The 144,179-nt window shown below is 40.4% G+C and overlaps 1 protein-coding gene across 6 annotated transcripts; it reads right to left on the minus strand.

Moving 5' to 3' along the window:
• Positions 1 to 553: 553 nt before the first annotated feature.
• trps1 (trichorhinophalangeal syndrome I) lies at positions 554 to 116,078 on the minus strand. 6 transcript variants are annotated; one of them, XM_039605819.1, is made up of 12 exons: positions 115,114 to 115,618; positions 96,300 to 96,810; positions 86,189 to 86,226; positions 66,768 to 67,484; positions 66,301 to 66,416; positions 59,675 to 60,287; positions 59,225 to 59,439; positions 58,505 to 58,715; positions 58,140 to 58,380; positions 51,378 to 52,173; positions 8,714 to 8,836; positions 554 to 4,568 (listed from the first exon to the last, which is right to left on the minus strand). In XM_039605819.1, exons 4-12 carry the CDS (start codon positions 67,480 to 67,482, stop codon positions 2,949 to 2,951), a joined length of 4,650 nt encoding a protein of 1,549 aa, XP_039461753.1. In that variant the 5' UTR covers positions 67,483 to 67,484; positions 86,189 to 86,226; positions 96,300 to 96,810; positions 115,114 to 115,618; the 3' UTR covers positions 554 to 2,948. The 6 variants fall into 6 exon arrangements, with proteins under 6 accessions (XP_039461753.1, XP_039461749.1, XP_039461751.1 ...); XM_039605815.1 differs by lacking the exons at positions 86,189 to 86,226; positions 115,114 to 115,618 and adding an exon at positions 115,645 to 116,078; XM_039605817.1 differs by lacking the exon at positions 86,189 to 86,226 and having other exon boundaries at positions 115,237 to 115,618.
• Positions 116,079 to 144,179: the final 28,101 nt, after the last annotated feature.

Here is a 144,179-nt window from a genome sequence, read left to right on the forward strand (position 1 = left end):
CCTAGAACCCTATTAGTAGTATACTATCTCTGAAAACTTCAAAATAAAAATAACCTAACAATTGGCCACTGACTTTTAATTCCAAACCAGTGATAGGAATTTTCTGAGGCAATGGACTGTTACCAATGCAGGACAATAAAAAAAAAAAAAAGCTCATTTAAACTGTTTATCTGGCATAAATGCAAAGTTAGCTGTAATGCTAACCGTCTTAGAATAATGTGTGAATAATCAACATTGCATCCACCGTGATATGGGCACTCTGGTGACATGGCCGTGTCTCTGTTTCAATCTCCAAATTAGGTCCTTTTCTTGGCATTGTGTCTCTCATACAAGTAACTGAGGCATATGGCTCAACATTCTACAAAGTAGTGTAAATATATGCACAAAAATGAAAGTTTAGCACAGCAACCAAACATGAAAAGTTTGAACAAACACCCGACCAATGGGTCAGGCAGAAATCGTAATCAATGACTCAGATGACTTGGTGGTGTGAGTGCATGGAAAGGAATATAGCAGTTTGCTTTCCCACCTTCTGTTCTACACGACTCATTGCTTACATAACATTTTTAATGCAGACAACAAAACATATTGATTTGAAAAGTGGTACAAGTTACCAGGCACTAGGTGGAATATTCGTCATTCATGTCTTTTTGGATAAGCATAGAAAAATAGCTTTTTTCCCCCCTCACATTCTTTAGCTCATTCCTTCCTGTCTTTTATTTTTATGTTGACATATTATGTCCTTCAACAGAGTCCGTTGGTGTTTTCTTCTTTTGTTGCTGTTGTTTTCTAGCAACTAAGGCAACACGGCTAGAGAAGTCATCCCATCTTTATCAAAAATAAACAAGATGGCCACCACTTTGATATAACAGCGGGACTTTCAAGGACATGACTGTTAGAAGTTTCTCACTGATGAAATTTGGTTTAAACTAAGACTCAGTTGTGGAAACTGTTCCAAAAAAACCAGCAACGAAATCACTGATGATGGCGAAATGTGCGATGGGTCAAATGGAGTTACAAGCCACGTGAAACTTTTACTTCATTGAATTATTAAAACATAACTTTGCAATGTCATCTCATGTTCTTTCAGTATTATTTAGGTCTTTCATGTAACACCTCACACCTTTAGAAAAAAAAGCAACTTATCTTGTAGATTTCGCAGGTGCTAACATGCTACATAGAGGTAACCTAAGTTGTACCAAACTCTCAGTAATATGACATCAAACACTGTAGGCAAAAACGTCTGTAGACTCAGTACAGAACAAAGGTTTATACAGTTAACTCAAAACAGTTGTTCCTTTTGATAAGATTTGGGGTTTTACTCCCTAAGTTCCTAAGTCTTTCTGTAAAACTGTGCGACCTAACAATTCGTAGACATAGAAAAAAAAGTTACATACTGAGACCATGTTGACCTATTAACACATAAAAACACAACAAGAACATATATAAGAGAACATAAGAGAACAATATGTGACATGCTAACACAATTAGGCCATGTACTGTAAAACTGATGTGTCACATGCTATGAAACAGGTGGGTTGGTGTGCAACATGTGTGACCCCTGAGGACTGAAAAACCAACTGCAAGCCTTCATTATGTTTACATCATCATTTGGGGACGGACACATCCTTTGATCCTTACACGTAGAAATGCAATTACACAAATGCACACATGCACACACCCCCCCTTCCCCCTCCCTCCCTTGTTGTACCATTTCTACTAGGCGGCTGTTATAAATGTAACAAGTCTCATTAAGAAGCTCAAAAACAAGAGAAAAAAAACTCACATAGGCTAATTTTTATAGTACCATTTCCTGCAAAAAGCATTTTCCTTTACAAAATACCATATTATATATGAAAGTGTAGCAAATTGCATTTTTTTTTTGTACGATAGCATCATCATCATCATTATTATTACCGTTATTATTATTATTAATATAAATGTTAAGCGGGTACTAGATGGTTGTTGGGCAGGCAGCCAGGCACATAGCTAGTATCATGGCACAGAGGAAGGTAGAAAATAATGTCACTTGGTTTAATCCAAACGGATAGAGAAAATACTTCGGTCCGGAGTTTAACCGGTTTTATCACGTCAAACTGGCTCAGCAGTTCGAAAAAGTCCCAGCTGACTCAAAACCCGAGAACAAAGAACTTGATCAGTTTCAGAAAAAACAGGCTAAGTGAAAGAAACCAACTGATCACTGTTTACCGAGGTAACACCAACTCAACTGCAGCCCAGCATCAACTGGTTTCAAACTAACCAGCTTTAATTAGTCAAAAAAAAGAAAAAAATTTTGGTTTTAGATCCATTTGCACAGAGAAAAAAAAAAAAAAAACAATCAAAAACATGCTCTGGACAAGAACAAAGCAATCCTAACCAGATCACATCTGGCTGTACCAAAATAAAACTGTCTCAATGATACATTAGACTAGTTTGGACCAGCTTTTTTTTTAGTATGGTGCATAAGTAATCAGCCCAGCTCAGTTCAGTTCAGGTTAATTATTTTGCTTCTAGTTTCTTTTTTTTTTGCTCTCCTTTATGGTGGCCATGCAAGTTCTGAGCTCCCAAAAGTTATCCAAAATATAACCAGTCCAACTTTTAGCCCAGCTTCCAATCCCCTTATGTGGAAATCGCATGAAGTGCCTGCTTATTAAAGGTGATTTCAACTCCATGCCTGTTGTTGAATGCCTGCCACAGAGCTGTCAAGTGGCCGTCACTCCGCAGAGGATTCGGGCAATTTCTTCAACTGCCCCTGCTATAGTTCAGCTGGATCCTACAATGATTTTTGACCATTTGACAGCCGGGTGCTTCCAGCATAAGGATGTGTTCCATTTAGTGCCCAGGATAGGCCCATTTTGACATGAGCTAGCCTCCAGAAACATGAAGGCATACAGCTTATTCATCCAACAACAACGCTCTTAAAGGTTTGCATGAGTCAAAGAGATCAATTAATTCCCATCTGTGTTCTCATCTAATATTTTAGAGCCAGCAACAGTTGTGACCTCTGAGCTTCTCGTGACGTCATCGCTGATGTGCGACACCTTTTTGCCTCCCGAGTCCTGGTTTGTGGTGGCATTGTCCTCTCCTTTTGCTTCTTTTTCAGCCTCCGTTTCATTGTCAGTGCCATCGCTGCCTGTGTGTTGTTTCGCTTGGTTGTCATGACACGATTCTACTACATCACCTTCGCCTGTGGTCGCATAATGACCGTCTTCATCTCGTTCCTCCTCCGTCGCATTTTGACACTCGTGCTCCGACATTCCCGCAGCGTTCTGAATTTTGCCGTCTTGCATTTGACATCTCTGTTGTGTCGTTTTGTCTGTGTACCTGTGTAAGCCTCTCTGTATGTGCGTGGTGAAATCGTATCGATCCGCGCACACGTGGAGGCAAAAACTGCACTGGTATGGTCCTTTGTCACCGTGGCAACTCATGTGCAGGGCATACATCACCTCATCTATGAAGTAGATCCCACAGTGGACGCAGCGATTGGTCAGGTCATCCTGTGTGGCCACCTCCACCATTTTGCGATTAGACGGGACACTTGACTGACATGTTGACAAACATTCTTTTTCTTCCTTCCCTATCTCCTCACCTGGATTCCCTCCTTCGTCTGTCCTCTCCTCCTCCTCCTCTTTCTCTCCTTTCCAGTTCCCTCTTAACCTGTCAGTTAGCGGCGACTCCTGCCTTCGCCTTTCGGCACCATTTGTGGACACGTGCGCGTTTACAGCACTTGTATCTCTTTGTCTTATTGCGAGATCCAAAGGAGCTTCGTTTTCTAATGATGATGAAGTAGGGGTTTGGACGTGAAGAGGAGGAGGAGGATAGTGAGTAGGAGCTGGAGGTGGAGGGAGAGGAGAGTAGGGAGAGGCGCAGTAAGGCACCGTGTAGCTTTGCTGATGATGCTGTACTGGAGTCACCATCGCGCTAAGATAATGAGCGTTATTTCCAAGGCTCCCGGGGCTGCTTAGATTACTGATGCTACCAGGAACCCCAGAGGCGGCTGCCATCTTATACTTGGTCCAGAACCTGAGCCAATCTGACTCCGGGGTCAACTCAGGTGAAATGGTTAATGGAAGGGGTAAGGAGAAAAGAGGGTACTGATATTTCTCAATGGGTGAACCTGGAGGTGAATAACTAGACGGTTTGGACGGACGCATGTACTTTTCAATCGGACTGCCTCTTTCCGATCCCCCTCCTCCTTTACCCCCCTCCGCTTTCGATGTTATTCCTCCCTCTGTGATACCGCCATTGCCCTCCGCTCCCACTGAGGAGGGGGCATGTGAGGGGAGGAGAAGAGGAGGCATACGCCTGTGGATCTCCAATGTTTGATTGGCCAAAAAGGCTTGCGTGGACCGCGGTGAGCGTGAGCGAGGGGAAGGCTGCTGGTTTTTGACTGACGCACAGCTCCTGTCTGTTTCCTCCCCGTTCATGCGCTCTTCGCTGGTGATGCGTTGTTGCTTGGGGGCGGGGTTGTCAGACGAAAGCGAATCGGGGTTGAGGCGTTTTCGGGTTCGACGGCGGATGATTTGCTCACCGTTGTTCTGCTTGATGATGTTTAGAGGTCTGGGTGTCTGCAAGGCAAAGGAAACACAGAAGAATGAGCAATAGGGAAGGGAGTTAGACAGACAGTTAGCAGTATATGAGGCGGTAATTCGACTTCATCATGCTGATAACTTTGCTGACCTAATTAATAAATGTCAAGCACACATGCCCCAGCATTACTTGACTATGATAAAATTCCTACTTAATGCATAGGTGGTCTCAGAGATTAAATAACCATTGTGTATGACTTTGGTGCAATCGACTGTGGATAAAAAATAAAGCTCTCTCTACTTTGACTAATCAGCCTAGTATAACAATTATTTAATCATAAAGCTATCTGGTGAAACATGGAAAGCAATACGCACCACAGTCAAGTGAAGATCTAAAACAGTAGCTACTGGTTTTAGGTTCCCCAAAGTTCCCTAAAAAGGCCTTTGAGGCAGATTACAGTCTGACAGTCTTTCTTCTTTTATATAGATTTGAAGTATAACTAAATGCATCACGATGAAAGAAAGACTGATGAGGTAACATATCGTCCAGATGACTGTGGTTTTTGCCCTCGCCACAAGGGGGCGTGGGTGGACTTACATCTGTTGAAAGTGCAACACTCTTTGCACTTACAGTGCACTCATCTCTTTAATCGAGTCCTATAATATGCTTTGTTTCAGCGTGAAACACTTACTGAAAAAGAAAAATTTGAATAAAACAGGAAAGCTAGAAACACTACAACCAATTACTAAAGCAGGTTGTGAGCTTCAAAGAAGGCTGTGTTCTGGTTACAAGTGTTTTGGTTAAAAAAAGGCAAAAGTCATGCATAATTCCAAAGAATAAAAACTGCTTATTTGCATCCAAAACATCAGATTTCTAAAACACTCCCCACTTATTTAATTCCCCACTGGGTTTAATAGTGTGAGTATAAAAAAAATCTGAATGATGATGAAACTTTTTTTTGATGGTGATGCTAAACACATGCCAAAAAGACACGCACACACACGCACACAGCTTGTCTAATACATTTCCAAACAAATTACTGAAAGGCTGTCTTTGCTCCTAGTAAAATAAACCGTTCAATTTAAACTGTCTTATAAGGTGCCCAATCAAAATAAATGTGTCGCTAACCCGCCATTATTCAAGAAAGACATACACATTACGAGCAGTGACCTCTGCGCAACAATGTCAAATTCAGTTAGCATACAGGGCATTGCTTTTCAAAGCTTTAAAAACAGGTTTGCACAGAAATTTGTCTTTGTACTGTGTAACTGTGTTCATATCTCCAGGTATACTTTTACATATTTCGAAAGAAACTTGTGTGTATACCAATGATGTAGGGCTTTGAAATACAAAGTGCATATTTGCGGATGCAAGCCATCCACAGAAGACCAAGCAAGATATTGAGATGGATAGACACTTGGGTAAAGGAAAAAAAAACTCCAATGCCTTCAAAATGTGTCCCGTGCCTATGCTGGAATCCTCCTGGGTGATTTCCAGTATCCTTTTGTGTATGGAAATGTATTCTTATGTTTGTGTTGATAGCCTGTGACCGAATGGGTGTCTGTCAGAGTATGTGCATTAAGTATGCTTGTGTGGGTGTGCATGTGTGCACGCCAGTGTGTGGGTGAAAAGGGCAAAGACAATGTAATTTTCAGCGTGGAGTTTATCAGTCACTGTAGAGCAGCTACTGAAAATATTTAAGAGCAGAAGAGTAATTTCTGTAACAATTTTAATATCATTATAATGATTCGGGGATGCTGTGCTTATGTAAAGATATAATTAGAGCATTAATGTTAACAAGCAAAAACAATCGAATACGCTTATATAAGCAAACTCAGAAGGGCAAAACTCAGATTCAGTGACCTATTAATGCACATGCATTTCAGTGAAGTGTTTTCAGCCCTTCGTTTGGCAAGCTGGTAAAAGTTAATGAGAGAGTTGTCTCGCTGAAACCTCTTGACATATGGATCAATATCAAAAACAAGATTCCATCACTTGGCAGAGTGGCACTCGCAAAATATAGCAGCGAAATCCACAAACATTTCTCTGCTTCTTTTTCTGGCCTTAGAATTTGTGTTTCTAAAGACCGACTGGTGCACAGAAGGACGGATAAAGGGAAGGGGGCGTGAAATAAAGAGGGAATGGAAGACGGAAGCACGAGACACAGTGATTCTGAGCATGATTTAAATCCATTCACACTGAAAGAACCACTGAATAAACTATAAAGATGAGGAAAACCCTTAATTTCGGAGTGGGATACTCATAAACACATTTATCTCACAATGCAAGACACAAAGCAAAAAAAACAACTGCATGGAGGTGAAACACCTAGGAAAACATAAATTAGTTTCTTTATTAGAGTTGCAGTTTGACTGACATCCAGCGGCATCCAGTAGCGCATATTCTATGAAGCTCCTATGTGGTATGGAATAGGGAAGCAGCACAAGTTTTTGCTACTTCTTCTCACTCAGTCACTCACTGGTTTGTGTTTTTGCTTCTGTTTTAGCAACAACTTGACTTGCTCTTCCTCCCTGTCCATTCCCTAATTATCCTTTCCTCCTCTTTACTTTGTATTGCCAGTGTCTTGGTCATAGCAGGTGTGACCACATGGTGTTTTGCATGTTTTAGATTGGAAAATGAAATCATATGCTTTCCTTTTAGAACTTCCTAGAAAAGCTTTTTATATATCTGTGTTGTATCTTTTCAATTACATGAGCTGTCGCCTAAGGAACTGCAGAAAGTGATGCTTATTTATAGGGTTTTAATGTGTGTACAATCCTGTGTGTGCAAGTAACTCAAACAAACAGTGAGACACACACATGGCTGCTGTAATTTTGTGCACTTTTATGGTTGTAGGGATGGCTTGGTAGAATACCTGGGCTGTGGTGCTGCTAGCACACATCACATAAATCTGCCTTTCTGTCTGTTCCCTTCTTCTTCTTAAATGTTGCTTCTGCATTCTCTGCTAATCTCTCCCGTCTTCCTCCATCTCTCACTCTTTATTCACACCCTGACCCTTCATTATCCTCCTCTTTCTTACCGTAATCTTTTTCCCTTTCTTTGTCTTCCTCCCTTCCTTTTTTGTCCCTCCACTTTTTTTTCCTGCCCCTTTATTCATAACTCTCCCTTCCCCTCTCTCACTCTCAAGTGTTTTACTAGCTGCTATCCTCTCTAATAATGTGTGTAGAGCATATAAAACTTTTATTATGGGATATAAAATATGGCCGTCGTGAAGATTGCCAAGAGTAGAGGGAGCCGGGACGTGATTGGAGCAGCAGATGAGATGAACGGGTTGAACCAAGGACATCTGCAGGGGCAGGAAGCAGTAAACTTCAATAGCTTGTCATCCTCCGAAAGGTCTTTAAAGCGCCATTGGATAATGGCAGCATATAGCTCAGGGTTGCAACACGGTCAGTCTACTAACGCATTTATTATCACTGTGATTGATCACAGAAACGTCCACACTGAACTTTCGCACACTGAAAGCAGGGTTCGGCATATACAGCGACAATCTGAAGTCGCTTTATGTTGTTAGTATTTGCAAACCGCTGCGATTAATGAGTATGCTGAAGTGTGTAATTGGCTTAAACACCTTAAGAATATATCGGAGGTGAATAATCTTGATATTCTGAAGTCAACTAAATTCCAGGCAAGTTTTTATCTCATCTGTAATTCATGCAGTCTAATTAAATTTGGGATTTCCATAGACTTTCCCTAGGCTTAGATGGTAAAGTTGATTCATTCCATCATATTTCTCACTCCATGGATCTGGCTCCCTGTGACTGCTGAAACGGTCTGTAACTCCCACCAAATCAAATATGCTTTCTCCAAAATATTACACTTTCACAGCAGGACCCACAGAATATATACAAGAATTTACCCGCGGTGTGCAGCATTTTATTTGCTCTGTATGCTAATTGGCCAGACAGGAGGAATGATAATTAATGGTCAGCACCACCCCCGTGGATGTAGTATAAAAAGATACCAGCAGGACCTTTATGAGGAAACGTGTATATATAGGAATAATGCAAGTGGATATGAGTTTGGCCATTAAGAGCACATTAACTTCTGTATAACGGCACACTTGTAGGCATTTGACTCCATTTCATTTACTCTGCTTGCATTGTTTTTTAAAATGTAAGAGTGTAGCTGGTGCAGACAGAAACACCTGTGTGCGACTTACCGAATGGAGTTTTTGGTATAAACCACATGCGTTGCAGACGTAGCCTCCATTAGCGTTTTTCCTCCACAGGGATGTCTTGGTGGTCAGACAGTTAGCGCAGAAAACTCCACTACCTCTGCGCCGCTATAGAGGAAGAAGGAGAGAGACATGTTAGAGAGTGAAAATAAAAACATGACGTAATGAAGAAATTTGGTGAGGATAAGAAAGATGTCAAATCGCTGGAGGGAAAAAAAGTGTGGGGGGGGCACAAAAATGAACTTTTTCATTCCTTTTTAATTTTCATGCCACTCAAGTACAATAGGCTGGTAGTTAGGGTAGGAGACAGAGGGAGAGAGCGAGAGAACAGATTGGCTTGGTGGCAGAGAGATGATGGACTCTCATTTATCACACCTAATGGGAAATCCTATTGAGAACATTATTCTTCTCTACAGTGTTTTCTCAGCATAGAACAAGGTTAATAAAAAAAACCTCAGTGAAAAGAAAATGATGTAGTCGAGATGACTAAGTTGTTTTCGAATATTCGATAAGATCGAACATGGGCTTATCTAAGAAAGACATGAGGCACTGCGGTAATTTTGTCACTTGAAAGACGTGGGAAGAGATGAGTTATGCTTTCACCTTGTAGCATAAAGCGTTTTAGTGTTTATCTGAACTGCAGCAGGTACTTTACAGGCAGGCGTTTGACTTTTACTGTATTAGTGTGCAAGTTCTCATATACACACCTCTGCAGTTCACAGCGCAGTGGCGCATAGAAAAGTAGTGTGTGCAAGGAGGGGTGGGGGGGTGAAAAGGCCAATTGTCGTGGCAACGTGCTCCATCACAGTAATGAGCCAATCACAACGTTTCTCCATCCCATTAAGCCTCTGGCCCCATTCACCACCTTTATGACCCTGAGAGGACAGCATACCTCATCTTTCTCCAGCGGAACTCCTCTGTCGGTTTCTCCCTCTGTCTGCCTATCTATCCTTTCCTGAAACATCCCATAATTATTCCGCTCCGATCTCCGCTCTGATCTCTTTAGCCTTTAAAGTGCTCACTCTTTTCAGCTTCTTTTCAACTGATAAATTTTAGTAATATAGATACATAAAATTCTTAACTACTTAGAGGTTTCATCGCCTGCGGTGCCATATCAAAAAATATTAAAATTATCTTAAAACAGGATAGGATTCTGTAGAAGAAATCACAACAGGGCCTCAGGAACTTCTGAAAACAAATGGAGCATGCTGCCATCCGGACGACAACACCAAACAACACTGTGTTCTAAATGAATGGCTCTGTGGTAAAAGAGTCCTTGTACTGAATGGGCCCGCCTCATGTCCAGACATGTCACCTGTGAAAAATGTCAGAGGCTTGACGATGCAACAAAGGATGTCCCAAAACGCCATCAAGAAAGATGAGGAAATAATTTGGCTTTCAAAACTACAGCAGCTGCTCTCCTCTGTTTTAAAATGGTTGCAAAGTGTTGTTACATGGAAAGGTGATGTAACACATTGGTAAGCATGGCCCGCTTACAACTTTGTTTGAAATGTGTTTCTGGCATCAAATTGAAAAGTAGCATTTAGCACAATAACATTTCACAGTTTCACAGTCTGACATGTTCACTCTGTGAAATTAAATATAGGCTTTTAAGGATTTACATGTCATACAGGCGTGCGGTATGAATGTTGGTAAAATCTGTATATGCAGTTTGTGTATCTGGTCTGCCATCTTTCTCTCTCTGTTATGTTACTCCGTGTTCCCTCCAACAACATGGGGCTTTCGTCCACTGGGACCTTCTCTCTGCTGTTTTGTTTTATGTTTATGACAGTGCTGAGAGCTTAGCATTTTTTATTTTTAGTTTTCGGGCTCAGAGCATCCACTGTTAGAGCATCCACTGTTAGAAGTTAAAGACATTTCAAGTTCTCACAAAAGAGTGCCACACTTCAATCAGGCTTTCTGTAGTCTCAGAGCTGCAGATGGAGGCACTACCAGCACTTCCACTGAGCATCTGTTTTTTAGCTACGAGCTAAAAGCAGAAGAGCCCAGTGGGCACGGCACTGTTCAGTTTATTTTGCAATCTAATGCACCGGAAAGATCACAGCACAATTAACCACTTAACATAACTTTGGGAACAGACGTTACACACTGAATATGCATGGAGCATGCGGCTTGAGCAATGCAGTGCAAATACTGCATATTGGAATAGAATCATTTGACATGTTAGTGTAGGTGTGTTAAGAGTTTTTGTCATAAGGAATATCCCCATTGTTATCCCCAGCAAGAACATGAGATATTCTTTGAAATCCAAGGAAAAATTTAAATCTATTTGCTTTGTTGCAAATGTAAACACAAAAGAGTCTGATTTTTGGCAATTTGTTTTAGAAGTTTGCAGTTTTAGCTGATAAACGCAAATTTATGATGACATTCAGACTAGAGAAACATTGTCTCTCAGTTTCAATACGTGTACAAGAATCTTGCTTCCAATGTTTCTGCATGTATTAAACACCTGAGCTAAAACTACCAGAGTCTTTATGGTACATGTGTTTTCATCCATCTGACATTAGACAGCACAACACTTACATTAGCAAATCCTCTCAGCGGCACACTGAGCTTGAGTGTGTATGCCTATTCGAGTGTGGTGCACACACCATACGGTCACCACATGTAGAGAGACGGAGCCAGGTGATTGATTGATGTATGCTTCCTCTGTGGATGTGTGTGTGTGCGTACACGTGTGTGTATAGTGTTGCAAGCCAAACAGTGCGTCTGTCATCAGAATTCAGTTTCCCTCTGAGCGCTCAAATCACTCACATATGGCCCCACAGCTGCCCCTGAGAGCAGCACACACACCTGAAAATATTGGCTTCCATTGACTAATGAAGCTAGATTTGGATGAGAAGCGGCAAGAAGTGTATGTGTGTGTGCTGAGGATATTTTGGCTACACCAATAGTAGACTACAATAATACTGCATGGTGTGTGTCTGTGTGTTTGTGTGTTTGTGTGTGTGTGTGAAGGAGAGGTTCAAGTGTCAATTACACAGGAAACTACAGAAATAGCCCGCACCACCGTCCAAAATGTGCACGTGCATGCACGAATGCTCTCTCAAAATGTGGCTCCTGATATCCAACTTCCTTTTCAATCATCAGCTAGTTGGCTTGACATTTGTGGAAATGTGCAAGCTCACATGCATCATCAACACACCAAACGTACATACACACATTTCTATAAACATACTGTACTGTATATATATATCACATACTGCGAATACTGTGTCTGAATTTGTGAATTTGCCTTGTTTTTCTCGGTCAACTGGTTTTGTGAGCAGGGTAAATTAGTGTGTGCGTACAGCGTGGGTGTGCACTTTTTCTGATTCATTACGGATACCTGGCCTCTCCCGCTCACCTCACCCTGCAGAGAAGGGCCGGCTGTAATTAGGGATCGAGGTCTTAATGACATCTATTTATCTGCGGCCTATAGCAGCGTTCAATCAGCACTGCAAACAACGCCCTCTGACACGCACACAGGCTGTGCTCGTGGAAAGACAGAGGATCAGCGGGCCAGGAAATTAAACTCTTTATCGAGTTCTTTCTAATCAAGCTAAATTCAAACCAACAAATGCATTTTAAATTTATTTATTAACCTTTAAGAATATGTTATGGGAGAGTGCCCCGAGCCCAGATAGGATATGAAATGTTGATATTCTTATGAACTTATAAAGACAGTTGGGACAAATACCTCTCATTAATTAATCGCCCGAGGATAAGGTCACTGTAAACAGTGAGTATACATTAAAATCTAGCAATGAGAAGTTGACAATATGTTCAGATTTTATCAGTCTCCTGATGCTTGTAAAAAAAGAAAAAACAGAAGAAATTAAGAGTACAATCTACTCATGGGAAGGCTGCATATAAAACAACATTTATTGGTTTAATAACTTCCACAATCGGTTCGGTCAGTCTCCGCTCGGATGCACAAGCAGCTCTAGCGGAAAGCTTTTCTCTGGCATTAGATTTAATGCAAGAATGCATAAAAGAGGCTACGCGATCCGACTGCTGTTTGTTTGGGGAAACATGCAACATCTCACCGTTACATGTATATCACGACCAACTCCAATACTCGTGAATTTGCACTTTAATATGTTTGCGATGCCACACCAGCTTCTCATTCAAGAGTTTGAAGTGGCTGCTTTTCTTTAAACTCAAAGAGAAGTTGGCCGTTTTCATTGCCTTTTTTGGTGACTCTACTCATAAAACGCCCTAGTGAATTATAACTTAATTTTCGAGAATCTGATGTTGTACTCAACATCAAACATATGGCGTAACCACGCTGTGGCTGAGCGCTTCAGCTTTGGCTTCGAGTCCACTCTGATTTTCTCCTGAAGCCATAAATTTACAGATGTTATACCAACTGTTTACATTGCACGGTCTTTTAAATCTTTATGGAAGAAGTAGCCTGAATAGATAAGCATCCAAAGGTTTGGGTCTCATCGCAATACTGAGGCCCTCAGATTTAGTTTAGCATCTGCAACCAATGTGCGCCAGCATTTTAAAACTCTAGTGGTGTAGCTTCAGTTGAAGTAATTTGGCGAGGCCAACTGGTGGCCTTCACATGGGCTGCTGTTTAAAAATTCAACTTTTGTCATCTCTCAGCATTTTTCTGTAATTTCTTCATTTTAAACAGCACGGTGAAGTAAAGGTAAACACGCAAAACATTTTAAATGGTCCACAGGTCCTTGACGAAATGTGGCGAAACAGAGAGCTGCACAAGAGAGGAGACTGGGGAGAGAGAGAAGAAAGGCATAGATTTAGGCGCCCTGTGGTCTAAAATATATTTAAAAAGAGGGCTTTCCAAACAAAGTCTTTCAAAATGACATTACATTTAATTCACTTAAGTAGTAAGTCGGCCCTGCTTTTAACACACAGATGCACACACACAAAAGGAGGCGCGTGCAAGCACGCACACTTCCACTGGCTTGCATTAAATCAGCGATTATTTAATCAAGCCAGAAGACCAGCTGGAGGAATTAACTAAATTCCATACTGCCAAGACCAATATCCTATACACTGAATCAGAGAGATACGCATGCACTCGAACACACACGCAAGTTCTTACATGAAAAGGGGAAGAAATAGTCCTTTGGATGAGGATGCAACGATAGTCTCAGATAAAGATTCGCTAAAATTAATCCTCCAGTCACACACAAACTCACTGAAAAGCATCTGGGTCCAATCTAAGAGAACCCTGTGTAGGTTCTACACCCCATTATCCGTTTGTGTGTGCAGGTCTCAGTACGTCGTTTGCATATGCCTACAAAAGTCCATCTGTGCGGTTTTGTCTGAAACTACTGTGTGCCGTGAATGGGTTCTTCTAATAGAATAACTGAATTTAAGTCAGATAAATTTAACTTGGATTTAATGACTTAACTTCTGTTAGTTTATTCTTACTGAACAACGAGAAGCAAAAAAATGAACAAAGCACATATTTGTGCACATGCACGCTTTCTTAAATATTTATTAAAATAATTATTTTGCCCCTCAGCAAATATTTTATCAGTTAAGACAGATGAATAACTGAGAAGTGTAATTGACTGCCTCTTCACTGAATCCCTTTCTTTGCACGGGTTCCAGTTACACAGTTTCAGACTGCCGCTTGCAATCGTAGCCCTTGTTCTGCTCTACAGCCTCTGTGATCTGGGTGTGGCAGCGCATGAAGCAGTTCTCCTCCAGCTGCAGGTTCAAGGCAGTGGAGTTGGAGTATGTTAAACCAGCAGCCGAGAATCTCTGAAGCAGCAGCTCAATGATATTGAAGATCGCCACAATAGCAATATACTGATATCTTCCATGTTTACTTCTTTTTCTTTCAGCTGCTCGTCTCCCTCTGTCTCAGCCTAGCTGTAACATCCTGTTCTGTCTCACAAACCCTCTACACGTCCTCTTTCAATAAATCCTCTGATGTTTTCCTCTTTTTCTCCTGCCTGGCAGCGTCATCTTCAACATCCTTTGTCCAGTATATCCAATCTGCACATGTGCCCTCTCAGCCTTGCCTCTCTAACTTGGTTTCCAAACTGATCAACATGAGCTGTCCCTCTGATGTACTAATTTCTAATCTTGTCCATTCAGCTCACTCCCAATGAAAATCATCATCTTCATCTTTAACTCTGCCACCTCCAGCTCCACCCTCTGTCTTTTTGTCAGTGCCACCTTTTCCAAGCCATACATCATAGCAGGTCTTACTACGATCTTGTAAACCTTCCTGTTCACTCTCGCTGCTTTCATTCTGTCACAAATCAGTCCTGACACTCATCTCCACCCAATCCACTCTGCCTGCACTCTCTTCTTCACCTCTCTTGTGCCCTGTCCATTGCTTTGAATGACTGACCCCAGGTATTTAAACTCATCTACCCTCAGTGCCTCTCCTTCTTGCATGTTCACTTGTCCACCTGTCTCCCTCTCATTCACACATGTATTCTGACTTGCTATATCTTCAGTGTTTTACCAAGCTCTGTCTACATTTTAAGGAAATCAACATGTCAACCTGTGGCCACCAAGAGACAGAAAAACAACTTCATCAAAGGGAGTAAATTTACTAACCGAGTCAGACTCCAATGAGCAAAAGCACTTTTAAAAGGAAAGCTGTCCAGTAGGAGTCTCAGAGGACAAGGAGTAGTCTCTAAGCCACTTCTGAGGTTAGGGGAAAAAGGTCAAAAAACTTGGGGTAAGCTAAGACATGCTAGGATTTCAAAGAGGATGAAGTCCTATGATAGTGACAGTGCATCAAACCCCTAGTGAAATATGCTGGTGGGAAAATTCAAATCTGGTTGAACACACATACAGACCTGACTTCTCTCTGACCAAAGAGAAGAAGCAGGTTCAAAGACAACCTACACCCTCTGGTTTGCATCTATGTGGAGAAGGATTCGTTCAGCATGAGCATAATATCCCCAAACACACCTCAAAGTGATGCAAGAACTACTTTAAGATCAAAGACCAAGGAGTGATGACTTTCATGGACTTGGGTCCACCTGACCTCAACCCCAACAAACACCTGCAGTGCCACAGAAAAAAGCCACAGGTTCCTGACATCACAAGAAGCACTTTGGATCATTGTCAAATCATGTCAGGATAATGTGGGCTGTAAGTTTTACACAAAGTTGTGAGGCATTAAAGAAGAGGGACATACAAATAGGGACATTCAATATCTTAGAAACACATTAGAATATGTCTAACATTTTAAGCGTATGTGTTCATTCTTAAGTCTTTAGCACAAAGTCGATTAAACTGTTTAAAAATTAAAAAGTCAGATGAAATGAGGGAGATTCACACTACCAGCAATCTGTGATTTATTGCTTAAACAAACTAATTACAAGCCAAAGCCTGAGAATGTATTTTTAAGCAGGGAACAAGTTTTTTTCTTAACTTCTTAAGTGAAACCTTCTACATTTTCTGCTGATTATCTGCTCACATGTTATTAGCAAGGAGGAAGAAATAGTACAGCATTAAACTTCCAAAAATGCCCTACCCCGGTAGCTCTGTGAAAGGGTACGACCGAAGGACTAATTACCCCTTGAGGAATCAAGAGACCTTTTAAAAAAAAGGATAATGATGACACACTGTAGAAAAACATTATACTCTGTGGAGTACTTTGCCTTGACTCAGCACCTATAAGCCTGATAGCCTGAAAGCAACAGGTTTTACAAGTATACAGTTATGGGGCATTTGAGCAGTTTGCAATTCTAAAAGTTCTTATTAAATGAGTTGTACATGTCACTAAAGCAGTGCAAACTAATGAGGAAAGTTGGGAGGAGAAAGGAATTTGAAAGAAACTGTTGCTAGAATCAAAATTGTCTGTTCCTTATCACAATACCTACTGTTCTGTCACAGTGAGTGTGACCTTGAGCTTCCACGCACAGCCTGCACCAATAATACGACCATCTGCTTCAGCAGCCCTCAGACACCCACCCCATTCTCCATTATCTCCCCTTCTTTAAAAGCAGCACCAACAGAACTTAAAGAAAATCAAATTTCAGAGCGAAAGAGCTCAGCAGTGAGCCTACTGTGGCACTGTTTATGAGCAGAGGTTGGCAGTTAGGACGACTCGCAAGTGAAATTTCCAAATAAAACACATCCTCAGACATTAGCTATGTAGGGAGAGCCGGACCAGAATATTAACATCCTGTTTTTGTAAATATCTAGTGAGATAATGCTGGAGAGGGCATCCCTTGCTGTGAATAAATACATACGGCATGATGGCAGTGTTTGAGGCAAAGCCCAGAACTGGCTGACACTAAAGCATTTTCTTTAAAAGGAATGCAAGTGACTGCTTACAATATAGCTATGTGTGGAGATCAAAATCTAAACAGCTGTCATATATCAGACCACACAAGTCACATTCTCACTCCTGCCAAGAAGATTAGGCATAACAAGCCCTTTATCCCTGCTGCCTTAGGCCTCTACGTGACGGTATAAGCAGAAGGAAGGTGATGATTGCTTGTCATTGATTGGTGTTGATGGCTTTGCAAATTGTGATAATGATGACAATGGTGATTCGTCTCATGGTTGTCGCCTGAAAGTCTGTATCAGCACCTTGTACCGGTGACTTTCAGTTTCATGCAAAAAAACTATCAATACCCGCCAAAGTGGCAATGACCCACCAGCAAAAAAATAAGCTTGAAACATATTCTTAGTAACTTTGTTATGTGACGAGTTGCGATAGTGGTGAAACTGCAAATACGCATGTGGATGCAGCCGCAGAATAAATATTTTAAAAACAGTCTGGACAGCTGAGGTGCTGAATACGAGTGAAGAAATGACAACCAAGATCCTTTGTTAGTAAGAAATGTCAATACACATACAGTACACGTTCGACTTTGTGTGACAGTGAAATAAAAGGTGTCAGCTTACACAGCAGGTCTTTTATTCTAGGCCCGCATATCTCTCTATGTGTGTGTGTGTGTGTGTTTATGTGTCTGTGCTGAAGCTAGAAGTGTCTAAAGCAGGGGAGAAGAAAACACCGGAACACGATGACATCACCGTTACACGCACACCTACGCAAACACATCTCCAACCGTCAGACGAGAAGAGTGAGGTCAATGTGTCTCTCTCTTTTCTCTTCTCTCTCACTCACAGACAGACACACACAAACACACACACCAGATATGGGTCACACACTGTGGCCCACTTCCCTCATTTCATTCATTCAGCCTTTGCGATCACTCCTTTCCGGATCTTTTTGTCTTTCCCGGCTCTGGTCTATTCATCCTCCCTCCTTTCAGTTAATACGGCACGTTGTTACCTTTGTTACGCTGCAGCGAGACTCTCGATTCCTGTGAAATGTGCAAAAACTGGCCTGTGCACAAACACAGGGCAGGCCACATTTTGGCGAAATCCTATTTCCATTGATCTAATTTTGATAAACGATCTCAGTTGCACCGACTTCACAGTTATGTGTTTCGGGTAAAAGTGTGATAACCGGTGGAGTGTAGGAGAGGGAGAGAGAGAAAGATAGAGCGCGAGAGATGCAAAGGGAAGAAAGGGAAATCATTCTGCGTTGATCTAATTTTGATAAACAGCCTGAATGTATGCAGACCTGGAGTCCGTAGACCCGGAGATCGGGGCTGTGTATGTACGTATGTGTGTTTGTGTATCTGTATGAGGTGAGTTTCCATCTGGACTACTGATGAATATCAAGTTCTTTGTACTGCTGTTTATCAAGCAACTCGTTTTATAAAGCTAAAACTCACCTTTTTGATAAGATAGCGTGAGATAGACTGTGTGTATTTTCTTGTATTCCTGATTCAACCTTGGACTTTCTCTGTATGTGATAGAAGAAGAAAAAAACAAAAAAAAACTATTCTCTATTTTGTGCTTTTTATCTTGGGAAATACTTCACACTGCCACCTCCTTAAGCATTACAATTTAGTCATTTTAAACAATCTATAAGTAGAAATAAACATTTTAAAAAACTACATTTTGTTCAACTCAAATCAAACCAAGGGGTTTGCATTTTTCGCCATAATTGACCACTTGCATGTTTTTAATCTGGCGATTTGCAAGATGCTCTCGATTAGAAAGCCACACGTGCATTTCCTTATCTAAAATTACGTTTTAATTTCCTCCTTTTAAAGAGGAGCACTTCATGACCCACTTCACACTGACCGGTGTTCGACGTGTGTGTGAGCAGGATGTATACAAATGAAAGTCTGTGCCTGTGTGTGAATGACTGGGGAGGAAGAGAAAGAGAAAGAAGCGTGTGTGTGTGTGTGTGTGTGTGTGTGTGTGTGTGTGTGTGTGGGGGCGTCATGGGAAGGCCCTGTAGGTTGACATAAATACACATGCACGTGTACACGCACACAACACACACACACGGGCAATGTGCACATAATCTGGTGTGGAAACCAGGGCACTGAAACCTTAACTCACCCCAAAACGGAAAGAGAGAGGCCTAGAGAAAAAGCGAGAGTGAGAGAGAGATGGAAATATACAAAAGAGCCTCATTATGATGGTCATCCATAATACTTGTTGTTTTATCCACTGGTATTAAGTGTCTTATTAACTGTCTTTAGACTGTTTTTACTGTTTACCTGAGAATAGTTCAGGGGGCTGATTCCCACACAACAAAAAGACCCACGTGATCCGTTCAGGTGGTGGACTTTTGCTTTGTAAATTAAGTGAAAGTGTCTGTGTGAGGTGCTGAAAAGCTACACAGCCAGAGTAGTGCCACCAGCTGATCAGTGCTGTATGTTCGGCTGATCTGCTAGCCTCGGTTTTGTCTGCGATGGACGATGTCCTTTTATCCAGTAGAGTCATGCAATTGTATAGATATGAATGAGGAGCAAAAAACAAAGTAATTTATGTGCGCATAGGTTCAACTCCCATGCACATATAAAGCAATTTACTTGTCATGCATCACTTAGCTGGTTGCTGTAATGGCTATTCTATGCTCCGGGCAGTCAACTGTATGCTGCGGTTGGTTGCCGCTTCAACCGGTTGCCTCAAATTAGAAATGAGTTTAACTCAGTAATTGCACACAGTGACTCTTCCTGTCATTGCTACAAGACCCTGAATATCACTGGCAACTCAACATAGCTCCTAGTCTTCCTATGAGTACGGCTACTCTCACTAGTTGTTCTTTCAAACTTGTGACCAAAGGCTTCAATCTTTAAGCACATGCATATTGTAACCAGATTTGGACACCCAAAGCTCTGATGTTGTATAGCCGGAAAACTAAGTACATATTCCCATCAGTCACAACATTAAAAGCACCTGCCTAATACTGTCACTAAAAACAGCTCTGACTCAACTGGGAATGGACACGTGACCTCAGGTTGTAAAACCACAGTGCCTTGTGGGAAGTCATGCGTGGATTAAACTTCTCAGGAAAGCACATTTCTCTCTATTAACAGAGACAGGAAAAGTTTTCTCAGTCCCTAAATGTTCATTTTGAACTGATGAGAACAGCTGTGATGCTAATTGTTTAATACTGTTTTAATTTAAACAAGTTAAAGATGGGCACTAGTGTGAACATGCACACAGACACACACACAGGCGTTACACATTACAACTTAATTGCTAAATAACCCTGGACAGGCAAGATTTCCCTAAATGACAACAGCAGAAAGATTTAAAAAAAAGACTGAAGAACAAAATACGACTGAGAAGAAAAGGAAAAAGAAGCGAGAGAAGACCCAACCATGCTGCAGAGAGCAGCGTATTACACCTCTAAACGACCTCACACACACATATTCTTGGCAGAATGACTTTATCTTCCCAATTAGCTGTAGTGGGGAAGTGTAAAAAAGGGGAGAAGAAGGAGAGGAGGAGGAGGAGGAGGCCGGGCTTGAAAAGAGAGAATAGTGAATTGACTAGAAAAGAGGGAAATTTTCACATCATTGTCATTTCTAGTATTGTTAACTCCACAGCGCTAAGTTCTCTTCTTGACAGGTTTTAATTTACGTTCTAACATGGATAAATGAACTATTGTGGTGTACCGCTACATTTACCAATCACTTTCTCTACCAGTCATCCAGTTTAGCCATATGTGTCAACTCTTCGCCCACCTGGCCACACGCCTGTCTCTTTCTCTTCGCTCTGTCAATCCACTAAGCAAATGCTGCAATTATGAGCACAGAAAAAGAGCAAGCGGGAGGAAGAGATAGAGGTTGAGCAGGGTTCAAGCCTTTGCTGAAGCTGAAGATTTTCAGATTCTCCTCAAGCTTCAACCTGATTGTAAATAGTGTGGTTTTTTTCTGCTGTGTGTGAGCATCTGCACATGTATCTTAGTGGCAGAGGCCACGGCAGTGGGAAATGAGCAACACAGAGTGGGCACAGAGGTCAAGGTGATGCCTGGGAAGCACAGGTAGTATACAAAAAACACACACACACAGACAGGATTCAGTAACACAAGCTTTAGACACAGTGCACAGATACAAACCTACAATAACAGAGTAATAGAGGTAGTGAAATACAAGGCAAGCAAAAGAATGGCTTTTAATCGGCTAAAGTTGTGATAAAGCATTTCTTTAAAAAGCAGCCCTTAATTGTTTCAATCCCTGTGTTTACTGCAGCGGTACTCTAATAAATTTTAAGCATAATGTATAAAAGTATTAAAAGGTCAAGTTAAAAAAAAAGTCAACACTTTATAACCAAAGCTGTATAAAAAACATGAAACAATGCTGGGAAAAGTGCAAAAAAAATTAGTAACACTATATGCTCTGAAGCCCAGTTTGCAGTTTATCAACTTTAGCCATCAAACTGAAGCCAAAAGGACAAATAATAAGCTCAGTCAGCTCATTAAGGTCCACTCATAAAAATTCAAAAGCCATACTGGAGTCAAAGCAAACAAATGAACACCACTTCAACAACCTAATGAAAGCTGAGCCAGGTTTTAAATGTGGATATAAAAAAAACGAGTTTTAAAGAAGATGATGAAATTGAATCTCAATACATCTGTTTATCTCTATCTATCCAACCAGTTTTTCCTCTGCATTCAGTCACTTGTGGAAGCAATTCACACCAAGAGCTCTACCGCCTGCAATAAAGAGTGCCTGAAATTAATGACATTGGTTTCTTTGAACCATCATTACTGTGGAACTGACAGCACTTTATAATTTCTTTATGCTCGTCTCAGTATGAGGTAACTGTTAGCTACTCTTCAACACGCTGCAGTGTTGACGACTGTATGCTGACATTAATGATGGAGAAGACAGTGGGCTGCTAAGGTACTGCTGTGTCTGGTCCAGATTTAAGACAATGATGTCTGCAATGCCAAAGCTAAGGATTTATTATTATTTATGCGGAGGGACTTAGAGATGGTGAAGTATCTATGCTTGTTACTGCGAAAGAGATGGCTTGGAAAAATGTCCACAGTTTTGGTGCCTGTATACACAGGCACGCACAGAGAAAGCAGGGAGCATATCTAAGTAGTTTACTATGCTCCCATATGAAAGGCACTCATTTAAATGTGGCTTTTTATTCTGAATTTAAATAGAATTTGCATTCAGATTGATTGTAGACTTGAATTTCTATGAAGCGTCTCTCCAAACCGAAGAATACGCAGGAGAAATGTTCGGTGGCTCAACAAGGTTGTGTGTAGCAAGGGTAAGACTCTTGTTAGATGAGGGGCCGAGCCACATTTCAGGTCTTTTGAGGCGAATGTTCTCCCTCAGATTCTTCAGGACATTACACTAAAACTTGACATTGACAGTCTGACCCAAGGGAGGTGAAATCATGGTGTGCAACCCCGTGGAGACAGCTGGACTCTTACACTCAAGAATGCTATTAGGTCTGGGTTGTAGCTGGGGACACAGCTCTCATCGACGGTGATGATCCTTGACATGAAAGTTGGGTCAGTTTGACATGGTGGACATGATGTTTGTCCTCAGTGGAAGTTTAAGGTCTATACGCTTGTTAAGCAATGACATATCTGGGTGCGAGCTCCTATTGTGTTCAATGAGGTTGATGTCTGTTTTAACATGCTATAATGATTGGAATTTAATCTTGTTTTATTTAATATAAACAAGCCCCTAAGAATAATCAGTGTATATTTCTGGCCTCGCTGACTTTTTATTAGCACTATTCATGTGCAGCATGTCTTTAAGCTCTGTTTTTACTGTCACTATAGCCCACGGGCTGTATTTTGAACACAGAAAATAATTACTCTCATACTTTCAATGGGGATATGAAGCTTAGGATCAAGAATTTTTCATAGGGTGTCATCCAGCAACATATTAATCACTAACCATGTGTTGTAGATGAATCATCTCACATGTTCTCTCGACTGACATTTAGCCCATTTTCAGCATCTTCTTCCTGCCATTTGTCTCTGCCCTCACATAAACTTTTATTGAGGGGGAATAAAGTTAACCCTCCTCCTCCATCTTTACTGTCCTGAGCTGTTTATATTATCAAACCTAAGTTGGTAGCCACCAGGTAGCCCAACTTCAGTAACGATACAAACATTGTTGCTGTTTAGTTTTCTGTCTTTTTTATGTCCAAAGTGGTAGCAGGGCTTTATTTTATCGTGACACTGGAAAAAATTTGACATCCACAGTGTTTGTTTGACTTTGTGACCCAAAGTTGAGTTTGTACCCGAGAACGGCTAATGACGTCAGACTCAGGAAGTGGGTGGGCAAGCTGCAATCGGGAAATAAGAGGCAGCCTAACTGGACCTAATGCTACTCAGCATTTTAACACAGGGCAGCTGAGTCGGATGGATGGGAAAATAACTGTGCAGGTATAAACCACAATTGTAGGCCACTAAAGCCTCCATGTTTTTTTCCCCTGCCAGTTCACTCAAGTGTCATTAAGAAAATTTTCAAGGAAAAACAACATCAGGGGGTTATCAAACCCATAAGAATGAATCCTCTGGGCATCATGAATACTCGCCTTGAATTTTATGTTAATACTACATACAGTTACAATCAACATAGTTCAGTTCAGATCATCTGCCCCACAGAGTCATTTCTATACCTATTATGCTAGTGTGGCGCAGTCTAGTGAAAACCGCACATCACTCAGCAATCTGCATGCTTTAGGGTGCACCATTTGCATGCTACAGCATCCCTGTGTTTAGTATGCAAATGAGTATGAGATGCAAATGCTACCTTGTGTATGTGTTGATGCATCTGCACGTTCACGTGGAAGCGATTGTGCCAGGTTATTTTAAATATCTCCGTATTTTAATGTATTCACTTGTTCTATGTCACCACTGAGGCTCCAGCGATGCTAAATGGTGTGACCATCTCGGGGCCCATTTGACATTTTCCACCAAGACAGGCCCTCAGGGTGGAGTTAGAGACTAAAACATCAATATCTGAATTACTCTAACCCCTTCTCCAGCCCTTCCTCCCTTCACTCCTCTCTGTTTCTCAAAGTCCTTTTGCTGCATTGGGGCCACACACAAACACTTGTTTAAAGAAAAAGACACACACACACACTCGGGGTGTTGATGGCCATGCTCTAGCTGTCAAGAGGAACGGAAGAGATCAGCTATCCTCCAAGTAGTGTGCGTGTGTGTGTGTAATCGATGTCTCATCTTTGTTCCATTTGCTCCAGACAGAGCTATGTATGATAACCCTTATGTTATCGGAGAGCAAGAGAAAGACAGGGCTGTTTGGGGACTATCACCTGACACCCTATTTGTTGAGAGATTTTCATACTGTTTTCACACAGTCCTCCATCTGTCGAAAAAAACAGCCTTAACGTGCAGAGGTGTCCTAGCTGACTTAAAGAATTTGATGTCACCTATGGGGCCTTAATTGGACTTGGTGTCTTTTCACACATGGCTCGCAGCTGCTGCCAAAAAGTCGGATCTATCAACAGGTTTGAAACCGGGCTTCAAATCCAGCTTGACTGTGACACCTTCATAGGCAGTGACTACAGCTACATCAAGAGCAGAACTGAAGATTTAGATAAGCTAAATTTAGAAGAACTTCACTATTTATGCTCAGTGTATTTCTGCAATCTGTACGTTTCTGCTGACGGAATAAACTTGTGTAATTCTGCAGTTAGTATCTCTTTTCAAGTCCTTGTTTTTTTTAATCATTTCGCATCCCTTTAAATTCCTATTCTTATTTGTTTTTTTTGTGGGAGGGGTATTAGCTAGGCGGCTTGGTGGTGCAGTGGTTAGCATTCATGCCTCATAGCAAGAAGTTCCTGGGTTTGAATTCAGTGGCTGGCTGGGGTTTACATGTTCTCCCCATGCTTGTGTTTTTTTTTCTGGGTACACCGGCTTCCTTCCACAGCCCAAAAGACATGAATGGGTTATGTTAACTGGCAATTCTAAATTGGCCATAGGGGTGAATAGTTTCTCTCTCTCAGTGTAAGCTCTGTGATTGACTGGCGACCTGTCCAGGGTGTACCCTGCCTTTTGCCCTATGACAGTTGAGACAGGCTCCAGTTTCTCAGACGCCTGAATTGAATAAGTGAAAGAAAATGGATAGAAGGTATTTTATCCTATTTTTGACAGGACAGTGCAGAGAGCAGACAGGAAAAGGGGAGGAAATAGTTTGGACTAGAAACAAGGTCTCTGCAGCGAGAGCTCTAGCCTTCAGTACATTGGTCATCAAATTAACCAGGTGATCAGTAGTGGTGCCATATTTTTGCATATTTAAAGTGTTTGAAGTCAGTTCAATTAACTAGTTATAGATGCTACAACAAGTCGGGCTTTTATGTGGGAATGTTTATTAGTCTACTAAATGTGCTGACTGGAAATCGGTAAAAGAACACAATGTGCTAATTTAGAAATTTAGCATCTAATACACAATACCTATTTGCAGTAATCAGTATCCTGGAAAAGGTGCAAAGAAGCAGGTAAAAACTGAGCAAAAATTGACTACATTATAAAAAACAACAACAACAACAACAACAAAAATCCCTGAAATCAAACCAGTGGTTAGAAAGGACAGTGAAGAGGATTCTTCGTTTACAGGGAGAAATGCAACTGGGTCAGTCAAGGACAAGGAATCTCAATTTTTCTCTCTGTCTCAGCTTCTATACCACCCCTGCAGAAAGCAATCTGTTTGAGAAAGAAGCAAGAGAGAGAGAGAGAGATACAGTGTGGGAGAATAAGAAGGAAACAGAGAGAGAAAAACAAGGAAAGGCAGTGAGCAAATTACTACTTGTGAATAAAATTTTGTACTAACAGCTTGATATCATCCAACATAGCCACATACACACAGTCACACACACTATCATTCACCCGGATACAGCCTGAAGGCTGACTTATTCTCCTCAGAGTGCTTCATGCACTCTCATAATGAGACACACACACACTCTTGTAGACTCACTAAAGACACCTACAGCTAGCAAATACCAAGACCTTCAAAGTGATAGTTAGTACTTAGTCATTACTGAGCGATAGAAAGAAACAGGGAAAGAGGAATGGGATGAGATAAGCTGAGGGAGGTGAGCGTGTGTGTTTTTGAGAGAGAAGGGGGGAGAACAAAAAATATCGAGAAACATTCACAAAAACAGAGAAAGACACAAAGGAGGGAAAAATCCAAAAAGTTGATTTCTCTTCTTTTTTATTTTTTTGGTTTTTCTGTTATTATTTTATCTTCTGGTACATCTTTTGTCTCATCTCATCACAGCGAGAGAACAAATAACAAAAAAAAGACACCCCACAGGTTGGAGAGGAGTAAACAGAAGGGAGGGGAGGACAAAAAAATCACTTCCAACAGTAGCTATAACAACACCAGAAAAATGTGCTTTTACTGTAACTGATATAGAGAGCAGTCGGTCGAGCTCTCGCTCTGCATGTCCGTTATTTATTAGAGTAAACGCAGAGCCGAATGGACAGGCAATATCAGTAAAAGGTTTGGATATTAAAAGAACAGAAGAGAAAACAGTGACCCAGCCTATCATCTTACATCACTCGTTACTCTCTCTTTTTCTGAATACACACAGAATACCGAATAATACTTTAGTTTTACTGTGCAGAGAGCCAAAAGTCAATGCTCCCTCTAGTGGTTCAAAACTTTACTTGCAGATTCATTTTCATGCATTAAGTGCCAATTTCTCAGTGGGGCTAAACCTGCAAGAATGTGACAAGCCTACACTGAGATTATTGTCATCAACAAACAAACAGATCTACAATGAAATTTAGGCAAACTCGTTTTGGAAGGATTATTTCCTGGCAAAGACTTATTTCCTCCTGTGGGCGTCATGTGTCGGGTCACTGACAGTAAGCAGAGTTGTGGAAGTTATTTTTTTTTCCTTTCACATCTCAGCAGAAACTGAAACAAAACCACATTAAGGCTTCGTGTGATGGATTATTTGCCATAACAAGTTGTTTATCATAATGTTCATGAGCGTAAAAAGCAAACAGCTTCATCCGCGAGCAAGCGAATGAATCGCTGTAGCGCTTAATTTGCTGACAGCAGGTATAGATATATTGATTTAAGCCAGCAATATAATGAAATCTTGAAAGAAGACAGCAATTACACCCTTCAGTGTGGCTTTTTGTGCTGTGTATTGTGTAGTTTGTACAGCAAAAGAGCTGTAAATTTTGAGAAGAACACAAATTCAATTGAAGTCAAGTTGCAATTTTCAAAGCATTAAAAATAATCAAACTATAATAATTAGCAGTTAAAATATGAGTGTTTGTTATTGAAAGCCCGCTTTAGCTCGTTTTTTAAGCTATAAGGAAAAAATACATCAATAAACAACTTTTATAGTTCAACAATATTTAACTGGAATCGTGATAATCAGGATTTGTGATTACTGTCAACAGCTAATAATAACTGATTATCAACCACACACAGTTTAAACCTCAAAGGGCTGACATCATCTTCACAAACTGACAGGACCAAACATAGCACAGTCTCACTCAGAGCTTTTAAGGTGGTAGGCATAACAGTGATCATTTGCTCAAAAGTTTAAGTAAAATTGTAACGTTTCTGCGCAAGGGGGATTCGGCTTTTTGAGACTTTAACTACTCAAATCATCATCTGTCATTTATCGCCCACAAATGCCAACTTACTCAAACTGCTTCTACCTGCCTGAGAGGAATTTAAGGGGATTTCACAGATTATGTGTAAAAGGACTCGACACTATGTGTTTATGTACAGCAAAAAGACTCATACAAAACATACTGTTCTCTAAATGTCAGAAAAATTATAGTACTGGCAGAGTATCGCTTCTCTTTTATCAAAATGCCACATGAAATTTACGAGTTTCACCAGCTAACAGAATGTATGAATTACAGAGAGGTTCAATGTTTTTATCTAAAGACTACCATCGCAGCAGGCAGACCAACATGTTCTCGTCCTAGGGCATCGAATGCTGCCTATTTCTCAGACGTGGCAGGCATCAAGCAAATCCCTGATGCACTGACTGCAGCAACAGTGGATGCAGAGGGCTAACTGCCTGCTTTTGAGGAGCAACAGTAATCTCATCATGAGTCAGGAGGGGTAGCCGTGACTTTAAGAGAACTGCATGACCGTATGCCTATCCTACGCAGAGCTTAGCAACTTCTAAGGCAAAAAAACCCACCTTTGTAGTGAAGTCAAAGTGAGAAAAACAGAATTACCGACATTGTGAGCACTGTGTTCTGCACTTCTGTTGCCATTTACTGACAGCTTTTGTGCTTACTTGCGTTTTACTGTTGCCCTCACCTGCTGCTTTGTTAGGTGCAGGAAACGAAAGTGCTCAGTCATATTAACAAGTTATGATGTTTAATTTTTTTGGTTTTGTTTTTTTCCACACTAACCCCACATATTGAAAAACAATCATGATGCTTGAGGCTACCCAGTGGGTGTTCCAAATTATAATCAAAATCACACTGAACATTGCGCTCTTACAAACCGCTATAGTACACTCTATTTTGACTCTGTGACAGGGCAATCAGACAAAAGACTGTTTGCTATTGATTCCAAATTACTGCCAGCAAGCTAAAAGATACCACCCCAGATGAACAAATAACAGGAGGTGCACATCCTGGACACAGATGGGAGTAAAGAGCGTGTAAATACATGGTGGAGCCAATTACACTGCAGACAATTGACTCTCATGTTTGCTCTTACAGTGTATGCCCGTGTGAAGTGTGTGCCTGCATGTGAGAGAGTGTCCTTGTGTTGGCTCTCCATCAGCTTGTAAATAAAGTGTTAGGACAAAGACAGGAAGCAGCGCACAGTAACACCAACCAACCCGTCTCACACTTACACACACACACACACACACACGCACGCACACACGGTAAGCAACAATGTTATGACAATAACTCTGAGTTTTACGGCCCACTGTAGCTGCACATCTGGATAGCATCAGGACACACAGGCGCAGATAAAGACGCACACACACATACGGACACACAAGCAGAGTAAGCGAGAAGCACAGAGATGATGTCGTAGAAGAGAGATGGCCAAAAAAAGACGCACACACTGCCAAGAAAAAGGCAGAAACTGTGTTGCTGCTCTCTCCTGCTCTCGCCGTCTCCCTTCCTTTAACTCATTTTATCCCTCTTTCTATCTGCTTCCCCCCCTTCGTTCTCCCTCTCTCTCTCCTTCCGTCTGTTCTCGTCTCTCCTCTAATCCTATACGACAGAGACACAGAACACAAATCTCCCTGTTGGCAGTGGAAGAACAGCATGTTTCAACTGAGAGAGTCAGAGAGAGAGGGAGCGAGAGAGAATGGAAAAGAGAGAATGGGAGAGAGAGAGACAGAGATTGACTGTTGAACACCAGTTGAGGTGATTTATGAGGCTGGAATCTGTGCTGGAACATATGTAGACACTCCTTGTCTTTTCCTTCGTTCTTTCTAGCTCTCACACACACACACACACACACACACACACACACACACACACACACACACACACACACACACACACAGCTAAAACTCTTTAGCCAAACTGAGAGTGTCTGGCAAGTAGGAGGTTGTTAGCTGGTGTACAGTAGACAGATACACATTGTGCAGTCACACACTACATCTTCTGTAAGTTAACTTGGAGCCTCTCCGTATGAACCCCACACAAACACATACACACATGTGCGGAAGCGTTCGAAGGCAGTTACATTGGGAATCCCAGGGGAGCCACATGTCTTAATCATTTGAGGTGCGATCCAAAAACCTTAGCTAGAAAAGCATCCAACCTTTCAGCATCCAAATTATCGTAATGAGAAAAATCAATCAAGACCGTGTTTTTGTTCCAAACGCACCTCGACTCCCTTGCAAAGCTGTTGGTAATTTATGATGGCGCTAATATTTTTTAATAATAAATGAACAAAAAACATTAGATAAGCAGAGCTGTTGCTTCTGCTGTAGCAAATGAAATGTCAGCAGAGGAGACATAGAAATATAGATGTTTTATGTTTTTATATGATTTTATATTACATGATCCATGTAAAAGGAAAAAAATAATAACAGTGCTCAAGAGGTATACTGATCAGATGATATTGGCAGAGTATAGATATGTTGGCATCAATGTTCACATAATTAGATATGACAGCATGTGAAAATATATGAGAAAAAATACATTTTAAGGTAATTAAATATTGGATTATGCACTATGATCATAAAGCTGCTTGAGTGTACATGTTGTAACATAGCCTGTAAGTATAAACTGTCAATTTGATGGTTAAAATTGGAAGACAATGGGAGAAAGTTGAACTTTGCGAGTCATCAAAGCTTATCAAGTTAGCAGGTATGTCAGTGTTGTTAGCCCAAGTTCACAAAAGGACTGCTCTGAGGTGACTGACAATGATGAAGCAGAAATGCCGGCAAAACTAGACGAGGTACAGAGGAAAGTTGGCTGTGCTGTCTGAGTTCTTTACAATAAAAAGGTAAAGGATTGTGGACTGGATTCAACTTTTCCCTGTTGCCTAGGAAGACTGGCCTTTTCCCAAATGATCAGGATGTTAAGTATTAACTCAGGGTAACACAGTGACACCTGATCAGCCTGTCATTTATGACCAATAAATCAGAATCAGAACCGTCTGGGAGTTGGACTTTAACAACTCGATCACTGACTTCATTTCCAAGAACACCAGAAGAAAGTTGGTGCTCTGAGTAGAACATTTTTCACCATGGCTCTGTTTAGATTATAGTGTGTGTTTGACTACTTTAGATGTATATATTGCGCTGTACAAGGCAGGTATTGAGCGGATGTGCCTCAGGAGGTAAAGTGACTCCTCCACTAATCAGAAGGTCAGCAGTCATTGCCAGGTTTGACTGTGAAGTGATAGGTGCAACGCATTTAAAGTTTCAGAATAAAATGTGCTGTGTGAATGTGTGTTTGAATGAGTGAATGTGGACTGTGGTGTAAGAGCATTTTGAGTGCTCAGTAAGAGTAGAAAAATACTATATAATTTCCAGTCCATTTGCCAGTCCAATGTAACAGAATAGTCATGATTTAACATGGGAACATAACCAACGTAATTTCAAAGTAATGCACGCTTATATTTTTAAGTTGCCTGGTTTTATAGAGGGACCAAACTAAGTAAGTGGTAGCATGAGTAAGTCCTCACAAGTTTGTACCCAGGTCCCATGGTAATGATCCTCATAAGTACTAGCCCCCAAAGTATAATTTAGACACTACTTCCTATTGTGAAGTACTTGCAGAGAACTTGCTAGGTAAACCTGTTGATGTTTTCATCATGTACGGCATCATTTCAGTCGGGATTTATCTCTCTCCTTGGAATGAATGAACACCAGATCTTTATGAACTAGTAAGAATACATGGTAACATCTGGAGGCAAAACAACATCCACAAAAGCTGCATTAGCAAGACAGAAAAACGTCTTTAGCATGACACATGAAGAAACTGCCCACAGGTGAGGCTGCAGAATAAATCTACATACGATGCTGACCACAAGAGCTGAAACAGTGATTCAGTTAATCAGTTATTTAACAGAAATGAATATTCTACAGTTTGACTGAGCAAATATTTATGGTGTCATTTATCAAGCTAAAAGGCCAAATTCCACCATTTATCTTTGTCATATCGCTGAAAAAAATATGCTTAGATTTGGAGTTTTTGATTGTAAAGTTGAGTGTTACAGTGAGCCTTTTGACCGACTGGTGGACCATCAGCTGCTCACCTTCTGAACTGAATGCTTCCATTTTATTATACTAAAGCAAAACAGTTCTGATATATATAACTTTTATACTTCATCAGATACAGAACACTATCAACCAATTTGGAGGTAAAAACTGATAAAAGACAGATATTTGAAGATTCTACAATAGACTTTAAGAAATGGTGACGGGACTAAATATCAGTCTTCTTACAACAGACTGTGACCTTAGAGTGTAGGGAACTATAGGAAACTATAGGGAACTGGAGTGGGTATTTCATTTAAAACAAGAACCCCACCTATTTAGTAGCAAGCCAATACAATCAGCCAATATGAGCTTTTTGCTAATCTATCAGTATTAGCCTTTATAAGAGCTGGGAGAAACACCCTTCAACCATGTTATGAGTGTTGATGCAAATTTTGTCCACCAGAGGGCAACGCCTGTTTGAAACGGAGCAGACTGTAGCAGCGTTGTGCAAAACCTAAAGAAGTAAATCAATGACCACATATAGCAAATTTTAGGGAAATCAGTTTTGGTCTTAAAAGTCTTATATCAGTGGGTTTTTACTTAACACCGGTATTAATCAAGAATAATAAAATAACCAATAACAAAAATAATTGTTAGCTGCAGGAATTAAGTCATTTTATGCTTATGATTAAAAAACAAATAGAGTGCAAATAAACACCAGAAAATGTAACCAGGGGCAATATTGCAAAAAAGTTGGTGGGGGAGCAATAATGATCCCATAATGGAAATAGTGACAACACTGATAGAAAAATGAAGAAAAGAGTAGGCACATATAGGAGAACATGGACAGAAAAAGAAGAAAACCATGAGCAATGACTGGTATTCATCTCACAAACTAAGGAGAGATTGAAAGAACAGATAAAAGAAAATGAAAGCAACAGAGATCACAAACAAACACATACTTTCAGTATTTGTAAGAATGATTCTGTAATATGACTTTGTCTGTTTTACTTCCCTCTTATTTCCTCCCTATCAGTCGCCCTCCCAGGTTCCCATAGTAATCATTCAAACCTGATTGCTCTGATCCCTCCATTCTATTTGTCATTAAATACGACACACACACGCCAGACACACATTACCACGCATGGGCACCCATACACACCAAGAGACAGAAACAAATGCCATTTAATCAAATTGTATAAATAAATAAAAGGTTTTTATTTCCCATAAGTCCATCTGGTCCCCTGCTTCTCATCACACACAGCCTTCATCTGCTGGTCAATAAAGCTCACACATATACACAAAAATACACACTCGCTAAATCAAAGGCACGGATGACCACACACATTGGCCGGTGAATCTAAATGTAGATGAGTTCAGTCTGCCAGAACGACTGGTGGCAAGAAGAAACCTTTATCAAGCAAATCTATTTGTTTTCTGTTATTTCGCTCACTGCAGTTGACCATCCTATCAATCGGTTTAACAAAATGTTATCGACACGTGTTTCTTCACTTTAATTTCACAGCACTCTGCCATTTGGTTCAAATGTGACTACAGTTCTGATCCAGAGCTTCCACATGACTAACACACGACTGTCAAATGGCAGCGAATAAAAATAAAGCCAAACTGAGGGTGCCGCATAAGTTCAGGCCAGGAAGAAAAGATGTTCACACATTCATTTAGTCATTTGTATGTGATGAATTATACCTTTCAAGCCTCTATTAACTTCTGGGGTTTTTCTTCTTCTTACTTTCTGAAACATGGTTAAGAACAGACAGGGATCATTTAAAATCTGATGCAACACAGAGAAGAGTGTGAAATTATGCTGAGGTCACCTGTATTTTCACTTCGCTACCAGACTAAACCCATGCAGGTGGTTAACCAAAGCCAGACACTGTGTTTGAGCTGCTGTTTCTTTTTGTTCTTTTTCTTTTTCAACTCTGTTCCACAGTTAGGGTTCGGCGTTAGGATTAGTACGTATGGACTATTTTACTGTGTATTTCCAGGTATCAAGAAGGTATAGGAAAACTCGGGAACTTTTTATCAAATTTTCTCCCAAAACAGCAAATAGCAGTAGAAGTGCTGAAATACTGGATTAAAAGGGGTTAAAAAGGATCTGTATCACTGAAGAACTTATAATTAAAAAAAACAAAAAACAAACAGCCTTGAAGGTCAATGACAGAATAGCTCACCTGGCCACTGATCTAAAATAATTCACAAGTTACTGTAATGTGTAAAGTACAGAAAGAAAGAATACTAGAAACAAGAGACAACTGGACTTCTTTAACTCTGAAGACATTACACCTCTCATTCAAGAGGCTTCTTCAGCCTCCTCAGCCAACTGAAGAAACCTCTTAGATGAGAGACATAATGTTTTCACAGACTTGAAGTTCAGTTGCCTCTTGTTTCAAGATCTCTCGACTATCATGACTTGGATGACTGAGAACCTCTACTTTTGTTGTCATTGGTTGTCAAACTTTTGTTGTCATTGGTTGTCAAACTTTTGTTGTCATTGGTTGACTGCATTGCAAAAACTAATGAGAATTTAAATCCATTGTAAAGCCATGGAGGCTCATGAACATTCATATCATGGAGGAAAAAATAACATCTGACCAATATTAAGTGTGTCTTGTGAAAATGGAAAAGTGTGAAAAAGGCAAATGTGTATGGAAGCTTGTTTACACCAATGAAAAAAAAAAGAAAAATGCCAAGAATAGCTAAGTCAAATGTTCAAGTTAATATTTAAAAATTTCAAGTTAAATATCTCAAAATTTTGATTTATTTCTGTTATTTCAGTCGAAATTTCAAGATACTAACCCAAAATTTCGGCTTGGATGCCAAAAACTAAATTTTTTCAGTGGCAGAAACCAACTTCCATAAATATGACCCTGCCTTTAATGAAAACCTTTTCATTGATCACTGTGTGAAAGTTCCATAAAAATCTGACCAATGATTGGGAAAGGCAGGCAATGTCTCATTGGTTCATCAGTCAGATGAGCTAAAAACTAGAGTTCTGATGTTAATAATGTGTGACTCATACAGAACTTGAGTGAACGATAGTCATACTCTGTTTTCAAAATGTGATCAGTCATACGATGTCTATCCCACCATTGTTTTCCTAAAAAGAAAGTTTGAGCGTTTTGATAAATTAGAAAACGAGGACCCATTAAACAAGCCGCATTTTTTAACAGTACTCCAGCTACACTTTGTGGAGCCTTTATGTCTCACTTGTTATTAACACTGAGCAGCCCTGATAAGAACCTGTCACATCCCAAGGTTTGGAGATCCTTTTAAGGCCACTGTTCATCCCGATATCCCTACTGATGGTTTTTGTTCACTAGTGCAAAGTTCAGCATCGCAAAGTTCACGGCTCTAGTTCCTAAATTATCTGGAATACTATTCAGTGCATCCAGAGAAGATAAAACAGTGATAGGGGAACTAAATTTCCTCAAAAAGTTCCCCGAGATAGTTAATACTGTAAAAACAGCTTTTAATATCTGGTTTTATTACAAAATTTTATGGGGCTAGCCTTGAGAAATACAAGCTATGCCTAATACTGATCTCCAAATCAAAAATGAAAATAATGGCTCATTAAAGCAGAGCATTAATGAGTCTTCATAGTCTGTAACCTTTTACTGCACATAAGAACCAATGTGATCTGAAGCGAATATTAAAAGGATAGAAAAAACTTTAGCCAGATAGCACAGCGCTGGGTTTTCTCTTTTTCTTTTTTATGCTTTTGTTGTCGGAGGGAAGGAGGGGTGGGTGAGCTTAGCTTGAATGGTTTGATTAATTCTGATGGGAGATATTGAAAAGTTCTCTCAATCTGTATTTCCTAAACACATATCTAGGCAAGCACGCAAACACACACACACAGGCATACCCTCACACACTAAGCCCGCTACACACACCAACTCCACCCCCTGCTCTTGTCTCTGAATGAATCGTTCCTTGTCTCTGAACTGATGGAGCGATAAAGTTGGTTTAAACAGCCGTAGACACACCGGCACACACTGTCGAGGCAGGAACATGTGTTTTACATCAAGAGCTCCCAGCTATAGAAGAGCTAATGTTACCGTCTGTATGCGTGCGCGCGTGTGTGTGTCAGAACAAGAGTGCAACATGTCTTTGCAATCTCCTATCAGCTTTTAATCTCCCTTCAGCAGAGAAGGGGCGACTGAGTGAAGGAGAGAGAGAGGACTACAGTGAGAGAGAGAGACGAGGCACTCAGTGAGAGAAAGTGATAACCACTCAGTGAATGGCGCGGGGGAGGGGCCTGAAGTTATCCCCTATCTCTCCTTCCTCCCATTACTCACTTTGTTTCGCACGGCTTCTTTACTTTTCCCTGCCTCTGGGGGAGAGGGAGCGTGCGAGCGTAAGTTGCCCGCTCTGGTTTAGATGCGTGTGTGTGTGTGGGTGGGTGTGTACGCGTGATTTAATTTCTATTGTCTGAATACTGTGAGAGATGATGATATTCATTTTATCTTGTCGGGTTATTTAGGGGGTCTGCGTTGCAGGCAGCAATGTCAACATTCATTCCTCACTTTGAGCTGACGAGGGCCTCAACAGTTATTATTTAGCTTGGAATGGTTGACTTGTTGAGTTTGTTCAGGCCATCCACAGTATTGCTGCTGTCCAATTTGCAAAGCGGTAGACTTTGTGAAGTTTGTGTTTGTTTAATACTTGTCTTGACGAGTCGTCTACTCGAGGAGACAGCGAGTGGATGAAAACATGGAAGTCAGGCGTGTAATGCCCTCTCCCTGGCCCATGAACTCACCGTACTAGTTTAGCTAAATATAAAGACTGGATCGTCACCAAAACCTGATCGTTCTTTGTCCAACAACCGTCTGCACAATTTTTAAACAGCTGTACTAAAAGCACAACTACAGAGTGAGCGAAAGAGTAACCTGCAGCTTGCATGTTATTACATTAACACTTTAAAAAGAGATTAAGAACACTCCAATAAGACTGACTCACTAAGAAATGAAGCTCCAAACTAGATCACAACTTATTGCCAAGGTGAGAGATTGTGATTTGCACCCAATTATGGGGCAGATACAGCATGGTTTTCAGTGCACTAATGTTTAAATAGATTGGAGATGCTTTACACGGGCTTGTCCTCTGGCTGTTTCAGGAGATAACTAAAGAATACCCTAGCAGTTTCTTCTTTAATTGAATTCAAAAAGTGCACTATATTACCAAATGCATTTACTGCACCCACATGTGTATGTGCACTTGAGCGATGTTCCATTCTTAATTCATAGAGTTTAATATGATGTCAGGTGTCCGCTCACGGTCTCTGCTCCAATTTGTCCCAAAGGTCAGGACACTGTGCAGGCCAGTCAAGTCCTTCTTCACCAAATTTGCTCATGTCTTTATGGACCTTGCTTTGTGCACTGGTGCCTAGTCATGTTGGAACAGGAAGCGACCATCACCAAACTGTTCCCACAAAGTTGGGAGCAAAGTTGAAATTGTCCAAAATGTCTTGGTACGCTGACATATTAGGAGTTCCTTTTACAGGAACTAAGAGGCCGAATCCAACTCCTGAAAACAACTCCACACCTTAATCTCCCCTAGACCAAACTTCACACTTGGCACTATGCAATCAGACGCGTACTATTCTCCTGGCAACCAACAAACCCAGTCTCATCCATTGGACTGCCAGATGGAGAAACGTGGGTTACTTCAATAGACAGGTTGGAGGAGCCAGGAATCAAACCACTGCCTTCTGCTCCATTTCCTGATAAATTATTTTAAAAAATTAAATAATAATACTCGCTATTACCTTTTAATTGAGTGAATTTACGTGAAATAGACATTACAACCATGAGAAATTTGTTTTGTTTCAACTGGTTAGCTCAACTAATGCCTAAACAACGTACAGGGAACATTTAATCTCAAAGCCTTGCGTTTAATGACAGCCATGAGTCATTGCTTTTATTCCTGGAAATGTTCACACTATATGATGCATTGCAGACGGAAGCTCTCGCATTGCAAGTTTTCAGGTTGAAGAGTTTTAAAAGAGCCATATAAGACACCAAATTACAGCACACCTAGTCTAACGCGGCACAAAATATAGACAACAGGCCACACACGCTGCTGGCAGGGAAGGAAAACGATTGCAATCTCGAGCTCAAGTGTGGCTTGATAGATAGAAGGTGAACGCGGTGAAATCAGCAGACAGGATACCTGCTCGTGTTGCAACACATCCTGTGGCCATCAATGTGTGAATAAACTCATAACAATTTTCACTCTTATTATTGCATCCGCAGGTCTCCCATTATAGAAAAGCAAAGTGCTTTCGTAGTCTTACATTTCCACAAATTCCCCTAAAAGACCCCCATGAATATTAAATGCTATGTGTTTTATTTGTTTGGTTTTTTTCTTAGGAAAGACACATGACAACCCGTGTAAATCTACTAGACTTGTAAATGAGCCTACCACAAAAATAGCTTCAAAAATCATGTAGTGTAAGGTCAGCAGAAGAAAACTCCTCCGCAAGATTTCAACATTATGCATCACAACAGCATTCAGCGTCGGAGGCTCTGGGGGCAGATGTGATTTACTGCTTACTGTTGCTTACTGCAGAAACACAGATTTTGAACAGAGGCCAAGTCTGTGTGTATGTGTGTGTCTGCGTGCACACTTTCAGACCTTATTAGGTTGTTCTTGTGGTGATGCTTAACCCCACTCAGAGTTTGGCAGCTGCTCCCCTTTCTCTCTCTGTCTGCCTTTATTTTTTTCCCTCATTCTCCCCGTGTCTTCTCTCTCCTCCTCATATTTTTTTTTATTATTTTTGCCTCTCACTGCTCTTCCTCTCTCTCTCTCTGACTCTTACGCTCATGTCCCTTGGTGCTCAATTTCTTTTTCTGCTGCTCACTCAGTGGTCCTGATGTAATGAAACGCTTTTTTCCTGGTTAATCTGAAAATAGCGGGCTTTACATAATACTAATCATTTACAAATGTTTGCAAGGTGTGTGGGAGCGTGCATGTTTCTGTGACGTGTTTGTATGCTTCATTCATATTTATATATAAGGTTCAGCTTTTTTGCAGCATAAAGCATGACACAACAGAAATTCCATTCCTATTTTGGTTGTAAAATGGACATAAAAAAAAAACAATGACACTAAGTGGAAGGACTAACGTTTCAATAAAAAAAGAGAAAAATTTAGACAAGATCACACTGAGAAAAAATTAGGTTGACAATTTAGCCAGTATATCTAACCAGCCGACTTTGAGGCAATAAAAATGCGTAGATTTTTTTTCTACAACTGCTGATTGCACAGGGACTGTGTGCTGCAAATCTCTGCCTGTAGACTGTGAAAGAAAACACATGCAAACCTGCAGCTAGAGTTTTACCAAGCATGTGTGCCTTTTCCTTTTTAAAGGTGTGACTTTTTTTTAAATGCATCACTTTAGTCTGACTGCTCATATTTCTTTACCTGTCTGACTTTTCAGCAATTAACACGGTGGGAAAATTCTGCGCTATTATTACTACATTAATATGGAATAAAATCCAATTAGTGGGAAAACCAAAGTTTTAAAGAATAAAAAAATACATAAATTGCAGTTGTTTTTATATGATTTTTTTGGCGCATTAAACCTCTGACTACCAGGCTCGTGGCTGTGAGAGAGAGAGTTGTCCTAAATCAGTGAGCTGTGTTAGATCAAAGCAATAACACGGATCCGCTTTCAGAAAGGACTTGACCTGAACCCAAAACACATGAATAAATGCTGGTCTGGAAGTGAATCCTATCAGACTTGGCTTAAATATAAGAAAAAAAAAATTCTGTTACAGTTGGAAAGATGAATTATAGTTCCAAGATTTCTGGGAGACGGGGAGATAACAGTGTTGTAATTGTGTTGATCTAGTGGGAAAAGACATATGAGACCAGTCTCTAAGTTTTCCTCTAATGGGTAACATAAACACAGACTGCAGATACAACCAGATGCTATCTGAGTCAAAGTGTGTCTGCTTCGGCACATCTGATTTTAGTGAAGCGATATGTCCTCCTTAGATGTTCATAAAGTCCACTTATAAAGACAACTTTGAAAAATAAAAACATTCAAGGACATGTGAGCACATTGGTAACTTATAGTGACACAAAGACGCACACACACACAAACAGGGGCATGTGTCCACACACCCATTGTTTGGCTGCACCTGGTCTATTAAGGAACAGGATAGATGGGACTAGGGGACTGTGTGAATGTTTGTGTCAGCATGCACGTGTGTGTGTGTATTCATTTGTGACTGTGCACAAGCTCAGAAGCCAAACATCTGCAACAATGACGCACCTTTGAATAACAGTATACACACACGCACACACACACACAGCATGCATATTATTAAAATGATGTTTAACAGCACATCCGCTGTAAAGTCTCACATTGCGTCTACTTCTTGATTCCTTCACTTTATCTTTATGTGTGCCTTTTAAAGAAAATGAAAATGAATGAATTCTTAATGGCATTATGTGACAAATAATATGGGGCTAATTAATGCAATTCAATTTAATTCATTTTATTTATACGGCACCAAATCACAACAACAGTCAACTCGAGGCGCATTATATTGTATGGTAGACCCTACAATAATACATACAGAGAAAAACCCAACAACTCATATGACCCCTATGAGCAAGCACTTTGGCAACAGTGGGAAGGAAAAACTCCCTTTTAACAGGAAGAAACCTCCAGCAGAGCCAGGCTCAGGGAGGGGCGGCCAAGTGGTTTAAATCACAGACACTGTGGTGGCAGACTGTTTTATTTAAAACATTAATAATGTATATTACTGACAGGACACAGAGTGAAATGTTAGGCTTTTTGCTGTGTCGCCCGTTTATGTTACTACAATGTAGTTAGCAGGCTAAGAATTATATGTTACCCACTCCATGCATTTGATTTCACAATGGCAATGGTAGCTGCTTCGCAAAAAACAATGCTAACATGTATTTCAGGATAACAACAAGAATTTCTACACCCAACTCTTACTGCCATTCAAACGAGTTATGGCAGAGCTATCGTGGCAGCTGCGCTAGTCATCATCTTGCATGTATGGCAGGCACAGTTCTCTTGTGCTTCTGGGCATCTCTCTTCTTCAGTGATAGACTAGAACGCTAGGTGATTCCTACTGACCATATCCACAGTGCTTAAAAAAGTTTGTATTGAAAAGTTGAAAAGTTCAGTGTTCTTAACATTGCAAAAAAACTACAAAGAATGCAAACACAGTTAAATCAAGCAGAAAGAATCCAAGTGACTCAAAAAAACCCCACACAAAACAAAACAAAAAAAATCCATTCATGAATTAATTACCACAAAACCTCAGTGACAAGAGGTTTCAAATTTTTGATTAGAAGACTTGAAAATTTCCCGAGGTCCTATAAATTGATATATTCTAAGCATTTTTTGCTCCCTCGGTGTCTGCATTTTTCATCCACTGGAACAGTTCTATACATCCGTCATACAGAGGTGTGAATACCATGCTGATGATGTTCACACTATCAATTCAGTGGCCATTTAGTGCACGGAGAATGACTGAAAATGAAGCCCCAAACATCTGTTCAAGCTGGACAGGAAGTGTCTCATCTGTTTCATATGGAAGAAAAATCCAGTGAAGGTCTGCACCCACAGATGCACCGAGGACCAAACTCGGTCTTTCTACAGCTCTCACTAAAACTTCTTAGCTGTAAAGACAAGCAATACACACAACACAACAGTGTCTTTAGCTTCGGCTCTATCCACTGAGCTACACAGGACAACAAGAACACAATACGAGTCAATATATATATACTCTAGGAGCAAACAAGTCTGGAACAGTTGAAGCTGTGCTGAGTTGTGTCAGGCCCTGTTGTCTTGTACAGCCAGATAGTGATAAAGGGAGAGAGAGTGAGAAGGAGAACAAAAGAGAAACGGTCTTAAGGGAAATTGAGTGTACAAGATGCATCATGCCAGTGGAGCAGAATTCATAAACGAACTAGCACACAGACAGACACACACACACAAACATGCACACACTAGTGGAGAATTCCTAATGAGTGAAGACCTCACATGGGACACAATGGGGGAGGCAGAAAGAAGGGGGAGGAGCAAAGGCTGAAAGAGAGAGGGAAAGAGACAGTGAGCAGGGAAGGAGAAGAAGTGATGTATCTTTCTCTAGCTTTTACTCCTTATCAAGTATGCATGTCACTGAGCGAGTGTGTATTATAACTTCAGGGGCGGATGTGAGTTTCCACCGAGACGAGTTAAAAGTGAAAATCTCTGCGTTCTGCTTGCACACGCACACACTCACACCTTTTTTTTGAGAATCGTCGGCCGCACGCACACATGCCCTGGGCGATCTTGCTACCTCGCCAAGAGGTCCTTGGGCCGCCAAGGTTGCCATGGCATTACTTGCCCACAAACACACACATACACACACACACACACATGCACTTCCTCACTCTCTCCCTCTCACTTTCCCTCTCACGCACACCAGAGCAGGGTGTGACTCGATGTCCTTAAGTGAAGTGGATTAAAGTGTCAAGATGACTGGTCGAGCCGGAGTGTGTACGTGCGTACTGTATATTTTTGAGTGTGTGTGGGCCCGTGTGGTGTGAATATGAATATGGGTGCTGCACTTTTAAATTCTTCTCTAAATCTACTTTTTCCACTTGCTTTCTCGCAGTGACTTAGGTGCGGCGCTGTCATGACGATTTCCGTGTTTAAACACGAGATGCGCTGAAAGAGTTTGGGCGTGTCACAGTGAAGTGGTAATTGGCACACGTCAGCAAAGATGTAGGTGGGAATGAACTCTTATCTTATTTTTTTTATTACCTTTTGGGTTTGGCAGGATATCTGTGCTGCACTTCTTTTCAAATTTTACAGCGTTCTCTCCTTTTTTTTTTAACATAGTTATTTCGTAATGTTCCCTCACCCTGTCTGAACACTAGAAGAGACACATCCTTTTGTTAAAATGCATGGGAGAAGTGTCTCTCCTGGGCAACTCACATGTTAGGCAGAGATCAGAGAAAGCCTTGTAAAACACTGAAAAAAAGAACTAAAGTTAAAAAAAACTAATACAACTAATATTACATGTTAATTTATTGCTCTTTACTCCGTGTCTGTGGAAAGACATGTTTTCATTAATGAGCTCAGATACATGGGTGGATAAAAACAGAAAAAGTCATTAGTGGTCATTTGTCAATCAACTTTAAGTCATTTACTGGAAGCACTTTTGGTCAAACTATTTACCGTAATTTTCTCTAGCTTCTTTTTCTCCTATTTGTCAAATTGCATCACTCACTATTATCCAGACAAGGGCCGATTGTGTGGAAGAACTTGTGATTTAAAGAAGAGATGGGGAAAGGAAAGCAGAGGCAAGGCAAGAGAGCCAAGGGACAGAGGAGAAGGGGAAGGCAGGCAGGGTTTTCAAATTAACTATTGGTCAGGGGTCAGATGGACATTTAATCTAACCAATCAGCTTCCTAATTACAGAAGTGCTGCCAGATTGGTGTATCCTATGCATTTGTGCGTACGTGTGTGTGTGTGTGTGTGTAGCTGGCTAGAGTTGCGTGTAGAGGTCTTGTTGTAGCAAAATGAACATCTGGCCTTAATATTGGTTCCATGTGTGAACACACACACGTGTGTGTGTCTATGTCCATGCACATATGTGCACACACACTTAGCCTGCGGTGAATTGCTCCTGCCTTACACCAAAAATGAGAGAGCGAGTGCGGAAGGAAAAGAAGAGAGAGAGAGAGAGAGAGAGAGAGCCCGACAAAGAGAAACACACAAGGACCAATGGGCTAGATGTGCAAGCCATGGCAGAAAAACACAGAAATAGAAAAGGACACACATAGGCACACATGCATGCGCACATACACACACTTCCAGTAGTGTGTATGTAAGTTGATTGTAACAGTAATTGATGTAAACGTCTAAATTACAGCTAGGAGCTAAAATAACCACTGTGTTTTACCGTTGCCATGTCGACATGATGAAAAACACCTGGTTGGTTCTCTGCTGGGGTGGGTGGAACACATGTTTCACTGGCGCCCAGCTAAACCAATGAAAACGCTCAATGTGTAAGTGACATGCGCCTGAACGAATAATATGCTCCCAACAGCGAGAGGACATCTGAACAGACGGCATAAATATATTATACGTATATAAGATATTATAAGATACTTTTATAGTTCTGCTTTATCTGCAAAAAATATATAAATAAAGAAACAAATCTATTGAAATCCACACTAAAATTATCCAAATTGTTTTAATGGCTTTCCTAAAGCTGTGCCAGAGGGGTGTGGTTTGTAATAAATAGGACAATTCACAGAGTGCCAGTAAAGTTCATACAATCACAGGAAAGTGTTTCCTAATACCCCAGAAGGAACAGTGCCTTATCTTGCTGCTTCCCCTTAACAGGAAGTTCAGCTACATATGGCAGCCCTGGAGCAAATAATAATTCAATGTCAAGGACACTTCAGCAAATGAGACATGTCAGGCACATGGGATGGAGGCTGAATGTCATATTTGAGGAAGCTCTGACTAATCTAAAGTCTAAACCACGCTGCCAAATCCTGTGATTATAAAGTCAATTATGCGTCCTTTTCTAGGGCCGCTGACTGATTTTACGCTTTTGGAAATGGTGTGATGTGGCAAGCAGGTTGAGGAGAAACATTTCAGATTTTTTTTTCCCTTCTAACCCAAGTCAGACTTAGTCAATCAGACAATTCAAGGCAGTCCTAAACAGAGGATTACGATCCGAACATGAGCCAAGACAGAGTCGAGGCAAATTCTTGATTTATGCGAGCCAAAAATGCCAAGCTGTCACCTTCGAACTACGCACGTTGTCAGCTGTAATGTGCGTGTGCGAGTGTGACATGTGTGGAAAACCCAAAATGGGTCTAAATGTGGTTAAAATGGTGTAATTTGTTTTTCAAGCTAAATGTAATATTCCTAGCAGACAATGAGACCGCTGTGAACTGTCACACAGCATAAAGCCGCACACTGGTTTTAACTGTGACGCGCACGAACATTCCCATCAGCGGACGGGCGCGCAGCTCACACATGAGGGACACGCACGTGCTCACACATGAGCGTAACGGCCACTGTTTCCACAGACAGACACATAAACACACGCAGGTAAAAATTATAGCAAACAGGTTGTCCGATTATGTTTCTGTTACGCCAAACACAGCCTGGGTTTTATACACTAGGCACATTACCACACACACACACACACACACAAAGACGGACACTCAGACTCAGACACTTGCATTTTTTTTCTTTCCAACATGGCCTGTGTTTATTTGAGTCTGTGTCCTGATGGGAAATGTGACTGCTACACAAACAAACCGAGCAGCCCAGAACAGACAACTTGGTCTGAGGGTGTATAAGAGAGAGAGAGGGAGAGAGAGAGCAAGAGAGAGAATGGATGAATATCAGTATGTCTTCCTTTTTCCTACACGCACACACATCTGCACACAACACACACAAACTGCAGCGAGACACGGCGAACGCAGCTCTTTTAACCCTTCCCATAAGAGACAGTATATAGGATGCTAAAAGCGTGCACCAGAGCAGCCTCGTCTATGAGGTGAATTTTGTTAGGATGTCTGTAGAAAAAAAAATGTTCCTTTGAGCTTAGACTCCTCTCAACTGCTGTATTGATGTTTAATGGCTGTCGGACCAGTCGATAGTCTGCCGGTACTGAAGCAGTGGGTCGGATATGCAGTTTGCTGCCTCAGCAATGGCCGAATGCGTCGATAAATGAAGAAATCAAGTAACCAACATCAAAAGGGTTCTTTCTGTACACTAAATACTGGCTACTGTACACTGTCAGGATTATGAAATAATTTGAAAAGATCAGAGCAGGAATCTAAACCATACTGACCTATATACAGTACTGTGCTGTGTGTCTTGAGTAATGACTCATTGAAATATGTGCAAACATCTATAAAAATATAGTACATAAGGCAACAACAGTTGTACGATTCTAACAGCTTGAATGTGAGTGTCTGAACTCTCTGAACTCTCTTAAGCAGCTTTCTTGTCATTTCTCTAAGTATTACAAGAAAGTATAGTTCTTGAGGCTTCTTGAAGGACATTTATAGCTTTTCTTTGAATGTTAGTCCTTTTTATTCTGTTCTCTGTCAAGATGATCCCACACTGCTTTAATAACATTGAGGTTTGGGCTCTGGGGATGGTTTTACTGCATGGCTAGTGTGTTTAGCATCATTGTCGTGCTGAAAATAAAAGCCCTTGCCAATCAGACTCTTTCCAGATGGCGTTGCATGGTGGATCAAAATCTGATGATACTTTTCTGCGTTCATAACAAGATCCCCAACACCACTGATTGAAATGCAGCCCCAAGCCATCACAGAACCTCCACTGTGCTTTACAAGTGGCTGTAGACACTTTTGGTTATGACGGCTTCTGTACATATTTATGACGATCCAAAAATTTCAGCTTTGGATTCATCACACAAGACCTGTTGCCACTGGCATTTCTCAGCTTTTCCTTAAAAATGGCTTCTTGACAGCCACCCTTCGACTGAGACTTTATGGCTTTTGGTAACAGCTGAGGGATCACCTGAAGGGCCAGATGCATCGATCAAAAAAGCATTGTTAAAAAAATGGTCAGGTGCAAGGACTGGACTGAAAATGGGTGTAAAAGCAGCTAATGTGCTGCTTTCAAAGAAAAACTTTGAAAGATTCTCAGAAATGTTGGAGAACTACTGTTCAAGACTTAATAATGAAAAGAGAAGGTGACTCCTTGTAAGCAAAATATAAAAAAGAGTCGGTGTCTCAAGACTTTTTGCAGAGGTCTGTACTTTACATAAACGTGATAGAAACCGAGATATGTAAAAGAAGAAACTTGTCAGCTGCTGTTAGCCTCAAACACGTTCTCTTTTCTAACCTGTGGTGAAATTTGTTGATAATTAAGTGGCATAAACACAGGAAGAGAGGAGAAGCGATGTGCTGGCAAAAACCATCATCTGTCGGTGAAATTCAGGAACTTGTGGTGCGACACAAGTGAAGGGGTACCATGTTAACTACTGTGAGCTTTGAGGTGAGCAATTGCAGCAACAACCACTGCCCACAAGATACACTGTTTATTGACGTATGACAGGAAGGGAAATATACAAAAGGGTTATGCACACAACCAGAATGTCCACTAGCATCCAGCTACAAAACAATGGGCAATGACAGGATAGGTTTATAACTAAACAGGGCTTGGATTGTTCAGGTGTTTCTCACCTCCTAGAAGTTTTCCAGCTTTAAAATGAAACCACTTTTTAAAGTACTTTTCTTGACTCTCAAGGGATGTTCCATGAGGTAAACAAAGGTACACAAGTTCTCGAGAAGGAACGGTTAAGTATATCTTTATATCAAAGGCAATTTGAAGTTCACTCTGAGGGGTATTTGTAGAGAGCGCAAAGCACAGTGGCAAAAAAGCTCTAAAACAAAGATAATATTCAGATAACACAGATAAGTCAAAGAACACAATTTTTACTCATTTTTTTGATTTTAAAAAGCATTAAGAATACAAATGCACAGACTCAGACAAACACACAGTCTCACACACACACACACACACACACACACACTGACTCGAACATAAGCTCTATAATTTCCTGTAGCGGATATAAAGGGATGCTAAATTATCAGCACAGAAAATAAGTTAAATTCACGCTTTAATTTCCTCGCAAAACACACACACGCACACACACATGCCGGGAATGCAAATGGAGACACAATGCACATAATTAAGTACACAAGCAGGGGTAAGCACGCAGACACACATGTACACCGAAATGTACGCAAAAGGAAAGAAACAGAAAGAAAGGATAAAAGAAAATTGAAAGCCAAGTAATGAGAACTTTATGGAATTACAGCTCTGTGTCTGTGTGTGTGTGTGTAGTCTGTGTGTGTGCGCGCGCGCGTGTGAGCGTGTGCGTCCTTTAAACATAATTAGCTCCATCGGGCAGAAATGTAAACGAGAGAAACTTTAATGAAACTCTTCTCTGATCTGCTGAAAGCACACATTCCCGTTTATCTCTCTCAGTTCGGTCTCTCTATTTTCTCTCTCTGTCTCTCGCATGGAATTGAATGTCACGCATGGGACTTTTAAAACCTCAAATGCCCGTGTTTCAATACTGCAATATGACCACGAGATTCACTGTGTTCGTAAGGCCAAAAAATCCACAGTTTCTTTTGCTTATGTGCACTTAAGCAGTCCGTGTCGTCCTTGAGGTGGAATTCCCCTCGGAAACACAAGCTGGAATTTATTAGATGATGTACGTTTTGGACAGAGTCACATATGTTCGGGTATATCTACATATGTTCACATATGTTTGGCTCGGAGGCAAACCTTTCTCAGCCCCACTTAACTGGAAAAACCGCCATTACTCAAAGTCTGCCTCGTTCCATTTATAAACTCAAACATCAACCGAGCTTTTAGCTTAATTTCATCTCTAAACCTCATTCGCTTTCTATCCTTGTCTCATACAGTCAGTAAAACAGCTAGAAAATAACATTTCAGACTGAGAAAATGTCTTCAATGTAATAAATCACTATGAAAACAAAGCCAATAGTGGGCCAATGTCTCAACAAGGCAACGCTGTGCGGCAATTATAGATCAGGGCTTTCAAAAGAAAATATTCTCTCCCCTCCACCGAGCAAAAAGCCTCACAAAACCAGAATACTAAGAACTGTGGGTTCTTTGTGTGTATGTGTGAGTGCACACCTGCGTGGGAGCGTGTGTGCACGTCTGATGGCTTTTGTGTGCGTGAGGTGTGTATCGATCCCCGCGTATTGGGCGAGTTGTCCTTTGAGGAAAAGAAGGGAAATGAAAGAAAAAGAACGAAAGGAAAAAGGAGGGGGAAGACAGATCGATGCAGCGGACAGTAGAAAGAACAAGGATGAGGGAAACATACAAAAACCACAGAACCACATGCACACACTCTCACAAACGCACACAGGTTGGGATGAAATATGACTGGCCATTTGTTTCCATATTTGCCGGGTTTTAATCATATACTTCCTCCCTACTAAATCACTCCCTGCATCCCTCCATCACTGCCTTCCGCCTCCTCTTGAACTCTACACTGGATTTGGATTTTGGATGGATTTTTAACAGACTCTGCCCTCTTGAGTCCACATGCCACATTTAAATTAGGCCAAAAGTTTGTTTTTGCGTGTGTGTGTGTATGTGTGTGTTCAAAGCTATTTCAGATTTTTTTTTTTCTTGCATTAGTGCCCCTCCCTCACCCCGCCCAGTGATGAGTCAACTCCAGCCCATGTGTCTGTGTGTGCCGGGCATATTTATGTTTGTGTGTGACAGTGCAAGCCATGGAAACTGAGAATAAATATTGTGCAGTGAGAAGAGGAAGAAAAGGCCATATCTTATGAAGCTACTTAAGCAACAAGTCGTGTTCAGCTACGTCTCTAATAAACTGCTTGTTTCTCATCTCCTTTTATTCTTTTTTTAGTTTTCATCTTCAAAGATTCACTATGGGTTTTTGTCTGTTTATGTAAACATCTGATCTTTTCTTTAGGCTCTCATAGGCAGCACAAATGCAAATGGAACAGTCAGAGATGGCTTATACAAAAGTGGGTCTTCACAAAATATAGAAGATATTTAAAATGAGCTTCAACCCTTACTGACCTGCTGATGGGTCGGCCATTGCAAACCTGCAGCAGCCAAATCGTTTTTTAAGTCAGCGGTTCGCAGACGTTTTCAGGCCTGGAAATGGACTGACATTTATACAGCTCTTTTCTGGTCTTACTGACCACTTAAAGCACTTTAAGCCACAGGCCACATTTGCCCATACAGAGCTTTAAGCACTTTATCTGCCTCACATCCACAGCAGCGACTCTATTCGCCACAAGCGACATCACCCCCACAGTTTGAGAACTACTGGTTTATATCTAGAGACAGACAACAATTCACACTCACATTCACACCTCTGAGTAATTTAGAATCACCAGTTAACCTAGCCCCACTAACGACGCATCTCTAAAGCCAGAGTACTTGAAGAGGACCGATGCAGACGTGGGGAGAACATGGAAACTATCGAAAGAAAGGCCCTAGCGAGATAGTGGATTCAAACCCAAGATCTTCTTACTGTGGGGTAACAGTGCTAACCACTGTTCCACCACAATGCCCTCCTCTGAATGTGAATGGCTGTGTGTGTCTCAGTGATAGCCCTGTGATACAGCGGTCACAGGGTCCAGGGTGGCCCCCTCTCTAAATGAATGGATGAATGGCTTATATCCATAGCTTTGGAGGAAATGTGTACACAATAATGGAAAAAAGAGATAATATTCATCCTGGTGGAATGATGATGATTTAAAAAGCCTCAAATGTGAATATTTGACTCTACAAAAACATTTCATAATATTAGTGAATATCTAAAATAAGCATACATATCAAACTGTCAGACTGTTAAGAATAACACTGAGTGAGAGTGAAAGTGAAAAACGTGCTCGCCAAATTTACAAATCTATATTAACCAGTCTCGTTTTGTTCCGTACATTTATAATTTTGAAAACATTTTCTTGACTAGCTTTCTCTAAAGAGCAAGCAAGAAAGGGGTGAGTTATTTGTTATACTCTTATCTCTGTCTGACTTTCCCCGTCTACGTCTTTTTATCTTAATCTTCCACTGTTTCTCTCTCACGCATGCACGCATGTTCTCTCTATCTGTGCCTCCCTCTTTCAGTCTTAGCCTCCCACTCTCTCACAGAGACACACTGCCCCACCCACGATAATGAGTAAACCTCTTGCTGCCCCACCCTGCCCAGCCTGCCAAGTTACTGCCAACACCTCACACACACAAACACACATTCACACACATCCAAAAGGCCAAACCCCAAGTCCTACAAAGGGCCCATGGACTCGAATCACACAGCAGCATATCCGTACACACACTAAAAACACAACTCTAACACTCAATTCTACCATTTACACAGCCCCATGTCAAACCCTGACACCACACACACTCATACACACACACACACACACACACACACTAACTCGTACTTATATATATACAGAGAGAGAGAGAGTTCAGTCTATTCTGATCTAATGTGATCATACCCAATAAGCTCTGTGGCGCAGGCAAACCACAGTTTGTTACTGCCAGTCAATGACATCACTGTGAAGTCAAAAGCATTGTGGTCCACAAAGTAGGGTGAGGGAGCTGACTGACATGTGGTAGCCATGGGAACTGTCAGTTTTCCTCCCCGTTTCCATAGTAGCGGGTGGGTTTCTCACTGTTGTGAGTTCAATTTTTTTTTTAAAGAAGATGAATGCCGCTTATGGGAAAGGAAATGATGTCATGGAATCATATGCACAGGGACAGATATGAACACACACAAGCATTTGGGTACACACTCTGTTAGCCAACACAAATCTGCTTAAGCCCTCAAAATATGATGGAAGAATAAAAGATTACAGTGTAGCAGCTCAATGCATGAGATCTAATCCTCACATCTGAGTGAAAGGAAAGATGAGTTTAAGATGAAAGTGTATTAATAGAAGGTCCCTGATAACTAAGGCTTCTCAGCAGGCAGGATCTGGCTACAGAGGCCTAGCTACAAAGGCTCCCATTCAGAGAGCTAAATGCAAAAGTCAGGGTGTAAATGAGACAAAGAAGAAGGATTTTCATCTCATTAGAATGAGATGAAAAGCAGGGGGTTTTGCATGTTCCACCTTACCCTTAGCAAGGACTGGGATTCCTCTTTATTGGCTCCTCCTTTCCCTTCCTGTCCTCCACCACCTCCACCACCACCACCAGCACTTCCTCCTCCTCCTGTGTACTGCTGGGGGGTCATTTGGCTCTGCTTCTCACCAGCTCCTGCACCACCTGAAGCGGTTGATCCTGGTCTCCCTCCTCCATACTTGGCATCTGCCAAAAAGGACTTTGTATCTCCCAAAAATGACTTGGTGTCTCCCAGGTAAACCATGCTAGGTGAGGCCACGCCTCTTTTCTGCTGTGAGGTTTCGTGATTGGCAAAAGACAGCGACAGTGGGGAGTTGAAAAGAGATGGGCTCCCACTTCCTGCACCTCTTTCAGGTCCCATTCGCTCCTTAGGCACCCAAAGTAAGCCGTGGGCCTGCTCACCCCCTCTTTCCCCCAGTCCTCTTGTCTCACCAAGAACCCAGCCCTTTTCCCGTTCTCTTTCTTTCTCCTCGCCACCCTCACTTTTTACCAGCCCACCTGCCTCTTCTCTGCCACCTTCGGCCAACCGTCCCTCAGGCGGCGCCAGGGAGTAGAGGAGGCGGATATCCCCTTTGCTCTCTTCTTTAATGGCTAAAGTAGAAGGCGCTGAGCAGCCATTGGCCGAGAGTGTTAGGGAAGGAGTCAGTGAGGTGGGCAAGGAGGTCGTCGTGAATGAGCCTAACGAGGGAGAGGAGTCGTGACAGTGAGCTGAGTTGAAATGGTCGAGGAGGGCTGATGAATCTGGAGCCGTGAAGTCGCAGCGTCGACAGCGACAACACGCGTGGACACGCCTGCCGAGAGAAAAGAGCAGTGCGTAAATTACTCATGAATACAAAACGAACCCTCAGAAGGAACAAAATATTCAGCATTAAAATTCACACTAGTACATACGGTTTGCTTTTATGTTAATCATAAAGCATTACTGCTAATTGCAAAAATAAGCAGTTTATTCTTGAGTTGCTCAAACCTTCGCTGAACAAATGCATTGCAAGTCACATCGGAGACATGACTTTTTGAAAAGGAGATCCCGTCATCAGTGGTTATCTTCACTGTGCATGAGTCACAGTGAAGTCAAAGTAACACTAATAAGGCTGAACGTAAGAGGAAAGACTTAAGTAACTAGTTTTGTTACTGGCAACAAGAGAGTCCGTTCATGTTTGAATCTATTGCTCTAAAATGTAAATACAATTAATTCCAATAGGATTTTCATCACTCACAGTTTGAAGAAAATCCACCCCCCTGTACTGACTAAATCTAAAGTGCATTCGCCCCTGCCTAAATTCCCCCAAACACTCAGGTAGAGTTTCACAGAGCTCGAGGCCAACAAAGTGACTCATTGCCCCACTAAATCACAGTGAATTACTTCAAAATCGTGAGGACCATAAATGAATCTGAATGACAAGTACTGGATCGCCCATCAATAAACCACCTTCATTTCCTGCTGGCGAGGGCCCCTGAGTGACCAGCGATATATCTGATACACGGCGTCAAGATTTTTTCCTGGCACACACAACAGCCGTGATGCTTCTCGTGCAGGCCAACAAGCAAAGCATTAAACCATCTAGAACAAGAACTTGGACTGTCGTTTACAGTGGACCTCAGCAGGCTTGGTTTGCCCTGCAGCTGTCACAGACACAGATATACCAATACATGAATAAATGTTTCACAGAATAATGAAGCTGTTAATTTTGTCTGCACTTGGATTATGTAATTGTTTTGCTGGTATATTTATTAATGATGGTAGGCCACAGTTTAACAATTGGTATCTTGTAGTTATTCATATTCCTTTGTCAATATCGTCATTTACCACATAATTCACTTAAATCCAAAATTACACTTGCTTAATTGCTTCACTCAAATGTCATAAGAAAACACCGCTTTTCTCAACACTGCCTGTTTTATTCTCTTAGGCTTTTCCCACCAGTAGGTTATTATCACTGCATATTACAGCAGAGTGAGGGTTTTACAATAGCAGACAATAAACACGGACCAAAAGTCACTGAAAACAGGGAAAAAAAAGCATATCCAGAGTCATTTTTCTCCATTTTGCGACTCTCATCCTCTGTTTTCTGCTTTGAACCCTACCATAACAATTCCTCATCCAGGAAAAAACAAAAACAAAACATTTAAGGCGTGAATTTGAAAACAATGAGAAGATATTGCAGATCAACACCCCCACAAACATTTACAATACGTCGAGCTATATAACCTCTCAGAATATTCTATGCACGCCTCTTTGCTGTCTTGTACGTCTGATGCATGATTTCTATATGACAGCAAGTGAAAATACTTAAAAAAATATATACTTCTGACATAAACTTATCAAGGAAAAGTCATTCTTATTCATCATCCTGCCTCATATTCTCTTTCTCCCTTTATTAGCTGTTAAAGAATATATAAAAGGCCTGCACCTCTAGCAGATCACAGAGGCTGAAATATTTGCAGAAATTTGTGAGAACGTGAAAAAGCATATAGTGTGTCCATTAGACTTATGTCTCCAGAGGCTGAACAACACAGCAGCCTTGATTTGTCATCAGCATCCACACGTGGACTGGCGTACCTACTGATTTCATCAGTTACTGGGTCTGTCACTGTTAACACTACACATGTAGTGATTGCTGATCTATCTCAGTAACATTAATTCAACTTTTTTCCTACGGGAAATATTGAAGCAGACATAAAAATATGCTTTTTCTATCTGTATTTTAATAATAATTTATTCATTTGTAATAAACAGTTTCTAGTTTGCACTAGAATTATGCCCTAAAGCTTGTTTTGATAAATCTGGCGCCGTGAATCCGTGGACAGCGCCTGACCAGTGCTGTGCTTATGGCTTATTTGGGGAGTTATAGTGAGTTAATACACAACAGAGCCAGCACAGATTCAAAGTTTTATAGTTTTGCTAGTGTTTACGCTCAATGCCGCCATCTTGGATTGTTAACTCTGGGTTACTGGGGCTGCTCTGACTTTCCAGAGGCCCCTCAGTCTGAGTTCCAGATTCAAATTCTGACTTGGAACTCGGAAATTCAGATTTCTGACTCCTTTAGGATCGCAGCATTGTTCCATCAGTAGGGTAAGAAACAGCGAGACAGTGGGAAAAAAGTTTGTCTCTTTTTTTCTCCAAATATCTTATTATAGCAATGCACTCCACGGCATCCGGAAGCATAATTTGTGTTTTGTAGACTCACTAGCCACTTCATTAGGTTCAGCTGTTCAACTGCTTGTTTATGCAAATGTCTAATCAGCCAATGATCAAGTTCAAACCGAGCAAAAATGGGGAAGGAAGGTGATTTAAGAGTGTCTAAATGTGGCACGGTTGTTGAGACAGATAGGCTAGTCTGAGTATTTCAGAAACTGCTGATCTGCAGGGACTTTCCCACACAACCATCTCTAGGGTTTACAGAGAGTGGTCTGAAAAAATGTAAAATATCCCGTCAGTGGCAGTGCTCTAGGTGAAAATGACTTGATGAGAGTATAGAGAACGGCCAGACTGCTTCAAAATGATAGGAAGGCAAAGGTAACTCAAATAACCACTTGTTACAACCAAGGTATACAGAAGAGCATCTCTGAATGCGCTCCTGCCAGCTAAGAGCAGGTGACCTAGGTGACATTCACCTGGGCTTACCAAAATTGGACAAGAGAAAATTGGAAAAATGTTGCCTCGTCTGATGAGTTTCAATTTCTACTGCAACATTCGGATGGAAAGCATGGCTCTATCCTGCCTTGTAGCAATGGTTACCTGAGTATTGCTGCTGACCATGTCCAACACTTTATAACCACAGTGTACCCATCTTCTGATGGCTCCTTTGAGCAGGATAACCCATCGTATCAAAGCTCAAATCCTCTCAAACTTGAACATTACAATAAATCTTCGCTACTCAAATGGCTTCTTTGGGATGTGTTGAAAGAGGAGATTCAGATCACTGGATGTGCAGTCGACAAATGTGAGGCTATAATGTCTGAGGACTGTTTCCACAACTGAATTTAGGCTGTTTTAAAGGCAAAAGGAGCTCCAAAGTGGTACTAGCAAGGTGCAACGAATAAAAATGACCGGTGAGTGTAGTCCACTGTGGCTTCACCATTGGTTGGCTCCCCATTTGTGGATAAAATCCTTTTTACTGTGACTGGCTCTACCTGGACTAACACATATATATCTGATATGTGAGTAAAGAACCTGTGTGACTGGGTGCTATAGGTGTGATTATAACATGACCACTGTCAGCCATCAGATTGTACTTCAGGTGTATATCAGCAGCTAGGTGAGAGTTTATCTATAAAACTTATAGATTGATTGGCTTCCCTCAGCTGACAGTCTTTTTCACATCACACAGCACCACCCTTTGAACTGAACACCCTATAACTACATGCTGCATTTTGTTTTCTAAGACTTGGCCTTCAGATTTCCAAAAAAAAAAAAAAAATGTTGTTTTTAGATGTAGCATGAAACTCTCTGGCTTTATTTCACTTTTATTTGATTTGAGCTCCAAGATTCAGAGCTTAGATTTTGTTAAGGACGTGAGTGAACTGTTAAATGCCCTGCAAACTCTGCTTTGTCACCCTCTCTCGCTCTCTGCTCAGCACCTTTCTCTCTGAATTTCTCTCTCTGTATTTCATTCACCTTCCCTCTTACATTCCTTCTTTTAACCTTCTTTCTTCCCTTCCCGTCTTTCGGTCCTTGCCATCTGCTGTTCTCGTCAGGCTGTCAAAAGAGAAAAGTTCTCGAGCCGCAAACTGCGACGGCATTGTTTTTGACTCAGGAAAGGCTCGTCTCTGAATGTGCTCCCGATGTGAGTGCTCTAAAACCTTAACTGAGAACCGTTCAGATACTCCTGTGAACATTTTCGCTTGAATTTATGAATCCATCCGCAGCTTAACACACGAGGTGCCCTTTATCATCAATCCAATTTCGTGTAATTAAGTTATCTCAGTGTGTGGGCTCTAAGCTCACACACTGAGTATCCATAACATACCTGGGGCAACGACAGAAAAACTAACAGCTAGGGCAGACGAAAACTGTGAATTTCTCTGCATTTAATATCTTCACATATTGCTTGTGTTTCTGCCCTCGCATGGAAAGAAATTGTCTTTGGCATCGCTTCTCGTGAGGAGTAACCACATTTAAAAACTTTAACACTGGCAGAGAGTTTGAGGCCCTGTGCCTGTGTGTGCTGCATGGTGCTGCAGTTTAAGGGAGTGACAGCTGCCTCTGCCCCAGGCACACAGGCTCAGAGAGGAGGATCTCCATTCTTCATGGGAATAAAGAAAGTGCAGCATATTGTTTTAAAACCCTGACAGCAGAAACGATCACAGCTTATCAATACTGTGTTCTTTGATCATTTAGCCTGATTTAGATACCAATGCCAAGTGACAACATATAATAAAACATTCTGATCAGTAGTGTAGATTAGTAACTGCAAATCTCCACACAACTATCTCCACTTTTTTGTGTCTTTGGCCCCAACTTTCCCACGCCACTCCCCTCTTCCCCACCCCAACTCATCCTTTCATTTACTTTTTCTGTCACTAAATCTGAATCTAGAAAACAGGATTGGCTGTGGAGTCCAGTTTAGCCTCTACAGCCTGTAAAAGTGAGTTTTTGTGTTTTGTATTTTTTAGAAAACTATACATCTAAATTTACTGTAGACATTTACATGTGCAAATAAAAAAACAAATTCCCACCTTCAGGGAAACTTAAATCCTTCTTGCACTTGTCAATGCGAGACAAATGTAATATTTTTGAAACCTAGATTTCATTTTTCGATTAAGACCTTTCCACTTTATTTTTTCACGTAGCGCAAGACAAATTCAATAGGACCTTTCTGACCACTCACTTTCAGACAGTGAGCAGACGTGGGTGAAATGTCAAAGACTGTAAAGCTTGTTGCAATATTGGGGTTTTTGCTTCACAGGCATCCAAGGTGCATTTAAAGAGGAATGCGTCTTAAGTCGTCTAATCTCCAGCAATGTACGACATGGAGTAACTTTAATGTGAACATAAGGCCGAAGCCTTTTGCCCCTCAAGAAAACAGCCCATAAGCCCCAACATGGTGCTTTCATAGATATTCGACTCATGGACTTCATCACAGACGGGTGTGTGTAATATCAGTTTGAAAATCTGTAACACGGGCTATAAATATGTGATCATATCTGTGCAGCTTCCAGGTGAGAATGTCAAAATGGTGTCTGTGAGTAGCTTAAGCGTACAATTTTCTTTCTTTTTTTCCTCTCACTGAACATTTACTTGATAAGTGAGTGTAAAAAGGAGAATCGCAGGGGTCTGAATCAAAGCACAGGAATTAGCACCTAACTTGAACAAAACTTTTCAGATTCGTGCCTTTTTTTTCCCATGATGAACTCAATCAAAGTGAATACTCAATCTGTATGAGATTCTATGTCTTAAAAAGTTAACTGACTGCATGCATGGCAAAAAAAAAAGCACTGATTTTTGAAAAAGATGGTAAACTGAATGGCTCAATTCTTGCAGAAAAAAAACACTACATAATGTAAAAAAATATCATCATCAAGAAGCTACTTTTGGCTGCTCCCTTATTTACAAGGGCTACAGGGGGTAGCTCTGCATGTTTGATCGATTTGGCAGATTTCTTTTAAGTCAGATGCCCCTCCTACCATGACCCCAAAGGGATTTGTGTCTCGTCCTGGGACCAACTGAGGCACTGTTAGCTTATTAGCTTATTAGGCAGGGGGAAAAAAATACATCCTATCAAATAACACAATTATAATGACCATGCAATCTCACCTGTAGTGTCTAAAAATCTCTTCTTCCACTTCTGTAATGAAGTGACACTTTGTACATGAGTACTCCCTCTCTCCTGCACCTCCTCGCCCTCCTTCCTTGTCTCCCGCAGCTTCTTCCTCAGCTTTGACATGTGGGGGAGCCCCCTTTAGGTTGATCAGGTTGTGGCAGCTTTCATAGTGTTGCAGCAACACGTCAATGTCAGTGGTAGCAAATGCACACTGGTCACACAAGTGGGTGACGCCTACGACAGGAAAGCGGGACCAATCAGAAGCAAGAAGCGAAGAATTTAGGTTCATGCTGGAAAAGCTCCAGAATCAGGCTTCTGATAAATGTAACATATATAAATAACATATGCCTCCAAATACCTTGTGTGACAACAGGATGGGCGGGGTTAGAGGGGTGAAAAGTACAACCAGAAATCCCACTGTGGTCGCCTCTAGGATTAGGAGGAGTCACGCTGGGTGAGGTGGTGACAGCGGGTTTTGAACCAATGGCGTCCTGCTGTTTGGCGGGTTGAGGGAACTTTGAACAGCATTTGGGGCAGGTGGGCTTCCGACAAGCAAATGGGTGGGATACCTGATGAGACAAATTAGAAAAAAAGGTAAGTGCAAAAGTGGTTTGAACCTTTAAATGCTTTACTGATTAGTACCAATATATGTGTATAAGAAGAATTTGAAGTCCTCCTTTTCTTTTCTCTGGTTTTGATGCTGTGGCGTAGCCGTTTTTTTTTTTTTTCGATGAATCTAATAAAGAAGTGGAAGCCAGCAGTACCAGTATGAATGTGCATTATTAAGTAAATGATGCCACCCTCAATTTTGGATGTTAACCATCCTTTTTGCATTTTTAACAGCTGCAACAGAACTGTTGGCAGCTGGCACAAAAGGAGGGTGGGGAGAGTGCGTGGGTAGACTGGGGAAAGCAAGGGAATTTTAACTAGGCAGGAAATTGGAACAATTAACTTTACACTTGTTCCTATATTACATTTTATTTTTCCTTTGCTTGCAAAACAGCTCTTTTTTTTCTTCTAATTACCAAGCAGGCAGCAAAACAAGCAAATAAACATTTCAATATTTTATTTATCTCACCTCCCCTAGGTGTTTTTGTGGCTGACAGAGACCCTGTGGACAATACATGCAGTGCTGAATGCTGCAGCGGTGGATGGAGTGGTTATGCTGGTAGTGCAGTAGTAAAGGTGCTACTACGATCACATCCGCACTGTGGGCCATGGAGTACCGGAAATCACACAACTGACAGTTATAACTGGTCACAACTGCTTCTGAATCACTGCTGTTTGGGTCTCCTAGGAGCAAAAAGCAGAACAAGAGTAAATAAAACCTGAGCAGAAATTCAAATATTATCACGTATAATTCCTATTATGATCATCAAGGCAAACAAACATGAGGTGACAAGCACCACAAACAATAAAAGAAGACTCATTTATTGAGGGCAATCATTTATGTTTGCTTTAAGCAGACACAATCTACCAGCAGTACCGAAAATCATCTTACTGCCACGTTCCAATACATCTTCATTACCTTGGCTGGTGGTGGAGAGGTTGGATGGCTGATCTTTGCGGCCTTTTGATACCATTTGGTCTCTCTCTCCTCCATCTCTCCTTCCTCCTCTTTCTCGCTCTCTGTCCATCCCACCAGGATTAGAGTTGTTGGGGCTCGTAGTACCACCGGCGTTCATTTTGTGTCTTTGCTCATAGTGCTCTAAAAGCTTTGCAGAACCCCCCGACCACTCGCAACTCCAGCTGCAGAATTTACACCAATAATACGTCTGCACGGCACCTCGACCAGCCTCCCCCACCCAGCCCGATGAATCCGAACAAGACCTGACTGGGATGAAGTACCCGACCAAAGAGTCGTCCTCCGCGCGCACCGCAACTCGCTCGGCCCCGTCTAAGGCTTGACTCCGTCCCTTCAGCTGGTTGTCGTGCGTTGCCAGGTTATTTGTGGTCAGCAGGGGTGTGGTTGGCGGTGTTTTGACTTTGTTTGGGTGCGAGGAAAGGAAATGTTGTTCGAGTTCCAAGGAATTACTGCCCATATACGTGAAGTTGCAGAATTTGCAGCGAAAGTACTTTGTGTTTCCCTGGCAATCCGAGGTCTTCCGACCGATTCCAATGAGGGTGCCACCCAACGTCACCTGTTGATAGGCAGAAAAGAAGGAATAAAAATATATATTTAATGCATAAACAGTTTGATTAAGAGGCAGGCTGCTTGCTTGTTATCGCTTCATGCGAATAAAAGATGGGTGTTTTTATTTATTGTCCATTTTCCAAATGCGTGCATTTCCTAAAATTGCTGCTGCAAATGAATAACTACATATCAGACTCTTAATCTTTGAAAATAAAGAGCAATTCAGGAATTTATTTATAATTCTTTAAATAGTGAAAGCTAATGCTAACTTTACATTTAATAAAGTACTTTACAGGATTCAGAAAAGGGAAAAAAAGACAATGAGTGATTATACTGCCTTTTCCTTCAAACAGACAAACATGAAAGAAATTAGATACAAGGCAGTTATTTTTATGTTCCTAAGCAGCAGATATTTAAAGGACACATGGCACAAGCCACCAATCGTAGAGCTGTGCAGGATAATTATGCCTTAGCTACTCAAACCCACAATGAACATAATCCATCATTTTCCGTATGTAACTGTAGACAATTAAAAGGCAACTCTAAGTCTAACTAACCAACCAATAACAAAACTACTAGGCTCTACTGTAGTATTTAGGGTCGAGGCCAAGGTTTTATATAAGTCAGCAACCTGGCACTGATTTTTTTTATTAAGTTAGACTCTAGACAGTAGGTGATTACACTGTGCTCATGGCTATGATAGTAATGAGGCAATCTGGCATGCCTTACAGTGGCAATGGACTCACTACTGTACAATATAGATTTGTCTCTAAATCTGTGGTTTTAAGCTAACTATGGGCAGTGTGGTAACAGAGCTGCATGCTGCATGTGATGCAAGCAAAGATGCAAAGCTCCACAGATAACAGAACACCAAACAGACGCAATGTTCTTGTTTATCGTTTCAATACTAGGAATTAGATCTCAGAATCAGCAAATATGCAGCATGGCAGTTACGTCAATTGGTGTGAAGAACAGATTAGCGGGGAATGTTCTGTTTTGCTTTTATGTCATGTTTCCTAGTATAATGGATTGCTAGCATGTAGTTTTTTTGTGTATGACAAGTTGTATATGTTTATGTATTTTTCAGACTTGGATTTTTTTTTAATAACAAGAGATACAAGTTTGTGTCTACTACTATTTTTTGTTCATGTTATACAAATACTGTCCGTTGTTTGGGATTTTTTAGCACAGAAATGAGTTTTTAAGACACACAAAACTATTTATTTGCCCATTTTTATGCTTATGGTTAAAATATATTAGGATTAAAAGTGGGATTGAAGGTAAGAAATTTGGAGGTTTTTTATGATGGTACAAGGACATTTTTGAAGATGAACGGTGTTAAAGACTTTTTTCTCTCTGTGTGTTTGTCTTGTTTTTTTTAAAGAAACTACAATCAGTTCATAGGACAGTTGAAAATCTGAACTTTCATAGACACCAAGAGTGACAGTAAGGCAATCATTTTGCCAAAAAGGGTGGAAAAAGTAATATTTGTACAAAGAATTAAGCGTGAGATGGTATACGTCAACTCAGCTAAAGAAAATAAATGTTAAAGTCTAAATGAGAGTCATTACTGTACGTGATCTCACGACAGAAATTCAACAATTATCTCATCCAACAGACCCTGCCCAGACAATTAGCAAAGAGCAAAGCATCAAGTAATTTCACCAGGCAGAATGTGCAGGAAGACATGACCGAGAATATGAGACAGGGACAGAGTGAAAGAAAAGAGGCAAAGGGCGAACGGGACAAGATGAAAGAAAAAATTGCAAGTTGAAGAACAGAGCTGCAGAAAAAGAAAGAGGTGAAAGAGAGCCGGGAAGCAAATTGAGAAGTTAGAGAAAAATGGATTAGATAAAGTAATAGAGACTAAGAAAGACAAATCAAAGAAAGAGGGCAGAGCAGAGGAGAAGGTGAAGGAGAGACAAAGACATGATAAGAGAGACAAATGGAGAACCAGGAGAGAAGAAGACAGTTAAATATGTCTGACAGCTGTTTCATTATACTCCCTAACAGCCGATTATAACTACTGGTTCTCCGTCTGCCTCTGTCACTACCTTCTCTCCTTTCCTCCTCCATCTCGAGCACTCTCACTCATTCCTTCTCCCTTTTCTCCTCTATGACTTTTTTGGGGGGATCTGGAATCTCATTGGTTGACATGGAATCTTGTCTTAGCAAATGACAACATGGAATTTTCCAAACGTGGGCGGGAGAGAGAGAAAAAGTGAGTGAGGGATGGAGAGAATAGAGACCCCTTTCATTCGTTTTTTTTTATATATATATATATACTTTCACTTTTTCTTCATAATGACGACTTAAGCCCACTGGATTTTCTATTTCTGATTCGTTGTGCGTATGTGTGTGTGTGTGTGTCTGCGCGCGTGCGTGAGCACAGGACTACTGTGTGTATGTGTATTACTGTGTCCATTACGTGACTTTAGATCATTACAGGCTGCTGGTTTAAATGAAACAGAACTCCTTCACTGTTCTTCACACACATACACACACACACGCACGTTTATTGAATCATCTCACTAAATCTTTCACACAAAAACATCACAGTTCATGAATACTCGAAATCCTAATCCCTGACCCAGTTATTGCCAAAAATGGGCTTAATGAGCTTATATTTACAGCATATTGTAAACGTTTGACGATTAAAAAATTTTTTCCAAGCGAACCTGCAGGTTATTACTGAAAATACTGCTAAACTGATAGGTGATTAGATACCACTGATCTGATTTAAGATCTCATTTAAACTTCGTGACTCTTAAGGTAAAAATCGATCACCATAAAATTTGATATCAGATGATAAAGTACTCATAATTATTACTATTTTTAGGCTAATCTGCTCACTACTTTAGAGAAGGACGTGTGTTTTAGACTTATTTAGAGAATGGTGACATGATGGAGCTCTGCCAGCCAAAAGGTTTTAGCTGTCCCAGTTTTAACAAAGCCATTTCATAATAAAACTGCCCGCTCAGCTGCTTTATTAGTTCAGCTAAATTTTGTTGTAAATACTGACATTCAAGCAAAAAGTATATTTCAATATATCTAAAAAATATACAAATCAAAAGCTTGGAGAGTTCACATTGAGTAAGTGATGTGTACACATGGCAAAAATAGCAGACACATGAGCAGTTAGTCTGAGGCTTTAATGTTCAGCACTAACATGCACGGCAAATCAATACTGGCGCTGCTGATTTCACTGATTATGGACGCCTGGTAACACAAAGAACAAAATTATTAAAACTATTTTTATCCTCAGATTGATTTGGTAATCTGTTGATGCCCGCACTGCAGGTACAAAACGCATCTCTTTTTTTCAAAAATGTTTTTTTGATTATTTATGATTAGAAGTTTGAATATAGCGTCCCAGTATATCTACGACATTCACCTTGCAGAAGGAATTTTTAGTTGCACCTGCAAGTTTGCAGCATCCCCTTCATTCACCTAGTTTTATAAAAAATGAGCCCTCAATATGGGGATGAGCATGGGTCTATTGAATTGTTTAACAGCTATAATCATGCACGTGGTGCACATGCGAGCGTTTGTCCACACACGCATTCCCTGCAAAAGATTTGGGAAGTAGACACTATGGCTTTTGTGTGCGCGCGCACGTACGCTTGAGTATGCATACCCCCATATGCGGGGCCTGTCTGCCAGGTGCCCCGGTTGTCTCCCTTTCTGTGTCTATCCATCTGTCAGTCTATAAAATTTTATAACTTGCAGCACAATGCCTCCCTGTCCAAATAAGGCACACCCTATGTTACAAATCAGTTGCAGATTGCTCTACCCAATAAATTATTCCATTCAGTTATGAGCCTAACTTTGCAGATTTATTACAACTGTGATTACAGCAAACCGTTAACTAAATCAGTGTTACTTGTATTGGATCAAAGTTTCTAACTATGATTACATAAAATGTTTCATATACAGTATGTCGCACTTCTTCAAGTTATTATGACATACAAATTTAATAACTGTAACTTTGATATAAATGAAATTATGGCAACTTTTTTTGAGTTTACTTTTAGAACTTTACGCCAGTTTTACTAGTACATGTTGGTGCACACAGTGATGCGCATTAAACATATGCAAACGAGACCGACACTGCATTGCATCCATGAGTGCAGATTTCTGATGTTACTGTTTTACCTCAAAATAAAAGAAAATTGTTGTATAATTAATTGTAAGATTATATAAAATGTGCTGGAGCCCTGCCATAATATCTAACACCAGTTCTAGTCGAGGCATAAATGCGTCAACTGTGTTTGTTATCTTGCAAAAAATCTGTTTCCAGGGTAACCCACGTGGAAAAGAAATACAACAACAACTTTAAAAAGTTTCACTTTTGCTTCCAACAGTAAACTTTTATGTTTTATACGCAGATGACTCAGATGATGTCAACGTGGCCACTTTCACATTTTTCTCACACTACATAAAGTTTACTTGATTTATACCTGATCCGTATAAATACGTGGCATGGACAAAATAAAAGCATATTTAAATAACATCATTTGTACTTGTGTAATAACAGCATTATTATAAGCCTAACAGGAAATACACAGAAATACATGTTTCTTTACTATTTCTTTGTAAAGGTTTTAGTTTTCTATTAGTTGAACGCACATCCGCAACATAAGGCCTAACCACAGTTCTGACACTAAACCATTATATATTGTTGGAGCTCACACCGTGATCCTTGTCGTTGTTTCTCTACATTTCCACTGCGGTAAAGAAAAGACTAGGCCCATCACTTTAGCTGTTTTAACATGTGGGACGTCTGAAAAAAGTTTTGATGACGTTCCATCATGCCTCTTTTCCGCACACATACACACACAGACAGAGCATCCACGGCGGACAGCCTGAAGCCTCCCCTTTGGTTATAAAAAAAAATCTAACCACGCACCTTCCCGTAGGGTTGTGAAACAATATAAGCCTGTTTATTACTACTTCAAAACGCAACCACTGAGAAACAACCAGAAAATAAAGTTTGGTTTGTCTGATTCACGGGTTTGTTCACATTCACTTTCTAGCATGCTTGACCACAACTGCTCAGTCTCTCTCATTCCCTCTCTTGTTCTTGCGCTCTGAATCAGACATGAAGGCCCGAGTTACAATGTGGTATTTACAAGCAATACTCAACAAATTCTGCGGAATACCTTGAAGTAAAAAAAAAGTGGTTTTACCATCTCAAATGACTGTGAGATGAGACAAAACGCTGCAGTTAGGCTACTTGACAAATGGAAATGCATTGAGTCCCTCCAAAAGTTTCTAGACCCTGGGAAAAGTTCCTGCGGTGGAAAAACGGCTTATGAGAGCTTCCACGCTGCAGGAACTAACTCCAGGGGCTATTAACAGTTAACAATTTCTACTGCGGGGACCAGGGAAATTATTCTACCCCTGAACAAAAGAAAAGGAAAAAAAAAAACCTCCCCGGGAGATTAATACTTTTCAATAGGTACAGAAATTTCTGGGTGAGGCTTGCAGCACTTAACATTTTTGATCACACACACACGACATTTCAAGGGTTGGAAATATAGACAGTCAACCGTCTGAAGCATGTCTGGATGTCTTAGGATCCGTGAGAGAAAAATCCTTGGGAGTTAAATTTCCTGGTACTTTGAGCGGAAGCTCTAAATTAATGGGAGAAGAAATGCTTTTTGCAGTCTGGCATGCTGGCAGGATGAGAGTCACCAAATCTGAGAGCATACTGTAGTCCTCTTGTGGAAAATGGGCCACAGATACCAAAATTGGCAAACTTCAAGAAAAATAGTATTTTGGAATACCACACTGACTTTTATGAAAGCCAATCAGCTCCGAAAATTAAGGCTTTCTGTGGGACTGAGGAGGTAAACGAGTTTAAAGGAAGGGTTTTTATTTTATTTTATTTTTAACCCCTTTTAAAATTCCTTAAAAGCCCTACTACAGCACACAGTTTTTGTTTTTTAAATATATTCAGTTATTAATGGAAGGAGTATTTTAAACACTTTTATGAGTATTTCACACCCAGTACTTACCTGTACGTCATATGTGCCATTCATCATAACTGTCCTATGCTGCTGATTCTGTATCTCTGGTCTTGTCTTCCCCAAGTCTTTGGCTTGGCTCCTCTGCCCTTGTCCCGCCTGTATGTCTGACATGAGAAATGCAAGAGGGGGTCAGACTGGTAGAAACAGATAAACAAAGAGGGCTCAAGCTGCTTGAGGCAAAAAAAAAATGTGAGAACTAGCCTGACATCTGGGAAGAAGGAAAACTAGACTCAGAATCAACAAGCTGTTTTTCTAAGTAACTGCTATGTCCTTACTGGAAGACAAGTTCAAAGTATATATATATGAAATACATGAACTCATATATATTTTTAGCAGTTTTCTCCTGTACTGGATCATATTTGCTATGATTGTCCAGGTCTTTAGGGTCATACATTTGATTGTCCATTTAAAACTAATTTCTATAATAAGCGCTGGAAAGAGAAAGCTGAAGTTACCAATAGGTGTGTGTTGGGGAGCCATGTTGTGGAGTGCCAGGATGTGTGTGTCCAGAGCAGCATCCTGCCGTGTGCGGTTGTGCAGGCCCAGGTGATACTTCCGAAAGTGCTTCACCAGGTCAGCCGGGTCATTGCCATAGTAACCGTAGCCACACACATTGCACTTGAAGTCCTGGAGTTTAGGAGAGGGGCTGGAGGAAAGCGGAGGGGTATCGGTCGTGGTCTCCTCCCCTCCTTCCTGTCTTGGGAGGAGGTGCGGGGCAGAGAGGAGAGGAGGGGTGAGATGATCTGCCTCCCCCCTTTCTCTGTCGCTTCTCTCCCCTTCTTCTACCGCTCTGTCCCCGTCCTCAGGCTCCGACTGGCTCTCCGGCCTGTCCGTCAGCGCCGCTCCTCCTTGCTTTGCCCTTCCCCTGCCTCCTCCTCTCCTCCCCCCTCGTTCCTCATTACCGTAGCGATCGCCGACAGACGAGGGAGAGACAGACGAGGAAATGCACTCGCTCTCTCCCCCCTCCTCCTCCTCCTGCTGCTCCTCATCTCCTCTGACCCGCTCGGAGGATTCCGGCTCGGAGGGTCGGTTTATTCGTTCGGCCTCTGCTCCCACTCTCCCTTCCTCCTCACCTTCTTCTTCCTCTTCTCCCGCTGGCCTCTTTCCCTCTTCTTCCTCTTCCTCCTCGCCTCCCACACTCCGGATAGGGGGATTCTTCTTCCTCACCATTTCTACAAACATGAAAATTAGAAGAAAAAAAATTATGATTTGTTACCATGTATTAAAGGAGGAAGAAGAAGGAGTTTGGGGATAAAAAACAGCAAGCTGACTCCTCAAGACACTAAAAGATACAGAGCCTTTTAAACTCCAGTAATATTCTGCATATAATGCCACACATACACACAAATACAATTATCTGACAATGATGTACAGTATGTGCGCAAAATAGCTTTGATTTAATTTACAGACTTCTTTGAACACCAAAATCTGCGACAATCCTCGACCACAAACCTCGTCAAAGAAAAACAGGCGCAACAAATCAGAAACATCTCAGCTGCGAGAGATTTTTTTTTTTTGAACGGGGGGGGTGCTTGCTGAAATGTGACGGCCACCCCCCCACCAAAAAAAGCATCCTTCGTACAACTTTTTTTTCCCAACTGGGGAGTGAATCTTTTTATCGTTATGGAAACCATCCGTGAGAATCTTCCAACACGTGACCACATCAAGAACCCAAACCATATCAGAGAGACGGGAGAGACAGCGAGGGGAGAGGAGGGTGAGGCGCAGAGAGAAACGGGGGAGACAGATGAAGGAGAGGAGACGGGGAGAATGGCCAACACACAACCACATCAAACCGAACGCCCCATATCAGAAAGATGGATGAGGGAGGCGGCAGACTGCAATTCATTCCCTCAAGCGCTCCAAATTTCTCCTTCCCATTTTGCTCCTCTCGTTTTTTGCTTTTTTGGGTGTTTTTTTTTTTTTTACCTTTCATTCATTTTCTGGCTTGCAAATTCTCATTTTCTCATTTCTCACTGTCTCTCACACTTTTATCTGCATCACCTCGCCTCCTTGGGTTTCCTCTTTTGATTGCCTGCTTTTTTCCCCCCCCATGTCACATTTTACTTTTGTCCCGCCCCACTCATCCTCTTCCTCTCTCTCTCGACCTTTCACCTTTTTCCTGCTTCCCCATCCTTGCGTAAAACACCAATATCAAAGAAACGAAGTGCCAAGTCATTTTTTTTATTTTGTGTTGCCCTCTTTCACATGCAAGAATAATTGCAACAATAACTTAAGTAATTCCATCATTAAATGTTTTCTTTCTGTTCCTGCCCTCCCCCCCTCCCCTCCTTCCCTTATAATCACTGTACAAAGCCATCAAATAACCAAACATGTGTTTTATGTTAAACCATAATCTTTCTTTTGTTCAAAAGGGGAACAATTGTGGTTGTAGCGTTCACAACAGTCGTGACAGGGAGATGCTGCATGCTTTTTGTTTTTTTGCTCTTTTTTTTGTCCTCCTTGCACAAGTGTGTGCGTGCGTGCGCATACGCGCGCATCTGTGTTTATTTGTGGTCGTTCAGTTCATATTCGGGGGTGCACAGTCAACCCGGAGAACCCGTACACCCATTTCTTTTGGTCATAAACAAAATCAAACCCAACCGACGCCTGATTGACGCCAAAACTGATCACTTTTAGATCAATGCAATATGAGGGGGGAAGACACTGGATGTCTTTGAGGGGTTTATGTGTGAGTAATGCATTATTTGATGATAAACCCAGAAAGCATGCGCACCACCCTGTGAGCATCTGTGAGAGACAAAAGCTTGTTGTTATTTACTGATAGCAACCTGCAAACAGTTAAAGCAGTTAAAGAGAACTGACACACACACACACACAGAAACACACTGCTAAAGAAAATATGAGAATAAGTTTGAAAATCCATAATCGGGTGATGATGCACAGTGAAAATACCCGTATTTGGGCAGGATTCTGTTGTTATCTAGAGGATTAGAAAATACTTAATAAACAGAGATAGAGAGAAGAGCAAAACAGAAAATGAGAGAGGGGTGCTTTTTTTGTTGAATCCAATTTTCTCTCTGTGGCCTTTGTAGTATTTGACTTTTTTCTCCCACTCCCTCTCTCTCTGCCATACAACTATTAAAATAAAGCATTTATGTCTGCAAGGGCCCACGCCTAGACCAGCCCTGGCACTCACCCTGTGCGTGTGTGTGTGTGTGTGTGTGTCTGTGGGGAAAGAGAGGGAGCGGGAGAGTGTGAGCGAGTGCAGGGAGCAGGGGAAAATCTCATCTGATGTTCACCACACCCAGTCAGAATTCATCATTTACACACACACACACACACACACACACACACACACACACACAGTGGAAAACTACAGATCGTTGTGGTAAAGCAATGAAGCTGAAACCCCGACCTAAGAAGCACTGACTGACCTAAACTATGTTTCCGTATGCCCTGTATGATCCATCCGACTGGTGACTTAGTAAGTTCACCGGTGATGACAATTATTGCATTAACACAGCAGCAAGTAGAAGGAATGATGCTGTAGCCTTTATTTATTTACGCTGGAATCATTTGGTCTTATGCATACTTCAGTGCCACTTTTATTGGATGCGGGCAGGAAGCAGAGGTGTGTGTTTAAAGGCCCGACTGTGTGTTTTTTGGGTGTAAGCATCTGTATATGTGTGTGTGTCTCTCAATGTCCCAGCAGAGCTTTTGTCTGCTCCAGGCTGTATACACAGACTGGAACCATTACTATCAACTACAATTAGGTACAACCCACCACAACATACCGCATAACAACTACTGCTACTAGCTACAATTAGCCCCTATACACCACACTGGCCTCAATACCTCAGCAAAGATAAATGTGACAGCTAATCATTTCCATCAACTACAATTAGCCCCAACGCCAGTGAGGCTTTTATCTAAAATTGCCAATAATCATCCGACGACAACTGCTGAAAGACGCAGCAACAGGAGTATGGTAAGTTTCAGAAGCATGTGGTAGACGGAGGACCATGCTGGGGAACTACGTTGGGAAACTTACTCTTTCGCTACATCTCAGCGTTTCTTTGTGTGGCTCGCTCGTGTTTTCCAGAGAAGCGCTATAAATCAACTTCAAAAATGTCATCGTATTCGAGCAGTGCAAACTCAAACCAGCAGGTATTTTCAACCAAGCGCTTGCACGCATGCTAAACAGCATTTGCTTTTACGTCAGTTATTTACAAGAAGACTTTTCCAGAATCAGAGCTGACGTGTTCAAATTTCTCGTTTTGCCTTGTCATCAGTCAAAAATCCAAAGATATGCATTGCGCGTAATATATCTGCAACAAATCCTCATATTTGAGGGGCTGTAATCAGCAAAGGTTTGTCAATTCTGCTTGTTCACTTACTCCAGTGATTAATTGTCGGCAATTAATTTGGCTATTCGTACAATCTTTGTCACAAAAAGAACAAATTAATCAGCTTGTTTCAACACTACGAACAACAATGGAGGTCAATCCTGTCGTTTGTCATGCGTTTTGTAGGGGTCTGACACATGTTGCTTTAATTATGTTATATAAACAATATCTTACTCCATTTCAACCACATCATGTTTACAGCATCTTAGTGCACCGCCAGCCTGGCAATGAATTTTCATGCGACTCATAAGAAATCAAAAGAGGCCTTTGTCATTCAGAGAACAAAGTTAGATCTCTCTAATGGAGGAAAACAGATTACGAGTACATCTCAACCATTTTACACAGTGACTCCAAGCTAATTCTCTAAATGCATATTATTGAGTCAGGGTAATGGATGGGTTTGATACCGAATCTCAACACATCCACATATCCCTGCTGCCTCCAGATATCTGTGCTCTCTCCCTCCCCGTGGGACAGCTGTAGCTGGCATCTCCATCTTTCATAAACAAAGGATTAATGTGCAACATATGAAGAAATAAAGCTAAAGGCAAGGTCTTATTACAAAGACAGACTTCTCTCTGGCTTTTCTTTCTCTTTCTTGATGCGCTGCTTTCTGTCTCTTCGTGTTATCCTCTCCCCCTCTTTGTCCCTATCTCTCCTGCTCCTCATTATCTGTCCTCGCTTTCTTCTCGCGGTGCCATCTCTGTTCCTCTCCTCTGATTTACTGGAACTTTGTGAGATTTGGAAAAGAGAGAACAATTTACGGGTAAGTAAGGTGCACATGAAGGAGAGGTACGAGTCAGGGAGAAAGAAACGGACGAGGGAGATGGTGGGTAAGGACTTTTAATTAGAATAAGAATCCTAACACTGTGAAAGGGAGGTAAAAGGAAGGAGGATAGACGTTTGGAGGGGATGAGAGGTTTTAGATGGGAAAACAAATGTATTTTCTTCTTTTAAGAAGGAAAAAAAGGCTGATTGTCTTGGGAAATGGATAGACAGGAGCAAAGAAAGGGAGAAGGGGAGGAGAGAAAAAGGCAAGAGGCAAGGAGCAGATAAGCTCCAGATACTAATAAGACACCCCCCCAACACATACACACACACACACACACACACACACACACACACACACACACAAAAAAAAACAGTAGATGATTTGAATATATACTTTAAAGCTTTCTGTGATGTCCAAAACAAGTTCACATTCTGCATGTGGAAAATCAGTGTTTATCATCACTTCATAGGTATATTTCATAAACCACCTTTTATCATCCTTCAAAGTCACTGCAGACCCACAAAAGCAAACTCATTACTGAATGCTTTAAAGAGATTCGGGCCTATTTTGAACACTGAAGATCGAGTCATGCTACAGGTCAGGCTTCCCGCTGGGCGCCCCTCGTACAGCCTGCAATATAATGACTATGAGGTTTAAAACAATTCTGCAAGCCACAATTTGAATTCAGGTTTATTTTGACTAATTTAGCAAAACAATCTCTTCCCAAATATCTTGCTCTGGGTCTGAGTCTGCGTGTGGAAGTTGAGTTGAGAAAGCCACAGACAATGACTGACTTTGCAGAAATGTGAGAGCAGGCTCCTCTGAGCCTCCTCATTAGAGCTGCTGGAATATTCATACATCTTGTGGCTATCAGACGTTTGCATTTCCAGCTTCATATCTGAGACTGGATCCGGTATGGCTCATGTATGCATCACACATGGGCGGTTTTAAAGACGCGCTCACTTTCGGGTCCATTACGCAGAAAGGAGTGTTCACACTAAGTCAACATTTCAGAAATTTCCTTTTTAAAACTGCAACTTTTTGTCAGTCTAGAAATGTTTTTTTTTTCCATTAAAAAACTGAAAATACCACGATCACCTTATCATGATGTGCTATTGCCCAAAAGAGCAACTCTAACTTCTCAAATAAAAGAAGACAAGAAAAAAAAAATCAAACACTGGCTTTTTGTTAATTGCTTCAATTTCATGTTCAAAAAATGTTGCTGCATTCGTTAAGGCTTTCGCGAATGTCTTGTATCACTCAGCAGTCATTTATTTAGACAATTATTTCTTCTAGGAAGTCCACTGATGCACAAAATGGCAGTCATGCTGCAGTGCCTTGTAGCTTTAGGTTATGTGCCAGTGAATGAAAGCAGCTGAAGACAATATTAATGAAAGCGTGCAAGTAAACGGTTTAGTACCCACTGAGACGAAACAGATCAGTCCCCGTGAAACCGAGCCTATTTAGAGCGGCAGAGCAATAATAGGAAATGGTCGCGAGCGCACGATGCTGCGCTCCGTTCGAGTCCTGGATGGGAGGGCGGGCGTGTCTGGCCTCTTCGAGAAACATGGGGATAAGGGAGAGAAAGTTGGCCAAGGGGAGGATTTCTTTTTTCGGGGGAACCAGTAACAGCTGGGAATTGATTTTGCAGAGGCAGGAGTCTAATTGAAAGTAGGGAGGGGGTTCGAGAGCGAAACAGAAATAGGGAGAAAGAGGAGGACAACATAAAACCACCGCGAGACAGAGTCCACCTGCCATTTTAAGACTAAAAGCTTTCAGCTGACTACCAGGTCCCTAATCAATGCCAGAATTTTTACTTACACACACATTCTCTCTTCGTCTGCTGTGTAGCAGGGGCCCAATTCTTTCCTGCCAAGCAAATCACACACACACGTAGATTCAGTTGCAGACCCACTCTACCAGAGTGTAGGACTCATTTGTAATGGGGTAACAGCATGCAAAATATGTCATCTTAAATGTCAAACTTAATCAGAGGTTCACATTTCAATACCTCTCCCTCATTATGAGCCTCTCTCTCTCTCTGTTTCTACCTCTTCTTCACTCTCTCTAGATGGCTCCCCTCTTACTCCTAGCTATATGGGTCCAATTCTCACTCACGCACACACAAACACACCTCACTTCTCCTCCTCCCCTTATCTATCCATCTTTCATTCAGCATTCTCTCAATTAATCTCTTATCCATTTCCCACCCCCTGCCTGTCGTTCCCCCAATCTCTTTTTCACTCCTCCCCTCGCTCCTGGCCTATCCTTACGTGAACCTTGATGTGTTGATGTGTTTGTACATGTGCGTGCGTGTAAAGGTGTAATTCTCTAAAGCACAGCAATCCCTTTACGTGACTGACAGACAGATAGCTATCATTAAATGTAGGAAGATTTTTTTTTTTTTTTAAATAAAAGAAGTACACACTGTATCCCTCACTGTTCTTTCCGTGCTTGCTATGCACATCCAACTAATCCTTCAAAGATACTTGATCACTTCACCTTGATTTTGTCTCAAAAACTTTAGATGCAAAACAGTTCCAAAAACAGTCCACTGATACATTTATTGATTAATCCACCCATCAATTAGTTTTCTGCCACTTATTCAGCAGTCTCAGCAGCCCAGATTCTTCTTAAAGCAGAGCAAGATGTTTAAATCCAGGCAAAGGTGAGACTGGGGAGGTAGATCAGTCAGTAAATTGTCACTCAAGTTTGTCAATCTCCCTCATCACCTTTCCTCTACTTGTCAACAAAATCCCAACTTCCTTCGCCTTGGATCCAGCAAAGCAACCCAGGCCAACTGAGGTGCCAACTGTCATTCATGCCACTTTGAACCAGCCCAGTGCAAGCTGGAGGTTATCAGTCAGCGAAGCAAACTAGACCACACGGTCGGCAAAACGCAGAGACTTCTAACACCTCTAAAACCAGCACCTTCTTTCTTGGCTGTGCCAAGAAATTGTCTCCATAACTAATTTACTGACAGGCTGCTGTTTACACCTTTTGAGCATTCCTGCCTGGCTACCTGATCGCGCTTCTACACATTATTAGCACGATCCGTACCAAAGGGCACCCCTGGTAAAGTCCAATGCCTACCGGGTACGAGTCCAAGCTCTCACTACAGTTGCACAGGGGCCATTACAATGAGCCCCTTAGAACAGCCTCGGGGTGCGGTTGCTTTGGAAACTGATTAATTATTGATTGATTATGTATTATGCCATTAACATTAGTCACATGTCTAGGGTTGGGTTGACCCATTAAGATCCAGGATACTCATAATGCTATAGTGCTTTCTTATCAGAACTATCACTGACACTTTTAGAGTTTTCTGACAAGTATTCAAATGATATGTCAAGACATCCCAGTTACTGCTATTATAAAATTAATTGTAAAATAAATCTTCTATTATCAAATAAATCAATGTTATTAGGCCTAATTTACCCTGTTATATATTGTGCTAAAACTATCCGCCAGACACAGATTCCAGACGCTCAAATATGACTGTGTCTATCCTGTACACACACAAACAACCCCCACCCTCCCCTCAACACTCCCCCCTCCTTTCCCCCCCAACACAAACTTTATTAAAAGTCTATTAGAGGAGTCTGACCTTGAATAACTACATGGGATTACTGCACCACACAGGGTCTGGGAAACACTGTACTGTGTGTGCTCTGTGTGTGTGCGTCTGTGTCTAATACTCGGTAGGAGGGCTACCTAACCCTTTGGGGAGGAAAGGCAGAACACTGCTTAACACCACATGCAGACGTACAAAAATAACTGGCAGCTGTCCAGTGCAAGCACTATCTTTTGGCTACAAAGCTTTTTGGGATTCAAACCACTGTTCTAGCAGAGAAAATTCAACAAACAAGATTCTTTTAAGTGATCTATTAATTGAAGTGTTAAATTTCTGTCTTCATGCTCAGCACGCACAAATATTACAAGTCACAGAAATTTTCACTTATGACTCATGACAGTAAGTCATAGGTGACACACTAGCTCTTTTGGTCCATAAAAACATTATTTTGAAGTGAACACCAGAAGCCACAGGTGGGTGACAAATGGCTGAAAAAACAGGTTACTCACTTCTTCTAAAGAATGTAAAGTGTTTCCTACTGAGATTACTGGAGATTAGGTCTGTGTGCCTCAGTCACACAGGCCTAGTCCAGCAACCCCCAAGAGCTTGGTTACAAGGGGAAAAGCTGTATTCCTCAACTTCTTGGTGAGTGGGGCTTGCTTTAGGTTGGTGTCTGTCACTGGGTGAAATTGGTCGCTAAGAGGCTGCTGCACCAAAAACCTAGGAATAGTTTGCTACTAACTAACCACCCAGCGGTACTGAAACTCGAAACAGAGACTATTTGTTTTCAAAGTGAAACCAGCACCTTTTGGAAGATGTTTCTCTGTTTGAGTCACACTTTTCAAAAGCTTCTGAACTAATTATTGAGTAGTTGGTGTATTACCGCGGGACCGTTATTCTACTGTATTTCACCCATAACCCGGTGCGTAGCATAAGAACACAGAAGGTCAACTTTTGTGTTCCTCAGGAACGCCGCGGGACGTGACAAATCGTCAGGTTGTTATGCCTCGGGAGTGAGAACGGGCTGACTATTTGCCTAAGGTGGTTTTCAGTACAACACCGGATACCTTTTTGCGACCTATTTCGCCTAACAACAGAACCTGGCTAAACAACTTACCAACTGGTCAGGGAACACCAGTGGTTACCAGGTGGTCACTGACCAGTCTCTACGACTGTGTAACTGAAGCTTAGCAATCGATATCACAGCGAATGCCACCATCCACCTACAACTGGTTCGGAAATACATGTTTTTCCCTAGCAACCAGTGGCTGCCAGGTGGTTGCATGTGGTGTCTAACCCTGTCTGCCTGGGGCCTTAGTAAATCAAACTAAAGTATATTTTGTTAGACTTCCCAACACAAAAAGACATCAAGTGTTATACTACTATAAAAGGTTACCTCCCAGGGCACTGCTGTGAAGTTTTCAGTGCAAGTTTAAATGACACTGAAATAAATCAGTATGACAGCACGGACACACACAAAGATAGATGATGCATAAACGCATACGTATCTGCATTCAAATCTTTCTTACACATCTGCATTATTTCATTATGTCACAGCCATTACCATTCACTTTCACATGTGTTTGGATTTCTGGTTCTTATAAAACAATTTGTGCAGTTTTAGTAAAATAGTGAAACAAAAGACACACACACAGGCACAGACTATATATCTCTTCTGCTATTTCAATAATCTGTGACCTGAGAGTTTATAAGACTCAATAGTCTGGCCCTTGGAATGGCTGTCTGGATTTTAACTTTATATACGCACACATACACACTCATACACAGACACGGCTCCCCTGCTATGGTCCTCGGAGCATACTCTGTCTGCGAGCGAATGTGTGTGGGGAGCATACCATGTGTGTGTGGTCACGTCTAAGAAAGCCGCTTTAAAAATGGATCTCTCTCCGTCTCTTTCCCATTACCACTGACGATGTCACCTTTGCCATTTTTTTGTGATGTGCAAATGATGGACTAAAGCTATTTGCTGTGTGTTTCTCTCATTTGTGACTATAAGAATAAGTCATACACCTGTCATGAGAGGGAGAGAGAGAGAGAGAGCATGGTTTCAAACATGCAGCAGCATGGAAAACGCCAGCTCACAAGGAGTGCGTGTAATTAATTATTGTTAACTGGCTGGCAGGAGAAACAGGCTGGCAATGAGACAGACGCAAATGCAAACGCGCAGAAAGGGAAAACACATGTCAACATACTTAATCACACTTTTGAATTCATCTTCAAAAGGAAAATGTCTCAGAGAGTTTGAAAACGTCACTAAAAGATATAAAAGGAAAAGAAAATTTGCAATCGAAGAAACACAATAAATGCACGTTCACACATCCCTCCAACAGACTGATCAAATGAACAATTACATCTCGCTGAATAAGGGATGGCTGTAAATAATCATAAAAACGATTGTTTTATATCTGCTTAAAAAGATAAGTTCCAACATTTGGATCTAACATTTACATCATTTCAAAATAATCCAACTTCATTAAAAACTCATTCGTATTCTCCCTACGCATCAACTGAGCACCACACAAAAGCAGACGCACACAAACACACACTCCATCCTCCAGTTTAAAATCTAAAGTTAGTGGACACCGAAAGATTAATATTCTGGAGCAGAATGCATTTAAAATGAATTTTTGAACGTCGATGAAAGGTATGTTACACTGGGATAAAAACATAAATACCTAAGCCTCAATGCCTAATGAAGCACACTCATCAAAAGCAGTGTCTGTAAACTAATTACAGGGCGCCCTCGATAGAAAACTCAACTGAAGGGCATCCTCCACATCCTCCAAAACAAAAAAAAAGTTTTCTGCACTGAAAAGACCTTTTAAAGGAAATGTGAAAAAAAACGTGCCCTGTGAAAAGAGGAGTGAGAAAAAAAGAAATAGTCAATGAGGATGCCTCATGTCAAAACCACAACCCTGCGAAATATGAATACTAATCAAAGACCAAACCACAATATCACACTACACCAATTCCAAGAATTGCTTCAATACATATTTTATGCCCAAATATCTATTTCACTTGAGCTCATAAATGTGCATATTTGAAAGGCTCAAAACTTAGGCTGCATCCCTTGAAATGTTTCAAAAGTTTCAAAGCAGGAACTCTTTCCTGGCTTTCTACGCTTGCTTGAGAGACAGAAAAATGGAGTGATATTGATATTGATTTACTGTGAAACTATCAGAAACAGTTTAACTTCACACAGTGAAGGCACACACATCTAACAAACACCAAATGTAGCAGTCGAAAAGCCAAAAAAACACAGTTTGGCTTCCCACGCCGAGGAGACCCACTGCACTGTTCCAAAGCTACACTAAAAGGCAGCGTTTGATGCCTGTGGTGTGGGTTCTCCTGCCATCAGCTGCTAGATTTCTTTTTTTTAATTTCAAATAACCTGCAGTTGTGCTGTAGACTTTATGCGTCTTAATGATTTCGATTGTGGGGATGAGTTCTTTGACACATGACTGTCACGTTTTCCTGTCGTGGTCTTTGTCATGTGATACGCATAAACACCAATAGAAATGTGAAGTACGTGGCCAAACATTTCTGTAAGCTTCTCTACTTCTCCGGGGTCCTTAACAAGGCTTCTAAGAGCAGCCGATGAATGAAATGCATTCTTTTAGTTTGCTAAGGAGTGCTGCTCTTCACCCTTTCATTCACTCCCCACTACCATTTCTTGTATAAGTGTGAAAGCGTGGGAGGAGGCAGAGGTATGTATGCGCGTGTGTGTGTAGCGGAGAACCGACAACTTCCTCTAATCTTCCTGCGATCATAGCTCAGAGGTTGCTGGGGGACAAACCAGGAAATTACACGCATACTCACACATACACACAGGATATGGGTCAGTTTAAATGGACACCAAATAAACATGTAAAAAGTGAATACATGTAAGTCACACAAAGCAAATATAGCACTCATGTTATCCCCTGTATATATAAGAGAGCCCAGCATTGCATCCACTGTATGCACAAACAGAAAGATAGAAATAGATGAAGAACATACAGGGAGACGTTGGGTAAGTATTACAAAGGGCACCATTATTAAAGTCAACACCTCTGATAAGCTCTGACGTGTGATGCGTTTTTGCTATTCCCAACCCAGACGAGAGGTCTCTTTCTGTGAAAGTGTGAGGGGTGGGGGCAGCTTATCTCTCATATGCTGTACTGGCACACACAAACAAAGAGGCATGCTGCACTTAAGCTGACAAACCTAAAAGCAGAAAAGTGTGGTTACATTTCACTGAAATGGGCGCCGACACTGCCTGTTGTCTCAAGTCTTTTGCAAGTTAGGATGGCCTGCACGAGCAGTCTGTCAAAACATCGAGCGAACGCGTACCGCATAAAGTCCGAGAAATGCATAGACTTGAACTTTCCAAGCTCGTGGTGAACCTTTTTTGCGACAGTTGTCTTATCTGCGCCGTCAGCTTAGAGCCCAAACATATCAAATAGTTGACAAAATTACAGCTCATTGTAATAAATATCATGCATTTATTATATATATATATGATTTATATAAAAATTAACATGTTTAGACTACAATTGAAATCATGATTATATATCTCTATAGTAACATTGTGAATAATTTAATTACTTTACACTACCTTACTCTTAAAATATACAAAAAATTAGCTACAAAAACTAATTAGCTGTGCTTTTTTTGTAAGTAATAAACTATATGATGGAATTTAAAAATGTGTTTTAGCTTTCATTTTTATATTCAGGCCAGTTAACATGCGTGATATAGACACACTAATTACCAAATTGTCACTGTGATTTGTATTCAGTAACTGACTAAACTGTAATGTAATCTGACGCAACTCTATGTAATGGTGCATTTATAAATTCTATCCGAAATGGTCTGAGGTGCCATCATCTTAACTGTCACCCAGGAAGTCACAGTTTCAGTTTCAGGCCCCCCTGAGCAGAACGGCTTTAGTTAAAGGCTTAAAAAAATGCTGTTGCACTTTGTTGCTTTATATGTAAACCTGTGTTCTTTCTGTCACGTTCCTGTCATTTACAACAACGAAGATCGATGCGCGGTATTAGTAAAAGTAGAAGTACAGTTCAAATGTTAATGACACCCATGCAAAGAGCAAAAAAAGGAAGTAGGTAGCAGCTATGGCCACTATTTCACAATTATAACTGAGATTCATTCACTTCCTTACACTATGTGTGCATCTCTGCATATTTGATTGCATGTAGGGACATGTAACTGTGTGTGTGTGATGTCAGTATTTGAGTCTAACAAAAAGAGACAAAGAGACGACATGAGTGTATTCCTTCTTTTTTTCTTTTTTTTTAAGGACACTAACACAGAGATACACAATCACAGACAAAAACTCAATGCAAAAGACACTGGGGCAGTTTGAAAAGGCTTGGGGCTAAGTCTGAGCTTTCATTTCCTCTATCCTGCATCACAACCGACAGACACACACACATGCACATAAGCGCATGGATACATAGAGACAGAAGGAGAGTGCATCATTACGAGACTTTTGGCCTGCCCAGAGCAATTGCAGAGGTAGACAGCTCTAAAAGAAATGACTACACAAACCTGCTCTATAGTTAAACATCCAGCTTTTTTCAACAAGTAGAGTCGTTTGGTCTGGAATGAAAAATTACTTTAAAAAAATCAGTGAAAACAAAATTACAACTATTTTTACAATAAAAACGAATCTGCACATTTACTGCTACAGTGTTTCTATGAGAAAATGAGACGTAATCATAAAGCGGATGCCACAAAAAGGCAGATGATAAGTTAATGTAAAGATAAACGTAAGTTTAAGATATTTCTTTTGTAAGCCACGGAGTTCTTGCTTGCTGCACTCCATCACACACGGCTACACACACTCACAAACACAACTGATGTTATGTAAAGTTTTCCAAAAATTAAGTTGATATAGTGTTCCCGGCAGTAATATAAATAAACATGACTAACTTGCTTAACCCTAAGACTAACCTTCCACTACTCTTATCTCAATTCTATTTGTAACCTAAAGATAGAACCACGTCTACTTTTTAAAATATAACGTTTTACATCACGGGGACTTGCTTGTTGTCCCCACAAGTGAAGTGGTCCCCTCAATCTTACTGTGTGAAGAGATTTGGGTCCCCACAAGATCAGTGAAACGAGTACAGACACACACAGACAAATGTGCAGACTGTTAGCCTTCCTGTGCTAGGGGAAGTTGCAGGTTGTTGCGACATCAGTGCTTGAGATAAAAGCCCTATCACTCTCTCATACACACACACACATAAACACATAACATGGGCTCAATGTGAAATTTGTTTAGATTTATCATAAATTTGGCTTTTAGGAGAAGAGGAATCAATGTTTAGCCGTCGCCCTATCACAGCGCGAAAGAACTTTATTTTCATTTTAAAAGAGTCGTTACCAGCAGAGCACATTATGAAGTGGACCGGTTTTTATGACTGTGATGCTGCGACTTCACTCACATGTCAATAGATTGCAATGCAGTCATGCGGTTGCCTACATAAACCGTGAGAGATGTGGAGTAAACCCATCACAATCATGAATTTAAATTATGACTTCTCTCAAACCACTGATATGCACTGAGTTTCAACCATCATTACACATCACCACAGGGAAAAGGAGCACTGTCTTCCTCGGTATTAAATGAAATGTTCGGACAAGATTTCATTTCATGTTTGAAAATTATGTGGAACAAAAAATAAGATGTGAAATAATGAATTCTCAGTATTTTGAGGTTAACTAAGGTAAGTACTTTTAAAATTTTGAAATGATCCAATGTTGTTAGAGAAGTGTTTAAATATATCTTGTAATTTAAAACTGCTATTCAATTCAATTCGGTTTTATTTCGCCTCAAGGTGCTTTATGTTGGTAAGGTAAAGACCCTACAGTAATACAGAGAAAACCCCAACAATCGAACAGCCCCCCCTTTGACCAAGCACTTGGCAACAGTGGGAAGGAAAAACTCCCTTTTAACAGAAAGAAGCCGTCAACAGAATCAGGCTCAGGGAGGGGCAGCCATCTGCCGCGACTGGCTGGGGGTGAGGGGAGGAAGACAGGACAAAAGACATGCCATGGAAGAGAGCACAGAATAATAAAAACTTATGATTGGTGTATAAACACATAGTGAGTGAAGAGGAAACACTCAGTGCATTAAGCGTCCAACAGCCTACGTCTACTGCAGCATATTCCAACCTGTCTAGCATCCGCTAGGCATACCAAGTTAAACTAGAATAACTTTATTACTCCAGTTTTCACATCAAACTGCACAGCTCATACATAAGGAGGACGTCACCCTAATGTACGCTGACCCGATTTGATCTAATTCTGCATTCTCAACATGATAAACTGAAATCGATCAACTGTGATTATTTGTCTCAGCGTGCTCTGGATGATTTTATGGAGGAGCGTGAAGCAGAGGCTTTGTGAGCGGGATGAAGGTGGCGATTATTCCAGGAGGGTCGTCTTGACTCAAGTCCTCTGGCTGCAATATCGACAGAATGGTATCGACCATTAATCGTGTATTGTGGAGCTGGCGCCAGCATCCCACCTGCAATGCACTTTGGATAATAAGTTATGTAGAAAAAAAAAAGAGAGAAAGAAGTGAATGTAAACAGAGCCTCCTGTAAACACCTGCTAAGGAAATTCACTCTGACCTTAGGTAGGTTTTCATCATATTCTGGACCTGAGGGTAAATGCAGCATTACGCTCGGTCTTGTCTAAAATATGTTTGCCATTTAGAAACTGGCACTGTGAACGGATACAGGGCTCTGATAATTCTGACATCAAAAAGGAGAGGCTACAAGGTAAACTTTCAATATTCCTGTGCATTTATTTTGCATGTCAATTAAAGTGACTACAGAAGACAGCAGTACTCCAAGAAGGTATATCTTGTCACCTACAGCATTGAGCAAACTCTACCCGTGATTACAAAACACACTGTCTGAATTCAACAAGGGAGGCCTGTTTTCTGAGGGCGTGATTCCAACGCGGTTTAGCTATCAGCTCGCCAGGCCTCAAACTAATGACATGATCACATTTGAAAAAGAAGAGCTTAACACACCCTATCCTACCTGTTCTGCCAGAACTTATCAGCCTCTTTTGCGTGTGTGTTGAGGTCGTGTGTTCTCAACTAGATCAGGACACCTTAAATAGGTCAGAGATTTACAAGAGATTCGGGTGGATCAGTAATAAGAGCACAGGTATGTAATGTTTAGTTCTCACACCCATCTAACTGCTGGTACACCCTTAAAAAAATTCCACATGCATACACACAAATACAAGCATGGACGCGCACCGAGCGACGAGTTCAGCGCTTAAACCTATCTAGCTGATACTACACCCTAAATCCTTTCATCTCTTATTTTATACCCAGCCCCTCCCTCTGTCTTCCCTTCTTTTTGTCTCTTTTTGTTCTCCTCTCTAATCTCTCTGATCTATGCCGCTGATGAATGACATTAAAAAAATGGCGTAACCTTGGTGTGCTGCTGAAAATCTCTTCCTTCTATTTTTTTCAACATGTTCAATTTTTACTACAATTGGCAGCCTAAGCTGTTCTCCCAATGTTAAAGACTGTCCCATAGACCTGGAGCAACACAACAGGTATAAAATTATCAAATACACATTGGTAGTATCAGGGAAATTGTCAAGCCGAACAGCTATCTGTTACCCTCTATCTGCACCTTTTAGCTAACTTCCTCTCAATATTACCTGTTGTCAGCATTTAATATTTGTACTTGCGCCATTACGTCCCAGTTATGCATGAGTCAAACATAACAAACCACAAGTCTGGCAAGGACTCAAAAAAGTGAAGGCATGCAAAACTGAAATCGCTGCAAATGCTTTGCCATTCACAATTGTTTATCCTCTGGGGTTGATTAACCCAAAAAATAAATTACAAGGCTTTTTGGCAGCTGATCTGAAGGTCTCTGACATCAGATCCTTGCACCTCCTAAGACTAATCAACTTGTATTTTGTAAGATGACCTTCTGATGAGAAGACCTACTGACGTTAGGGAAAAAAAAGGTAGGGAGACTGAGAAAGAGAGCTTTAGAAAGACAGCCTGAAAAGGAAGAGACAGGGAACCAGAAAGAGGATGAAATGCGAATTCATTGCCTTAAAAGCAGCTCTGAGTAAAACAGTTTGATAAGAATCAGACTGCACACGCACATGTGCACACACACACAAACACACGCAACCTTTTACTCTGAACCTCTTTGGACAGATACGCAGATAAGATGTGTTCAATTAGTGTTCAATTATAGCGTGTGTGTGTGTTTGTGTGTGTGTGTGTGTGTGTGCAAGAAAAGAAAGCCAGCATGAGACAGAAGCAGGGATAAGATTCTTTCCACCTATGTGTCATTTCCTCTCTCCCTCTCTTTCTCCCTCTCTCTCCCCCTCTATGTGTGCATTACATTTTTCCTATCTAACGAGGCTTTCGATCACTCCCTCTCCTTCTCCTTTCCTTATCATCCTGCGATTCATAGGACATCTCCCCGAAGCAATAAATTCAACTATCCTCCAAAAAAAGACTTAAAAAAAACCCCCAAAAAAACCTACGCTGTCAATTTCCAGCCATGTGACAGTGTGTCACTAGATGATCACATGAAAAGGAGTCTTGTGTGATGTGATACTCAACTGATCCCTGTAATAAAATTGTCTTTTCTCTTGTCTGAGTTTAACGGGAGGGGTTGGGGGATCGGGATCAGCTGTGAGCTATGCTTCAGAAACTGGCATGTACTCTTTGACCTACTTCAAGTTATGTTAGAAACTGAAAACTTTAAAACAATGGTTCCCAATGTAGGAATCCCAACAAAGAACAGCAGAATAAATCTGGTCCTTGCAAACTTGTGTGTAATGTTCTGTCTTCTAAATGTCAAATAACTCTGACTTAAATAACTTGGAATATTATCAATCAAAACTGTTTAAAGTGCTCACTGTGCTCATTTCCTTTTGTTTTAAGAGTAGCTTTGTATGATTGTCAGATCAAAATAATCCTGAAATCCAAAGCTGTTTTAGGCCTCAGGAAAACAGGCCTATAGACTATATAACTAAATTGTACTATATAAACTGGCAAAAAACTAGTTGCTAGGAAAAAAATTACTATTTCCCTGACTAGTTGTGTGTGGTTTTAAGAGGATTCTTGCTGTTGGTAAAATTGGTTGCAAAGAAGTAAACGATTCTGCACTGAAAGTAGGGTGCTGGAGTTGCTAGATGTTTGTAAGGAAGATGCCAACTTGTCTGCAAACACTCATTAACTGCTCGCTAACAGTATTGAAAGCTTAAAAGGTGTGATGCAAACTGGAAGCGAAATGGCACAACTTACACACTTTTTCATGTTTCACTACCTTTCAGTGGTTAGTTAAGAACTGTTTGCAGACAAGTGAGTATCTTCCACACCAATGGCAATTTGCTAAACAGCAAAAACTTGCCAATTGGTCAGGGAATACACAATTTTTCCTAGTGACAAGGTCACTGACCAGCGTGTGTGACTGAGGCCCTAGCTCTGTTTCTATTCATTATTCTACCATCATAGACAGAAGCAGGCATGTCAAGCTTCTGTGCTAGTAGGCAGAGATGTGTGCTGAGTTGACCATATCAGGGATATCCACTGTCTTTGACTTCATACAGAGGCAAGAGTAGAAAAAAAAACTTTCTGTATCCTTTCATTTAGAGCAGTGCGAAACCCGAGGGGCTCCTTGCACATATGCTAAACTCATTATTTGAAACCTTGGCTACCTTTAGTATAAGCTTCCACCGTTAAGCCGGGAAATAGAGAAAAGCATAATAAGTCAAATTTTTTAAAAACTTTTCATCGTATCTATCCATTTGGTTTTCTGAAAATTTGAGAATTCCTGCTTTAAAATTCTAAGCTGTGCAGTAACAGCGTGCAGTCCTTTTCAATGCGTCCCTGCTGAGTGCAGCACAGGGTGGAGCCACTGGTCCCAAAGGTGTTTTTTTCCATGCTGGAAATTTGTCAAGAGTTTATCAAGATAGGGCAGCGTTCAAGCATACAAGCCAAGGGTAGCAGGGAAGGGTGGCAGAGTGACTCAAGAGTAAAGCATCCTTCAACCAGAAGGCTAAGTTATCTCCCTCGTGACTGTGAAAATCCAACCTGCTAAAGTGTCCTTGAGCAAGACACCAAATGCCTACCAGTCCCAGGGGTGCTGTTCTGTAGCGGAGGTTGCAATCTACAGGGGGAGATGAAAAGAGACGATTTCACTACTGGGGATCACTGGAGTATCACAAAAAAGCCTGTGAGCTAAAGTCACCAGTTCCACGCCTCACCTCACCACAAAACACTCTGGTGGCAAATTATCTGCCTCCCCCTCTTTCTGTCTATGTGGCACTCTTTTCTCTTACTGCCTTCCTCTTTCTCTCTCCTCCTGTCCTATTATGGACATAGCAACAGTGTTGCTGTCAGGACGACTAAAGATTTGATTCAGTGTCTGTCCCTGTCTGAATGTGTGTCTGTGTGTGTGTTGTGTGCATGATAGCAGATAAGAGCCATATATAAACAGCACTTAAAAGCAGAAATGTAAATGTTTAGAAGTCACTGCAGAACACAGACCATATCAAGATACCAGAGAGAGCAAGAAAGAGAGAGAAAGGAAGATTAAAGCAGAGTTCACACCAGGAGAACTAGCAGACTGCAGTTGAGACTCAAGTTGGATTCCAGTCATCAAGAAGACTTGGTGGAATTTCACATCTCAAAGCATCCAAACTGTTTAATCTGCTGCTGAAAGTGAAGGAAGTTTTGAAAAACTGACCAGGATGCATTAGCACCTGTGTAGCCTGTTCAGTTCAAGTATAGGCACGTTATCTTTTACAGAGGAGGTTTCTGTACAGGCATAATGCATCAAACGCTTAAAAAATATCCAAAACGTCATTTAAGAGAACTCTTTGATTATTTTATAGACATTTTTAGAAACTACTGCAATAACATAATGACTGAAAAGCCACATAAACAGCAATTAACCTCAGCAGTTTCACTCATCAGAGAGGGAAACTATCGTTTTTTGCCGTCAATCTAAATTTTAAGCTCTGAGACTTAATAGTGACCTAATTTTGAATGAGTCACACAGGTCTCGAGACGGGTCGCTGGCTCTTTAGCAACCATCGTCAACAGGGAAAATTTTCGTTTCCGCAGCTGGTTGGTGAGTGGTCAATAGAGGTTGCCGGCCATCGCTAGATAAAATTAGTATACAGAAATGAAGAGGTATACGGTTTGCTTTGGTTGCTACTAGATTGCTGTGGTTGCCCATAGTTACATTTCAACAGCCTTTGTAGTCTACATCTTGGGCAAGATGGTGAACCCCAAGTTGCTCTCTGATGTGTTCCTCGGACTATAAATGTTGAATAGAGAGCACTTCAGCATAGGGAAAAGTGCTTATACACATAAGTGAATGAGGCATGTTCTATAAAGTGCTTTGTGTGCCCAAATAGACTAATAAAGCGTTAGATGAGAACCAGTCCACTACCACTTGGTGAATAGTTGGCGAGTGTTTGCAGGTATGTCGGTATCTTTCATGTGAGTGAGAAAAGCAATAACAACAGACACCTTCAGATAGCGAACAGATTCTACAAACAGCTTTGCATCAGAAACGTTGGGAATTTCTCTTTAATTTCCCAACTTTTCTACTTAGAGACAGTGATATATGAGCATTTCTCAACACGTCTGACAAAAACTCAACACAAATTATTTATGGAAACATGGCCCCTTAGACTAATTGGCCTTTTTGCTTACAAATTCACTGTAACTTTGGATCCAACACTCGAACCGAAGCTGTAAAGAACTTCATGAATCAAACATGACATGTTTCTTTACCATAATATCAAAGCTTGCACATTTTGTGAAAGGCTTCTGCAGATGAGGGTTAGAGGGTTCGGTGTGCGAAATCCTCGAAGGAACAAGCAGGAACAAGTCCATTTTCACATATATATGTGATCTAAATGTACGTATTGTGCTCGCTTGAGAGTTTGTGTTTGGTTACACAAGTGTGTGGCTGCGCAAGCGAGTGAGTGATTGTTAGCAGAAGCTCGTTAACCTCAGAAGTCATTACCACAGCCTCGAGGTTTACGGCAATTAGACAAAATAAACGGCAAACGAAAAACAAAAAAAGGATAAATGAAAAACAAGAGGAGAGAAGAAAGTGATTACTGGAGAAAAAATTAAAGTGATTATTTTCACCAATTTGAGAAAACAATAACCCCCCCCCCTCAGCTCTATCCCCCATGAGAGCGGCAAAACACAATTGCTGGAAAGAAAGTAATAATTGGAGAAAAATAGAAAGCGATCATTAGAGTTAAGGAAAAAAAACACATTCGTTTTGACAATTTCTAATATAGCTAATGTGAAAGAGGAAAAAAAGGCAAATGTTGCAATTTATGAGAGCTAAAAAAGGAAGCGCGGTGAATACGCATGTATGTGTGTTTGAGTCGGAGGAAAAGGGGTAGTAGCTGACATCACTGCTCCTATGTAGACTTTTTTTTTCTCTCTTTTCTCAAGACGTTTTTGTTTTTACAGCTTCACTCTGGGCAGACCAGACCGCTGTACACACGTTCATGCACACAAACACACATACCCTCGCTCGCTCGCCCCCTATCTCTCTCTCACTCACATACACACATGCACACTCCATACATATTCCCATACGCACAGACCCCTAAAGGGGCCTTTTTTCCACATTGGACCATATGGTGCAGACAGGCGCACGGAAACAATTCTCTAAAAACAACACACATTCTACACTTAGAAACCTACCACACACACACACACACACACACACACACACACACACACACACACACACAGGCTCATAGATTTTCCCTCTCTCTCTCTCTCTCTCTTTCAAACACACGCACATACACATGCACACACCAGACAGTTAAATCTGCTGAATGAATTGCTGCCTTGTTCAGCAGTGCACTAATGGCAAGAACCTGCTATGGCGATTACCACACACACGCACACACTCACACACACACACACACACACACACACACACACACCGGGGCTTAGCATTAGGCATTCTAGGGCACTTATCCATTAGAGAGGTTAGTTATTTTCCTCACTCCAAACGTAGGTATTCAGCTTAATATTCCAACAGAGGTGGTTGTAAATCTACTCGGTTAAGGAGCTGGGGCAGATGTCTCCGAAAAGCTGGATCTCCTTAGTGCACCAGGATGGAGCTCGACCAATTATACAAGCTAATAAAAAGGCTGATATTTTACTTGTTTTTATTTTTATTTTACTATAAAAACCTGACGGTGAAGCCTTGAAATCTTTATTTTAAAAAAAGTTGTAATTGTGATGTATTCAGTTGCGTCGTAGCTTTCTTTCTGTTTTAGTAAGTCTTGCTTACCGTTTCCATTAGCTTACTCTACTTAAAAAATCTTCCCACATATCCTCTAGGTCACAGTTTTGTTTTCTCTCACAGTCGTTAAATCCACTTTTCTGCCAGTCTCTCTAGTTCCCTTTTTTTCTCGTGTAATCAAAGACGCAGCAGGTTCTCCATTATTCTTAAAATTTGGCACTTTTCATCTTTCATTTCAGACAATTGGCACTGTAAGGATTGAAGAGTCAAATTTAACAGTGTTTGTTATTGCAGTCAAATGTATCCGATGGACTCAAAGCAGCTGGAGACAAGAATGTCCAATCTCAGCATTGATTTGTTAAGACTGAAAAAGTGACTTCTGTAATGCGCGATGCCGAGAAAGAGAGCACTGAGTCATCTCACTCAGAGGGAAACTTCCTTTCATACTAATGGGGAAGAAACTGCACATAATAAAGAAACGTTTCCATAATGTAAAAGTTAGGGTTACAAACATTACTGTCACAATTATTTTCATTCTTAGTCATTTGCTATTTTATCCTGTGATTGTTTATTGCTAAGTAATACCATTAACTGCTATTAAGAGCTTCGTGTTTTCAGCTGAACAGAAGCAATGTCAAACCTACTTTGTCAAAAAAAACAAGAAATTTTGCATGAAAATACTTAAAAAGTCACCCCCAAAGACACCAAAACTAAAGCAATGCAGAGGCTGTTTAAGCATAAGGCGAGTATGTCTTGCATAAGCAATAATCAACAACGCACTGCTCGACATAAACTAGCAAATCTAGGATACCTCACATTGTAATGTTTTTAGAAATGCCATGTTAGACCCATAAAAGTTCCTGAAACGTTCCTGCAGCTGATTTAAAGCACACCTTTACAGGTTTAGTTCTGTCTAGTATTGTCACTATGAGCAAGGACTATGTGTGTGCATCAGTCTGTGTGCTCTGCAGTGATTGACAGCTGCCGTTGCCGATGCTATACAGGCTTCATGAGAGCACTCTGTCTTCTGGATTCAGGAAACGAGATAATGCATCTTAGACAAAAGTCTTAATCTCACTTAATCTTACTTGACATTATCCACGTTTTTGGGGGCAACTCAGGTGAGAGCTACTGCACAGTTGTAATTTTGTCACACAGAACAAAATTCAGACTTGTGTTGTAAATGACACATAAATGTTATCAGAACATGAAAAGGTGTCCGGGGTGCTGTTTTAGTCACAAAGCATCATGTTCAGATGCTATCAAGCTAATATTAAAAAAAGGATTTGAGGTTAAAAGTGGCTTTAGTCAGTTTATCTTTAATGACAATTTTGCTCCTGCATTGTTCCACACAACAGCAAGCAGTCCCTCACCACTTCCAGTCAAACAAACACAGCCGTGTGCTGTGAAACTCACTGCATCGCGGTGACTGTCTGGGTTGCATTTGGCTTCAGTGAGCACCTGAAAAAACTACCATTTGGAACTATCTGTCAGCCCCCAGCTACTCTGTTTTTATTGTTCTGGCAACTTGTTCTGCTGCTGCCAGGCACCCTGGCTCCATTGGATGGCTGTGCTGGCTGCTAGTTTTAGCATCACCACCAGCAACTGGCCTGTCAGCTCCCAGCAACTCTGTCTTTATCGTCCTGGGTAAGGGTTCTGGTGCTGCCGGCCTGGCAGGAGTACTATCAGCAGCAGCCTGAGCTTCTGTCTTCCCCTTTGTTGTTCCTCATCAGTGGACTCTCTACAGAATCTGTCAACAGTTGAAAATGTGATGTAATTCACAAAATCAACTGTGTATTAAAAAAAACGAGTGTGGTCGTTAATTTTGTCCAAACTTCCAATACGATGTCATGTTATATAAATGAATGGGTCAAAGCTGCTACAGTGTACTGCGGTGATAAAACATTTACAAGCGATGCCAGTAAAGTCACAGCATTCCTACGGCTGATACATGGGTGGAAAAAACTGAATATCAGCAACATTTGATTACAGAAAAAATGACAGTATGCAGTATTTTGGGGGAGAAACTTCATTCAAGCTGACTTCAAACTTTCTGCAACTCTGTCAAGGCTGCAACTGCAAAGAGATTTTTCCTTCCAGACATACTGGGGCAGCACGCAGCTGTACAGTACACCAGCATATGGATTAAATAAATACAGTCTGCACAGAGCTTGTTAACACTTGTTCACTTGGATCCAGCACAAGTTTTAGGCAAACCCAACAAAAAACATACACTCACATCTGTGCACACCCAGACCAAACTTATGCACACAAAGAGGATGACACACACATGCAAAAATCCTTAAAGGAGTAAATGTGTAGGTAAGTATTGTGAATGCAGATAGAGATTTGCACAGACAAACTTGCACACACATAAATATATAGAGAAACTGGGGGGAACCTTTTGATAAATACTAAGTAGCATGTTAGTGATTAGCAAAAACTCCATTCACCACACTAAGGCAAGTCTGTTTGTATGTCCAATTTAACCAGTTTAACCAGTTTTCAAATCAGCATAAGTTAACTGTATGGGAGTCTCATCTAATCACACACTTGGGTTGGATATAAAAAGAATAAATTGTACATTTTAACTGAATGATCTCACATCTTTTACATGTGCACTAACGTCTTACGTGTATGCAACAGTTACTTGTAAGTGCTTCAGTTGAGGCAGCACAACTCTCTCACACACACACACACAACTGTTGCTTGGGGTCTGATCTACCTCTGGCTATGTGGTCAGTTGCTAACAAAATCTGATTAATGGATTTCAACTCAGTCTCTCCGACAAACACAGAAACAGACTGAGAGGAAGATGAATTGGTACAAGCTTTGAAAACTAGGTTGGGTCCACTGCCCCTGCTTTGCCTAGTTACCGTTCTTAATCTGATTAATCCAATTTTTTTTCCTCCTAGAAAGGCTTTGGAAAATGAGCGCACCAAGCACCGAATGCCAGTCAGTTTTTGCTGTGTAAATCTGACCCTCCAGACAATTTGGATACGAGGAGAAACAAACATGAACTGTGCCGTGCGTGCCTGCATTAATGATAACATTTCTTCTAGCCATCAAATTGTTCCAGCATCAGTTTATGTCGTAAGATATACGATATGGCATCTCGATCCAAATATTAACCAGGCTTATAGGCCTACCTGTTGTTGCATGATATGCCTAGATCTGGGGGTTGCAAGCCTGCTGGCATCTGGGCTGCAATGCGGTAGTATGGACAGCTCTGAGGACAGTTATATAAGCTAATGAACCATCTTAAGAGGCATTGGAGAATTTTTTGTAAACCAAATGCTACATTTATAAACTAACTGCCAATATACAGTACACTGTTGGTCGAGTTTTATCAATATATTACAGACAATCAATTCCTAAACATAATAATTATAATTATTCAGTGTGACAATGCAATCAGGTCTGCTAGGCTCAACCTAGTTACAAACAGAGTTACTGCAAGCATGCAAACAGACCCATAATTGAGATAAAACAGACTTAAGCAAAGAATTAACACACATCTGTCACCCTGATCTTTGATTGATTCGGTGTCCTTTAAAGTAGTCGATCATTAACAAACTGACAAATTAAGCCATTAATAGCAATGACACCTGGTGACACCTCCTTTATTAATCTTTGCCTGGCTAAATAATAAGTCTTAATTGGAATCTATTAGAATTAATTGTTAGTTGGGATGTCAGGGACAAAGAGAAAGACTTGTGTGCATGAGTTTGTCCATGTACGTCTTTGTGAGAAGATTAAGGTTTAATGCCCTCTCTACTTATTGATGAATGGGTATGTCTCGACGTCCTACACACACATACGCACACGGAAACACTGAAAAGGGAAAAAAAAAACGCGCATATGTGTGTGTATGTGTGTGGAAAACTAACAGCGGTAGAGCATGCTGTAAAGCTGCAAGAAGATGAGATCATCACACACACTGAGCTACCTTCTGACCCATTTTGGCAACAGTCAACAGGTAGTTTACACGCGGATGTTCAAACGTTTTCTAAACCAGGCTCTGCTCTGACTTTTGCTGTTTGAGACACACAGACAGTAAGAGGGTGACGCAAAAAGAGAGAGAAAGATCTGCTGACAGACAATGGGGAAGGAACACATCAGGAATCACCACCTCAGAGGAGCGAAACTCTTTTGTGGGCTACTATGTCACAGAAACAAAAAAAAAAGTCTTTATATGTGCACGCTGTGCTGCGTGTTTGCGTGCAGGATCAAATTCAAATGGCTCGAACTCTACTCAACATTGCTCAGTTTTTTTAAAGCTTCAAAAAAAAAAAAAACTGGCACATGTGACTAACATATCAAAGACTAGGAGATAACCCAAAATGCACACACACCACTGCATCTATGAGAACATGTGTATATACACACTTGAAGGCATGCAATCATGCACATGCATACACACAGTTGAATAGACACACACACACACACACACACGACCACAGCTAAAAGCATCAAGCAGCTCAAAGTAATCCGCCCTGCTGAATAACATCACCAAGCAAAGCCACCGCACCGCATAATGAAAAACATACTAACGCACACACAGATGCTCGCACACTGTGCAAAAGGACATACGCAAATTTGCATATCCATTATCATTCACTATGGTGCATGCAAAATAGCTACGTTAAAAGATAAATAAAGACACACCAAAAGTACAGAGACAGTCTCAAAGACACTCTGCAATGATCGTGCAGTCTCTGAGTCAATTACCCTCCATGCATTTACAGTTCAAGGGTCATTTCACCAAAAAAGACCTGCATTTTTTTAGCTTTCCAGGCCGCTTGGAGTTCATTTTAAAGAGATTTCAAGAAAGCTGCTAGTACACATATATTCAGCTATACAAATAATAAGTATTCATACACTTCCTAAAAAATCAACTTATCTTTCATAACTCAATGTATAAGTTATTCAAATCATTCAGAAACCTTGCTCTGGAGAGTTTTGAACGGTTGAAACAGTTCCCAATAAAAACTGTTGAGACAGCATAAAGAGCACGAGAGTGTGTGTGTGAGAGAAAGAGAAAGGAAGCAGACGTCGAGCGCTTCAGCGTGCGTTGTGACACAGGTAAAGGAGGATACGCAGCAGCTGTTTGCGCACCTTTGTTTGTGTGTTTTTGTGTGTGCTCAGCACAGCTGATGGCTGGCCCCAAATAAATTCAGAAATTTAAAGCGTGTCAGTTTTTGCAGCTTGTTAGTAATACAAAAGCCCTGATAAGGCAAAACACAGTGTGGTTAAATTACCGTATGTTAGCGTCATAATGCATACAAATGTACACGCCCACATATACATATATATACACACACATCCAGACAAGAATAATTCTCTATTTACATAATTCAACAATATGGTTGTATGTACTGTATGTGAAAAATATTTCTTGATTTGCGAGCGTTTGGATAAAGGCCGACAGTTCGGCACATACGGTATTTAAACCGAAATAAAATAATACGACACCGCTATAATTATAATGTATGCTACACCACAAACCACTGAAGCTTTTTGCACATGCTTACATAATAACCTCAGCTGTAAATATATGTACTTCCTGTAGTACAATAACCTGTGCAGTGCCATTACGTTCTAGGATCCATGAATGCACGTAGCAAAAGGAAAAAGTAACCTTTTCAGTTCAAACACTCCGATATCTGAAACAAACAAATCCTGTTTTGGTGTTGTACAAAGCTCAGCATTTAATTGAACAGGCACTCTTATTCATATGTTATCATCCCCTAATTGCAGGCTCACCATTAACGGTCTCTATGTAGCATGTGGGCTTCTGTAAAGCCTTGGAGATCACTGGTACTAATCAACATTACTAATAGTTTGCTGTGGTGGTGCTGGAGTCGACGTTTGAAAGCGTATTTATGGGATCTGAAGAGCGAAATCAAAGCAGTTGTGTCAGAAACCTCTTGTTAACAGACATCCCTGGTAACAATTACATATTTTGGAAGCAAACCAATCAAACAGTAGATCAAGTTGCTCCCGCTAAACTTTACAAAGTGTGAGGAACTAATGAGCTCTGCTAATGAGGTCTACTGAACCAGAATGCAGCAGATGCTTACTGGAAGAGCAGGTAATGTTTCGCTATGAGTAAATTGCTCCACTGCTTGATGTCAAAAACAATCTTTTAACTTTTATTTCTACATAGGAATCATTTGAAACAGCGCAGTATTCAAGCGATATTCAAACAGTTTTCCACCCTCGCTGGGTGCCACCAGGCAAACATTAAATACCACAGCGTATGGAGGAGCGATTCAAGGCAACGTGCACAGTCACTTCCTCCACAAGTGATGACTAAGAGCAGTTTTTCATAATACTTCGTTGTTCTGCGTGTACGCCATTTTATCTGCAGTCGCTAAACTACCCCCCTGTACCCGCTTTGGCTGGAGGCGGTTACATCAGACCTACAAACTGGCCGAGCTCTGAGAACGACGGATGCCTGTTAAAGCTTTTATTTTTTTATTTCTCGTGAAATTGTTTGCTTTCAAAGTTTCAGCAAGACTTGCTGTGCACACACACACACACCACAAAAACACGCTGAATTACTGCAGAAAAAGTATATATATATTTATTTTTTTCAAGGAATGAACGCTGATGTTGCAGAAAAAAATTAAAATGAATTATTGTTTTATTCCTAATGAAAAATAGTTCATAAACAATTAGCAATTTAATTTAATGTAAAAAATCCCATTACATTTGTATTAATATTGTATTAAAGATTAGTGACTAATTAAAAAGTGTATTATATTCATTTAATTACTAAATGTTACACATGATAAACTGACTTTGTAAATATTCACGGTAGTTTTGTCAGAACATTTAGATCAGAAAGCAGCAGAATCCTGAATATCAGCAGTAAAAACATTCAGTTTAAAGCTGTTAACTTTCCTATTGAGGGATTAAAAGTGAAAACATATATGTCCTACCTCTGCTGATCATCGGGTTATATAAACATCATGGCTGGCTCCTGGCTTTGGCATCGGTTCTTTTGAAATGGCTCGGTTTAACCCTGCGCCGCAGCGGTCCGTCCAGCAGCGCAGTTCGGCTACTGGCCTTCTGTACTCCACAGCGTAATGGAAAGCAGAAACCAGGTGTCAGGCCAGCACTAGTATCCTTCCATTTCTTAATCAGGTCCACACAACTCCTCAGAGGTCCTTGAGCATCCGCGCTGAAATTCTTCGGCTTCTTTGACTTTTGCTTGTGAAGGTCTTCAACTGTGAGTCGCATCAGCTACTTTTAGTCCACGGCTGTTGCCCCCCCTCGTACGCTTAACAGCTGGCCATTACAGCTTTGAGTTTGATCAAATGTGTGTTCTGCGTATGCAAGCTGTCAGGTTTGCTGTCCGGTCCTTTATTTTAGTTTTTTTGTTTTTTCGTAATTCAATTCTGGTTAAGGTCCTCAGTCATGGTTGTCAGAGTCCACTATCATCTTAACAACCTGCAAAAAGACAGAAAGACAAATATTGTTAGAAACGGGCACATGCTGCAGAAGTTAGTGAAACCTGTTGGAGCCAGATTTCAGACATTTTTTCCATACTTTACGTTTACAGGAAACAATTTTGCCTGGACTTTAGACGTCTACATTAAAATGGTTGATCAAAGGTGCACAATAGCCAAGAAAACATTCAGTGCCCTGCTCAGACCCCGGCCGGGTCTGAGGTTTTTTTATTTTCTTTTCCCATATGTGACAGCTGACAATGCCTTTCACATGTGAAGTCAGTTTTGAGGTCTTTTTAAAGTCGGGGCCAAGGGTAATTTACAGTACAATTTAAAAAATAAAATAATAATAATAATAAATGTGAGTCTTTCACAGTGAAAGCATCGTCAACTTTCCGTAAACTCAGAAAAAAAAGTTCAACTTTCAACCAAAATCTACAATTAACAAACATGTCTGTGTTTGACAACTGTAAACTCGTTGCTTTTTTGCACATGTCAAATTATATTTTCTGTGTACCACAGAAGGACGTGAAGTACAACAAACAGCCCGGACATTAACAGTCAGGTAAATAATGAGAAAAAACTGTGCAGCCGCTAAACTACTGGGGGAAAAAAAGGTCACTAATAATATCCCAGGGATATAATTAACAGCAGAACCCAGCATCTCGCTGTCTTCTTCTTCAAGTATGATTTGCTCAATTTCAATAGTGATTGCTTAATGAATCACAACAAGGCCGTCATTGATGAATAACTTCCAGGAATCAATAAAATAAATGATCACATATTGGATTTCCAGCGGCTGTGCCCACTGACGAGTCTATTTTTCTTCATTCTGTAATTCTAACTGTTACAAGTTACACTCTAGTTCTCAGTTCCCCCTTTTGTTGCCCCAACCACAAAAATAACCCCACCCTCTGTGTCAGTAACACTCCTCTCCCGCTCTCTTTTTTTTTTATTCTCACTCTGCCACCCTGTCTCCTTCTTTCCATCCATCTCGGCTCTCTCTGCTTCGTACCGCAAATCAAAATGTTAGTCTGTATTTATAATAAACCGTTTTCCTCAGGTCAGTCTGGTTGGTGCGTGCGTGTATTTGTAGGTGCCTGCATCAACGGTGGATAAAGATTCAATACCTGTTCAGCGGTCTTGACCACTTCCACAGACAGTTCTAACTTTGTTTGGGCTATAGATAGAAAGTTAGCACACCAGAACTGGAGGCTATCATTATCTGAAAATGGATATCTGCTGTTTCGCAAGAAAAAAAAAATTGCTGGCAATAAAAGCCAAGAACATTATGAGTCATTACTGAAATTATGAGTCATTTTAAAGACCCTCCCATCTTAAAACAGTGCTGTTTTTCAGGATTAGAAAAAACTTCTGAGAAAAAAACACAGTTGATGGTTTCCAGGTAGGCACTTGGAAAAAAGTTGTCCATAGGTAACCTTGTGAAAGTGTCCACAGAACAAAAAAAGCAAAAATAACAAAGAACACAACAAACAAACAAAAAAAGAAGGTGAGAACTCCAGCATCACATCAAGCAGACATGCTTCCGGTTATTACATGATCAACCACACCATGTAATAACAGCGTTATAACACAGAGGAAAACCATTCTTTCAAAGCAGAAAAAAAGAAATGTAAGAAGCAACTTATTCATTAGCAGTTTGCACAACAGGAAAAGAAAAGGGGAAAGAAAAGCTTTCTTTATCTTAAGAGTGAGTGTAGCTTTAAATATTTTTTTTCCTGTGGAACTCTGACTCAGTCAGCCCCTGCTTACTCATTTTCTCAATCACTGTTTTTTGCTTCTTTGGTGTTTTTCTCTGTATTCTCTGTTTCTTTTTCTTCCTTTCTTTTTTTTTAACTTCCACTATGACTTTTCTTGTTTTCTTGCATTCATTCATCTCTTTTTCTAGTATAACTTCCATTTCCCAAGCTCACGTCCATCAACTTCACGTTTTTCTCCCTCTCTCTTCCATGTCTCTCTCCCATCAATTCATCACTGAGCTCGCTGTCATATTAATGTGTTTCTTCTGACTGTTTTTCCAACTGTCATTGTGGCTGAGATACCCCCCCCAAACCACCGCCACAGCCAGCTCCCCCACACACACACACACACACACACACACACACTTCGTGAATGCGTGTGGTCCAGTCCGGCCATAGACTGTTACATTGTCCCAGACAGGTTGGACTGCACCACTAGCCAGCAGACGAGGGGGGGATGGGGGGAGGCGGAAAGCGGGGGTTCCTAGGCAATGTTTGTTTTTCTGTTTCCAATTTGGTCCAGCCTGAGGAACTCCACACTCCGCTCTGTCTCAAACACACCATTCATGACGGCCTGACGTACATGATTACACACACATGCCCACTCGCCAGCTCTCCGCTCGCTCCGAAGCACGCACACACATGCAAACAGACGCACACACGCGTTACATGCTCTCGCTGCCTCCAACAGACGCGCAGATTTAGTGTAAATCCACGACGACAAACATAGCACTCGAGTTCATTTGCAATCATTTCTGTCACGAAACGCAAGACCCTCAATTTATCTTTGTCCTCATCTTTTATTGTTTTCTGATTTGTTATTGCTAATGCCGTCTCAAATGACATGGTGGTCAAACTAATTACACTCGTTTCTTCCTCATCTTTCGGCGATTTTTTTCCCTCTGCTGTCCCAAAGAAAATAATTGTCTTTGAAGGGCCTTTTTGATGTCTCTTGTTGCCTTTTCAGATCTTATGTAGACAGAGTTATGCTCCATGTTTCACCAATTAGAGCACAGAGAGTACATTGTTTGATATTCAGCTCAACTCAACCGTTCCAGCTGAAATGGATTATTGTGGTCATTTTTGCTGTTTGGATTTTAAATACAGTAAATAAAGATCTTTCTATGTACTTGTAAAATCGTTATCTTGGATCAATACAGACAAACTATGCTGACAGGTAGTTATCAGTCTTTTCAGATGTCATGGAATTATCGTCCCCCTGTGTGGTTTAAGCATCAAGGATGTACAAGCAGGCACTGTATGCAAATGAGGTTTACTATGATTCAGTGCTCTCCGGCTTGTTCCCTGCAGATCATACCAGAAAAGCGGCGCAAACGCAGCAAGAGCTGCACACAGAGCTTTGCCGTTCTATCCGCGGCATAAAATGTACTGAGTAGCAGGTGCAAAACCATAAAGCCGGCTGTGGAGCTTTACAATTTTACTGTCAGGTAAACAAAGGAAACTATTAAACTACTCTTGAAATTCTCACAATAATTTGTTCAGTGATTGCAAACAGCTTGTCAATCAAAGAAAGTTGGCTTCTTCCAAAATCGTATTAAATTAATATTAGGAGAAGAGACGAAGCAAGTGTTAATCAAAGCGCCCTGGCACAACAGATGATACAAAGTGCAGACAATCTCATACAGTGACGAGATGATTGGCCTATGGAGAAAATCACATAACCTTAACCTTAAGGTCCTGATGGCACAAAAAAATGAACTCCATTAAGATCAGGTAAACTGCAGCCGGACACGTTTCCGGAGTGTTGACATGCATGACAAAAACAATGTTCTGATGACTACGTCTAAGGTAACATAAAGAATATTTCCCTGTTCCTAACAGATAACTAACATTCACACTGTTAAATAAAGGCAGAACTGAAAAAGTCAATTATCTGATAAGCTGATCATCGGAGTGTGTATGTTCCAATTCCTTGGTTCCCCCTTCCCTAATGTGAGGATCGACTTTTTTTTTCCCACAGTAAATTGAATATTTAGGTGGAATGACTAACAAATCAAGGAAAGTGATGGCAGATTAACTAAAATAATAGTTAATAGATAGCTAGATAGTTAATAGTTAGTTAATAGATAGATAGATAAGGGAACATCATCCTATCAAGTGTGCACATGTTCAACCACACCAAAGAAGATAATTAAAACTTCTGCCCTACATGTGCATTGTCTGCACGGCAAGCGAGCAAACACACTGTGCCAATGTGTCTCTTCTGAATCACACCACTAAGTGACCTTGATCAACCAGATCTTTCAGCTGCTGAGGTTAAAGCTGAGGGAGTGGCTTACCTATTCATTACTGTATGCAACACCCACAGCTTTCAGACTTTTCTCTGACACATACGCACGTGCTAGTTGCTGACATAGCACAACTTTCCTGTGATACATAGGTTCCCCAGAGTGGATAAATAAACAGTTGTAGGACTGATATTAGTCCACTTCTTCCTGTGGGGTTTGGAAATTAGTCTAAAACAGAATCACCGTTGCCACCAGTAACGCTAATAATATAAAGAAAACTATACGTTACTACATACAAGTGGTTTTGAAACTGCTGAGCAAATTAATCTGCTACATCTTAGAAAACAAGAAAAGAGAAAGCCCAACTAATTACTAGTTAACTGCTGCTGTGGCTGGTAGAGGAGACAAACTTACCAACCACAGTCAAATGAGTATCCACATTTGCCTGGTGGACGGTGCTAATGTCCCGCCTTGATGTACGATAGTAGCAGGAAACCGGGAGATGCATAAATCAACAGGGGACTGTTGATTCTGACCTGCTCTCCACAGCTAAGACTCTCATACATCAAAAATAATGGAGAACAAACTCTGCTTCAGTGGTAGTTGTAGGCGTAATGGAAGGAACTAGTAGCTGCATAAATCAACAAGTTGATTGTTGACTCTTGCCTAGCTGTCTTTTCCCCCAAAATACGGAAAACAAACTACAGCTCTGCCAGAAACACACACGCACATTACACACATGCATTCCTGCCGAAGTCTGCCAGACGTATCTGATGATTTTTAAGTACGCGCACACACCCATGCATGCTTGTGTTTGTGTGTGTGCGTGCCTTGGTTTGGTTTGTCTGTCTGGGTAAGCTCAAACATTACATCAGTCATACACACTCAGATCCACAAACTGAAACAGGCAAATACACTAGATCATGCACGCACTGCGCCACATTCGCTATTCAACACTCTGTCTCTCAGGAATACACACACATGCACACAAAGACAACCACACACACACACACAATTTCCACTGCTGGAGAATCGGACGTTTCCTGCAAGCGGCCGGGAAAAATGTCTGGACAAACTTAAGACGCACACACGTACACACAACGGAACATTTTCAACCCACAATGTTGACATTATATTCCTTTCCAGAGCCCTTCTATCTACAAGCTGGCCAAGTGAAGCAGCGTTTCTCCATTGAGCAGTATCGGGAAGCAAGACTGGAAGACTGTCAGTGATGTCAATCCTGGGCTGGGGTCAATTAAAAGAAAAAAAAGGGCTTTAATCAAATCTCAAAAACAAGTATAATCAACTTCTCATAATGCCTTGCTGTAATTTTTATACGGGATAATTTTCACTGCAGTAAAAACATCTTTAATGATTTTTTTTCAGTGTCTCAATCAAAGATATTACTAGCCCCTAAGAGATACTGTATTAACTTACCTTTGATATCATGCGTGTATGAGGGTGCAAAACTGATCTCCACTGAAGGCCAAAGCATCTTTCATTTTCTTAGACTGCAGCAAGGTTACATTTTCAATGATGCAGTGTTCATTTGCAAAGAGATAGAAAAAGTGACGTACTGCCTTAGAGTCATATCACCGCCTTACATAGCTGAGGTTAACAATTCAGATTCAGCAAACCACATTTAAAAAGCACTTGGTATAAATTTTAAACATAGTAATAAGAGTGCCCCTCTTTTTACCGTCTTTTTCTCACAACGCATAAATCAACCGAGCTGGTCGTCATCAATTTAGTCACATTAAAGTTATCTGCACAAATTCTAGTAAACTGTTGTTATCACTAAAAAACTGCAGTTATCCCTGGTCCTGCAATGTGTGCGAGCTGGAATCGGTCTAAAGGACAATGACAAATACAAACCTATGAGCCAAATGAGCAATCAGACCAGTTCTGTTGATGTGCATGAATCTGCTTAAACATATTAGCAGCAAGCTAGCATTAGCTGACATAAGCTATAGATTCTGTATCGATCCCCAAAACAAAGGTTCCTAGTTTTCCCCAATTTTTGGTAAAATTCCAGTTTGAACAAACAGACTTCACTGTTTAAAACTGACTTTATTTTGAGTGTCTTCTAATGTTAGCTTACCTACAAACAGGCATAAATTGCTAAGTGGCTAAGCCACATCCCTTCCTTGCCAATGCTCTCGATCACAAAGTACTATTTGAAAAAAATTATAATTTTCTTTTACCTTATGTGGAGTTTGTTCTGAAGCCTGTATTACTTGTTTATGCTAACAGCAAGATTAATGGGCTTTCAAAGATAATATTAGCTAGTGCCTCTTACTGGTGGCGCTATGGTGGAGCAGAAGATTGGCACTGATATAGACACTCAGGACATAGCACAAATATATCATTGCTATAATTGTCACAGAAAATTCCACCCTTGACAAAGAAGATCACACAGGCCTACAGGACGGTTGGCAGCCCTCTGGCAACAATGTGTTGCAAGGGAAAAAGATGTAGATCCCAAAGGTTAGCAAGCGGTTGTTGACATTCGCTACTTGAAACAGGTCACAAAGTGGTATGCAGTGCTACACAAAAACCTCCTTGGGATTGCTTTAGTCCCTCACATATTGCCATAGTGGCAGTAGTTTGTGTGAAAAATCCTGACATGTCTGCAAACAGTTGCTAACTAGTCTAGGAACAATGGTGTCACTGTGAAAAGTGCAACACAAAATGGAAATGGAGACCGTTCGCCTTCAAAGTAAAATCTGTGCCTTTTGAAACTCGCCCGCAAATGGCAAGGCACTTTTAAAGGCAAACATTTTCTGTTAGCGTCACACTTTTTCAAGTTTCACCAATCTTTGGCAGGTTGTTGGATGAAAATTTGCAAATGGCAGCAATCTGCTAGCGACCGAAGCAATCCCAAGGAGGTTTTTGGCATCGCACCCCCAACTACCAGGAGCCAGCACTGGGAGTATACAATTTTCCCTGTCATCCGTGGGTTGCTGACTGTTTTCTAGGCCTGTATGACTGAGCTCTAACAGACTATAAAAGACAACATTTACGATGACATTATTAAGTTATGTTACCATCTGTTTTAAAGCATGAAAAATGCTACAGACCGATTCTTTTAACCACAACAGGTGTGACCCAAAACAGGTAACCCAAAACAGCACTAACTAGTACAGCAGTGAGGTTAATGTACAACGGGCAAACACTTTTCTCATCATTTAACAGAATCTATTCAAAAGGACTCAGAGCACAAATGGCTGTACTTTCCTGTGGTGCCGTTACTCGACACATCTTCAAAGATGATCTCTAATGAGTTTAAACAGCATTGCAATGCTCCTAACTTCTCTCCGCTGTTCTATCACCTCCTAGTCCACATGATGGTTTTCTCAATTCTCTTTGCTTTCTCTATCTCCTCCATAATAATCTGTAAATCAGACACTGTCACAGTTGCCTCCTTCCTAAGTGTTATTCAGAAGGGACATTTTAAATCTCTGTAACTCCTTGCTTTATCATCTTATACGTATATTTCAAGTGAAGTTGTCAGCCCACAGTGTAAATCCACTCAACTGCAACAAGAATATATTTAGGAAACAAATCAAGAGAACTTTGTTTTATCTTAACCTTTATAACATGACTTCAGTGTTTAAGCTGATTTACGTACCTTTAAAGATAAGGTACATTTTTATTATTTAAAAAAAAATCTTTATCATAATGTAGAACAGACAAAAAAACTGGGGTGTTGGGTAATCTGACACATAAAATGGATATCGAGTATCAGAAAGAGCAAGTTTTACACAGGTGTTAACTGAAAGAATACATAGCAGCGAAGGGAGTGGCCACTTGAAGAGATTACAAATCTCTCATCGCGCAACATTCATCCTGATTTTGTAAACCTCCTCCCAAAGAAGGTAGTTCACACATTAAACTGACATTGTTTTAATGTGGCACATGGGAATCTGATCATTTCACTGACTCACTGACTTTTCTAAAAGAGCAAAAGGGAGGGGAGAAAAAGAGAGAAAGAGAGAGTGGAGGCAAGAGAGAGATTCTCACAGCTCGATGAAATCAGCCTCTAAAGAAAAGGGAGAGGACAACTTGTGTGTGAAGCACTAAAAAGCCCAAAAGCCATGTTTCAGAACAAACGCCATGCCCCCCACTGTGCTTTTCCACCCACCGCAACTCACACACTCACATCCACGCACTCACACACATTGGCCTGAAGAAAATTTAACTGTCAGCCGTAAAGTTTTCAACCACAGTAAGTGATCTTTTGCCCCCTTTCTCGCCCCACTTTTCCCCCTTCCTCCTCCTGCCTATGCAAAACAGTCCCCCATCTATCTTTCTGTTGTTCATCCTTCTTTCCTCCTTTCCATTTCTCTTCTTATTCTATCTCTATTCTATTGTTGCTGTACATATTGAGCTTCATCTCCTTCTCTATCAATGCCCATCACAGCCTCCTTTTATTTCCTTTCCTTTCGCCATCAGTGTGTCCATTCATCCACCCATCATTCTATCAGGACCAAACCACTGTCCAACACAGACAGGCAGACACCCTCGCTATCCTATTTACCTTATAAACTCTTTCCTACCACAAAAAATGAGAAACTATCCCTCTCTCTGCCCATTCTTTATCACACCAACCCCCCACTTACTGCATCCCCACATACACACATATACCCACACACTTCTGACTGTGGGCCTCTGACACCCACCTCTTCGTCTCCCTTCACAAAAGTCTCAAAGACCCCCAGATGTGTGCCCCCTTAATTTCCATTTCAAAAAAGAACCACCTCCCTCTCTCCATCATCCATCTATGCGTGCATCCACTTCTTCAAACATACTGCAGATACTTCAAAAACACACTATTACACACAGCTTATCAATGACAAGCCTTTTTTTAAAGAGACAAAGAAAAAGAAAAAGCTGCCAATGACAAATATCTCGTGTCAGATCTTTGAAAGGGGAGCACAGGAATGTTGCAGATACAGACATATATGTTTATGCTGACCATCACAAATACCATTTATCCATAAAGAGAAACATGCTCATGGTAACAAATTCTCTTTGCATTTCAAAAAGTTGTTTGGGACCCAAAGGTGAGCCCTTAGAAAACAATCCATTTAGGCTACTTCCACAGTAGTTCAAACACAATAATCTTGCATTTACATTCACAATACTTTTTCACTGAGATTTCTCTGTGCTCAAAGTAACAGTATAATTTAATAGTGAAACTCTAATATTTGGTAATACGTAAGATGACAGCTTTAGCTGTTAGCCGTTGCTGGTACTAAGGTTATTTCATTTTGTTGGGGGTTCATTTTTTAGTTGTTGCTTGTAGCACGGAAACAATCAAAATTGTGTTATAGAAAGTGACTGAACTGTTTCAAGTTTTTTATATTCACAGGCAATTTATAGGCATACATTTTTTAAAAATAACATTTAAAACAATACTTGTGCAATACTGCAAATGTATTCATCTAATTCCCTGTTTATTTTCTACGCTTCTGGTGACTTGGCACCATATTTTTGTTGCTAACTTACCAAATACAGTTGGTAAGTTCAGCTACCGCGTTCCTGTTTAGCTGCTGGTAGACTTTTCTCATATTCGGCCTACTGAACTATGAATAGTTGCATTATCCTGTTAAATTAATACTGTCTGTTCACATTACAGACAGGCAGGAGTGATAGCACTTGTTAGCTAGCTCAGAATTTTATCATTTTAATAATTAGCCACTGCCACTAGATGCTACATTAATGGTAAATTAGCAGACGGCTAATGTTGTTATCAGGCAACTGCTAATAGCTAAATAGCTAGTATTTAGTATTCATTAGTATTTTAATAAATTTTTTCAAAATCCTATTCAGCACTTACATTGACTATGGTACTTACTGTCAAAAAAATACTGTTACATTTTTAGAATTTTGGTATCAATAAAGAGTGCTAACTATCCATTCCTGTGCCGCAATGCCAAAAATAGTAATAGCTGGTACCAATACCTATTGCAAGATACACGATACCCAATTTTACATCAGCCCGAAATGCAAAATCCTTTTAAAACAATATTATTCTTAGATCACATCATTTAAAGCCATTAACCACAAAGCAAGTTCAATGGCTATATCTAAGCATTAACCATTCAACATTGTCAAACAGCCACAAGACAACCCTGTTACCCCACAGATATACAATTCCAAATGGAGGGAGTACCTCAGCCAAAAGGTTGTGGCTTGGTGCCCAAAGTCAAGTGTTTCATTTTAACTCAAACAATTTACTGCATTAAATTTCATACATTTAAAAAGTCCTTGTACCAGAACAAGCTACAACACCTTCAAATGTGCCGATTAAGCACTCTTCACTGCTGGGAGAGAAGATTAGTCCCTGCCTTTTCAACGTTTATGTGGCTTGAAGAGAAGCCCTGAGGGCATCTGCTCTAACTGTCTGCAGGGGTGTACCCTCTAAAGCCCAAAGCTGCTATCGCACAATTACTTTACAATATCAAAAACCCAGCCCAGCACCATCCTGCAGAGAACAGGTGAGGCAGTTAGCCATGTCTAACTTCATTTCTCTGCTTCTTTCAGAAATGTCAAGCCAGACCAGAAGCAAGTTGAAAGGGTGTCATATCTCCCTGTGCTTTCTTGCTGCCTTCTGTTATAGGGCAACCAGCCAGGGATACATGAATAAAATAACACATCAGGCCAGGCTAGACTGGCCCTTCATGAACTACAGTTACAGTAGAATTACAGTTCCACTCCTAATCCGTATTCCCTCATCTTTATTTTCTACAGACTAAACAGTCCACACAGCCACAGGCAGAAGAAAAGAACGAGAGAAAAAAAATCAGGAGAAGCAAAGTGTGGCTATGTGCTTTAATGAAAAAAACAATGTTAGTCGCTTAAATCATAGTTTTAATTTGACGGGACGCCATAAAAAGTCTGCCCCTTCCAACACACAACCACACAGAGAAAAGCGCACAGTGAGAGACACACGCATACATGCACCAGAGTGAGGACAAAGACCACTTTGAAAAGTTACTCAGCCACCAGATGTTTTAGTCTGATCCCAGACTACAATACTAATGGGGCTGTACGCACATGTGTGTGTGTGTGTGTGTGTTTGTGCGCACATGCAGAGAGGAGAGGGGAGAGAGACAAGCCGATAGTTTTACGACAGTAAAAATAAAGTTTGTTCCTCAGCAGGTATATAGTAGTAACAAGGACATGCAAACACTTTCAAGGTAAACAAACTGCTTGGCTGCAGACAATCACAGAAAAGAAACTACAGATTCACGTTTAAAAAAATGGCAATTTTTATATAGGACAGACTTGAAACTGTAAGCATATGTCAATGCAATGAGGGCTTAGAGTATATCACACATACAATTAGCCCCATCCATAAAATAAACAGGCATTAGGCAGCGGTACTGTTGTATGACTGCAAGACAAGCACTGGATCGAGCATCAAGCGCTGCCACAGAAAAGTGTGCCACATCAAACCTCAAAAGAATCACGATTGTGAATGAGAGAGCGCACAATAGCAAACAAATGTCAGCTGAAGTGAAAGTTAAACGCAATCTTCAAGCAAGTAAATTAAGTGTTTTGACAGTGATTACAGGATGATTGGGCACACATGACACTAACAGTCCTTCTTGTCTTGCATTACAGTAAAAATAGGAGGCAGAGATTTGGAGATAATGAAACAGAAAGAGGCACTTCAAGAGGTAAGAAATCTAAGCTGAGTGTATGTGTTGTGCAGGTTCTTGGTTTGACTGTTGACAGAGCAGACAGTTAACCTTCAGTATAGAAATAAACAATCAGTGAGTCAATTCAATCATAGCCATGCAGCGAATGAGATAGATCTGACCTCAAGAGGAGAAGATAAGCGCCAGTGGGCTCCTACAATAACTGATAGCTATCTATCAACAACGCTGAACTGTCTGGAGATGAATGTTTATTGATACTGCAGGCCAAGCATGCGAAGATGTGCAAAGATATGCTGCAGGAACGGATGCCATATTAAAAATATATAGTGAACAGTGAACAATCAACAACCACATCAAAAATACTGTAGTTATCACGCAGAAAATTATCTGTCAAATTAGCCCAGATTGTACAAAACTAAAAACTGATGAGACATGAAATACAGTTATTGTAACACAAATGTGCCGCTCACTTTAGAACTTGTTAACAGAAAGCAAATCTCCGACCCTGAACACTGGAAAAAACTTGATCATACAATTTCTTGCTAAAAACAGGTGGATTTTTTTCTTATTTACAGCCATGAAAAAATTTATAGAACGACTTTCTCATTCACAATCAATCTTTCCTCCCTTTGGAGCAAGATAACTCGTTTCCAAGCAGCTTCCTTGATTTAAAAAAAAAAAAAAGACACTTCTTCTACTTGAGAAAAGTCTCACTGAATTACGCATACAGTACTTGAGAAAAATGGTGCAGCACCATCCAGCTCCATCTGTGTGTTGCACAGCCGCTTCAGCTTCAACACAAAGAAGCTTACAACATAAATCACATTCAGATTCCTGCCACTTATGCCACTGTCACAATTTCCATAGTTAATTTTCGCTGTCTGCCTGCTGGGTGCTGTGTGAAAACGCCAAGAAATTACAGACGGGGCCATGCTCATTACTTAAGACGTTTAAGAAAAACAGTAAAGAAACGCACTCGTAATGTTGCATTTCTTAAGTCTGCAACGATCAAAATCATCCAGCAAAGTAAGTCTAAATGCAGACTACATGTACTTACTTTTTGAAATTAAATTGATGTTTACATTTAAATCCAGTGTATTACAGTATGGATGTCTCTACTTATACACATACATTCTGTCCCTTATACAATGGTTACTGTTTGAAGTATACTTAAAATTTTACATTTTTATACAAAAATTAAGGATTTTATAGAAATGCACTACTTTACGTGAAGCATGTGAGTTTGCACATTTTAAGTGATTAGACCGTATCCTGTCTTCCTGATCTCTCTGTTAGTGTCAAGATACAGACTAGCAGCAAAGCTTTACATAATGTGTCCTCTAATATGTGCATACCTAGATAAACCTAAAAACACCTACAAACGCTTCAACCTGCATGTTTCCTGTGATGGATCATCTCGCTCTTGACCCTATATCAAATCGGCCCGGGTTGCTTTTTCACATTGCATGTTAATAAATCAAGTTAGCAAAAGAAAATGACGAATGTAAATGAAATGAAATGACAGCAACAAGTATCATAGAGCCACTACAGTAAGAGCCAAGGAGAAACTGGTTTTGCAAGGTTTAACAACGTGAAAGGGACATCTCACTGATGATTCACTGCAATTACAACTTTTATTCCTTGTTGATTGCGACAGGTAATTGTCACCTTTCACCCTTTCTGCACTTTTATGCAACTTTCACATGTGAAACTATTTGGTTGCTTTCTCAAGGAAGCTACAAAAATCTACCGTATTAACTTTTAACACAAGAGTGTACATAGCTTGATGAAATATGCAAGTCCCAATAAAAGACATTTTGCTCCCATCTTGTTATGCAGAGTTATCAAAGGTCTTTGAGGGACCAAGATTTAAAACACATTAAGGTCTTTTTCATTCAAGCAAACCTGATCAGACTTCCAGCCTCTTTACTTATTCTCCAGAGCATCACTGACAGCTGTTTATAGGCTACAATTCTCTCTTAATGACATACAGCTGTCAACTTATTTTTTTTCTTCAAACCAATGGGAGCACCTGCTGTAAACCTCGAGAAAAGGTAGAAGCCGAGGCAGCATTTTCAAGCCACACAATGACTGTCTGTATGAGTAAAGCATAAGGTCAAATCTCTCCAACATCTGAAATGTTCAACAACTTTTGTGGAATAAATGTAACAATGTTCCATACTTGACGTACATATTTTATAGAGCAGCATTTGTTTTTTAACTTGGAACTTGTTTAAAACTTCATTCATCAAAGGGTTGGATCAAATGTTCCACAGCGTTTTGCACAACGTCGATGCTCGAATGAAATGTGATTGATATCTGAACGCACGGGTGTATGGGAGGCATCAGTGTGATACTGCTGAGTCAAAGCAGGCAGGGCTCGCCACTCACTCAACCTGTAGGTTTCATTTACCAACTGCCCTGACACAACTAACAAGCCAAAGATGGGTTTCGTAATTAAATTCTGATCATGGGAAAGACAGATTTAGAACAACTGCCGTCTACAGCACAGTTGAGACATTTAAGTGATGCACGGGAATTCGCATGGTGTCGGTGAGTTTAAAAGTTACACGTCTTTTGGTAACAGGAAAGCCTTTATAACCACAGGGCTGTACTGCTGCTTTGTCACTACTTTCGGCGGGTACACGTCTTAATCCTCTGCACCACCACTTTATCAGTCTTTACTGTAACGTGGCAGAAGGATTTTTATTATCTTAGATCAAAGGAGGGCAAAAATGCCCCATATTTAGGATTCGTATCCCCCCACCCCCCCGACCCCACCCCCAAATAAATCTAAATACTAAGAGAGAAAAAAGAATCATTTCACCCTAAACCAAGACCATGTGCTCGTTATCTGAAGCAGGCGGTCTAAAAAGACAGACTTATAAGTCTAAAATAGACCAAAGACATTAGAGACAAAGTCAAGCCTAAACAAGACTGCAGTAACCACAGACAGAGTGGGGATGACATTTTGGGCATTTAGCAGACGCTCTTTTCCAGACTGACTTCCAGTAAATGCAACGAGAGAATAAGCTCAAATCCCTGTATAACCAATGCTGCAAGCACTGAATATAAGCAATAATAGACCCAAAATATGCACACACAGTAAAATAATTTAAAAACAATTGTGTCCTGAGGATATGAGCAAAACAGAAGACTTGTTAATAAAAAAATAAAACAAAAAAAATGTGCTAGCTAGAGAACTCTGAGCCAAAGAGCCAGAAGCCTTACAGAAAGCCTTTTTTTTTTCTTTAAGTAAACTATCAGTGACAAATGGATGTTTCCTTTAAATGAACTGCAGGCAGGCTCAAGATGAATAACGACTGAATCTCTAATAGATGCTATCTTTTCCTGCTATTGGAAGCAGTCAGTGTAGGGAGTAGTTCAACATTTGCCATAAAGTATTTAAGAAAGAGTTTCCTTATTTTTTAAAATTTCCAAAAAGTGAAAGAAAAAGTGTTCTCACAGACTGATTCGTAGTGGTCAAGAGGTTTGCTATCACATATATTTTTTAAACTATTCAATATTAAAACAAAACGAATTACTACAATCAGCTCTTTGTTAGTTATGATGTACAGTTTAACAAAATGCCGCAAAGCTCGGAGAAAGGACGCACATCAGTCCGGACCAGAAGGAGAGAGAGAGCAACAACGGATTAGAGGTCAAATTATTACACTGCATTCCCTTTACTAGTGTTAGACCTCAGCGTTAGGCAAACATACTTTACTTCCCCCCAAAAAGCTTTTACTGTAGCATGCAGAGGAGAAACAGCGGGGGCTTCGCTGAAAGCTTTACAAACTTGCATCAATCCTGTTAACGTTTTTTAGGGTAGGCAAGATTGTCGATTTTACTTTGGAAAATTCACAGCCGCGTCAGGTTTGTACAGCTTCCCTGGATCAACAAAATCAATCACACGTCTACCAGTTAAATCACTACTATCCCCCCACCGCTTCAAAAAAACCCACTTGCTCTAAGTTAAAGTCTCCCTTTACACTCCATTTCGCACTGGCCTTTTTTCCCCCCATGTAATGCAGCACCGCTTTGAAACGACCAAAGACAAATGCATGGCAGCCCACAAAATCACTACAGTTGTTCCTCATGTCTTACAGAACATCAAACCATCAATAAAACACAGGAGATACATTCCAGCTAGTTGAACAGGACATTTCTGACTTCCCTCACTCCATGTGTGCTCTCTCTCTCTCCCTCTCTCTCCCCGTCTCTAAAAACTTTCTCTCTTGCGAGTTCCACCACAGAGAGACTTCACATATTGCAGCCATATGAGCGAAGCCACGGCTGTCTCCACAGCACATACAGACGCACAGGAAAAAGTGCTGTGCTGTCTCCCGCTCTGTCTCACACACACACGGGAATGAGTTTTACAAGCAGGGGGGGTTCTCTTTAGGAAGTTCTCAACTGTTTTGACATTTAATAGCGGCTATGAACAAAGCTGTACGATACAATAATATCCAGTGTCTGGAGAGCGGAAAAATTTTTAACGTTACGGAGCTGGATTGACACATCGGTGGATAAAGCGTTTTAACTAATTTTACAGAACATTGGTTGAAGTTATAAAAAGTTTGACAGGGACTCATTACATGCACGATGTCTTCGGTCATAGGAACAAGTTTTTTGTTTTTCTTTTTTGGTGAGGGGGGGGTTTGGACCATCTGCAGTGACTATACCCAAAGCTGATGTGTAGCAGATCTAAGGCGAAAAAGATGTAGTGACACAATATGGCATAAAAATGTTACCTTAATCTTTAAAAAAATTTTAAAGTAGGATTTCTTTTCTGATAAAAATCACTTCATCCAAGTTTATTTATGTGCTGTGATAAAACTAACTGAATCATCCCATTCAGACTTTTTAACAATAATAAAGAGCAGAAGACAAACTTGATTGCGCATACTGGAATTTGTGGAACTGTTTAAAAAAAAAAAAACGCCAATGTTATGCATGCATGCATTGGAAAGCAGATGTGAAAGCACTGCTAGAAAATGTTACCCATGAAGCTGATTAAATCACATTAATGTACTTTTTTTTCCCCCAAAGTAAAAATAATCTGTCATAATCCCACATCTTACAGAATACGTGTGACTTACGATGCTGCCAATCGCTCGTGCATGAAGGAACGGGTTTTCTGCTGAAGAAGTCCAAACGAAAGCTCAATATTTGAAGTTTCAGAATCAGACATGTGTCAGACTGCTGCGGCGAATGCAAACTAAACCTTAAAAGTTTCGCACGTTGTATTATTTTACTTTTTTTTCCTCAAATGGTCCACACAGTTTTGAGTTGAAGGGAAGCGACTGTGAAACTTTTCCACCGTGTCGTGGCCAAGAAGTTGGGCATTTAAGATACAAATAAAAACTCAAGATATCGACTTGAGATTGCTTTTTAAAGTCTTTGCAGTGGCTTTTAAACATTTTCTGCTTAACGCTGAAATGCCGTGGAGCTACATTTAAAGGGCTGTGGGACAATTTTGAAAGGGCCCAATGAATAAATTAATTGCTTCATAAAAAAAAAAGGATAAAAAAACAAAGTGTAACCTCAGACAGCTGTGAACAAGTGTCACAGTTAAGTCTCAGGGTCTTGCTTTTCTGTAAGGAAAAAGAAGGGGGTAGAAAAAAAAACCCACTGAGGTTATCTGCTGAATAAAAGTTGCTCCACGCATAAGGGGTTCTTTGGGGGCCAGAACTGGAGAACTCTGCTGAAGGACTATGTAAAAAGCTTCCTTGCAGTGTGTGCCTCATTGTGCTGGCTTCACATACTCTGCTCTCCCCACAGAGTTGTCATGCCTACCCAGCTCCCCTTATCTCAAAGGAACATCACAGTTTCTTACGACCGAAGAGCGAGAGAGAGAAAGAGAGAGGGGGGGAAACTTTTTCAAAGTTAAGTGGAAATGCAACTCATGTCTTCCCGGCATTACTCATGAAACGTCCGACAGCGAGGAAACCAATAAATTTGCAAAGATTTGAGCTAAGAGGCACTTGTTTTCTTAAAAAGTTGATAAGAGAGAGGATGATCGGGGAGGGGGGGTTGGAAGAGGAGGAGGAGGAGTGGGTTGGGGGGGGTATCCTTTACGACAATTCACATCCACCATGCGCTCTCGAGTTTCCTAACAATGAAAGAGGTGCAAAACAAACAACATAAGAACAAACAAACAAACAAACAGCGCCACATCGGCTGTGAACCGGTTGATAAACGTAATCTCTGTGATGTGGACTCACGCTTCTTTCCGCTTTAAGTCCAGAAAACAACAAGCAAGTTAACTGCGTTCATCTTTCGGCTTCAAAACCCCCTTTTCCCCCCTCTCGCTGTCCGTCTCTGTGTCTCTGCGACGTGCGTCATTCAGAGAAGCAAGAAATCTGAACTTGAGTATCAAGTTTGCAGTCAGAATAGCAGTGAAAAAAAAAAGTTATCAATGAAAATAACCAAGGGGTAAGCGCGCAGTTTTAGTAGTTACACAAGAGTTACCCTGTGCTGACACAAAAATAAATAAATCACTCCAAGTCACTGGCTTCTAGGAAATCAGTGTCATTTAACGTGACTGGATGCGACACACACACACACGCGTAAATAAATAAAATCAAGAAACAAAACTTTGAAAAAAGGAGAAAACACAAACCTACTTGAGGCGACTAAGTCACTCCACGTCCCCTTGTTGCTGGCTTCAAACTCAGTCTTAAATCAGAGCGGTTCCCCCGGTAGCCCCCCAATTTGTATTTGTGTGGCGTTTGGGTGTCCTAACCTAAATGTAAATTGCCATGTGAATTCAAAGCGGTGCTGCTCTTTTCCCTCTCTCTCATTCAGCAGATCCCTCTTTCCTTACCGACGCCGCTCAGGCCGTTAGTTACATAAGACGCAAACCGACTGCTGCCCGTCGTAAAACTACCAACAGCTAGCAGAGCGATATTTCGCCTCCTAATCGCACACGGCTTCCCTTTTAAGACGAACACATTACATCTTCCCACTTGTCCGAGAGCATGCATTTCGCCGTGTACAACTCCAAAGCGTTCATCGCCGATGCATTTTTTTTCTTTCCCTCACTCTCTCTCTCTCTTCTTCTTTTGCCGTTTACAATGCCTCTGCACCAACAGAGAGGGCTGTAGGCATGGTGTGCATCTGTGCTGGAAGTGTTTCTTTTGGTGCTGCTTACCTGTTGATCAAAAATAAGCATTAGCCTCTGTTCTCTCTGTGTGTGTCTCTTTCAGCAGCCTGTTAAGATGGTGGCTGGCTGGCTGGCTGGCTGCTTGGCTGGCTGCTTCGTCTCTTTGTGGGGTTTTTGTTTGTTGATGATGTCGGACGGGGTGACTGTGTCTTGGCTGTCTCTCTCTTTCTTTTCTTTTTTTTTCTCTTTGGTCTGAGAGGGAAAGAGAGATAGTTAAGGCTTCGCGGTAGCACATGAAACTAGGCTAATACCGACTCATTACTGAGTGAGTTTGGCTCAGGTATTGCAATATTCCGAAGGTATAGTTATGTTATTCAGCCGTGGATGGGTTTGCTGGGCACAGCAAACAAAAGTAGATCAGCTGAAAAATCTGTAATTTTTTTTCAGACTAGTGTTATCGCTTTGCTGTGACAGGACCTCTCTGCCTGTCTCTCTCTAGGCTGTGGGCATTACGTCAGAGGAGGAAGACACAGCAGCTCTATTAATATCAAGAAGCCATCCGAAGACTGACTCTTAAAGTGACACACACTGTAATCACACTTATTTACACAGTTAGTACCAAACTGAATGTACTACTCGAGCGAAATCAAAAACACAGATTCTTAAAGCGAAAGTTTGCTGTAATCTCAGGATTGCATTTACACAGTAAACCAAAGCAACCGCTCGGTCGACATCAAGAAACCCGTCGTAAAACGATATACTGTAATGTCACTTGTTTGGTTATTGGGAAACTGACATAAGATCACATGAAAATGGAACGAAGCGACTTTAACAGTTAATCTGTTCTAGCAGAAATCATAAAACTGCTAAAGGAAACTCCAAATACTAAAGTCGAGGTGAATAGCACAAACTCCAGTGTGTGTAGTAAAAATGTATTCTGGTATCTTTCATATTATTTCTGGCATTCATTTCAAGAAGAATAAAAGTACAATCTGAGGATATTAAATGAATTGTTAGTGGGGGCAGTTTAAACCAAAACCATTCAAGATAAATGAAATGTTTCTTTTTTTTAAAGTTATGTTTAATGCACTTCAGTGTTTTAATATCTACATTTTAATCTTATTTATTATTATTTTTGTATGCATTTCTGTCTTTATATGGTTTATAAATTTACATGACTATACTCTGCATTAACCATAGAAACTCTATTTGTGTAACAACAACCAGTTTTTAAATTCATTGTTCTACAGCGCCTCTAGTGGTGAAATCTCCACAAGGAAGCTTTAAGTCTCCATTAGAAAAGTAATTAAACTGGCCTATTAACTCAATACAGATTTGCATTCATTGCCTAGGAAGAAAACAAAACAAAACATAAAAAACAATATTAAAATATCCCATGATAATTATAATTGTATATGTAATAATCCAATAATCACTGCAGTTATTACAGATGGCCAAAGCAGGTGTGACCAGTTTTAAAGAGAGTGTTCTACAGCGCCTCTAGTGGTTAAATCTCCACAAGTTAGCGTGAAGTCTTCATTGCAAAAGTAATTCGACTGAGGCTATTAAGACTGATGAAGCTTCACATTCTTTAAGAATAAAAGAAAGAATGCAATATTAAAATATTCAATGCGGCTTAAAATTTACATGTAATAACCCAATTTTTTAAAAAGCCTTTTCTAGACAGCTTATTTGCAATCTTTACAGATGATTTTGTAACATCATGCATTTGATGTGTCTAATTTCTAAGTTTAAGAAGAGTTTTAAATGCGACAAATGCAGGTGAGTTATTAAGTATTTTATTACTCAGTTGAATGACATGTCAGTTTTAGCTAACTAGATACTGCGTTTTTTTTCTTACATCTAAACACAACAGCCAAAAGAAAATCTATTCACACTAAGCTCTTACATAGTTTTATTTATTTATATAATCAACAAAAATTTAACAAACTCATGAAATAAATCAGTTACAAATATTCTGCTTCTACTTCATTCACTAGTATTGAAAATTTAAATATATCATTCACAGTCTCAAAATACATGAAAATCTTGAGCGCTCATAAGCAGTCCAAAGTCATAAATTAAATTAAAAAAGCCTTGGGCAATTTAACATTTGAGGGAAAATGTATTTCATCATAACCAAATTTGATGTGGTTTCCTTCTACACTGTAAGATCCGAAGTGTAATAGCTGTTATCTGGTACCACTACCTATTCAACCGGGGGCAAATGAAACACGAGCCAGTATGATCAAAATCTTCATCAGTAAATGCGCAGATAAGATGATAATTAAGCTTGTCAAGGGAACAGTGCATCTACTGAGGACCACTGCATATCCAGTTTTTAATTCTCATCCTTCGTTGTCTACTCTTTAATAAAAAAGAGAGCGGTGGCATTTTCTTATGCAAGCAGTTTTTCTCTGTCATGAGTGCATGCACATGTTTAGTGTGGGTGGTGACATGGATACTAGGAAACATTAAGACAAGATGAATGTTTGTTTCTGTGGGATTTAATATCGGATTTTCAGTATTGCTTTAGATTTGTTATTGTGGCAAATAATCAAAGAATTGTTTACGAGGATGTTATGGGAGTGACATATATAATGAATTTGCCCTCGTATGAAGTCCCTTACCATTCTTTTCAGTCCTCCCGCCATCTCATGAATAAGCGGAAGAGACTCTGAACTCTTTAGTTTCTTTTTCAAACGCTGTCCTTAAAAAGCCAAAGGTAAGGATTTTTTGCTAAGAAAAGCAATACTGTAGCCTCCAGGCAAACACATTTCTATATCCACCTCCTCCAGAGCAGTGTGGGCTTTTTCATAGACCACAGAGAAAAAGTCTGGAGAAATAATACATCTGCTACCTGCCATAAGTCTACTACATAAACCTCCCATTGCTTTCTTTTTGAAATTTCCTTTTTTTTTCTACCTTCCTCTGCTGTTTTTCTGTGTTTTCACAGTGTATAGTTTTTGTCCTCTAGTCTAAGATCTGCCATAGACATCATCTTTTGTACTGTGTTAGAAAATCCCAATAATATGTGTTATCACTGTTTCAATTCTTTTTCTCACAAACTTCATGGTGGTGGCTGACGTGTATTTTAGTCGCAAGTCTGACTGATTATCACTTTGTCGAATGTTACTTAAACACTTGCATCCATTTGCACAAATGCTGATTTTTCAAGTGAATTACAATTCAGAAGTGTATTGTTCGGCATTCATAGTAGTAATTTAGTCATTGCTTCTCCTTCGTCTCTACTGTTAGAGGAGAACTGTTCTAATCATCAGCATCAAGTGGCAGGGGTATATTTATCTTATTTATTGGGTTTGGGGTTTTTTTTTTTGTTTGTTTGTTCTTTTAGTGAAACAGTCCAAATTTAGAACAGTGGCTTTTTTCATCTGTTACATTCACCAACATGACAGTTTATTGATTTGAAAATTAAAAAAGACTTAGCGTTGGTATCAGATCACTTCTAGATATCATCACACACCCCAAACTGTGGTGTCGAATCAGTCAAAAATGTCTTGGTTATGTATACATACATAATTATATAGGCGTAATTGTTCACTAATTAAACACTTTGCTTAGGTTTAATGTTCCCAAACACTAAAAAATGTGTTTAATTAAATAACCACGTTTTTTAAAAAAAATATATAATATTTTTTTTAAGGGCTCATGAGTAAATTTAAATACTTTATTTGTTGAAGACTGAAGCCAAAGGCTGATACTTGATCACAAAACAATACAGTCTGAGGATGAAGTATGATAAAGTTATTAGTCAGTCTTAGATCAATGCTGCTTTTATCCTTGCTGCCAAGTTTTGGCTCTAGGCGACCTTAATCAGAGAGGACAATGAAGTGTGTATATACATAACAACTAACCATATCCCAGTAATCAGCAATAGGCATAATCCCTGTGAGAACAAGAGCCCCTGAGTCAGCATATTTCAAAAATGGCATTTGTTTAGTCCATAATCTTTAAATACTTTATCAAATTTCCAAATAAACCTTATATATCTCCAAAGCAAGCAATAGCTAACACTCTTGTTCTAAAACACAGGAAATTGTGAATAAAAATATATAAAAAATAAAGAAGCTTCAGTGGAATTTGATTTGTATTTGCCCTAGCAAAGGGTAGCAGATATCACGTTTATACTCTCTGTGTGCCCAGTTTTGTGTATGCCATTATTTAATGTCTGTTTGGGATTTTTGTGTGTGTCATCATTAGTAAATGCTGTGTTATAATGTCTTCACTTATAACTTTAATCTTATAAGAATAAACCTTATCATCTGGAAAACCCGATTAAACCACATTGACATACTAGACAAAAGTTTCTTTTCAGTGTCACCAGCCTTTCATATTTAGTCCTTAGTGCTGCTTTTATATCGTCTATGCGAGGACACTGAAAGGCATACCCACACGGATAGACCATCTAACAGACAGAAGTGTCAGCAAAAGCTAGTTCCCAGGTGTTTAAGTATCTCTTTTTGTATACATATAACTAGAGTGTACCTTGTTGGTCTTAGTCTCTTACATTACTTGACTTTTTTTTTTTTTGTCTTCTCTCTTTCCACAGTTTGTCTGGAGGCAGCTTGCTGATTTTTTCCAGTTGGTCAGTGTGGCTCACTGGGAGACTTGTGGACATGCACTTACTTAAACAAAATGCTGCTTTCAGCCACTTTTCTTATGCAACACCCTGGTGATTTAGAGTGCTTTTCAAAACGTCTTTATCCATTTTCACTTATTTATTTATTTATTTATTTATTTATTTATTTATTGTAATTTAAATTTTAATAGGCACACTCAGCTTTCTGGATGTTTGATAGTCTGGGAATACCAAAGTTACTACATTGGTCTCAAAAATGGTTGAAACTTTAGACTACTGAGTCACCAGGACTCCCCACCCTATTTTTTTTAATATTTTCCACATTAGACTTTGTTTGTTGTTGGACTTTCTCAGATCGCTGTTTGCCAAAATAAATTTGTTTTAAAAACTTATTCATAACTCTAACATATTCATATCCATGACCCTCATATTCCCACTGTTAAAAGTATAATTAATTCTGACAATAATAGTACTGTAATCTCTAACCTTGGCAACAGAAACAGCAAGCAGAATAATGAGCTGTGAAAACATTTAAGTAAAAGCTGAAGACTACCATGTGTGACATAATGTGCAATCCTTTTGCAACTCTGAAATACTGGAGTGATGATTTGAGTGTAATTCAATTAACAGTCAAGCGACACTGTTGTTTCAAGCTAGAAAAACTTCATTATATTAGTCATAAAATCATTCTTGCAGTGCAAAACAGAGGGGCTGCAGAGTCCAGCTATCAGCCACAACAACTGTCAGCCAGACTGCAAGTTTTACCATGGTTTCTGAGAGCAAGATACGCTTTCATGTTCAGTTCTTGCCAAGTGCTTTATCTGCAAGCTGGGTTGCGCCCACAGAGGCTAAAAAAATAGATGACTATTCCCCGTGGTGGTCCAGCTAAGCGAATGTAGACAGGATCATAACCACAACCATCATTATCAGTGGAAGGAATGAGCCAAAATCCATGGTTACCATTTCAATGTAATTGTTCCTTATCACCACAGAAAAGAAGGGCATTATGTGTTTAAAGTCTTTCTTTCTGTGTTTTCTTCATTCCTGCTCAGATGAAACAAGCCAGTATGAGAAAAAAGGCAAGGAAGGGAAAGTCTGAAATGTTTCATGTCACAGCTGAATCTGCCCGTAAGTCAACAAGATAACAACTAAGGACTCTCTCAAAAATCTACGTTTTTATCTCTGAAGTGTTTGACCTTCTATCTAAGATGCAAGGGGAGCTCTATCTTGTTGTCAACTGACCTTGAGTAAAGGATGCTCTTTGTGAACGGGATTACATCAACAGTGAACACAAAGCCCGAGCCACACTCAAGTCAGCCTTCATTAAATGTGATGGGTAGCTATTTCTGCAGAACCTCCAGAAAGGTGTTTTCTTCCTTCATCATGAAGTCACTGAATAGTTTCCAGCTTTGCTGATTAAGTTTCACTTAAAAAAAAAAAAGGAACATGAGTAGACTCTCACCCCGTTGCGTAAGAAGCCACTAATGCAACGACTGTACCACTGCAACTTGACAAGACTGTTACCGGGCCAGTAATCCAAGGAATTATGTTTACACTGGGTGATTATGCAGGGCACTGTTTATATCCAAATGCTCACATTCAGTGACAGTGCAGGAAGTAGAGTACTCTTTATGTAGTTTAAAACAAAAAGTCAGTATGAGTCAGTGAAGAAAAAACAATCCCAGGCCAGGGGTATGAATAAGCATATCCACCGACACGTAATTCCCACTCTGATTAAACAGAACCATTCTTTATGTAAAATATAGTCTTGAAATAGTGAATATATCACTTATTGTCCTGTTGGGGGCTTGAAAAATTGTCCATTCTTCTTCTGTGTCTTGATAATATGTTAGATGCTCAATGAGATGGAATGGATCACCTATCCTGTGCAAGAAACTGCAGCAGAAGTCTTGCCCGTGTTCTTGTGTTGTGATTTGGAGTTCAGTTTCACAGAGGAATACTTACTATGAGCAAGTTAGAAAAATTGCGATCAAATTGCAAATATGTTTCTCGCCATATTTGTTTGTGAAGATTCATAGGCTGTTCAGGTGTACTACTTTACTTCGTTGAGTGTATCTGTTCTGTCAGACTCGGTTAAGACGGATGACTAAAAAACATAGCCGAAACACTTTCTCTGTGCGCGTAGCTCGAGTGTCGTGCTTCACTGGAGATGCAGCCCTGTAATGAGTAACTTTCATTCTGCTAGCCACTGAAAAACTGTGGTGTTGTCCCTGTAAAGAGCAGCTCCTTTAATGTTGAACACCATCATCTTGGCTGGATGTCTGCGCAAATACATACCAATTTTAGTGCAGTTAAAGAGACTTGCTTTTCCTGCCATATGCTTTGAAGGCAGATTTGGAACTGCAGAAGTCTATCACCACTCGCTAAAGCTCTCTCACAGCATCAGAGATGAGCCCTACTCCTGTGGAGATGAGAGCAGTGGGAAAACATTTGGATTATATTCCTTGGGTCAGTATTGCACTGGAAATGGAAGTGGCCAAGAGGACTGATTTATCTATGCTGCAGGTGGTCCAACTACTACAAAATGATGACATTTGATAGTGAGACCAGTCACCTGATGGAACTGAACATCCTCCCTGAGGTTAACATAATGAGCCTGCCCAAACTCAGCGTGGCTTCTACCAATGACTGTGTGGTGTGACAGGATGTTAAAGAGGAACTAGCAGCAAAGGTAGGTGAAAGGTTTTAGGGACATCCTCATATGGCCTCTCTTCTCATCATCAGTGGCATAAAAAAGCTGTTTATTTATTCATTTATTTTTTAGCATTTAAAGAAATAAACAAACTTCCTTACACATTTGAATATTTGAAATGTAATTACATGTTTTGATACATTTTCTATGAGCTGATTATTCCAGTGACTTCTTTAAATGCCACCATGTAATGAAAGACACTTATGACTAAAGCACAGCAATAGATGCAGATGCACAGTGTTACTCACATTATGTGTTTTAACTGATCAGATGTATTGTGAAGTGTAGTCATACATTTGTTGAACTCTCCCGTGAAAGGCTTTTATGAGCTTCTTCTTCACTGGACTGGGGTAGTTTGAATATTTTTAGATAGCTCCGTTGATTTACTGTTGTGACCACTTTGATTTCACATCTTTAAATTCCCCACGGACCTCAAACTTGCACAGAAAGCAAACATCAACTCGGGCCAACTGCAACCAACCTTTAAAACAAGGACCATCACTGGTAATGAGCGTCGGGCCTTTGTCCAATAGAAATTTGTCACCCAGTGTGAGTCAGTCAACTCAAAGCTCTGCTGTAACACCCTGAATGTTTGGCATAAACCACCCAAACTGTGGCTATGTCATCACGCCATTGTGCCATCATTTGCTAGCACAAAACACATTGAAAACACCACTGCCCAATTCTTTCTTTTAATTACCTTTATTTCTTTCACATTCTCTTTTACAAGAGGCACTTGGCCAAAGTAGCAACCATACAACCCAAATATCTCAAATACAACATAAAATATAAATCCACAACAAAATACACAATATAAAAATACCTTTAACATAAAACATTAAAACATTAAGTGGCTTCTCAAAAAAAACCCAACCCAAAATCCCCTCAAGTCTCCTTCACTGTATTCCTCATTATCTTTTCAGTAGCACTTACTTTTGCAGCCTTCTGATGACCCAGTCACTTTTTTGGAGGTGTGTTGCTGCCATTAAATTCCTCCCTGCAACCTTATGCTCTGTCCCAAATAGAAATTTGAGTTGCAGCGTTTCCCTTTTAGCAAACTGGAGGAGTTCCATTGCATTTTGCAGAGGTACGTGTGTAAGAGGTCAGAATTGGACTTCCACACTGGAAGAATGGCAGTGCTGCCCTAGTAGTCTACCTTGAAGGGGAGAAGAGCCTATTTAAATTTGATGTTTGACTTTTTTGAGCAAAGTTGAAGAACTGTACAGTCACATGTTGTACCTAATTCAAAGGTGAATCAAAAACTTTGAGGAATTGGCTTCCTTTTTTGATAAACTCACAAAGTCATCTAAAATGTATCTGTTGATTATCAAGAAATCAGCACACTGTACTCGGGTGGCAGCAAGGTCGTCATTTACTCCCTTGTAAACATTAGCCGCTTGAATTCACAGCGGTTACATTAAATATAGTCTATGGTACAGTTCAAAACAAAATAATAATAACAGGTAAGGCATTTCACTTTCTATTGTGCAATAAACTTCTGCCTGTGCAGAAGCTTTGTGGCTTTGCAATAAGCAAATGCATTGAGGGGAAAAGTATTTGCACCACAGGGTGCATCTTGTAAAAGGGCCTTGATCATTATGGCCATGCAGAGCACTCATATAGTGTAATGACGCTCATGAGGTGGTCTCCGTGCTGTGACAAATCTACCATTATGCCAAACAATGCTGCAGATACTTGTTTCACAGCATCTTTCCTCCCACCAGAATCTAAATCCAACTACAAAAGGGTGAAAGAGCAAAAAAAGGTTACATTTTTTTTTCTTCCCCCCACTGCTCAAAAGTCCAGGTGGTCTCTTTATGTGATGCAAATGTGCGCGCTTGCTCCTTAATGCAATTTGTCTACAGCTTTGAAAAGCCCAAGTTCTGTTTATACAGTATGTGTCAGTCAGTGAGCTTCATAATGCTTTTACCCTGTGCTTTTTGTTACGTGATGACATGGGTGTGTTTTCGGTCGTGATTAATCGTGGTTACACGATCATTCTATAGGGTAGTCATGTAGAAATACAAACCAGTAGCTTAGGGTTGAACTTATTTTAGAGACTCATTTGCACAGAACTGTTTGCTGACATTGCATTTTATTTGTTTTCTGCGCAAATATGGAATCTTTTAATGCAATATCAGCTCATAAAGACCACAGTACTTGTTGTTTATACATGCCGGCTTTGGTTCAGGAGAGATTGTGGTTTTGAATGCAAAAAGAAAAAAAGAAAAAAAAATCAACACACAGTAAAATGGTTAACAGTTAACAGAATCCATGATCTCTATCGAGCCTTAAACAGAAAGCTTTTTGTTGCCTTAATCCTTGACTTTGAAAAATGTCGCCTCTGGACACAACCCAGGCTGCAAACCATTTAGCAAATTGTACATTTAGTAAGTTGTCTTGAATGCTCTGGTATTTTGTTGTCAACCGATTTGTGATATTTGTCCTGAAAGTTGCAATAGAAGTAAAATTTTACTTACTTAATTAGAAAAAGAGGCCCAGATATATGGCATGGTAAAATTTGTAATGTATATTCCATGCAAAAAAAGATGTTTCATAAATATTTAAATGCATGCTACATGTAGAAATACATAAATGGTATTTTATTTTCTTTAACATAATTGCTCTCATATCAAAATCCTGGTGTATTACTTATGCATGAAACACTGCAAATCTCTATTTAAATTTATGCTTTACTGTACTCACACTGCAGCACAGAAACTGCTCTGCTTAATGAACTAGTTGGAGCTCTCATGTAAATTAAATTAAAGGGATTTATGTACCTAGAATATGTGTCAGCTTATATTTTGAACCTTTTTGCTGCTCTCTGGCCTCACAAAGAGAGCAACTCGGGTTCGAATGACAACTGGGACGACTGTTTGATTTGTAACAAACTGGATTTAACATAGAAAAGAGAACTGGAAGAAATGTAATCTCCCAAGCATAAACATTTTTCAGTTATTTGGTGATACCAAATAAAGATGTCTTCTCTTGCATTTTGAATTAATTTGAGAGAAGAGGAAAAAACAAACTTCCCCCTTTATGTTTTAATAATCAAAGACTTAGCATGTATAGGCTGGCTATATTAATATTCTAAATCTAAGGAATTTTTATTAATACACTTAGTGTCTGTGAGTATTCTGTGTCTTCTGAAAATAAATTAGCTTAATACAATAAATATTTATTCACACATTATATCGTTAACGATACTTTTTCTAAAGGCACTTAGCCGTGAGAGGTTTCAGTTTCACACTCATCCATCATAAAAGGCCCAATCAAATAACACCCATCCCACAGAGTGTGATAATATCAGAATATTTGTTCATCTGCAGTAAAATAAAGAGTTTCTCAATAATATCACCGAAACTGAGAACAGAACAATTTCCATAAAACAAATTCATACACTGGAGTTAATAAAGGTTTTAGTAGATTTCAGATAAAAAGGGGAGGTGGACAGGGGAATAACGTGAGATACTATTTAATGGCAAGCATAACTTCTGGTTTCAGTTTACATGCTGCCTGGCTGCTGGTCCTCCCATATGTCACTATAACATTTATAGATTTTACATACACACTTCTGGTCACAAATCATCCGCCTGCCTGTCTTTTTCTCCCTCCTCTGTCTGTATTTCCTTCTCTTCAGTGCCGTTCTCCTCTCCAATTTGCTCATTGTGTCCTCCAGCTTTTACACACAAGGGGGGCGCGCGCACACACACACACACACACACGCACACACACATACAGACTCTAAGTCTGAATTAGGATGAGATTATGAAGCGTTGCTTTAAAAATTTGAAGCTTTTAGTAAAAGTATTGATCTAAATCTATCTTGGTCCCACTGTGACACTGAGAGTTAACAAGACAGAGACATAGAAAGCTCCTGTCTGAAAATATATTAAATGTTGTCTTTGTGTTATTAAAAGCTTGTTTATTTGAACAGAGAGTGAAAAAAAATGACAGACAGAGTTGATACTTACAGTTTTTATCCCAGCTGCTCGAGTTACCCAGTTTGGTGCTGTTGCCAGTCACATGCACGACTCCTCTGCATGTAATGCGGCAACCCTCACCCTCATGCACCACTCACAGAATGTACACAAAGAATTATCTGTTTAAACTCGGATTCTTATGTTACCTGCCTTTGGATATACATCGGTAACACAAGTCTCTCAGAATAATCCAGTTAAAATCATATTAAGATTATTAGAAAGCAAGTGGGCATGCCTGACTGTCACTTTTAATCAGTTTAATAATTAGACATTTCTTTTTTGCTGTTTGTTCAAATGTAAACATTATCCACTTTCATTACAAATACATTTGTTTCCTTTGTGTAAGTTTGTTGGCACGGTCCAGGTTGGTGAGGTAGAGACTGGCGGACTTTCTTTTTTTCCTGTTGTTGCTGTTATTTGATTACTACATTGAGATGTGGCAAAAGAATAGACCTGCAAGTTGTGACTAAAAACCCGGCTCTGACTTTTACTTCCCACCACTGGGATCATCACTGTTTTCCACTGTATTAGGAGTTGCCTCCTGCTCAGTCAGAGAGGGGAGCTGGCAGACCCATCTTCTTTAGAGACATTTGTTCTGGCAGCCTGGCTCTCGGAGAGCAGGACACCACAGCTGGACTGGAATATTCAGTTTACAGGTTTATTCATGGTGACAGGCAAGCGCAATGGCGTGGTATTAAAGGTGCACGAAAACAGCGAATGCCAAGTGAAGAGAGTTTTTCCACTCAGTTTTAGTCCAGAAAGGGTAATCATCACACAGGAGGCATGATTACACTGTATATTAGCACATAAACTATCCAAGTTTTATTTCATTAGAAGAAGAAAAACTGCTTTTGAATATGGTGTTTATATTTCTGTCAGGCGGGCTTAAACTGAGAGCGAAAAAGAATCACACCTGCAGGATTAAAGATCATATCTCATAGTCTGTCAGCATGTTAAATTCAGTGTATTTGAAACATCACCATCATCATCATCACTATCATCAACACTGTTACGATTTCCCAGGGGTCATTATGTTTTCTGTCTCATATTAATGCCTTCTCTGTTCAGGCTAGCTCCATGGTTATTTACACAGGCACACATGCACTAGAATTTACTAGTGCTTCATGACGATCATGACAACAACACAGCTGTGTGTGTGTGTGTGTGTGTGTGTGTGTGTGTGTGTGTGTGTGTGTGTGTGTCTCCTGTGCTCAGTCTCTGGTAGAGTCAGACAAAAGGACAGTTATACTGGTGAAACCACCAACTCAGCCCCGGCCTGCTCCTCACATTTTCCATCTCGGTATATTCACTTGGTTTGCTCCTTCTTCCCCTCGTCTTCGCTTTCTGCTCAAGGGAGTGAGAGAGCATTCATTTATACAGAACTGAGCTGTGGATCTAGTTCTTTCTTTCTTTCTTTCATAAAACCCTCTATTTCTGACAATATCAAAAAAACAGATTGGCAAGATATTTTCTTACATTTATGCCAGTAACATGCTGTTCTCATTTTTAGCTGGTTGTTCTAAAAAAGAAACAACCCCCCAAAAAACCAATAAAATAAACATTAAAAATCTGGAGCCTGCCCAAGCGTCCTGGGTTTATAAAACTTAATACACTTATTGTAATTGGTCTTCAGAAATGATTTTTTATTGTGTGGCATTTCAGATTTGTTTATTGTTTTGTCCAAATACTGGATGTGCTCAAGTTAGAGACTATTGTGTAACTAATCACTCATGGCTCCTTTGATTGTGTTTTATCTGCCCTGCAGCCTCATTTATAAAAGCATCGCATAAACAAATTTAATGAAACCAATATACATACAGAGTATCAAAGTATTTCTCTTTTTTCCTCTGAAGTCGACGCAGTAGGAGTCGGTGCACACACACGGATCCAAGACGTTTGTGACTGAAAGAAGTTCAGCGTTTGGAGGCAAAACCTAAAATGACTCTACTGCACTGGTAGCTTTTTTTAAATTGAGAATAACTGGAAACAATCACTCTGACTGAAAGCTGTTCTCTACCAGTATTAATCTGTCAATAACGTACAATAAGGTTTTATTAAAGTTAAATCTTTATTAGAGTCTTTAGAAAAAGAAGAAACGAACAGCAGTGCCCCTTTTCTTGGCAGTTCCCTTAATTAAACTAAATCTGTTTCCAGACCTTGATAGACACATCCAAACATTTGTTCAGAAAAGATCCACCCTTTTTGTAATTAGGTAAACAAGGAATGGAATTGTGTAAGTAGTTTTTATACATATATATATTTCTGGCTGGCTGCTGTAGTGAAATTGATTTAACTGATTGCGGCATTTGAAAATAAGCCTCACTGAGACCTTTTTATCTCAAAGTGTCTTCGATAGCCAAACTCAGTCCTACGCTACAGAAATGAACTATGAAACAATTTGGAAACTCCTGTGATTAAAAAGTTTTATTCTGAATTTGCTTTTGTTTAGAAAACACCTTAGGGTCTCAGTCACCTAAAGACTGTTTGGCAACCCCGGGCAGCCTCTGGTCACTAGAGAAAAATGGATATTCCCCAAGTGGTTGTTGGAGTTTGCTGCTAGCTACTAGGTGAAAAAAGAGGGTGCAACACCAAAACCTTCTTGGGATTGCTTTGGTTTCTAGTAGATTGCTGCAGTTGCCTGTAGTTTGCATGGAATAATGTGGTCTCGCCTGTTAACACTTGCTAACTACTAGCTTAGCAGTAGCAGAACCTGAAAAAGTGTGACGCAAACTGAAGGTGTTCCCCTACATACACGTTGCACATGTTGTAGCCAGCACATTTCAAAAGACACAACTTTTACTTTAAAAGTAAACATTCTCAGTTTCCAGGTTGCGTTGCACTTTTCAGTTTCACTGCCCCTGGCGAAATCATTGACGAGTGTCTGCTTCTTCTATGCAAATAACCTGCTGGCGACAAAAGCACCCTCTTCCAGTTCCCTCAACCAATTTCGCATGTATTTCCCGAATGCACATTTTCCCCTAGCACATTATGGACTGACCGATCTGTATGTCTGCGTGACTGAAGCTTTAGTAATCAGCCTCCAGCAACCACTTTCCTGCTCATTGAGGAATAGTTATTTCTCCCTCGTGACTGAGGGTTCCCAGATGGTCACCAACTGGTCTCTAGGCCTGTGTCACTAGGGCCTTAATTCCTTATAATAGAATTGTCCATATCTTAAACAAAATCATCTTTTCACTGTGTTCCAGAATTTGCAACTATTCAAATGTGGTATAAATGAGACACATGCCTCTCTGGAAATTCTCCAGTAGGTCTATAAAACAACAAAGCCACACTTCCTTGGATACACCCAGGCCTGTAAGATTACTGCGTGCTTCCTGCCCTCTCAGTAAAGACTTTGATACCATACCGGGTCTACTTGAGAAAAGTGTTATTTATCGGACTTGGAATCAATAAACAATTATCCAACATAGCAGTCTGACTTTTCTGAATAAACAGAACTCACTGAGTAAATGTGAAAAAACACATCTTTACAACATCCTCCTGTGTCTTAAACATTGTTTGATCAGTTTGCATCACTTAAAGAAAATGTCGAAATTCGGTGTCGATATCGCCTGTGTTAGGTGCCAAGGGAACCCTGCCACATATTTTGAGATTGATGATAGATTTTTTTTATTTGTTTGTTTTGGGGTTGTATTTTTGAAACCTTCAGACATAGTATATGAGTACTGAACCAAACCCAATTACTGCTGTTTCTGCAGTTCCAAGTTAAGGCACGACATCATGAAACCCTCAGCTAACTTTATGGTATTTGCCTCATTTCAGCCCCAGAGACCTGCTGGAAGTCTGACAAATTGCTTCAAAGTGGTCTCCTTCATTCCATTAGAAAAAAAAATCAGATGAAACAGATGCAAGCTCTGTCAGAAAATTGAAAAAAGCTTGATGCAGTTTATTGATTTCACTCAACTTTTCTGTAAATAGTCTAATAGATTTACACCCTCCAAATTAAGTACCATTTTTATCTTTATTCTTTTTATTTGTTCTTTGTGTCTGGCTAGTGAGTGGTTCCAACTGTAGCAAATCATTTATTTCATGCAAGTTTATAATTTTATTTATTAATTATCTAATTTTTACTATCATATAGAATTAGATGAAAAGCAAGAAGGAATAGATTGAATTGGAATTTTTATAGAAACACTCAGGCTGTTATTTGTAGTTACAGTTTTATTATGGTAATATCTGGGCTTGGAAGTATAATATTTTTAGAAGTGCATTTAAACTGAGAGTAACATATTTTTTGTAGTGTGTCAGTAGGCTAAAGAATCAATATGTCTGCTGTCTTTTACTCCTCTTCATGATTGAAGTGGATCTGGGAGGTGAAATCAATACAAGAGCCAGAGCTTTAACCTCCGTCCTCCACCAGGTCAGTGCAGCTATGTGAAAAGAGCAGCAGGTCTTTTATATGTTGTCCATTCAGTTAATGACGCCAAGCAACAGTTTGGTTACTATTTCCTCAACAAACATTTTGCAATTCCAGGAATCCAACCAACTAAATCACAAGAAGATTAATAAATCCAGATCTCCTCAAAAATAACTTTATACACGGAGCACAGCAAGGTTAGTCGAGTGTGCAATAAACAAAGTTGATGAGGGGAACAATGGCATAATTCATAATTGCACACACACACACATGCACTGGCAAGATCATATACCCACTTTAACATGTAATGCCCCAGTCCTCCGTAGTGAACGCACGCACACACACATGCACATACACACTCATTCATATTCCAACTTATCTAAACACAGCCTAATGTAGTCCTGTGCACTATGGAAATGTATATGCGGAACAAATTTGATTCATAAATGGGCAGGTTTCAATTTGAATCCTCAGCCACTCTCATATGGCTGGCTGCTAAAATAGAGCTCAGCCTGTGGAACTGGAGAGAGTGAAGGAGGGAAGGAAAGACAGACAGACAGACGGAGAGAGAGAGAGAATCCCCATTCAAGGTGATTTGAACGATAGTTTCTGTGTGGCACTACAAGGCTGGTTGAGTGAATATGAGCAGCCAGCCAGCGAAGCCAATTTTATACATGGCTAGGTTTTCTCTTATACTATGTACCTGAGTGCCCACACACTCACACACATACACACAGACACACACACACTCAAAACACACACACACAATTTACATATGTACAAACAGACACACGTTTTTTGTTTTTTTTTACTTTTCATGACCCAAACCTTGCTCTTTTTTTATCCTCGTGATGACCACCACGGCAAAAATTTAAATACACACACACACATACATGCACCAAAACTTGTCATCTTTTAATGGTTTGTACTGGCAGGTGTCCTTGTCCACACAGTAAAGGGAAAAGAACAAATGGGCATATAGTACGGTGGCCCTGAGAGGCCAAACGGACTGCAACTTAAGAAAACACCAGCAATAAGAAAAACGCTGCAAAAGCACACAAAACATGACGGAAATAGGAAAAACGACAATGGAAATAGGAAAAAACACAAGGGAAGTGTTTCTGGGGAGACAATACCCCGACGGACCAGTTGCAGGAACCCAAAACATGGTAGGCGTGTTTTATTATGATTCATATAATACTGATGACGGATTTTTAGGCTAATAGTTAGGCTAACACACTTACCTCTCATCTTTTCTTTCCTCACAAAAACGATAGATCCTCCACTTCTTTAAAGTGTCTCCCAGCGCAATTCTTAGCATATTTTGGTTCCTGCAACTGGTCCGTCGGGTTATTGTCTCCCCAGAAACACTTCCCTTGTGCTTTTGGAAATCTGTTTTTTCCTATTTCCGTGGTGTTTTGTGTGCTTTTGCAGTGTTTTTCTTATTGCTGTTGTTTTCTTAAGTTGCAGTTCGTTTGGCCTCTCAGGGCCACCGTTATATAGACTTTATTAGGTACACCTTTTTAATTTGTCGTTAATGAAATGATTTAATCATTTGGCAGCAGCTCGATGTATTTAGGCATGTAGGCATGGTCAAGATGACCTGCTGAAGTTCAAACTGAGCAACTGCTGATCTCTTGGGATTGTGCCCACACAACCATCTCTAAGGTTTACAGAGGATGATCTGAAAACGATAAATATCCAGTGAGTGGGAGTTCTCTGTGTGAAAATGCCTCATTGGTGTCAGAGGTCAAAAGAGAGTGGCTACAGTTCTCACAGGGTCACCGAAATTGGACAATAAAAGACTTGAAAAATATTGTCTGGTCTGATGAGTCTCAATTTCAGCTGCAATGTGGGGTAAACATGAAAGCATGGATCCATCCTGCCTTGTATCAGTGGTCAACGGCTACTAGTGGTGGTGTAATGTGCTTAGTAAGGAGCATCACTAAAACACCACAACCACCCCTTTATGACTATAGTGTCCTCTCATGGCTGCTTTCAGCAGGATCATATCACAAAGGTTAAATCACCTTGAAATGTTGAGTTCACTGTACTCAAATGGCCTCCACAGTCACTGTATCCCAATCTAACACAGCACCTTTGGGATATGCTGGAGTGGGAGATTCGTATCATGGGTGTGCAGCTGACAAATCTGCACCAACTGTGTGATACCATCATGTCAATGTGGACCAAAATTTCTGATGAATGTTTCCAGCTCCTTGTTGAATCTGTCCCAAGAATTAAGACACTTCTGAAGGAAAAATGGGTCCAAACTGGTCCTAGCAAGGTGTACCTAACAAAGTGGCTGCTAAGTGTAAATGTAATTGGGTTTTCAAACTACATGTGGAGACAGTCAGATCCCCTTATATGTGACTGCTGACTGTGTAAACATCTACAAACATGCATACTCTATATACTGTGTTTAATTTTTTTATCCTTATTTAACCTAAATGAGGCAGAAGCCACTATAAATTAGTTTTGGACAAAGGAAACCACACCAGCATCAAAAATGAAATACAGTATTTGTTGCAAAAGACAAGGTGCATGAGAAGTAATAATAACAGAAAACTATTTCTGAACTTGACAAATGAACAAAAAGCAGGCGTTTATGTGAGTGTGGAACGTACTGCTTGCTGGTACTCTGGGTTCAGCTTGTTCAACTATGACTGTGACTGTCTTTCTTTTACCACTAATCTAATGTAAAAGTAAAACAGAAATGGAAAAAAAATCCATGTTTAGGGTGCAGATAAATGGTATTTGCCAAGGAGTGCCCTGTACTCTCTCCTTCTTTCACTTAGGGTGTGGTTCGACAGACAGGAAACAGTCCCCTCTGCTTTTAGCTGGGGCCCTACACAGGGTGTGCGTGTACGTCTGTGTGTTTGTTTGTGTGGGTCCCTGCGTGTGCGTGTCTGGGAGTACTGTGCCCGCTCGAACACGTCAATAAGTAAAGAAATACTCTTTCGTCAGCGTGAAGCGAAGCCTTCAGTGTGTTTGTGTTTCCGAGCTTCAGCCCTATCTAAGCGTTTCCTAAAACTGAGATTTATCTCGATATATTTCGTGTTTGCTGTGAAGAAAGCACACAGCTGGCTAGAATGCAAGCATGAATAGAAACAGCCTTAAAAAAAACTGTGTTTTGTGCTCACCGAACCAACTGTTTCAGAAAACTTCTTTAATCATTGTGAAATTATGAAATATAAAACACAGGGATGAAATTAATATTTTACTCCGCTCCACAAGCTCTATTCGGCTCTATTCTACTATTTGTGTGTGTTTGTGTGCATGTGTGTGTCCAGACGGACGTCAAAGTGGTCAGTTCATCTTGGCTATGTTGCCAAGGGCTGGACCACTGTGGTTTTGTTTGAGCTCCGTGCCAATACGCTGTGCATGTGTGTCTCTGTGCGTGTGTGTGTGTGTAGAGTTGACTTGTCCTCGGGCTAAAATGAGCACCAACCACAACAGACAAACAGATCGACTGATAGACAAAAAGAAGGAAAGAAATTGAGAGACTGACCACAGAAAAGAGAAAGGGCCTCCCTGTAAAATCTAGTTTCCAAACACAACAACTCCCTCACACACAGAGCTTTTTAAACATAAAGGCCGGGGATCTGCTCTGCTGCGCCAGCTCTGCCAGGAGATTCTGAGGTGTACGGATTTCTTTTGTTATTTTGTTAGGTGAATGTTAATGGGGTTATAGCAGCAGTATGCTTGGCTTAGCCACTCTTCAATATGTCTGTTAAATCTGAATTTAATGTGAACAAGAGGTCCCAGAGCAGAACACGTGACCTTATTTGACTTGCAACAGATAAAGCGTAAGAGCTGAGATCCCTGTCGAGGGCACTTTTAAGGTGGCATGTGAAGGACGATTTCTGGGTTTTTTCTATAGCTGAGGTGGTTTTGAATCACTGTGGTAACAGAAGGAAGCAAATGAGAGGAAAGAGGGAAAGTTCAGATTTACAGCTGTGCAAAAGTATTAAGTCATTTCTTTATATTTTTCTAGGAACATGGGAAATAAGTGCAGTGATTTATTGAAGCATACATGAAAATACAGTATTTAAGGCAAAAACAGAATATATTATTTTAACAAGCATGAACGTCAATATTTCTTATGAGCTTTAATCAATCAGCACAGCTTGGACTCTCTTAATCAAGCTTTCTTGATTAATAATTCATGTCATTTTTTTCAGTAATCTTCAGGAACAGTTCTCCAGGTTTCCTTAAGGACATTCAGAGCTCTTATTTGGATGTTGGCTGCTTTTTGTTCTGCTCTCTGTCAAGATGATCTCACACTGCTGCTGTAATGCTGATGTGTGGAATATGGGGAGGCCAATCCATGTCTGATAGTTTTCCATTGTCCGTTTGATTTTACTGGATTGGCAGTATGTTTGGGATCACTGTCATGCTGAAAAAGGAAGCTGTTGCCAGCCAAAAATTAAGAATCTGGATTCATCACTCCAAAAGGCCTGTTGTCGCTCGTTTTCTGTCCAATTCCTGTGCAAAACTCATCAAATACATGAACTCATATACTTTTTCCTAATCCAGATACTTCTATTAGTGCTCTTACACACTGAGCAACATCCACACTGTGAATTTTGACAGTGTAGTGGGTCCCAAACACACTACTTTGCATCAATGATGTTTTGGGGACTTTTTCACCTTCAAAGTTTACTTGGATTATAACATGCAAGTGTGTCTGAAGGAGAAAACTTTAATTTCAGACAAGTATTTTACATATTTTACTTTAATTTAATTTTTTATTTTTAATTATGAACATTTCACTTGTAATTGGGGCCATGCACTGGAGATGACTTAGACAAAAGTGTCGTATATAATTGAGATGATTTGCATTTTCATGCCTCAGAACCGGCTCGCCACTATCATAGCTTTTGGCTTCAGAGCTTCCCGACCGCAGGACCAAAGTCCAACCAGTCCTCTGCCCTGCTAAAGACATTATCGCTTAGAATAACCCTTTTCTGAGTGTGTTGGGATCGGCATGCATGCATGGATGTGTGTGTGTGAGTGCATATGCATGTGTAGTTGTTTTGACCAGCAGTTAAAGTTCTGAACATGCAATCGGCTCTCTGTGGTAAAGTTCCCTCTTTTTCTTTTTAACTTTTTTTTTGTTGTTGTTTTCATGCCGGCCTCCACCCCTTCCTCCCTCCCTCTGTCTGATTCTTTTTTGCTTCATGTCTTCATAAAACTGTTTTTAAACTTTGTATATCCTTTTTTTCCCACTTTTTTTTTGATGAGGTTTTATCCTCCCCTCTGTCTCCGTGCCCTTCTGTTGTCTGTTTTTACTCTTATTCTCATCTGACTCTCTCTTTGTCTGTGCTTTTTGACAATGAACCTTTGTGACCTCGTAGACTGGTCTTATTTTTATAGGAATACCACTCAGCTTAAAACCTGGAATAGCTTTTGCATCCTGCAGAAGATTTGTTTTCATCAGTGGACCACAATGGCTTAACTGCTCTTCCAAGGTCAAACAACACCGTTAGAACACAGTAACAGCTTTCAGTTCTTCTTAACACCCTACTGTAACAAATGACAACAAAGAGATTTCTGTCACACTGCCACTCACTTAATATTCCTGCAAAATAAAGGGAAAAAGCCGTAGAATTTAGCATGCCTTGCTTGTCAATCTAAAGCACTGCTCAACAATAGACTTAAAAGTGATTTACCCCCCATGTGCCTTTTGTGCCACACATTCACACGGGATAAACTAAGTCTATGTTTCACTCAGACTTACAAAGCAAATCCCAAGGATTATCTCTGGATACAATTGAAATACTGTCAGATGAGCCTTTTTAATTTGCACCCAAAATACTGTATTTTTAACCCCCCACAAAGCAGTGAGAAGCCTAAAACCAAGACTGCAAATGCAAAAAACTCAAGTTACAGAGGTTCCTTCAAGTTGTGTGACATTATTAGATGGACAAAACTGTAGTAATAATACATTTGCATGGGATTAACAATGCAAACAACTTCTATAACCATCCCAAATCAAATCAGTAGCAGTAAATTGCTACACATAGGCCTGGAGAAAAGCTTTCCTGTCTAGGGATATCAGTTAACACCAAATACCAGCTAATCGCTATGCTTGGTCCATGTTCTTATGTTGCAGTTCTGTCAGCTAGACCCACTCTCACTGCTGTAAAGCTCTCATTATGCTGATAATAGGGGTACTAATAGGACATAGAGACGCTGTAAAAGTTAAGTGCAGCAACTCAGTGTCTGAATGTACACACAGACAGCCATGGCAGTTAGCTACATTTCATCAATATAGCTAATGTAGCTGGTGCGCTAGCCAAACTTTGTGGTGGAATACACAGTCAGCTTAAGCTTCTTTTTAAATATATATTGTGTTATATGTTTTAAATGCATATTGAATTAGTCAGAAATACAAATGCCAGTTTTTCGAATACAAATTTTCAAATAATGCCCGAACAGTAATAGAGTTGGTTTTTTTCACGATACAGTAAAAGAAAAATAGGTATGAACTGAAATTGTGATATATAAAGCTTTTATCAAAACCATTTTTCTAACTCTCCTTTGCACCTTGGAATCGTTCTATAATCGATCATCAGAAACATTTGAAGTAACAGTGAGTTCAAACGACAAATGTCTTGAGCCTAACGATTGGACGGAATTGATAAATGATGGTTATTTTGTGGATTTGTTTGAAAAGTCCAGTTTATTGAAGTTAGTTAAAAACACGATATTGCACAATACACACGATACAATAACACACTAAAAACACAACCAGTTTGAAGAAATTCGAGTCGTATTGGCACAAAAAAAGGACCATCCCGTTAGGTTTTTGGTGAAATGTATTGCTGGATTATCTAACTGTACACTCACTTAAGACTTTATTAGATACAGCTTGCTAGTGTTGGGTTTCACTCCTCTTTTGCCCTCACAACTGTCTTAATATTTCGTGGCGTAGATTCAATAAGGTGCTTGAAACATTCCTCAGAGATTTTGGCTCATATTGACATGATATCATCACACAGTTGCTGCAGATTCTCAATCCAATAAAGAACATCCATGATGTGGATCCATGATGTGGTTTATTAGATTGAGACTGTGGAGGCCATCTGAGTACAGTGAAGTCAAGAAACCAGTTGAAGATGATTTGAGCTGTGTGACACCAGCCATCAGAAGATGTTAATCCATATTGTGACTCTACCATCTGAATATCACAGCAGAAATCAAGACTCATCAGACAACTACATTTTTCTGATCTTCTATTATCCAAGTTTGGTCTGCATATGTGAATTATAGCCGCAGTTTCCTTTTCTTAGCTGACAGGAGAGTCCTGCTGTAGCCCATGTGCTTCAGGGTTCAGCAAATTGTGATGCTCTTCTGCATACCTTGATTTTAACAAGTGATTATTTGAGTTACTGTTGCCTCCCAAATGCAGTCTAACGGCTCTGTTCTGATCACTGTGCTGCTCATTGGATATTTTATCTTTGTCAGGCCATTCTCTGTAAACTTCTGAAATCCTCAGATCAGTCATCAACTTGCACCAACAACGATGCCACCTTCAAAGTCACTTAAATCACCTTTTTTCCTCATTCTGATCCTCAGTTTGAACCTCAGCAGTTAACCATGTCTACATGCCTAAGTTGCTGTCATGTGATTGGCTGACTAACTGCTATAAAAAGCAACTGAACGGGTGTATGTAATCAAGTGTATGGTGAGTATATATCACATATAGAGATGAGAGAGAAAATAAGAGCTGAGAAGAGCAGAGAAGTCACCTTTGTGTTATTGCCACCCACCGATTGGGTGTTGTTACTCGAATTCAAGTGAGATGTTGGCAGCTAGGTCTTAATCCAATGGTCCATAAGACATCCACTGTAAGGGGCTTATGGACAGTAAGCCTGTGTACCACTTGCAAACACAAGGAATGTTGCATTTAGTGAAAAGGAGATGAAGTCATCAAGTGGCTTAATGAAAACGGAGATCAAATCATACCACCAGATGCGGACAAGATGAGGTGGAGTGAATAGCTGATTACAGATGACAGGGGTGGCCTTTCAGAGTGAGGAACATAAAAAGAGAGGAAGGAAAGATGGAAATGGAAGCATAACAATGGTGGTGGGATGAGAAAAGAAAAGTTGGAGGAAGCAAGTAAATATACAGAAGGTAATAAATAAAAGCAGAAAGAAGGGCAGTTTGTCTTTCTAATTGGAAATCAAAGAACAAAGACAATTTTCTTGCACACGAAAAGATTGAAGAACGCCAGGCAAGTGAAAACACGCACGCACGCACGCATGCATGCACGCATGCATGCACGCACGCACACACACACACAAACACACAAAGAAACACAACAGCTGGAAAATGACCCAGAGGGAAATCAGAGCTCTGATTGACATGCCGACCAATCAATTAAAACTTTTGCATCATTGTGTGTGTATGTGTGTACACAGGTGTGCATCTATGTATGAGAGTGTTGGTAGGCACCAGGAAGGCAAGATAACAGAGAAAGGAAAAGAAATTAAGGAAAAGGTTCTGAACATTAGAATTCACGGTTTGACCAGGAGAGATTCTGATTTCCTCCTGGTTAAGTGGGAGAACAGAGTTTACTATTATTTTTGCTCCTTTCTCTTTCTGTTTTTACCACAAGACAGGGGTAGGCATAATAATGAGAGCGTTGCTCGCTATCCCAAAAGAGATTCAAATTCAAGCTTTTCTTCCATTTCATATGCATTAGCAGAGACTGAATGAAACAGAGACAGAGAGAGAAAACAAAGGGGAGACAAGCGTATCAGTGAAACCGTGCTAGAGTTTGTAATTACGATCCACACATTTACTGTATGCATGCATGTAAATGAGAGGGATCATTGAGTAGAAAACTGCAATATCCACATTCAAGAATCTTGATATTGTTTTAGATTTGCTGTATTTTCCATAATTCACCATATTCACTGTGACTTTTCCATAATTGTATGTGTGTGATTCATGGCAGATGATTAGAGTGACAGTGCAAACAAGCATGATTCAGAGATCATGCTACACAAAAGCACTGTTAATATGATTGACAAGTTTCAGGCAACTGCACGGACTGAACACAGAAGGAGAAAATTCTGAATTTTTCTCTCAGCAGCCTCAGACGAAGCCCAGAGTAACAATTCTTTTTGGTGCTGAACCTATTATTACAGCCTTGAGGACAAGTCAAAGTCATGTTTTTGTGGACTGTGTTGACAGATTTATCTGTTCTATCGGCAGACAATGTGGAGACTGAATTAGTCAGCAAAAGCCTGAATTTGGTTTTGGATTTTTCTTCTTCTTTTATTTGTGTTTGTATTGTCAGTATCTGCTTCTTCTTCTTCTTTTGGCTACTCCCTTTAGGAGTCACTACGGCAGATCATCTTCCTTCATCTCACCCTATCTCAAGCATCCTCTGCTGTCACATGTGGGGTTACTGTAGTTCTGGACGTAGAGCAGATAATCTACTGATTGAAAGGTTGGTGCTGCTCCAATCTCCAGTCTTCAAGTTTAAGTATGCATGGGCAATTTTCTCTCTGGAGTATGAATGTGTGCAAATGTTTGCTAGAACGCACTTAGGTGTAGAAAAAAGTGCTTGCATGACTGGTTGTGAATGGGTGAATAAGGTATGTTGTATAAAGTGCTCTGAGTGCTGAAGCTGAGTAGAAAAGTGGTATATAAGAACAAATCTATTTACCATTTATGAACCCTCTGCATGTGGTCCTTCAACACTATTTGTCCAAAATATCCACCACCCCTTCTCTGCACATGGCCTCTCTAACTTTGTCTACAAAATACTCAGCCTGAGCTGTCCTTCTGATGTACTCATTTCTAATCTTGTCTATTCATTCTGGTCATTCCCAATAAAAATCTTAACATCTTTAACTCTTCCATCTCCCGGCATCCTGTTTTTTGTTAGTGCCATGGTCTTCAAACCATCATCACAGCAGGTCTCACTACCATCTTGTAGACCTTCCCTTTCACTCCTAATGCTCCTAATGATACTTAAGGCTAAAGTAACAGAACCCCCCTACATTCCTCTTCCTTACAAGGCACGTTGCTTCCTGCACTGACATTAAACATTGGCAAATAATTAAAAACTATGCCCAGAGAATATGAATATAAGGGTAGTAACCATACAGGGGGAGAATTCCACTTCCAATCTAATAGGTTTTGTTTGATTATGAAAACTGACCTTCTTTAATTTGTTTTCTTGCATTATGTGTTTATTGTTCAAGTTAGATACCAGCTTATGTTGCAGCTCAAACCTTCATGGTACTCGTTATGTGTTCAGGAAAGATCTTCACTTTACTGACTTGAAAATAAGGGAAATGGGACTCTGTGGTTTTTGATCTGCTGAGGAAAGCGATTTCATTTCTCAGTAATGAAATATTGCAACCTTTCTAAACATCTCGGAGCGTATTCCTGTCTTGAAGCTTTCACATCCTTGCCTTCACTACTCTGCAGGCAAAGCGAGCGATTAAAAGGCACGTTATGAGTAAAAGATTTGGTATGCTCCTTGCTATTGAGTTGAAAAGGGAAGAAATGGGTGTGCATTGTGAGTGTCGTACCGACTGCTCTTACTAGATAGTTTTGCTCAGTGCCACTCACACCCGAACATGTAATACATTTTACTCATCTTTACTGTTCATGATGAAGGCATGTGAGGCTGTATGTTACAGGTTGTTGGACTCAGCAGTGAAGATGTGCTTCCTGAAAAGCGTGTGAGTGTTTTCTGCCAAGGCAGACAAAGACAAAAAGAGCACCGATTTCTGCAGATATTTTTTTGATTTGGAGACGTCCTCCATTTTCTAATAATCTGCCCAGATGCCATTACTTTCACATTCACAGAGACAAGCTCACTAAACAGACCTGCGTGGTTAGAAAGTTTCAGAGTTCCTCTGTTACCTCGGTGGCTGCTGAGCTGCCGGCATTGATCATCGACTTTCGCAGGTCTCCCCACTCATAAATTACGTCCATTTGGTGCAAAGAGCCATTGAAATATTACTGATTGCACCTTTAACATCAGCTTCCAGCAATCATTAGCATGCCCGTGGCATAAATCCCATTAGGACAGTATGGCATCATTTAGCATTTTTGCATCAGCTAACCTGAGACACTGTGGAGCACATTAGAATGAGCTAGGCTGGAGGAAGGATGAGAAAATAATGACAGAGATGAAAGATTAGTGCGTGTTTGTGTGTGGGTATGCGCTTGTTGTCTGTTTATATTTGAGTTACATTGCAGTTAAAGTTGAGTTTGCTGGGCAGGTGTTTATGTGAGTACATAAAATCTGTGTGTGTTTGTGCGATCTGCCCAAAGAGAGCAAGTGTCTTGTAGCAGAGCTTTTTTATTTTCCAGAGATTCTGTTGTCAGAATTATGACGAGCCACTGCAGGACAAATATCTGATTAATAATTTGTATGTGTGTGTGTCTCTCTGTGTGTGTATGTTTGCATGTGTGCCACTATAAATCATATCTGATTATTGTGATCAGGCAGGCAGAGAAGTGAGCTATGAGAAGGAGTGGGAAAAGAAGACTTAAACAGGGGAGGAGAGAGAGAGACACACACACACACACACACACACACACACATTTAGATGAGAAGAAAACTAGATGGAGGGAGGATGGAGGGAAAGCAGAGAGTGGTAGATGGATGGCGTTACAGAGGTCATAATTCATAACAACAAACTTCTGCACTCTACTGAAAAATGATGACGCTTCGATAGCATTAAGCTACTAATCACTCATCCACATAGATGTGCATGTGTTTGTGTTTACATGCATTTGCTTTTAAAGACTATGCATACATTAGACTTCCAATAATTTGTGTGTGTGTCCATATATGTTTGTCTGTGCTTGCTTGCCCAAACTGTAGGCCAAAGAAAGGGAGAGAGGGGCAGCTGTTTTGCTGACTTTGGAACGTTTTCAAATGAGGGCTCATTTATCTATGTTAATTTAGGATGGTAGTTCTGACTTCATACAGTATACAGCATCGGTGTGTGTAACTGCAAAGCTCAGATACATAAGCAGGAAGAAATGCATAAGCATAAACAGAAAATGGCATATGAATTCTTTAAGTCATTTTATTATCATTCATCAGCCATCTCTCATCCTTATCTGAAATTCACTTATGGTATTGAAAAATGCTCTTGATACATTATTACAAAATATTAACATTTTTTTACAATTGCCAATAGGAAGGTAATATAAAATGTATGAGATTACAGACAAACCACTGACATATACATGTCACACCTGGCCATTAGGTGACATGTCGTCATTATACTCCCATTATACTCATTATATCCGCTCCACATGTCACACTTTAGTTTTGCTATCATTCCCATGTTAAACTATGTTTTCAAATTTTTGTTTTGTCCATTTTCTTCTGCAGGGCATTTGTTGTTTTCATACACGTGGTGATGATACCGTTATTTGTTTATTTATTTTTACCATGTCCAGGACTCACACGCGTAATCCTTCATTTCCTGATGGTCTTTCAGAATGCCATATATCATATGTGGCTGTTTCGCATTCAGTATCAATTACTACACTGAATATGATAGGACCCAGTAAACTCTTGGATTGTCCTTATTTTGACCTAAATGTTTGAGATGGACATTCCCTATGATACCACTATTTCCTTAAAAAATAAACTATTAGGTGTTCACGACTTCGTTGTTCACAGAAGTCACGTGCACATAAAAGTTCCTCCATAATCAAGAAAGCTTCTTTTGGCTACTCGTTTATTCGTAAGTTTTCACCACAAAGGTTGGACTGGAATCTGATTTTGTACAGATTTCCAGCTCTGATCTCTTTCCTGAAACAGCTCTCAGAGATTTGTGTCTCTTCCCAGTCTGGAACCTGATATCTGGTGTGCATCAGGTGAATGTGTTAACCATCAAGTAAATT

This window comes from Oreochromis aureus, linkage group 22, assembly GCF_013358895.1.
Source record: "Oreochromis aureus strain Israel breed Guangdong linkage group 22, ZZ_aureus, whole genome shotgun sequence".
NCBI lineage: Eukaryota > Metazoa > Chordata > Actinopteri > Cichliformes > Cichlidae > Oreochromis > Oreochromis aureus.

Excerpts from the sequence above, each read along its gene's own strand:
- trps1 (XM_039605815.1), bottom strand. Across the intron at positions 66,417-66,767 it reads TCCCCAACACACACCTATTG|ACATACAGGCGGGACAAGGG; the intron begins GTAACTTCAGCT and ends TTCTCATGTCAG. Across the intron at positions 52,174-58,139 it reads GAGATTTTTAGACACTACAG|GCGTGTCCACGCGTGTTGTC; the intron begins GTGAGATTGCAT and ends TTCTCTCGGCAG.